This window comes from Acartia tonsa, chromosome 12 (genome assembly GCF_053477335.1).
Source record: "Acartia tonsa isolate MP-2025a chromosome 12, ASM5347733v1, whole genome shotgun sequence".
NCBI classification, from domain to species: Eukaryota; Metazoa; Arthropoda; class Copepoda; order Calanoida; family Acartiidae; genus Acartia; species Acartia tonsa.
The window spans coordinates 42876800-42998695 of record NC_137271.1 but is presented as its reverse complement, the minus strand read 5'-3'; the positions used below and the strand labels follow the sequence as shown (position 1 = coordinate 42998695).

The following is a 121896-nucleotide window of genomic DNA, read 5'->3' as shown; positions in this document are numbered from 1 at the left end:
TTGTGTAAAAGTCAATAGATAATAAAATGTTTATGATATTATAGTTTATATATTAATTATTAATTATGCTTGTATTTCATATTTAAAAACATTATTTAATATAATTATTATTGTGCAGTTATTAATTATAATATTATTTTTTTTTCAATTGTCCATTTTCTAATAAAATAATTGAAGCTGTTTAATATAAAAAAATAACTTGTGTCTTGATGTTTTATTTATTAATTATTTCAGAATTATAAATAGAAATTATGGAGAAAAAATGTTAAGGAAGAAATAGAGATAATTTTTATTAAAAGATTTATAATTAAAAAGGTACACTTAACGACTTAGAATAAGGGTTTTAATCAGTGGCGTGTACAGAATTTTTTCAAAGGGTAGTCACTCTTATATGACTGTCCATGCTATTAATTCTATATAAGTTTTACAATCAAAGCCGTAACAGCGTTCATTAGTTATTTATCGCATCGGATTAAAAACAGCTTTTTGCGGATATTAATATGAAACAATTTAACAAGTTTTGTTAAACTGGTAATAATGTTATGAATTTTATTTTAATATTCGTGGGAAATTGTCAGTAATACGATGCTATACATGGTTTTTCAGTATGGCTTAGAAACTACTTAGTGATATTGACTTATGTTTTATGGGTTCTCTTCTACAGAGTAGTTCAACCTCTCTTAGTTTTTCTCTCTGTCCATCTATGCATTTAGAAATGTTATTTTCCCCGCTGCCATTGAAGATACACTGCTGTTTTATTTTTCTTAAAGAGCACCCGAAAAAAGCATACAACTTTCTTCGTCCGTCGGTCTTGTTACAAATATATTTTATTATAAAGGTTATGTGTTTTTTATTTTATTTATTAAATTATTACACCTATTATTTTTCTTTTTTTGTGACCACTTCATTTTGTCCGTTTGTCCTTCGATATTTTTTTGTGTTACGCTAGTTATGGGTGTTGTTATAAGGGGGGGGGGGAGTTCTGACACATTTGCGTAAACAGTGAGTATAGGCTTTATCTTTGTACTGAGAAGATAGGTCATTAGGGATAAAATCATTCTTATATGATGAATTTCCCCCAGATTTAATATTTTTTGGATAGGCCTCCAGGTTCCGGAGCTCCAGGCCTCCAGGTGGTCTCTGTACAGGTAAAAATTAAAAATAAGATTTTTTTTTGAATAGTTAGAGATTAACTTATAAAACAAAATATGCTTCTTTTTGATTGTTATTCACATATTTGGAGAAAAAAACATACATATTCAGGGTGACCACCATGTACGTTATGTTCATATTGAACACCATTTTAAGGTTTTTTGGTACGTTTTTGTACGTTATTGGTTTTTGTGTTCAATATGAACATTTCAGCATACGTTATTGTACGTTTTTCTGTAATGTATGATTAGTAATTGAAATCATTAATATATTGTATTTCTTAAAAACTATTATAAAAAAATTCTGCGCGCTTCGCGCGCCATTTTACAAATTTATCCTGGGATCTATGACGCCATTGTGCAGCTTCCATAAAATAACTATACTCCAATCAAACATTTCAGTAAATATCAAAAAAAAATCCTCTAATTACAAACCTTACTAGGACAAATGAGAACTTGAGAAGTTACACATTAAAGGAGTATTATATTTGTCCATCAGTTAGCGAGATATTTTTTAGTTGATTTTTGTGTTTTCATGTACAATGAGATACTACTTTCTATAATACAAAGTAGAACGATGTCTATCTGTATATCCGTCTGTCTTAAGCTTAAGATCTCGGCAATTGTTGAACCGATTGGGTTCTACAATTCAGGTAATATACCTACTGGTCATGTTGTGGTTTTAGGCTATTTATTTGGGGTTTGGGACAACCCCAACTCCCCTACAAAAAATCAAAAAATCCCCCCTCCAATAAAAATTTTTTTTTTTTTAAATTCAACAAGTAGGTAAGTGGGGTGGGGAAACTCCCTTTTTTTTCTTTTTAAAAGCGAAGCTTTTCTATAATTAGGGTCGGTCTGTACCGACCCTAATAATTAATTTAGTTAATTTAGGCATGTTAGAATTAACCTATTGATTTCAAACTTTGCATGGTGATTCCTTTAGTAGTTAGGAACGATTTAGAAAGCGTAGTAATCGTTACTAGTATGTACTTACGTCCATTCTAAACATGTTGATTTACTTTTTAAACAAAAATTTTTTTAATGATCTATTCATCCGATTGTTCTGATTTTTGTTATATTGATTCCTGGGACAACAAGGTATAATGTTATAAGGGAAGAAACTCTATACCTAGTCCTAAAAATGTAAGTATGTCCATAAACATTATCCTGTATTAAGCAGTTTTTTCAATTTACTTACATTTTTGCTTCGACTCTTATACATTATTATTCTGATTATTCAGTCCTGACACTATACAAGTGTTAATGTCCGTATGTCCTACCGTTTCAGTGCTTCGCTTTTATGGATGTTGTCATCCTTGTTTTTTTTTACAAAGGGGGGAGGCGGATGTGCCACTTTTTGAAACCAAAACTAAAAGTCAAAGGAACTCAACTAAAAAAAGGGTTACAGGTCTGAGATTTTGCATGGGAGTTGCTTAATAGGGGTACAATATGGAACTGTGAAGAAATGGCGGCGCAACCGCCGAAAACCGCCGAAAAAGGCAAAAAAAATTCGGGTGGAAACGGCGGTTTTCGGCGGTTGCGCCGCCGTTTCTTCACAGTTCCATATTGTACCCCTATAAAGTAACTGCCATACAAAATCTAAGACCTGTAACTCTTTTTTTAGATGAGTTCCTTTGTTGACTTTTGGTTTTGGTTTCAAAAAGTGGCACATCCGCCTCCCCCCTTACGAACGAACAATTTTATACCTATGAGAGGGGGACTTTCAAATACGTCTTTGGGTGACGCCCCTAGAGGCTAGGGGCAAAGCTGCTGGAAGATTTAATCGTACATAAATAAATGAATAAAAACTTCATTGTGTGGTAGGTACTTTTTACATGATTAAATTGGGGTAAATTTTCTTAGGGGAGGTAATTAAGTGGGGGTAGTTAACAACCAAAACAGATTTCAGGGGGGTAAAAAAATTGCCAGCATGCTTCGCGTGCCATTTTACCGTCCCCCACCCCCTCACAAATTGAGTTTTTTATACCCCCCACCAAATAGTAAAGGTTGGGCAACCTTGGATTAGTATACTTCTTTCTATATATACTAGCGGCTACGCCTCTAGAGGCTTCTAGGGGGGGGGGGGCACTTGAAGAGAAGGGAATTGAATTGGATAACCCAATTGCTTAATTTAGATTATAAAAGAAAAAGTAAAAAAAATATTTGGGAGGGTGATTTTTTTTGGGGGGGGGAGGGGTTGACGCCCCATTTTAATTTTAGTTTTAAAAAATTTTAAGGGGGGGGTAATTTTTTTCTAGGGGCGATTTCTCTTTGGAGGGTGGTGGTACTCCCCCAAAATAGTTATTAACCTTCCTGGGATCTATTATGAGAGTTACCCTGTTAAGTTATTGAAAGGAATATGAAGGGCAGAAAAATAGCCTAAAACCATACCCGGACTCTTCATAAAAATGTAATAGCCTATAACCATCAAGGGACCTATAAGAAGCTTCCATATAAAGGAGCACCACATCGGTTCAGCGGTCAGCGAGATCCTTCCCTACAAATAAAAAAGCTTACTATAGGATATCAATTTGAATTCCCTGAAGAGTAGATCCCAATCAGTTCATCATTTACTGAGATCTTAAGCTTAAGACAGACGGAAAGACATTGTTCTACTTTGTAATATATATATATATATATATATATATATATATGTGTGTGTGTGTTTTATAGTACGTTATTGTACGTTATTTTTTCAAAAAATGTACGTTATTGTGTTCATTGTAATTTTTTTGTAGTACGTTATTTTCAATATTAATATCAAAAAGGTGGTGGTCGCTCTGCATATTTTGTCTCATGTGCTGACATCTCACTCTTTAAAAAAAAATTTTTTTCATTTTTACCTGTACACTCACTGTTTACGCAAATATGTCAGAACTTCCCCCCCCCCCCCTTGTTTTAGATGAGATATTATCGTTAAGTGCCTCTGTAAAACAGAAATACAATGACCAATTCTGAAGAAAAAGTTTCCGAAAGCGGAGATGACAACAAAAAATCTACCAAAAATGAGGAGGGTATGGTAGAAAAAGTTGATGAAGTGAATGAAAATATTGACGGTGAAGACGCTCCGGTCGAAGAGGAAGACCCCGAAGCAAAAGCTGCTGCGGAGCAGCGCAAAAAAGATGACGAGACAAAACCGGTTTTCTATATTGGACTCTTTGTACTGGGTATGTCCCTGTTGGGGGTGCTGGACCTGACCGTGTTGCTCGGCCCCAACCAGTGCCAGATGACGTACATGTACGAGTGGCCGGAATATATCAATATCAGGCAGGCTTTTCATAGCTATTAAAAAATCATCTAAAGATATATTTAATTTCTTTTTATTAAGAATTATAGTATATCTAGATCCTTAACCAGTAAATTTGACCATTGAAACACAGTGTAGGAACAAGCCGGCCAGATTATTGTTTAGAAGTTAAATGTTAATATAGATATCTGATAGCTATAAAATGTAATACAATGGACGATTTAATGTACAATTTTCGAGGAAAAATTTTAAACACTGCTTGGTTTTAAACCTTATCAAGAATGAGAAAGGTGTTCATAAACTTTAGGACCTTTATAATTTACATTTTTAATGTCTCCTCGCTCCCTTTTTAATTAGATATTTTAACTTTAATGAATAATTATGAAACGCTGAATGTGATTAGTATGGGAAAAGAAATAGAATCAGCTTACCCAATGTACGGTCTGTACGCTTATGGAGAGGGAGCTCTACTGGAACAAATCAAGGAAAATACCTTTACTGGCATTCCTGTGCTTTATATTCCAGGTGAGGATGGATTTCATTTATTGATCAGTTCGTTCATCCAGTAGGATGAGATGGGGGGTGTCGTTAATCTAACCCGCTGCTAGTACCGATTTTATTCATTAGAGTACATGAAAATCTGGTGTAACATCCATATGATATATCGATGCAGGCGAGTGTCTTTTTAAGTAAAAGATGAGACTGAGATCACAAGCATCTTGTCAAGTAGGTGATGCCTTCAAATCTCGGCCAATAACTGAGTTGGTAAAGATTCTTACTTCTGTTATGTCAGATATGCGACTTATATTATATAGTTAACTAGCGGCTGCGCCCCTAGCAAGCATCTAGGGGCTCCCTATACGAAGGAAAATTGAAGGGAAGAAAAATAGCCTAAAACCATACCCAGACTTTTCTTTTATAAAAATGAAACAGCCTAAAACTAACCCAGGATATATAAGAAGCTTCACTGTATAGGAGGACTATGTCGGTTCAGAGGTTAGTGAGATCTTTCGCTACAGACCAAAAAAGCTTACTACTTTATATAATAGGATTAACGTATAGTTTGTCTGTAGGACGTTTGGTCGTGTAATCATTATCAAGAATTGGTTTATAAATGCAACTATGTGTGATTAATTAATGATCGTTTTGGTCAAAATTATCATTATTATACCAAAAATTAGTTTTCTTACATCCATTTTCAATTGGCTTCTGTATTTTTTTGATATTTTTTAGGAAACGGTGGTTCCTACAAACAAGTTCGAAGTCTGGCCTCAGTTGCTCTCCGCAAGGCATTGTAGTTTTAATAACTATTTAGTAACATTCCCAAACAAATTTTAGTTAAATAGGAAAAGTATTCCTCTGGCAGGTGTCTTTTTTTTTTAAATGAGACATAAAAATGGTCAATCATTTCTTTATTAATAGTATTTTTGGTAGGTAGGTATTTAAAATCAGAATTTCATATAGAAACATTTTTATTTAGTTGTTGTCCAATCTCCTTTTTCTTCTGTTTTTAATTAGGTACCTATGAAATTTTTAAAGTTTGTTATTTTTTAAACATTAGAGTAAACACTAGAGGGAGAAAGGGTCAAATAACTGTTTTTCCCTACCGCAATGACCTTTTGCCGACTCTCAAGTAGCAGAAAACAATTTGCTATCAGACGAAAAAGGTCCTTAGAAAAGGGAGGGAGCTAGTTATCTGTATATACATCTGTTCTATTAGATCTGTTCTTATTAACATATTCAAAACTACATTTGACAAGGCACTGGAAGATTCGGACTACTCTGTTCATTTTGACTACTTCAGTGTAGATCTGAATGAGGAACAGAGCGCCATCTACGGAGGAGTTCTCAAACAACAGGGATCAATCCTTAAATTTTGATTTCCCGTGTAATTTTGCCACAGAATGTAAAATAATTAGGGATGTATATTTGGCATCAAAACTACAAATTTCTGCCAAATTTACACCCACAAATAAATTTTGACCAAAATACATCAACTATATTTTTGCTTGTAGAATATACTCCGCAGCTACTCTATGATTAGATTAGCTTATGTACATCAAAATAGGTTTTTTATTTCTTGGGACATTTGAATAGGCTTGCGGCAGAGAAAATCTATCGTTAGTACATTGGTTATTTTTAGGAGGTCAGTTAACTTTTTATTGTCTGCTTAAGAATATTATCATGCATTTTAAATTTAGTAGCTTACCAAACTTAGGTACTAAAATAATTAAGGATTGACCAAAGGCTGAGTTTACAAGAGCAGCCGTGGATAAAATATTATCTCTATACCCACAGGAAAGTGTGTTGATTTGTAATAGACAGACATACAGACCGACGAGGTTGTATTATAGAGTATCTGAGCGAATAAAATCATATATCTACCTTCCTAGTTTTGACAGAATTTTATCCTTTTATAAAAGTAGCAGGATCGCACTATCCACTTAATCAATATATCAATGATTCTACTTTATAGTTCAACTTCTTATAGGTCCATAGGTCTTATTTGGAAACTATTATTGGTAGGGTACCTCCGCCCTCTAAAGGAACCCCCACCAAAAAAAAAACCTTTAAGAAATTTCTCTTTTCTTTTGAAACTGAAATTGGAGGGTTGACTTGGTTACCCCCCCCCCCCCCCCTTTCTATTTCCCTATATAGGTACTTGATATTTATTTATGATTACAGTTAACTACCTATCTAACAAATCAACCTGTACAGGATAAAAATCATCCGAAATCTGTGGTTCTTATAAGTCATTCCATGGGAGGAATGGTGGCTAAAAGTTTATTTCTTGATCCTAATTTTAAGGTAGGTACCTATTTAAAAAGCTTTTATATTAATTTTATTTGTTTTTTTTCTGTGTTGTACCGACGTACAGATCTCACTAACCGTTAACCGATATGAATATCATGAAGCTTCTTACTCATATGGGAAGGTTTTTTAAAATTATTTCGTGGGAGGGTACCTCGAGGTCCTCAAAAAGTTTGTTTTATCATTTTTGTTTTTTGTTTAACTAAAACTGAAAGCAAGGAAGGGGGGAAATGGAAAAATATTTTCAGAACTCTTTTTATTTTATTCATATTATCCCCCCTCCCACATATTCTTATAGTTTTTTTTCACCAAGGAGGGGAGAAAATGGAAAAAATGTTTTCCATGTTAAGCTTTTATCTTCATTTTTACAATTTTCCCCCATTCACATATTTTTTACTTTTTTTACCCCCCCCCCCCCCCCCTTAGTAGGGTCAAATTTGCAGAATATAGACCCTTGAAAAAATGACAAATATTTTGTAAATGTCAAGACTCAAAAGATGTATGTATGTTTTAAAAACCTGAAATTCATTAATACATTAATTTTAATATTTAGTCCTCCAGTGTAGAGGTGATGATCAACCTGGCCACTCCCAGCATACCCGTCATGGTTATAGACGCTGATACCAGGAATGTTTATAATAATTTTTAAAATAAACACTTGATATGATTGTAGTTAACACGCGACCGTATCGTATCCGCTTGTTGTCGGCAGTGTTGCGGATCCGGATTGATTTTATGCGGATCCGGATCCTCCAAATTTGGTCAGTGCGGATCCGGATCCGGATTCTTGACAATAAAAATAAAATCACCAAATTTTTCAAAAAATATTTATTCTTTAATCTCGAAGTCAAAAATACTTTTAATTTTCAAGTCTGAACCTAAAACCTTAAAGATTGGCTCTCATCACAAGAATGTCTGATTTTCAAAATTTGTAAGTGACTATTTTATATAAATTTAGGTAGATTTTTCCATAAATTTATACCCCAGGATCCGGATCCTTGGACTCAAAAAATGCAGATCCTTGCGGATCCGGATCCACAACACTGGTTGTCGGGAAGTTGATTGGTTCGAATTACGACTCAACACCGCGTTATAACTAAAGACTTTAAAAAAATGGTTCTTACTATTGCTATGTTTGATGTAAAGAACAAAATGAAACTTTCTTCAACGTTTCATGCAGATATTTAGGTAATACACAGACGAGCATGTATCTGCTTTCCTCTAAAGATAGTATAAACATCTATGTATTATAGGGACTTCTATGCAGAAGTGAATACCTATTGGGAGATTTCCAGGCCAGAACATATCAATCTAGTCAGCCTTGGCGGTGGAAGCAGGGATCTACAGGTATAATCTACACACCTTTCTTCCCCTAAATATTAGCCAGTCAGCAAAGCATGGTGTTAACTTCTTAATTTGGGGGGGGGGGGGGGGTAATGAAGTTTTTGGCCAATTTATTAATCTCCTCATTCCTGATTTTCCTAGATTATTGTTTCAGGTACGTGGAGGTCTAACAACAGATCAGTATGCTGATATCAACATTGCAACTACAGGTATCGTAACTATTTTGTGATATCATACAGAGGGAGAGGTCACAATGGGGTGGGTTTTTTACACAGTCCCCAAATATTCATAATAACGTTTTCTTAACAACTTTGGAGACTCTATTGAATTTTGATCTGTTAATTTGTTATGTTGAGTGTTCAAACGTTTCAACCACTAATTTTAATCACAGAATGGGTAATTTTGTGTATCATCATTGGAATGTGCATACAATCGGCCATTGTCTTATTCTTTAGATACCTGGATATAATATGTGATTGAGCTTTACTGTAAAAGAGAACAATGTAGGTTAAGCGGATAGTTAGACCCTTCGCTACAGACAAAAAAAAGCTTACTACTTTATATAATAGGATAGAAATTTGGTATCTAATGATTAAGAATAATCCTTATATAAAAGTAACATGCTGTCTGTCTGTACCGAAGGATCTTGCTAGCCACTTTACCGTTAAATGTAGCTACTCATAGGGGCAAGGAATGATTGCAACTAATTCGGGCTAGAAGTGTAATTAAAGGAAAATTGATTAATTTCTGTTTGAAATAAAAATTTTAATTTAGAAAGTTCATCTGTATGGGTGTCAGCTGACCACAGGTGCATAGTTTGGTGTAAACAGCTGGTACTCTCCATCAACCGGGCTCTCTTTGATATGGTCACAGGAAATTAATCTCTTACTTAATTATCCTATAATAAATTATCAATAAAAATTAAGATATGCCAAGTTGAAATAGGAATTAATATGTATTTCTTACATATGTCTACAAAAAAAAGAAACTATTTTGACTCTAATTACATCACTTAAATGTTTAAATGCACTGTTTTTGGGGGGGGAGAAACAAAAGGAGAAAAAAAATAGATTTTTAAATATGACATATTTTTTTATCAAATTGTCTTAGGAAAGGTTAAATATATGGTAGAGATTTAATGGTTCAGGTAAAAAATCTGCGAAACAAATAACAGCTGATCGTGAAGTTCGAGCCAAAATTCTACACTACCATCTCGTTCATCGCAGTGGCGGGAAAAGTTACAAAAACGGAAAGCTGCACACAAAACCTGTCAAATTCAACGCCTCCAGCACGGAATGGATCATGTTTGACTATATGCGGCAAAACAGAATAACAAAAACCAAGCATAACACAAAAGTTGAAAATTTTGTTATTCCCATTGAAAGCAGTAGTATTAATAGTATTGCCATAGATGCTGTACGAATGGAGAATGATAATTGGTTGTATGGATGTAAGGCTGTACAAATTTCGGGAGATCGTACAACCTGTACGGAATTTGTAAACTTGTCCGCCAAATCAAAAATAATGCCCTCCAAAGGAAAGAGAAAGTTGTTTCAGGTATAAAAACATTTCTGCATTTGCAGAGTTATTGTCCTATTGCCAAAAGCGAAACTTTTCTACATTTATGGACGTTCCTGTAACAATATTTACTATCATTGATAAATCTTATTGTACCAATCCTAAGACGATTAAGAATAACTTTGAGTAGAGCATCTCTGTGTTGTTGCTCTGTAATTGAAAATAAGCGATTTTTCTACTGCAATTTGTTCAGTTTTTCTCTTGGATTTTGTCATTTTGTTTATTTATTTATTAATTTTTTTATTAATTCTTTTTATTTTTTTGTAGGAAAATTTGCGGCAGTTGAAAAGGGAGGAGAGTATAAGTCATCTAGTTGTGAGCCTTGATAAAGAAGTTTCCAATGCTATTGTCTATGTAGACTTATATTCTGTTAAACAAAGGTAACGTTCAGTTTAAGCTAAATATGGTTTTGCACATGGAGGGAGGGGACGGTGAATAATACTGGTACCCAAAGTTCCATAAACAAGTTCTAAATCGTTAACAATTCTGGGAGGTACTTACAGTCACTTTTTCAAAACTTTAACTCTAAAAAATCTCTTGTTTAAAAGGAGGTAATATTTAGATTTTTATGTATACTTGTGTGGAAATGCATAGAGAACAAGTACACATGCTACTTTTGATGATACATTAAGAAATAAGTGCTGTAAACCCCAAAAAATACTTTTTTAGGAGTCTTACCTACTGTATATATTTAATTTTGATTTGGTAGCAAAAAATAGCAGTGTCCACATTATTTACCTAACCAATAATTTTTATTCTTCAGATTGTGTAATTTTGTTCATCATCATTGGGGGGGGGGGGGGGGGGATGTTTAGCGCTTAATAATTATAGACATAATGTATAATTTAATTTAAATTCCATGATATCATGAACTTGTTATTATTGCGCTATTAAAAAACAATGGGCAAATTTTGATGAAATTTGGTTGAAAAATGTGAAAATAGTTAATCCCTAAAAATTCCAGCTGTCCATCTTCAAAAAAGTGTCTTATTTTAGGTCAATAAATGCAACAATTCCAACTTGGACCTGGTTCTTCAAATGGCAAACAGTTCTTGAGAGGATCAAACCTGACCTTATCTTCTATAATATCAGGAATATATATATTATTTGGATGGCAGTTTCTTATTTATTTTATATGGACCATATCCTTTATGTGCCTTTGCGTCACTTTTACTTGGTACGTCGGTCTGTCAGTCCTACTTAAAAATGTAGATTTAAGAAAATTTAGATACATGTGAAAGGTTTTTTGATTTTTTCCCACCTAGTTCTTATTCCCATTCATGATTTTTTCTGCTCAGTTACTTATGGATGATAACAGCCTTGTTTTTACTACTTCTTGAAACCCAAATGCTTAATATTACATATTTGATTAGTTTGGTCGGTATGACGCAAACCTACCACGCAGTGAATGTTCTAGTGGAGCCGATACAGTGCAAGGCAAAGCAACACGTTCAACAGATAGTTGATTCTAATTCAGGAAAATATTTGATGTAGTTAAATAGTCAGGGAGGGAGGAGACATTGGGCTGTCCCCAAAGATTTAAAATAACATTTTCTTATTCATTGGCTTGATTTTAACAACTTTGGGGACTTTTATTGAATTTTGAATGATTTTAAACGTTTTAATTGTAATCTATAGAAGGGGTAATCTTTTGGGGATGTACATCAATTCATCAGCCATTTTCTTATCTTTATAGATCCCTCTAGTAGTACATTTTCTGAATATACATGAAAGATTTTCTATATTTTTACTTTTTACAGTTTATTATTAAAATTATCTTGAACTTTTTTAAGGTGCTTACTCTTAAAGAGCCTGTAAAGCCCTGAACCCCTTTTTATATTTCATTGAAACCCATTGAAAATTAGGAGTGTTTAGTTTAATTTATTATGCCTTATCTCTGCAGGGGACCGAAACCTTGCGGGAAATCATAAATGTATTTGCGGTATCAAAGTACATAAAACAACCTAACCTAACATTATGTCAAATATAAAATTCCAAATAGAAGAAGCAGCCACAGCTAATCTGCAGCAGCACTATGGACTCGCCAGGTTTATAACTCCTTGGGCTGCGGAGGCCACACAAACCTTACTGGCCCTCCAGGTATTTATTTTTTACTATGAATAATGAATATATGTCATATCTATTCTAGTGATGGTTTTTCTAAAAATGATGAGCACAGAAACACCTCCCATCTTATCTATGAAATAAGTTGAAATTGATATAGAAAGGGGTTAGTTTTTGATGTTTTTTTTTTACTTTTAGTTAGGTTAGGATAAGTTTGATACTGGATGGCCCTACAGGGTTTAATCTTTAACGTTTCTAATATAAAATGATAAAAATTATAGGTTAAAATTAAATGATTACTCTATCTATACTATTCTATAAGATACTTACAATTTACATAAAGTAAGTTTAAAACTTTAAATTTTTCTTGATATGGTTGATCATCAATTTATCATACATTGTCATGTCTTATCCCCTAAGATGCAAATCTGTTGGTTTACTGGCCTGTAATGCCCATGTCTCTGTATAGGATGCCAACTTTACCAACACAGTGCATGCGAAGCTACAGACTGCCAAGCATCCAGAGGAAGAAAGATTGCCACAAGTACATCTCTACCTGGATCCAGGTGACTTTTTTTACTGCAGTAAATATGTGTATTTTAAGACTTAAAAACAGGAGTAGAACGCTAATATTCACTATAAAGCTTCCTTTATTATTTAAAAGAACTATACTTAAGACAAGAAAATTTTAATTTTTTTAATAATTTTAATGTTACCTTTCCTTTTGTCATAATTTATTTTATGAAAAGAAAATCTATTTTATTTTCTAACTTCTAAATCATTAACAATTTTTTGTTAGTTTGACTTTCTCGATGCCTTTGATAGTTAGTTGGCTGTTCTTTTTGTGTTTATAAAAACAAAAGAGCATTACTGATCAGGACCTTACTTTTGGAGGTAATAGGATTTGCAAAAGAATTTTTTTAGTATAATTATTTTTACTATATTTTTCAGGTTGCGTGTATTCCATCAAATTACGACCATCAGTACCAGGTATGTTTTATTACGAGTGAGTACAAAATTATAAAGGACAATTATTATTATACAAAAAAAACTTTAAATGCGATTAAAATACATCAAATTTATTTCGTGTGGTTAATTCCAGGGAGTAAGGGAGGGGACAATGGATCAAATATTCAATCTTTAGGAGTCTCAGACTTTGGGTACTGACTTAAAGGGAATGTGCAAGAATTTAGCAGTTTCTGACTGAGTTTGGGTACTTGCGCAAGAAATGCCGCTACTCGCTGTGTTAGTTTTGAATATGTATATTGTATAGTTTTGCAGACAGAGAGTAGTTTAAATATAAATACACGGCTCTCCTCCAATACTATATTTAACTCCCTTCTCCCCCACCTCCTTTTTTAAAGTAGACGAGAAAGGGAAATGGAGAAGGGAGGTGGGGGAAATAAACAGGATAAAAAGGGGCAGGAACGCGTGCGGGTCATATACTTGCCCAGTAAGCTAGCAGTTACCTTACACGCCTGCCTGCCCCTTTTTTCCATGTTCACATCACTTGCCCCCAAATTTCTTTTCTCTTTCCCTGTCATCTGAAGAGATCCAGGGAGATATTTCTAGTAATTAAGTACAGAATGGTTATGTCAGTCTGTAATACTGGTAATCTTATTTTCAAATTATTGCTTTTTTTCTTGGAACTTTTTTCTTAGTTTACGGTTTTCTAGATTTAATCAACAATCACTTTACAATTTCCACCATATTTTCTGGATTATTCTGGATTTCATGGCCTTTCTTCAAAAACTCTTAAATTGAATTAATTGTCCATTGTCCCCTCCCTTACTCCCTGGGTTAATTCATAGCTCTTTTAGAAACGGCGCAGTTTAGACCTTAAAGATTTCTCAGTTTATGATTATAATTTTGAAGAAAAGAGGAAGTAAATAAATTTTTCTAAAGGGTAGGGGTTATTTGTTTTATTGGTGATTTCACTTGTAAGGGTAGAGACACATTGCCCGAAAATAATTATAAACCTTCCGTGAACTATATAAGTTTTATTTTCAGGTTTGATGGGCCAGATTCTGAGATATTACGCCCCAATTCTACCCGCGTTTCTCACAGCGGCAATAATTCTTACTGTGTCTCAACAATTACTTAGGTAGGTAAACAGAAAAGTTTAAGCTACCTACACAATCTATAGTTAGGGTCAATCCGTACTTCTGTCTGGAACGGATAGCTCTTTTCGTTAATTTAGGCATGTTAGAGTTGTCCAATCGATTTCAAACTTTGCATGGTGATTCCTGAAGTAGTAAGGTACAATTTAGAAAGCGTAGCAACCATATAATCTGATTTTCGGAATACTGATTCCTATGACAACAAAGAACAATGTTATAAGCGAAGCATCTCTATAATCAGGTCCTAAAAATGTAAGTATGTCCAATAACACCACCAACCCTTTCAAGCAATTTTTAAAAATTTTACTTTTATATTCTGATTAATGAGTTCTTACACTCTACAAGTGTTAATGTTCGTTGGTCCTACCGTTTCAGAGCTTCGCTTTTATGGATGTTGTCATCCTTGTTATTTTAAACTTTCTTTTGAAAATAAAGGCGTTATCCTCTTAGAAATTTTTTTTTCAATTTTGAAAATTTTTATTTCTATTAGTATTACCTAGGTTTGAATAGGTATGTTTTTTTTTAACATTAAAAAGTTTGCTTCTGGCCTAAATGCGATATAAAGGAAACAGCTCTAACGATTGATCACTTGGTTTAATTGGTTTAATTTAGGCTTTCAAAATATCCTGAGACTGAGTATCCTTCCATATTCTTTGCTGTTCTATCAACAGTCAGTCCTATCAGTGTTGTTCTACCCAGCAAGATGATGGCTTATGTTGCTGCTCAACCAATGCTTACCAGGTGTGTTTCAAGGATTGACAGACGGACAGATGGTAAGACAGACAGACGGACAGATAGCTAGATGGACAGACAGGTAGACAATCAGTGTTGTACTTCCCAGCAAGATGATGGCTTACGTAGCTGCTCAACCAATGCTTACCAGGTGTGTTTCAAGGATTGACAGACAGACAGACGGACAGACAGATGGTTAGACAGACAGACGGACAGATTGCTAAAATGACAGACAGACAGGTAGACAATCAGAGTTGTAATATTCAGCAAGATGATGGCTTATGTTGCTGCTCAACCAATGCTTACCAAGTTTGTTCAAATGATTGACAGGCTGACCGACGGATAGACAGATGGTTAGACAGACAGACGGACAGATAGCTAGATAAACAGTTAGACAATCAGTGTTGTACTACCCAGCAAGATGATGGCTTATGTTGCTGCTCAACCAATGCTTACTAGGTGTGTTAAGATTTGACAGATGGACAGACAGATGGTTAGATAGACAGATAGACAGACAGACAGACAGACAGGTAGGCAATCAGTGTTGTACTTCCCAGCAAGATGATGGCATACATTGCTGCTCAACCAATGCTTACCAGGTTTGTTCGATTGATTGACAGACGGACGGACAGATGGTAAGACAGACAGACGGACAGATAGCTAGATAGACAGACAGGTAGACAATCAGTGTTGTTCTACTCAGAAAGATGATGGCTTATGTTGCTGCTCAACCAATGCTTACCAGGTTTGTTTAAAGATTGACAGACGGACAGACAGAGAGAAAATTAGTCTATTAGTACATTACTTTCAAGTAAAATTATTTTGCTGCTATAACTTTTATTCGCAGGCTTAAAACTTTAGGATCTTGATGGGTTTGTCAAATTTTCCGCTAGTAATTTTGATCTACTGTAATGATTTAGTGTTTATTATGATTGGGAGTGTGCATCGATTTATCGTCCATTGTTTTTTCAATATAACCCTGACTAGTGACTATAACATGACAAACTTATGTACAATTATCTAAATTGATAATTTCATATTTGTTTTCCAGTTACGTCCCACGAACAGACTATTTGTACCTGCAAGACAATGGTCTGGACTTTGGTATTCTTCCCATCATGCTCATGTTTCTCAGCATTGCTGTTACCTTCCTTCTTGGCGGCGTTATCTATGGGGCTGTTATAGGTTTGTTTGAAATTTTTATAAATTTTCTTTCTCTTGGAAGATTGGCATTTAACTTTTTTTGTGAAAAATCCCCTAACCCAAATATGCACCTAATCAATAACTCACTTGTTCCTTCTTTCTAAATTTTATATTCTTTAAAATTTCAATTAAACATTAACAATTGCTGTTAACTTTATCCTTGGCATTGTAATATATTACGTTTGTTTACCTTTTACTCAATAAGTTTCTTACTTTTTTATTTAAATGGCTGATAAACAGTAATTTTTGTCGATAATATGATTTTTATCTTTTATTGATAGTAAATAAGGTGGTTCTAAAATAGATTTAAATCAAAGCCTTTTTACATTTTTTCACAATTTTTTTTATCCCCCAGGAGTTGGTTACACAGTTCATAAGGCCCTGGTGGCCTACACGGCCAGAAGAACTCCTACGGAAGCCATTGCTGAGTTTGCTATTTCTTCAGGTAAAGTCATAGTTTTGTTCTAATATTGTTTAGTTTTGATATTTAATTTAGAATGTTAATAGAATTTTTTGAAGCAATGCCTGTTAACTAGCAGATGTTTGCCTGTTTGAATTGATTTTATTGTGCTTTATCAGCTTGTCAGCTAATATTTGCTATGGTGCTCCTATTTTTTCATAAATAATTTTTTGCTTTTCTTAACCTTCCAAAATATTGTTCAATTTTTCAATTGAGATATTTCGTTTAAATGATTACAACTAGGTACAAACTATGAAAACATTGATGTCAGGGATCTATAGGGATAAGACAATGTCTGATAAATTGCCCCAATGATGCTACACAAAATTTCCCCTTCTGAAGATTAAAATTATTGGTTAAAAAGTGTGGATACTCAACTTTTTGAACGAGAAAACGTTTTAATATAACTTTGTTGGCCAATGTAATAATTAGCCCTATGTCCCCTCCCTCCCTCATTAATGGCTTATTGTATTTGCTTTTAGTATTGACGAAGTTCCCTGTGATATTATCTGTGTTATGCCTGGCTGTGAGTGTCAGCTCTTGTGGAGCTCTGGCCATTGTCATTATCCTGGTGGCTTACTTCATCAGGGATGAATATTGAGATAAATTATTGCCTAATAGCGGCTTCTTCCCTAGAAACCCCTAGAGGGGGAAAGGACGACCTTTACCACTTTTCTATTTGAGTTTTAAAAAGAAAAAGTAAAAAATTGTACATATAACCTCGTCAGGATGATTAATCTAACGTCGAAGGACCTTAGTGCATCGTTCATTTTAACTGAACGAGCTCTCTATCTATCATCCAAAGATATTAGGTTAAGTAATGTCCATCAGACAACAAATCATATTATTTACACAACCTATGTCTGGAGACCCTTACATGTTGCGCCTTTTTATGGGACAAGTCATTCCCCCTACACAAACTATTAGTGTCAATGTGCTGGACACAGAAGCACTAGGTGTCATTTTAACGTCTCTAGTATGACGCGCTGTGATCCAGACTCGACTATAGAGATGGAAGGGGATCTTTTTCCCACTAAGATTTTGTTTATATGATATTGTAATATTTAAAACTAGCGGATACGCCCCTAGAGGCCTCTAGTGGCATTTAAATGTTTTTTTTTTAAATATCTAATTTGAGAAATAATTTGTCTATGTTATCAGCTGTTAAATTCATGTCTCTACGCAGCGCGACTACGCTAGCGACACTATGCAGCGGAAATATTTAAATTTTTTTCGATTTTATTGTGTATTCTCTTGGGAGGGTGGTGGTAACCTCCCCCAAAATAGTTATAAACCTTTCCGGGACCTATGAGAAGCTACCCTGTTAAGGAGAACTCGATCGGTTTAGCGGTTAGCGAGATCCTTTGGTACAAACACAAAGACACACAGACAAACATCCTGTTACTTTAGTATAAGGATATTCAATTATTATATCTAAAATATTCACATAATACTAGACTTTTCCTAATGTATGAGGACTATTTGGAGACCAAAATAAAGAATTTAACAGGAATAGATAATTCAGAACAAGCTACTCTAGCTGGTATTCATTATCATACAGGTATAGTTATTTATCGCATCGTGTTATAGACAGCTTTTCGCGGATATTTAAATTAATTTTTTTACGATTAAAACCAGTTTTGTTAGCTCTAAGGCGGGGGGGGGGGGATGGGGATCCGAAGGCCTGTGCTAACACAAGTAGTAGGATTAAATGTAGAAAAATGTTAAGCTTTGAAGTAATAACGGTGGAACCGCCGCTCCCACTGATTTTTTTGCCGTTTATCGCCAAATTATAAAGTTTTTACCTAATCAAACAAGACAAACTTTAATGCCTATATTTTTGCTTGACACCTTTTAATATTTCAGCAAGTGTCAAGTTAATTTGTATTGAAAAAAGTTTGTCTCAAATGATTAAAAATTCTCTAATTTTGAGAGAACAATTAATCCGCCGCTATTTCTTCACATCCACATTGTCTTAACCTCTTTTCGAGGAAGCTTTGTGTTTATCAAGTTCGAAATTAATTCCTTATCATTATCCTAAAACTAAGTGCAAATGTCGTCTTTTTTGGCTTTCCTTTCATAATGTGACGCGGCATGGATTGTTTGTATATTTTGATGCGCACGTTCGTTACTTTTGAATGAGATATGAGTGTGTGAAGATTTCGGAGAACAAAATTGGGCCTATCATTGGTCTCATAGTGTGTGAACGACCCTAGTATATCAGGGATTTGAAACCATAAGAACTTCAGGTAGAATTTGTTAATTTTATTAAGAAGAATGGTGTATAGGACGATTATATGTTGTTTAAAAAGGCTTTAGCCAGCTAAGCATGAAACTTAATTATGATTAATATATGTTTTAGTAATTTTTTATGTGCCTTTATTTTTGCATTTAACAATGATTTATTAAACCAAATAATTTTCCTTTAAAGCCAAAGTTTCCAAAGATTCTTAATCGTAGAGAAAAAATGATTTTTAAAAAGCAATTAAGATTACGTGGTTATAAATAACTGGAATTATGAACTAATTGATTTTGTAATTTCAGGACTTTGAAATAATTTCATCAATAAATCTATATTCAAACCTGCTGTTGAAACTTGATGGTTCCTGGTATTGGGGGTTTGTATGTTCGCCAACAGATCTCGAGAACTTCCCGCCAATTCAGAAGTCATACTCAACCAAAGTGTCATGGTTGAGACAATTTCAAAGTATCTGATGAATAGGCGTTAGCATTCATCAAGAGATCAATAGCATCCAGTGAATTATTGATGCAATAAACTGTGACAATTTTTTCTGTGAAATAAGTACCTAGTGAATCAATATGCCACTAACCAAAAAGCAGAAAATTGAGCGAGCTATCGCTATTGGCAGTGAAAGGCTAGAAGTGTTTGACGAACAGTTAAAAGTGTTTTATGACAATCTAAAAGCCTGCCAAAGTTTTAGTTCATGTGAAAATGTGAATGTAAAATCAATTCGTGACATTTTTAGTGAGGTCAAGGACCAATCTGACTTAATAAAAAGTCTAAAACCTGCCGTGGAGACTAGTGAGCTGCGCGAGTTCAAGCGTGATTTGGATGAAGCTAGTGAGCAGAAAACTGTTGCAGATAAAGTTTATGCGTCGTTGGAGCAGTGTACAAAAATTCTGTACTGGCTTGACAATGATTCAGACGACGCGAGGTCAAGCACTGTCGCCAGGAACCTCGACGTCATTGAGAAGGTGAAGATGGACATGGGAGTGCTTAAAATTTCCGTGGAGTTGCGCCAAGAAGTACGTGATATGTACCGAAGGCTTAGAGAGATGGAACGTCGTTCATCTAACTTGGATGAGAGTGGGACACCTGCCATGCTCTCCAGAAGTATGTCTGCCATGGATATTCGGAGTTCCAACCCGCAGTATGGGCGCTGGGACAACAGTTTGTTGCCGTCCTTCGACGGTACTGACACGGATTACCCAAACTTTAAACAGGTCTTTAAGGATCTATGCTCTGGTTACGGATTTGCTGACCAGAGGTTAAGTCTGATGTTGTGTATGGAGAAGGTGATAACCAACCCGGAACTACGCAAGCAAGTGTCAGCGATTAGAGATCATAATGAACAATGGTCGTTTCTCGATCAGATGTTTTTATCAAACACTCGCCGGTTCATGAGGATTTTAACTAAGCTGAACAAGATGAAACCTGTGGATAAACCTGTGGACGTGGTTAGCGCAATTGCTACCTTCAAGAGCATGATGCAGGAGGTAGAAGCCATCGTTGGTTCTGCAGCTAAGGATTACAACCACCTAACTCTTATTCATATTTTTAAAGACAAGTGCCCTGAAAATTTGAGAGAGAAAATTATGATGGAGCTAGGTAGCATGAACCAACCAAACATCCAGAAGATTGTAGAACTACTGGAGAGGACCAGGGGAGCCATGTTGGCCGGTGATATGTCCTATGACACTAGCGCCGGCAAGAGAAATCGTGACAGAGCTGCCGCCGCGCAAGTATCTGGCCGCAGCGACAATAAGAATGGAAAGGCTGGAAAGGACAAGGCTTCCAAGTGGAACAGTGCATGTCCTGTGGAGAGCTGCAAGGAGAAACACCCAATTTTCCGTTGCCTCACGTTTAAGAAGATGGATGTGGTTGACCGAAAGAAAGTTGTCCAGCAGAAGAAGTTATGTGAACTCTGCCTGTGTGACGGCCATACTGCTGACAAGTGTAATAAATCGGATAAGCTTGGTGTTTGTGGTACCAATAATTGCGACAGATACCATTCTAGGTTACTCCATGAGGCTAGTGCTGGTGTGAATACAGTCTACAAGTCAAGTTCTGCACCCAGCCCCTGTACCTTCTTACTTCAGTTAGTTCCTGTTGTAGCACCTGGCGGCGGCACCTGCCACGCCACTGTAATGTTTGACTCTGGTGCAAATTTGCCACTTGTGTCTGAGAAGTTATCCAACAAGTTGAAGCTGAAATCTACCGGCAGATATACAACTATTTCTGTAGCTGACGGCAGTGAGTCTTCCTGCCGCAATGTTGTGTTTTATCTGAAGGATAGGGACGGCAATTTGAGGGAGTTTGAGGCAGCTGTCATGCCTACCCTCGGCGGGGCCAACGAGATGCGCTCGGTCCACCCCGAAACTGCCGCCGAGATATTTAAAATGCCGCCAGAAAGGTTTACATATATTAGTGGAGGCTTAGATATCATCATTGGAAATACACATCCTGACGTGTTTCCATCAACCTACCAGAAAGTGGGCCAGTCTATGTTGTGGCGAACCATTTTTGGTAGTGGTTTTATCTGTACCAGTGCTGACGGTGGAGCTGGAGATCAAAAGTCGGCATATAAGGCTGTCAGTGTCAGTGGAGGCACCTTGCCAGACTTTCTGACGTCTGAATCGTTTGGCGTGCAGCCGCAGGCACTTTGTCCAGGATGTACTGCCTGTCAAGAGTGCAAGGCTATGGCCGACGGCACTACCTGGGACCAGCGTGAGAGGCAGAGGATAATTGAGGCAGGTTTAACACTAGACTTGCAGTCCAACAAGTGGACAGGTCAATATGCTTATATTGAAGATCCTCACACTTTACCCTACAATGAGAGTTTAGCCCGCAAAATTGCTGAAAAGGATCGTGCCAAGATGGTCAAGGAAGGTACCTATGGAATGTATGTGGAGGTATTCAACGACGCCATATCCAGAGGCGTATTTCAAAAAGCCACGCCTGAAGAATTGCAGTATGAAGGGCCTAAGTCTTGTTCATCAATAGTGGTTGCTTTCAAGGAAGATTCAAGTTCCACACCCATGAGATTGTGTGCAAATAGTTCTCTGACGTTCAAAGGTACCAGTTTTAATAACATAATGCTGGGAGGCCCGCCGCCAATGCAGAAGATTTTTTATCATTTGATGCTTTTCCGCGGTTACAAGGTTGGTATAACCGCGGATATTTCCAAGTTTTATAACTCCATCCTGGCCACAGAGTTCGACAGCCAGATGAAGAGAGTTTTATTTTCCCCGACGCCAGACGGTCCACTTGAAATTTACCTGACTAAAGTTGTGAATTTTGGCGAGTTGGCTGCGGGAAACTTGGCAGTTACAGCCCTGAAGTTGACGTCCCGCCTGTTCGGCGGAAAGAGTGAAGCAGAGGTCAAGGAGATGTATGGAGAGGGGCAGATAAACGGTAGTGAAATTGTTGCTAAACCTGAATTATGGAAGGAGCCACAAATACCTACCTACCCTGATGAGGATTTCAAGTTACCTCAGATTCCAGTTGCAGTCAAGCTTGAGAAGCACAGCTTCATAGATGACGTTATTTCGGGAGCAGGATCGAAGCCAGAAGCCAAGGAGATGATGAAAGAGGCCGACAGAATTATCGGCAAAGGTAGTTTTTCCTTCAAACAAGTCATTTATTCTGGAGATGATTGCCAGCCAACCAAGGTTCTCGGGCTGATATGGAAGCCAGCCACCGATGTGTTGTCCATCGCCACAAGAGTCAACCAAGATGGTAAAATCAAGGGAAAGAAGGTGAAAGAGGATGCTGATTTGTACAACCTCCAGGACGCCTTGGACGAGAATCTGACAAAGAAGATGGTCCACAGGTTCGCCGCCCAAACCTTCGACCCGATCGGGCTTTGCAGCCCTATTCTGTTGAGAATTAAACTTGTCCTGCGGAAAACATGTTTGCTGAATTTGGGCTGGCAAGATTTCATTCCAAAAAGTCTACGGGATGAACTTGTTAAGTCGCTGGAGGACAGAGCTGAGGTCGCTAAATTGGAGTTTGACCGTTGTGTGGTTCCGGAGGAACCAACTGGCCTTCCATCCTTGATGATGTTTTCGGATGGGTCATCAGAGGCTTATGCATGTAATGCATATTTGAGGTGGCCAACTAGACAAGGATTTGAAACGTTTCTGCTAGCCACCAAGTCAAGAGTTGCGCCGGTCAAGTGTGAATCAATTCCACGCCTTGAATTGATGGGGTGCCAGATGTCCACAAGGTTGTCAAAGTCCATCAGAGATGCCCTGCCCTTTGATATTATCAGAGTGATGTACTTTACTGATTCATCGTGTGTTTTATCACAAATAGTTTCCAACAGTGCTATGTTGAACACATTTAATTCTCATCGCATTGGAGAAATTCAATCTGCAACCAACAAGGATGACTGGAGGTGGGTCCCGGGGACACACAATGTTGCAGATTTGGGCACCAGAAGCACCTGCAAGGTATCAGATTTGGGACCAGGTTCCAGGTACAGATTGGGCCCAGAATGGTTGCGCCAGGATGAAAGTGCGTGGCCGGTGAAAACTGCCGAACAAGTCAAGCAGGATTTACCACCAGAGGAGTTGAATACCAAAATGGTTAAGTTATGTTCAATGAAAGTTGCCGGAGAAGCCGCTGAAGATGTCTTTAGGTTTAAGCACAGGAGATCATTTGGACAGGCCAAACGTGTTATGGCAGCTGTCCTGCAAGTAGCGAACACCTGGTTGAAGAAGCTAAAGAGCAGACAAGAAGGTAAGACTACAGCCGCTGGTAGTCATGTAGCAGCCGCAGATTCTGTGTACAAGCCGTCTTTGTACAATTTTATGGCGGCGGCAGAACTTTTCATTGTGTCACGAAGCCAAGAGGATGAGTGGATAAATGACGCTAAAGGCAATTATGCGTCATTGAATCCATTAGTGCATGAAGTATCATTGACCTGGCCTGTCGTTGGTCCCGGAGGAAATTATGTGACCAGGGAGATGAGAATTCTTAAAATGGTTGGTCGTGGAGAGCCCGTCATTGACACCATTACTGGTGGCCGTAAAATGATATTTGAAGACATGCCAGGTTTAATAATTTTGGAGCCTGGTAATTGGTTAGCTGCTGTTTTTATGAGAGAAGCGCATGTTGAGCTTCACTCTGGAGTCCGTGGAACTTTAGCTGAGAGCCGCCGTTGGTGCTGGATTGTGAAGGCAAGGAGGTTGTCCATCATGGAAGTGAAGAAGTGTTGGCCCTGCAGTGTTGAGAGGGCTAAGGAATGTCGTACTACCATGAAGGATGTGTTACCTGACAAGTTGGTCCCGAGCAGGCCTTTTGAAGCTGTGCAAGTCGACCTGATGGGTCCGCTGGTTACGAGGAGAGCTGCCGCCAAAACGAGGAGTCAGACAGCAACGAAGAAGGTGTGGGTTTTCGTGGTGGTCTGCAGGTTCTCAGGGGCGTTATGGTTAGATGCCTTGGAAAAGTATGATACCAGCAGTATCCTGTTGTCCCTGCGCAAGTTGGAGGCTGTTCATTGTCTGCCGAAGGTCATAGTAAGCGACATGGGCACACAATTATCCAGTGCTCGCAAGGTTTTAGAGCAGAAGTTGGGCAGCCAGGTAGAGTTTTCTTGGTCTCAGATCCCGGCCCGAGCCCACCATTTCATTGGGCAAGCTGAGAAAATGGTGGGATTAACCAAGAGATTGCTGTCCAAGAAGTTGGTGAATAGTTCTGTTAATTTCAACGAGCTCCTGGTGCTGTTGGCGGAGGTTAGCAAGTTGATGAATAGCAGACCATTGACGATAGAAGCTGCGAACGACGTGGAGAATTGGCGGCTGATTACCCCTGGCCAGCTGCTGGGAAATGTTGACCGCCAGCCGTTGTGCAATGTGGCGATGAAACCGGAGGACCAAATTTCCTCCAGGTTGAAGTTGTTAGAAGATTTATCTGCCCAGTTTTGGACTGCCTACCGCCAGGAGATCCTACCGAAGATATTACGGATGTCCAAGTGGAAGGATGAGATGGCGGAGCCACTAGCCGACGGAGATATAGTTCTGGTTACGAGTACCAATCCGCTGATGAGATGTTTGAGGATGGGCCGAGTGACGAGGATTGAGGATGGGAGAAAGACTGCAAGAGTCTTGTTCAGGCTGACAGATAAATCTCCCCTGGAAGAACATGCTGTATCAGTCAGGCAGTTGTTAAAAATTATGATTAGTAATTGATTCTTATTTTATGGAAATTGAGATTTTTTTTAGTAAAAAAGCCACATTTTCATACGCCTATTTTTATGCCTAAAATAAGAATCAAATGAAATGCGATTAAGTTTTATTCTATTTCATATGCTCAAATTTAATTTTATTGAGTTTAAATTCTTTTTAAAAGTACAATTCATTATAAAACTTACCTGAAAAGTTTACCAAAAAGGAATAAATGTGTCGAGGTTGCGTGATTCGATATTTATTCTAAGAAAAAAATCAAGTATTTTTTAGCAGATATTTTTTAAAATTATATATGAATTTCAATCAAGTAAAACATTTTTATTCAGATCAAGGAATGATTGAAAATTCATATTTAAAGTCTCATATTTTTTTACAAAGAAAAATTGGTATTTTTTTCATAATTCCGATGAAAATTCTAACGAAGATATTATTATTTTGCTATTCTTTAAGTATTAAAAAGTTTTATTGTTGATTAAGATAGTACAGTTCTTATTCATTAAGTTTGAAAAACTTTCTGCCCAAGGATTTTGAAATATTTTTTCTTACTACTCTTTTTGATGCTTAACAAATTTAGTTTTAAGTACCTATAAATCTTAATTTTCTTGTCTAAGATTTATTTCGTTTTATTTTACCATTATTTGTTTACATTTCAACCTGATTTCGTAGGTACTTATTGATTTATTAATAATGATTTATTACCTATTGATTATGAAATGATTCTTATTAGTATAAGTTGTTATATTTACAACATCATGATTAATAGGATTATCTATTTTAGGATTGTGTATGTGATCTTGTGATTGTCATGCGCATGGAATGTTGTATGGTACAAACCAATTCCCATCCTTCTATCCTAAAATGTGAGGTATTATGAGTCCTAGTGAGGAGTATAATATTGTGTATGCATTTCACGGGGTTTCATTTAGTTAGGAGCAAAATTGTCACGTTTTCGGGGTGTGGCCATTCTCATGTGATTATGGTGAGTTGAGTTTAGTGAGAAATGTTGCTAGTGCTCAGCGCAAAAAAAACCTTGAATCTCGTTAAGGAAGTTAATTTGACTTTCAAACGGGGGGTGTGTCTTAACCTCTTTTCGAGGAAGCTTTGTGTTTATCAAGTTCGAAATTAATTCCTTATCATTATCCTAAAACTAAGTGCAAATGTCGTCTTTTTTGGCTTTCCTTTCATAATGTGACGCGGCATGGATTGTTTGTATATTTTGATGCGCACGTTCGTTACTTTTGAATGAGATATGAGTGTGTGAAGATTTCGGAGAACAAAATTGGGCCTATCATTGGTCTCATAGTGTGTGAACGACCCTAGTATATCAGGGATTTGAAACCATAAGAACTTCAGGTAGAATTTGTTAATTTTATTAAGAAGAATGGTGTATAGGACGATTATATGTAGTTTAAAAAGGCTTTAGCCAGCTAAGCATGAAACTTAATTATGATTAATATATGTTTTAGTAATTTTTTATGTGCCTTTATTTTTGCATTTAACAATGATTTATTAAACCAAATAATTTTCCTTTAAAGCCAAAGTTTCCAAAGATTCTTAATCGTAGAGAAAAAATGATTTTTAAAAAGCAATTAAGATTACGTGGTTATAAATAACTGGAATTATGAACTAATTGATTTTGTAATTTCAGGACTTTGAAATAATTTCATCAATAAATCTATATTCAAACCTGCTGTTGAAACTTGATGGTTCCTGGTATTGGGGGTTTGTATGTTCGCCAACAGATCTCGAGAACTTCCCGCCAATTCGGAAGTAATACTCAACCAAAGTGTCATGGTTGAGACACACATTGTTCCTTATTAAATCAACTGCCATACAAATTCCAGTGCTGTAACTCTTTTATTTTTGTGAAGTTTCTTTACGTTTTATGGTAAGTTATTTATAGTGTCTTGTCCCATTTCAGGTATAATATTGATGGTGCTGAGCTCCGCCTTATTCTCTGTTCCCACCCTCATCACCTGGATACAAAGATTTAACCTTTCCGCAGGTCCAGGTAACAACAATAGACCAAATCAGTTAGGTTTGCTTTCCTACTATACATGGGGGACAAACGGCTGTTTATTACACTAGTCCCCAAAGATTTATCATAACGTGTTCTTATTCGTTGACAACTGAAATTGAATTAAGTGTTTTAACGTTTCAATCACTAATTTTAATCTACAGAAGGGGTAATTTTGTGTATCATCATTAGGGGTGTACAGAAAATTATCGGCCATTGTCTTATCCCTGTAACTTCCTGTATAAATATGGTAAGCTTAAAAGCTTTCTTACTTTTATTAGATGTATGTTATTATACACTACGGTAGGGGTAATTTTGTTTGAGAGTTGGGACTCAAAAGTGTTGTACAAATGTCTAACAGTTCTCAACATGATATAAGTAAGATTCTCTAAAGTTCTAAGCTAGCGAATGAGAAAACGTATTTTTTACACTAAGAGTGCAAGTATAATTTAGGGTACAGTATCTCATCCATTCTCTCTAGGTTAAAATCAAATATCTTAGACCCATTTTCTCCTCAGAAACCTTTGATCATTTTGATAATATTTCCTATAAAAATTTAGTCTTTATAGGTTTTTAGCTTAGTCCATGTAAATATTATATTATTGCATATTTATATAGGTGGGTCCGTTTTGTTGCCTGCAGATCCTACCCTTGTCCATGCTGTCCTGCTGGCCCTTACTATACCTGCTATCTGGATGGTAGAGGATCCTGCCAGCCTGCCTGTCAATAACTCCAGGTAAAGATTCTAAATAAAGCTCATCAATCGCGCATAGGCCGCCGATGTAAACTCGAATTTTACTAATTTTGATTCTGTTTAATTAAGAGTCGATTGAACTAAAGGTTTATCTTATGGAGGAAAATATGTAAAAGTAGCAGGATGTGTGACTGTCTGTCTGTGTGTAACGAAGGATCTCATTAATTGCTGAAACGATATTGTTCTCCTTTACAGTTCATTTTTCATAGGTCTTGGAAAGGTTTATAAACCATTTGGGGTAAAGTACCACCACCTTTAAAAATCATCTGCTTATTGTTCAAGTTTGTCTGAATTTGAAATTTTTTATTACTGCACGGCTTATAAAATTATCTTTGTTTAGGTTGTCAAGAATCCTGCAGGGTTTTGGAATCCTAACCCTGGCGTACGGTCAGATCAGCCTGTACAGAGTTCCGTACATGCTGACTGGAGCCATCAGTGCCATTGCTGTTCATAACCTTATGGCTAAATATCATCAATTAACTGCTTAGAACGAGAGTCTTGAACAAGAAATATGGCAGTTTAAGAAATTTTATTTATAGTCAATGATAATGAATTTAGAGGCAGAAAACTTTGTTTTATATGCCATATTGTTTCTTTCACACAAATGCCTGTTGACCACTTATTTATTTTTTAAAAAAATAGGTAAGGGGGGGGTGATATTTTTTCCTATGCCGAATTCCTGCGGGGCCCTTAACCTTGGGTCCTATGCCTGAGGGGATAAAGAAACAAACGATTTCAAAGGTTTGATGGAAAAAATCTAAAGCATTTTTTGTAAACTTGAGGGCGGTAAAATTAAGGGTTTCAAAGTTAATGCACCACCCCCCCTCCCCGCACCCTTGGACGTCGTCGTCTATGGTTTAATTGTTCAACATGGTACTTTTTGTGAAAGCGCCGTCATATATTTGTCACTGCTCTTTTATTACAATAAGAGTCAAGGAAAGTTATTTTGATAAGAATTAATAAAAAGCATGGATTGATTCTACAGGGAATTAAGTTGTGAACCTTAAGTTCAATAATGTTTTATATACATTTTTATCAGAATGTCTTATTTCTATTGTTATTTAGCTGTCTTTTAAAGATAATAAAACAACAAATGTGTTATAAGCTTTTTGATGGCTATTTTAAAATATATTATGAAACATATCCTATGAAAAAGAACGCAATCATTCTTTGAAAATTGTATCAATTAGATTTTTAGATTTATTCCATATTTTGATAATAGTAATGTAGCTTTATAATTGGGTGAGAAATAGTTTTATTATCGTATTGTATTATAATCAGTTTCACCGAGCTAACAAAAGGGATTATTGATTTGTATTATATTATTCGTAGAAAATTGTCTATAATATGATACGATACATTGTTTTTCAGTATAGTTTTAATCGAGATGTATTCATAGCCTTACTGAAATAAATAATCCGCCATTAACCTAAAACAATAATAATTATGATTATCTATCTACACTATGTATGTTATGTATTTGTTAATTTGTTATAGTGATACACAAAAACTAAATTGAATTATTCACTTATTAATTGTAAAGTATTGAGCTTAGTTGAATTATATTAATAGCGAATCTACTCTATGATTAAACGTATTCCGTTGTTCAATAACATTAAGTAGAAGTAAGAAATAATTAGATACTTTATGAGTTACTAGATGCATCGCCTCTAGCCTCTTGTAAGTCAGGAAAATATCCTCAAACCATCCAAAGACATTTATAAAGCTTTCCTGAAAATTAGGATCGATATTTTCCGAGATCTTAATCTTAAGATTAAGTAACTTTACTACTTTATATTTTGGAATATATAAGAAATGATTCGATACTTTATGAGATATGCATCTGAATTTTCTTGTAATGATTCCTATAATTATGAGACATAAAATCAAACAGAGTTAGCTGTGGGAACAGTCATTGAATGCCTTTAAGATTTTCAAGTATTGCTATTTGACAACCAGATTATATTCCCCAATTTATTTTATAATTTATTTCTTGCTACTTATGGATGTTGTCATCCTTGTTTTAAAATTCAAGTCTTCATGATCTGAATTAATAAGCATAATTTTATGATTAATGTATTTATATTTAAGTGAATTAACAGTATAAAGTAATTTACAGGGTTATTGTATTTATGTTGTAATGTAAGAGGGCGTTTATTTTATTACCATGTATGTCAAAATTCAATTTGTGATCAAATTTGTGATTAGGTTGCTAATATGGACCTATTTCATTGGTCAGTTCGTTCATCCAGTAGAAAGGAACTTGGAAGGGTATGGGGTAGAAAGGGTGTATCGTCATTTAGCCATCTTCAAGTTTCACATTATTAGAGTCATGAAAATCTGGTGCAACATCCAAGTAATAATATATCCATTAAAGTGAATGATCACAAATTGGATTACGACAAATTTTGTAAGAAATTTAACCCCCTATTTTATAGTGCCGATAGTTATAGTGATTTTTGTCACAAATTAAAGTAGAAATAAGCACAGTTTATGAAGTATATTGCTCAATTATTATTCAGTTTTGAAGTAACAAAGCATATCAATATTTTATATCTGTTTTGATCATGATTTTAATTTGTTGTGATTTTGGAGAAAAGACAATAGACTAAAATTTAATTCTCACTCCAGTTGATTAAAACATCTTCTATTGTTCTCTCCCTTCCTATGTGAATTTTAGTATTCTATAATACCTTATCACCATCAGAAGGGTTAAAAGGTTATATGTAGTTATCTCGGCTGCTATTCAAAATAGATTTATGAAATTTTTATGTGGAATCTAGAATATTATTTAAGGTCCTATGACAAACGCAGGAGTCCCAAACGTCGGAGTGGACAAACGCAGGAGTGGAAACTTAACCTAACCTAACCTATTTCAAACCATTTTTTAGGTATTTAAATTCGTAACCCTGGAGGGGGGGGGGGGGGGTCTTATTTGTATATTCATATCTTAACCTAACCTAACCTGTATAGAAAAATGTGATTAAATTAATATTTTAGCACTCCTGCGTTTGTCCATTCCGACGTTTGGGAATCCTGCGTTTGTCCTGGAACCTTATTTAAATATGTAGATTGTTTCATGTATTTGATATTTGCTACTTATAAATGTGACCATTCTTGTTTTTGATTATAAATTAAAATTTAGGCCTTTAAGATGTAAACCTTATAAGTATTTTAAAAATTGCATTAGATATAATAAAAGGGCATTAGTAGTTTATTATTCATCATTTAGTTTATGCACTCTTAGATGATTTTTGTTTTAACGTTTAAAAGTCAACTAGTTTCAATTTATTTGTTAGTTTTAAGTTTGATAAAAAGCAGTGATTTTAATTTAGCTATTTAATTCAAGTTTTTTTTTAAATATATGATTTTGTTAAAGTTTTAATATTTTATGTTAACCCTTACACAATATTATATTGTATTTAAGCATAATATGCTTTAAAGCGTTGTGTATTATCTATTGATTGATTTAGTTAGAAGTAAATGTTAGAAAAATATTTAATTCTTAATATACATATATTGCTATACCATTACCTATTGATTACAATTATTCAGTTTGATAAACAAAAAGTTGTTTTTAGAATTTTCTGCCTTTTTTGACTAATTTACCGAAAAAAATATGTTAAAAAGCCATACATTACATTTTTAAATTGAGGGGGGGGGGGGGATTTAGCACTATTCTTGTTCATTTTCCACTTGATGTTGGAAATTAATACAACACCTCTCTCCCCTTTTATTAAAATAAAACATCAATTAACACAATCAAAAGCTTAATATTAAAAATAGAGCTTATTTTTGTATTTTTTTTAAAATTCTGGTGTGGAAATGTAAAGAGTTTAGATAGTGTATATACTATGTATGTCATTTAGATTATGAAAGAAACCCTATATCAAAGACGCTTTTTGTTTGTTAATCAATAATCATACTGTTTTTAATTTCCGGTTTTGTTTCAAGTCCTGTTTTCAGATTATCATTAAAATAAAATGGCCTTAAACCTGACTTTAGAATTTAGCGGGGGAGCCGAGCTACTCGTGGATAAACAGAAAGTTCACAAAGTTGAAATTGCCACAGCAGGGAAAACATGGAAAATACAGGTTTGTATAGAAACAAGGACGATCATATATCGAAAAAAAAACTTTGGACACTTCTATTGGATCATGGAAAGAAAACGAAGTTGAGGGTTTCGTCATATTTTCACAGTAGCTTTAATAGGTCATTTTATGTTAGGTAAATGTTTATGACTGCCCTGCAGGGGCTAGTAATAGGAGAAAAGCTAATGTGAAAATACGACGTAACACGCTACCATGGTCCCTTCTATTTAAATTAAAATAACCAATTAAGATGTAACAACAGTAACTAAAGTTTAGATTAAGAATTCTAACGATTAAGAGAACGTGGTTGAAAACCTTTTTACCAGTATAGTATAGCAACAAAAAGGAACCATTTTTAACGTCTTTTTTAGTTATGACAAAAACACACCTTATTCCCGACAATTAAAACTAACTGCACAGTTACGTATATATGAGTGATGTGGTGCACTGAAATTTGTTAAGGTGTGTAAACCTAGAGGTGGTGAAAAAGGGGAAGTTAGTGACTTCCGCTTCCTACGCCATTAGAGTAAAACACTAGAGGGAGAAAGGGTTAAATAACTGTATCTCCCCATCGCAACCACCTTGTGCAACCTTTGGTCATTGAAAATCAACCAATTGTGTCGCTTATATTAACACAGCCAAGTAGCAGAAAATAATTTAAAAGCAGACGACGGAGGTCTTTGAAAAAGGAAGGTAGGTAGTTGTCTTTACATACATCTATTCTATACTATAGATCTGTTCCTACGCAATATTATTTTTCTACAAAAATAAATATTTTTTTATTTTAGGATTTATTGTACTGGATAAGAGATAATCTACTCAAGGAAATCATTCTTATTAATTTCTTAATTTTTTATTCAAGTAAACATCTTTATATTTTAATGTCAAGAAAGATAGTGTAAAGTGAGGCGAAAATGACACTTTTTGAAACTAAGAATTTTCATCCTTCTTTCACTTTACACTTGTAATATTTGACACTTGCGATTTTTTTAATATTGACATGTTTGAAATGTCAAGTGAAAATATAAGGGAAATTTTTATAACAAAAAATATTTTCTCAGATGTTTTAGAATTGTCCAATTTGGTCAGAAAAGGCAAAATTAAATTTCGGCCGGAAACGGCGTTTCCGCTGCCGTTTCTTTGCAGTTCCATCTTGTGCCTCTTTAAAGCAACTGCCAAGCAATCTCAGATCTGTAACTCTTTTTTTTTTCAGTTGAGTTCCTTTGACTTTTAGTTTTTGTTTCAAACAGTGTTACTTCCGCCTCCCCCCTTTGCATCTTGTTCTTTTGAAATCAGCACATCATATTCATTATTACGGAGATATTTTTGTTTGGGGGTGGGGAAATACAAAGTTTTTTGTCAATTTTCATGCCCCCCTTCCTCCCCCTTTTTTTTCAATTTATTTTAAATACCGTTTTTTTCTCTACTATAGAAACTTTGAGGGAAACCGCCTAAAATACTTAAAAGAATGATGTTGCCAGGAGAGACCTGAATTATTTTTAAAAGACAACACTGTGCGCCCTGGAATCCTAGTATTAGGTAAAAAATTGGGCATAATTACTTTTTAAATGCCTGTGTGCAAAGCTCCTCAATACTTTGAATTTATCAACTGCTAATTATTTAGGGGAAATGGCTATTTTTGTTTTGAAGATTTTCCGTACCAAATATGCACTTTGTAATTAACATAATTGGTTCGTCTTTCTTCTCTTTAATTATTTTATGACTACTTAATATCTACCTCCTCTTTTATTGACTAAAATTCCATTTCACTACCTTAATTTTGTTGTACATCGCTACTTATGGATGTTGTCATCCTTGTTTAGAATTATAACTCCATATTTTATTGAACAAATAAGGTCAGAAGATATTTATTTTTTATGACACACATAACAAGTAAAAATAATAACAGTGTTATAATACAGGTATTAAATATTCATATACAAACAAAAAAATTGAATATGAATAAAATATTAAGGACAGATCAAATAATAATTATGTACAGTGTCAAAGGAAAGGGGTTTGCTAGGGAAAAAAGATTTTATTCTATATATCTATTATATTTTCAGTAAATGATTCTGATTGGGAACTTCTTGGACAACTAGGTAATTTTTATTTTTCATCTATGATCAAAATATTTCTATAGCTTTTAGAAAATAACGCCTAATCCGCAATTGTGATATAACACGTAACGTATTGGGAAGGTGATAGGTTCACATCTCGACCTAATACCGTGTCTTAACTAAGGACATTAAAGTAGTATGGTTAAAGTAAGGGGGAGTGCCTTAAATACTTCAAATTCATTTTATTTTAGATTATGAATTAGAGAACGAAGATAATGTCGTCTTCATATCAACATTACATGGAGGATAAATTTAATTATAGAGTAGCTGCATTAATCTCAATAATATTATATTGCACCTAATATACATTTATGTGATATTTTTATAATTTAAATACATTTTTTTTGTTTAAAAAGATATATTTAAAATTAAATTGTTTTTTATTTTTTTGTTTTATCACATTTTTTTTTATTCCGATTATGTAAACAGACAATCTATAATACAAAGTAGCTTGATGTCTGTCTGTCCGTCTGTCCCTTAAGATCTTGGTAACCACTGAACCGATTGGATTCTACTCTTCAGGGAATATACCTACTGGTCTTGTGGTGGTTTTAAGCTATTTTCCTCAAAAAAAAACTCAAATACCTTTTTCTTCTGGTAGGCTGTAGCAGAGCAAAATTAAAACAAATTCTATATAGGAGGGTTGACTTCCCCATGCCTCATAGGGCGAACCCCCTAGAAGCTAGGGGCGAAGCCGCTAGTAGTTAATATAACAGAAAAAAAAGACTTTAAAAGTTGGGCTAAGTGTAAAGAAGATTATGCTGGTTCAGCAAGTTGCGAGAACTTGAGCTTAAGACAGACACACAAAGACATACATCCTGTTACTTTTATATAAAGATTAAAGAGGAGCAAGTGATTCTAAGCACCTTCCAGCAGTGGTTCTGATGTTTTTTGTTGTTGAATATACTAGGGTTATGTTTGATATTGTTATATCAATTTTTAAAAAAAGTTTTACCATGGTTTTATATGGAAAAAAACTTTGTAATTTTAGGCATTTTGAACTCAACAAAACATTTGATGTTTCATAAAAAATGCTTAACATTTCAAAGTTTTATTCATAAGAAACCATGTTGAAACTTATAATATATATTTATTTGATATAACGATGTTAAACATATCTCTAGAATATTCACAAAAAAACATTCAGAATCAATGCTGGAAGGTGCTTAGATTCACTTGCTCTCATTCGTGCCTACTCCTCTTTAAGATGGACATTAATTTTGAAAAACTATTCGTGAATATCTCCATGTTTATGTAGAATGAAAGTTTTTTGTGTACATTGATATTCTGGAACAGTTATTCTCAAAGGGATCTGAACATTCCACCCGCATGGCAAAATCTACAAAAAGATTTTATATACCTATGTATTTTTTAGACATCGGAACAATTTTAGCCATCATCAAAGGATTACAGGATTTCATACTAGGGTAAGAGGGGACATTGAGCTGTTTATTACACTAGTCCCCAAAGCGTTTTTATTAACAATTGAACTTTGGAGAATTGTATTGAATTTTAAATGGTTGGTTCACTAAGTTGAGTGTCCAAATGGTTTAACCCAGCTTATACCAATAACGAAATTAATTCGGAAAAAATCACGAAACCTATACGTGTTTTTCAGCTGTCGTTTGTGGGCAACACATCGTAAAATTGACAACCTCTCCATTTGCTCCCCAAGTATTATTTTAGAATTAAATCCCTTATTGGTTATACCTTATTCCTGGGTTTAACCACTAATTGTAATTTACTGAAAGTGTAACTTTGTGTATCATAATTGGGGATGTACATAAATTTATAGGCCATTGTCGTAATAATTTGGATGTAATTATCCCCCTAAACAATTTGAGGTAGGGGGGATTATAAAAATCCAAATACAAATTAATAATATAAAAAATTTCTTCTAGCTTCAAAAATAAGAAAATTACAGCCGTTTGAAATTTTTAAATAAAAAAGTACCTAAAAACAAAGGTTGTTAAATAAAAGGGTGAAGGAAGCGAAAATTGACTTTGGCTTATTTAAGGTCGGAAATTCATCATAAAACAGGGGACTTGCACAAAAACTTTTAGTCCTCTATTTCTAATAGGAACTGAGATAATGGGGGGGGGGGGGGGTGCGCAATGGGGCTCGACTGTTAGGGGGTTAAAAGGATTTAAATGTGATGATATAAATTTTCACCTGGAAAAGATGTGGTTTTGTGTACATGAGCAGGGTAAACCAATCCTGATCTCCTAATTCAAATAGAAACTGAAATATAAAGCATATTTAATTGTATATATTTACTCTGCCTGCCAATATTGCGCATTGACCTTCAATCTAGCAGACGGGAGCCTGGAAAAGATGTAGTTTTGTGTACATGAGCAGGGTAAACCAATCCTGTTCAGCTAATTCCGTTAGAAACTCAAATAGGAAGAATAGTTAACATGTATATGTACTCCAGACAGCTACCTGCCAATATTGCGCATTGACCTTCAATCTAGCAGACGGACGCCTGTAAAAGATGTAGTTTTGTGTACATATATGTGCAGGGTAAACCAATCCTGTTCAGCTAATTCCATTAGAAACTCAAATAGGAAGAATAGTTAACATGTATATGTACTCCAGACAGCTACCTGCCAATATTGCGCATTGACCTTCAATCTAGCAGACGGACGCCTGTAAAAGATGTAGTTTTGTGTACATATATGTGCAGGGTAAACCAATCCTGTTCAGCCAACTCAATTAGAAACTGTAATAGGTATCATAGATTATATGTAGATAAACTCCAGATAGATGCCTCCCTTAGTGCACATTAACCTTCAATCTAGCAGACGGAAACCTAGAAAAGATGTTGTTTAGTGTACATGAGTAGGGTAAACCAATCCTGTTCTGCCAATTCTATTAGAAACTACAATAGGAAGAATAGTTTACATGTATATGTACTCCAGACAGCTGCCTGCCAATATTGCACATGCCCATTGACCGTCAATTTAACAGGCAAAAACCTGAAAAAGATGTGATTTTGTTTACATGACTAGGGAATACCTATCCTGTTCAGCTAATTCCATTAGAAACTAAAATAGGGAAATGTTACTCCAAGCAACTATCTGCTCATGTTGCACATTTACCCTTGATATAGCAGCCTGTTCTGTAATTACAGCAGAACATTAAATAATAAGCATAGTTTTCATGTTACTACATAAAGCCGATAAAGTCGACCCCCCCTTTTTCAATTTTCCTTTAATAAAATCAAATTTTATAGGGTTAATTTTTTTCTAGGGGCAATTTTTCTTTGGAGGGTGATGGTACCCTAACTCTGTAAACAGTGTTGTGGATCCGGAACCGGATCCTGGGGTATAAATTTATGGAAAAATCTACCTAAATTTAAATAAAATAATCACTTACAAATTTTACAAAGGAGGACATCATCTCAGACATTCTCGTGATGAGAGCCAATCTTTAAGGTTTAGGTTCAGACTTGAAAATTAAAATTATTTTTGACTTCGAGATTAAAGAATAAATATTTTTAAAAAAATTTGGTAATTTTATTTTTATTGTCAAGGATCCGGTCGGATCCGGATCCGCACTGACCAAATTTGGAGGATCCGGATCCGCATAAAATCAATGCGGATCCGCAACACTGCCTGTAAAGGAGAACCAAATCAAACATACAGACAGACATATTGTTAATTCATTATAAGGACTTACTCTGTTCTTGATGTCCAAATCTTCCTTAATTTTGTTCAGATTTCTCACACTTCTTGCCTCCCTATATTCTTTGTTTCTTCTCATTCTGTCTAAATGATAGAGATAATCAAGATGCATACTCTCTAAATCAGCCAATAGGAGAACATTGGAGATACATTCCAGACATATTGGTTGAAATTTTGTTCCTATTTTGGTAGGAAAGGGCGTCATTTTTTTCATAATGAGTCCGCTATAAAAAGTCTCATTTCTGGAGATAAAGCTTTCTTTTTGTACATTATATTGTGTAAAAATTTATTGTCTACTACAGAGTGAAGCACATGACAAAACCCATAATAATGAATAGTTGAATTCCTTAGGAGAAAGTTAGCTTTCTAGAATTACGCCCTTAAAAAAATTTGTTTTAAAGGACAGAAAGTTTGACTATCTAGTTATATTATGTCTATTGTCTTAACAAGGATAAAAAAATCCACGAGGTTTTTTTGGGAAAAAGACAATAGATAGTAAATTGTTGTACATTCCCAATGATGTTAATAGTTATTTATCGGATTATATTATAGACAGCGTTCTCATGGATATTAAAATGAAAAAATATAAGGTTAAAACCAGCCCGGGACTTCTGCCCCTGGGGGATAGCAAAACAGGTATTAACTGTATGATTTTAATTTTCATGGAAAATTGTCTGTAATAATTTCAGTATGGCTGGGAACTGCTTTTAATCGAAAGCGGATATTAATTAAATTGGTTTCGACGCCATTCTGGAAAATTAATTTACCTAAATGATAAAGGACAACTCCACTATTGATACCCCTCTGTTTCATTTCATCCTGTGTTAATTTGTGCTCTGGATTATTCTAAACAAATAAGGGCAATATTTATCACATATGATTTTTAAGTAGCGAAACTACTCTAAAATTCGAAATGATTTTCACGGCTTCTTGTCAACATTCCCATCAATATGGAGCATAATCCTTTTACTAAAGTAACAGGAAGTCAGTGTGTTTGTACAAGGATCTCGCTAACCGCTGACACGAACAGGTTCTCATCTACAGGGTAGCTTCTCATAGGTCCCTGGAAGGTTAATAACTATTTTGGGGGAGAGTACCACCACCCTCCCATTAGAAATCACAAAAATCGAATTTTTTAAAAAATATTTTGCCTAGAAACATGAACGCAACATAGACAGGAAATAAAAAACAAACATTTAAAGTGCAACTAGAGGCGTAGCCGCTAGTTATAAAAATAGAATTAATAGGTGTGTGAGTAAAAAACAAGTACAATATTCATAAGCAGAGATGAGAAAACTTTCCTATACTGTAAGAATAGGATCAGAAGTTTCAAGGACTTATTAATGCCATAACTGTATGTTGGTGCAAATGATCAAGTAGGCCTGCAAGCTGCAGGATTTTACACTACATTACATTATAAGGGGTATAGCCGCTATCAGACTGAAGAATAACAAACAACTATAGAAGCTTCGCCGTAGCTTAGGTATAGAATTACCTTAAATAAGTGTCTGATGAGTGCAAAATAGTATCCACTTTGGTCAGCTGTCACACCCATTATAGCTTCACTGAAAAGGTTAACAAGATTTGTATTCACGATAACCTGGGCCTTAAATGAAAAAAAATAGATATATCGATAATTACTTTATTTGGGAGGGAGGGGGGGGTGGGGTTAACAAAATATCCATATTCTAAATAGAAATTGGTATGGGGGTAACCTCACGATATAGGTAAATTTTGGGGTTATCCCCCCCCCCCCCATTCCCTAATAAAATTATTTTTGTTTAATAGATCGCAAAAACGTGTTTTACAGTTTTGTTAGCCCTGGCCTTAACTGAAATTAATTAAGGGGGGGGGGGGATTGCTCCATAATCGCAATAGCAGAAGCATGCACAACGATATACCAGAGGCCTTCCTAATTTCAAACACTACGCACGCCACTGTTGGTATATTAGAGTAAAACACTAGAGGGAGAAAGGGTTAAATAACTGTAGCTCACCATCGCAACCACCTTGTGCAACCCTTCTATTTGGTCATTGAAAATAAACCAAAATGGTGTCGCTTATATTACTTATATTAACACAGCCAAGTAGCAGAAAATAATTTAAAAGCTGACGAAAAAAGGTGTATGAAAAAGAAAGTAGGGTAGTTGTCTGTATATAAATCTATACTATAGATCTGTTGCATTACGTAATATTCGATGGGCCAATAAAACATAAGAAAAGCGAAGCTTTTCTATAATTAGGGTCGGTACGTCCGTCCGCAACGGATAGCTTTTTTCGTTAATTTAGGCATGTTAGAATTGTCCTATCGATTTCAAACATGGTGATTCCTTTAGTAGTTAGGTACGATTTAGAAAGAGTAGCAACTCTATAATCATTACCAGAATGTCCGTACGTCCATTTTAAACATGTTGATTTTTTTACTTTTTTAACAACAAATTTTAATGTGATCTAATTATCCGATTGATCTAATTTTTGGTATACTGATTTCTTGACAACAAAGTACAATATTACAAGCGCAGCAACTCTATAATCAATTCCTAAAAATGTAAGTATGTCCATCAGGGATAAGGGATAGGAAACGTAGGAAAATATTATTTCAGGCCTATTTCAAGCCTAGGCCTAAAAAAACAGTTTTGGGATGGCGCAGTAGTTCGTTATAAACGGTAATGAAATAGCTGTGTGTTTGTGTGTAGATAAAGTATAGAATTAAATTCAGGTAGCTAGTCTATATATTAATGGCTTTTGTTAAAATCACGTTATGATGTTTTTGTCTCTTGCATTTTATTAAAGAGTAAAAATTTATTTTAAAATATTATTTTATCATTTCTTTGAAATAAATAAATAAAGAGGGAAGTCATTTTCTAGTAAATCCCGTAAAGGTGTGTGTTATAAGGCCTAAAAATAGTAGTAGAACGATAAGGTGCTCTATATATTTGTATTCCCTATTGAATAGAACAATAGGGAAATTTTTTTTTTTTTTGATAACCGTACCTGGAATATCTTTGAAAAATACGAAATTTCTATCAAACACTTTGTTTGGCTCAAACTGACAAAAAATTTTAAAAAAATATAATTATATTTATAATGTTTTCTATAGGTACAAGGTAAAGGTTAAGAACAATCTATACCATTAAACAAAGGAAGAAGCCATTCTTTACAGGTTGATTTATTCAAGGTGATAAAAATTAGTTTTATGTTTGTGGAATTTCATGTTTGTTTGCTTTGAAGTAGAAGGTTTCAATGTGCATTGTTTCATTTCAATTTCACTACAGCGAACAACTACCTTCTTGTATAGATTGTATATCTGAATGTTTTCAAAATTGTCTGTATGTAACTTGTTGTGTTGGTTTGTTTCACTAAGTCATTATATTAATGATTTGTTAAAGTTTCATTGCTCGTACAACCTTCTTCCTTTGTTTAATGGTGTATATTGTTCTTAACCTTTACCTTGTACCTATAGAAAACATTATTATTATAATTATATTTTTTTAAATTTTTGTCAGTTTGAGCCAAACAAAGCCTTTGATAGAAATTTCATATTTTTTAAAGATATTCCAGGTACGGTTATAAAAAAAAAAATAAAAAAATTTCCCTATTGTTCTATTCAATAGGGAATACAAATATATAGAGCACCTTATCGTTCTACTACTATTTTTAGGCCTTATAACACACACCTTTACGGGATTTACTAGAAAATGACCTCCCTCTTTATTACAATAAGTAAATAAGAACTTGGGTAACCTTCTATCAATAATCTTGTTCTATGTTAGTAGAATAATGTTTTTTAGTACTTTTTAGCATTTAATAGTACATTAGTTGTTTCATTCAATTCCGTATAAAGTTTTAAAATTTAAAATACAACATTTCATTTATAAACTACAAAATGAATAAATTCGTAGCTACCTACTTTCCAAAAATAATCACTCTATTTTTTTTTTATATGGTATTTTTTAATGTAAACTCTGGGCAGATTTGATAATTAAGTTGAAGTGATCAAACACCTTTTCTTATTAATTCCTATTTTTATTAAGAAGCAGACAAGAAAATTTTTTTTCATTGCCGCGTTTTCTTATATTCTCATCCGCCAATTGGTGATTGGTTGATCCTTATTGGTTTAGAGCGATAGCTACTTGGGAGCGTCCACCGTTTGTTAGGAATTTGTAAAAGTTGCAATATCCCTTTAGAATCTAGGCCGGGACCTAATTAATGGCCAGGTTTCCTATCCCTTATCCCTGATGTCCATAAACTTTATCCTGTATCAAGCAGTTTTTCAACAAGTTTACTTACAATTTTGCTTCGACTCTTAAACATTTATATTCTGATTATTCAGTTCTGACACTATACAAGTGTTAATGTCCGTTTGGCCTACCGTTTCAGTGCTTCGCTTTTATGGATGTTGTCATCCTTGTTTATTTGAAATTACCGGTTTCGATCCAAGAGAAATTTTAAAAGTTTACCTGGGCATACTAAGAAATAGTTTATTCAATTGTGCTAAATCTCGTCTAACTTGAAGGTCGGCATCCAATGTTATCAACCTAAAGTAATTTCGTTAGTCTATATAATCTGGTTCTAAAATGTAAATTTCTCAGTCACTATTTATGATAGGGTTGATTTTTTTTCAGGCGAAGATCCCCTATGCTAATGAGCACCTAGCATATCTCTTAGGATCCTAGCAAATAACTGACTTAAAACTGTAGTTAAAAAAACGTTATTCGTTATTATGTCATCACTATCACAAAATATTGATATTAGTTTATCAAATACTAGCTTTGCCCCAAGAGGTAATTAATGAAAAAAAAGTACCTCTGGAGATGCCCCCACTCCACCACTAATATTAAATAATTTTTAAAAAATTAAGTACCTGTGGAGAAGTCCCTACTCCACCATTAATTTTAAATAATTTTTTTTAAAAAATTGGCGGGGGGATTTTTGAATTTTTCGGGGTGTCCCACCCTCCAAGAAAATAGCCTAAAACCGCTACAGGACCAGTAGGTATATTCCCTGAAGAGTAGAATCCGATTGGTTCAGTGGTTACCAAGATCTTAAGGAACAGACATCATTCTACTTTGTATTATAGATTAATTATTTGTGGAAAATTGTCTGAAATACGTTTTTTCAGTATTGCTGAGAACTTGTTTTAATCCAGCGGATATACTGGATAAATTTTACCTTTCAATGCTGACAAAAGCATCCGCATAGAAAGGTCCAATGTAAAACAAATCCTAAAAAAATATATATAATCAAAACATTTATTCATAAGTTGTTGGGGTTATCCCCCCCCCCCCCCTCCCCCCTTTTCCTAATAAATCCTGTGCATATCCTTTTGTTAAATAGAGAGAAAAAACTTTTTTCTTAATTTTGTTATCCCGGGCTCTCGGCCCTCGGGTATAACAAAACTGGAATTAATCTTAACCGCGAAAAGCTGTCTATAATACGATAATATTTAACTATTCTAACTTTTCTAAAAACTTTTTTGTCTTCATTATGACAATGTAAGGATTTACTGCAGTTCACGGTAAAATTTGGTGGTAAGCAATATTTCCAAAAATCTATGAATTTTAAAGGCTGCTAGCTGCCAAACGGCTGAACGTACAGATCATGCCATCACACTGTTTTAAGCGGCATAAGAAGGCCTACAAATAATCTGGAATAGCCATAAATCAATAATGCATAATTATCTCGCAGTGCAGAGAAATGCGCGAAAAAGACCTATTTTACGCGTTTTTTCTTCAGTGAAGCTTTCCCTGTGCATAATTGGAACTTGGCTATTCCAGATTATTTGTAGGCATTCTTATGCCGCTTAAAATGGTGTGCGGGCATTATCTGTACGTTCAGCCGTTTGGCAGCTAGCAGCCTTTAAAATTCATAGATTTTTGGAAATATTGCTTACCAGCAATATTTTACCGTAAACTGCAGTAGATCCCAATGTAAGTATGTCAATAGAGTGTAGATAGTATGTCAGCCACGACCACTTTCTATTAAAGCTATGTAGTCGACAAAAACCTGTGACACTGTATATCGACAGTTTTCGTCATTTTAGAATAAAATTAAGATATTTTGAAAAATCCGCAGCCTGCGCAGTCAATAATACTTCGCAATTGAAAAAGCCTTCGCCTTAAATTGTGAGGCTTTCGTGCCATGTTTAAAAAAGGTTAGGGGGGGGGGGGGCACCTCATACAAGTTTTTCGATGAGGTAATTTACCTCAACATATTTAGGAGACGTAGCAACGTAGGTGCCATCCTCTAACTGTGAAATTATTTCTTCTAAAAATAAAAAAAACAAGTATGACAACATACATAAAATTAAAGCTCTACAATCAGAAGGAATATACCTCTAATAACTCTTGAAGGGTGTCAGTACCTAATATACAAAACATTAATTTATAAGTCTAAACAAAATTTCGCAATAAAGGATGCAATAAAAGTACATACTTTCATTTTTAAAAGCGAAGCTTTTCTATAATTAGGGTCGGTCCGTCCGTCCGAGATAGTTATCTTTTATTCGGTAATTTAGGCATGTTAGAATTGTCCTATCGATTATGAGCGAAGCATCTCTATAATTAAGTATTAAAAATGTCAGTATGTCAGAAGTTTTGCAACAAATTTTACGTTTAATTTTGTCAAACCTTATATTTTCATATTTTGTATATTCATTTCTGACACTCAACAAAAGTTAATGTTTGTCTGTCATATCGTACTTTCAGGTATTTATCTCTCCAAATAGCTAAAAACGTTCTCTGCACCTATAGAAGCTTCACTGTAAATGCGAGCCGTTCGTTTAGATAGACAGACGAAAAAAATTCTACATCGTATCGTATTTTTACTTATTCCATTGAATTGTATCTGACCTTTTGAATTTAATGAGTATTCCAACTTCATAACATCAATCTCGGCTCTACAAAATTATACTTCATTCAGTTTTAAATTCTTTTGCAATAATAGATTTATTTTTACTTGGATCTCACAACAGATTGTCATGTACTCTAATAAAGTGAACCTTGAAGCGGCCTAAATAACTGACCGAACGACCAGTAAATGACAGGGGAAATAGCAACCTGAATTGATGACATTATTTACCCGGTCAAAATATCAACGTACATTCATTTTTAAAATCTATTTAAACAATTATAAAAAACATTCGAATCACATAAAAACATAATGGACAAACGGATAAAAATTTTTAGTTATTGATTTGATATCCACATTTTTGAAATCTATTTAAACAATTATAAAAAACATTCGAAATTAAACTTAAAAAGAAATTGTTAAGTGGTAATGAACAGGGATCTAAAGGGATAAGACATTGCCAATAAATTGACCATCCTGTTACTTTCATAAAAGATTTCATTTATACCTAAAATTTTTAGTAATTGATTTGATATCAACCAGATCAAACCGAAGTGATGGCAAAATTTTAAGATTTATGGGGTCTGGTAATTCTAAACCTAAATAGATATGTAAATAGTCAGTGTTACATAACCCCCCACTCCTCCTTATTTTTTTAGTAGCGAAGCTACTCTATAATTCACTATGTCTGTCCATCAGTCTCTAACATGGTGGGGGAAATGTTACTCAGCTGCTATTAATGCTAGACCTTTGATTTTTTATTCTCCTCTCCCATATCTGTCTGTCCGACTGTTTTTAGGCCGCTTTTAACTTTTAATAGTTATTTCTCGTATCGTATTATAAACGGCTTTCCGCGGATATAGAATGTACAATTATAAGATTAAAACTAGTTTTTTTAGCCCCGTGGTGCCGAAGGCACCGGCTAAAAAAACTAGTTTTAATCTTATGATTGTACATTTCTATATTCGTAGAAAACTGGATATAATACGATGCTAGACATAGTTTTTTCGTATGGATGAGAACCGGTTCCTATCCACCGGATTCGAATGAATACGAGAAAATAATTTCCTCATATTCTTGGTGTATATGGTTCTATAATCATATTCTAAGAAATTTTTGTGTTCATTTTTTTATTTCTTACTTTTAAATGTTGATACTTTGTCCCAAAGAGTATCCAGTATACAACTATACTTTGTATGTCAGTCTGTCAGTCAAGCAACAAAAGACATATTTAATTTTTTTTGAAGGTTTTGTGATTATTATCATTCCTTATATCTTAATTTCTTTTGTCATTTTCTTTCTCTTTCTTTTTCTCTTCTCACTAATTGTTTGATTTTTAATTCACAAATGTGTAATTACATTTTTTTGTGCTTCCCTACTTATGGATGTTGTCATCCTTGTTGGAGGATAAAAGAATTAGTTTAGCAAGTTAGATTGCAAGCATAAGTAACAAGAATGCCATCTAACAAGTATAATTTTGTATTACAATAAATAGCTATCAATTAGGCACCACCTAAATAGTCATAATGATGTATTTGTGAAAACAGGACATGTTGCATATATCCAAATATATAATTTTTAAGTCTTGATATTTAAAAAAAAAAACTTGGTAGAAAATTGAAATTCTTTTAAACATACAGGGTGCGGCACATAAATCCGGCCTTTTTTAAACGGTCATAGCGCCAAGACTTCTTGACCGATCCGGACGTTTGACCCCACTATGAAAATCTTAGGTAATGAGCTTTTTACCCAGAAAAAAGCTTTGGACAATGTAGGACGTGTACTCCGAGCTGGCCGTGCATATGTTCAACTAAGCAAATTCGAAGTGCGCAGGTTGCTCATGAAACTTGCTAAAGGTACTGTTAGATACATAAGTTAGGAACTAGAAGTTACTAGAGTTCTCTATTCAAGTTGACTTGCCCGTGGTACTCCGGCAAATTGACATGTGGTATATTGTGAGATGTCAAAAACGCCAAAAATCTTGAAGATTTTACTATTCTCGTCTACAGGGTCACATATGGAACCTTGAATCTCGTTTAAGACTATGGGTTGCGCTGACAACCCTTGCTAAATCTTCATGCCATTTCCAAAAAGGTATAAAACGTCGTTCTAGCCAATCTGTTGCCCAAATGAGAGTCGCCGTGTCGAAGGGTAGCTTAAAAGATGGGAATTTAAATCCTGCGATTACTCACTTTCCTAAGGAAATGTGGCCTCCCAGCAGCCCAGATCTTAACCCATAGATTATTTGGCCCAGAGCTACTTTGAAGCATGCACCAATAGACGTGCAAATACCGTCAAGACCTCCCTCATTGTCACTGTCAAGGAGAACTTCGCCAGTTTGTACAGGAACAAGGTGACCAGGTCCTGCGGGCGGTTCAGGGGGCGGGTAGGGGCGGTAATTGAGGCTGTCAGCGATTTTATTGAATAATCTAATAGTCATATACCTAGTTTGCCTCTCAGTTTTTAAAATTCTATAAAATCTTTAAAATTGACGATTTTATGTTCATTTGATTACAAACTAGAAAAAGTCCGGATTTATGTACCGCACCCTGTATGTCATATAAATGTAGTTTAAACTATTGAACTGACAGAAATATGCAGTTCACTAAATTCAAGTTTAAATCAACTTCGTGCAACTACCCCTCCATCCTTTGCTACACACAAACAGACAGACATGCTGTTACTTGTCACTAAGGATACCTTGATAGAATCTAATGATACTCTCCGACAAAAATTTTCCTAAAAATATTTTTTAAAATTATTAATGCTATGCTTAAACTGTTTTTTAACCCATTTTTGAAAGGGGTATCAAAAATATAATCTGATATATGGAGAATCTTTCTGCAGAGTTAAAAATAAGGATAGACCTTCAAATAACTTTTTTATATCCAAAAAGAAAGACATAAAACATTTAGCCAAATGAACCCGATTAACAAAAGAAATTAAAATATAGCATCCTAATAAAAATGATGAAGCTTATTATTCTTATTTTTAACTCTGCAGTTTTATTCTACAGGTGTCAGAATATATTTTTAATACCCCTTTCAAAACGGGTTAAAAACAGTTTGAAAGGTTAAGATCATATATGTACAGTGTACACTTATAAAATATTTAGTTCATCACAACTATAGCTAAATAGATTATAACCGTAGAATGGATATAGAATATGTGAATATTGAAACAGGGGGATTTTTAAATTCATTTAGGTTCCAATTATAGTCTTCTGATACAGCGATAATGGTCAATTCGTTCATCCATGGTCAAGTCATAAAAATGGAGGGAGGGGGGGGGGGGTGGTCAATGGTGGCATCGTTATATTACCAGCTGGGATAAACATTTTATTAGGATCCTTCATTCTGTTCTTATTGGTCAAAGGTATCTTTATTTTTTATCTAAATTTTTTTTTATCCTATTATATAAAGTAGTAAGCTTTATTGTCTCTAAGGATCTAACTGCTAACTGCTGAACGAATATGGTTCTTCTTTACAGTGAAGCTCCTTAAATGTCCTTAGATGGTTTTAGGCTATCTTATCTGCATAAATAAGTCTGGTTATAGTTTTAGGCTACTTTCTGCCCTTCCTTATCCCTTCGAATATAGAGCCCCTAGATGCCAGGCGGCGCAGCTTAAAAATGAAAAGGTGTTTACCTAAACCAGCTAAAATACAAGATCTGACGGTTAAGTGAGATTTTTCATCTGTTACTATTATAACATGCAGCGGAGTTTCCTGAAAATTTGTAAATAATTTAAAACAAGGATGACAACACCCATAAGAGCAAGGATACTAAAAAAAATCAGATGGTCAGACAGACGAAAAATTTAGAAGTCTGAGCAAACATTCCGATTTAAATGAACATTCTGACTGAGTATAGAGTTGCTACGTTTTCTATATTGTACAGACCGTCTGAAAATAAACAATAATAATAGAGAAATTCGACATATTCCCTCATAGTGCCGGTTGAGCACTGTAAACCCCTCCTGGTCCCTAATTTTTTGTAATATAAATGATCTAAATTGGACTATAATCTAACATTTTAGGAGGTGTTCTACCCCATCATCAAACCTGTCCTTTGATGTCCTGGGGGCTAATATCTTTTACTCACCCCCCTTCTCTTGTTAATTTGTATAGGTATACTAACCTTAGAAAAAGCTAGAATAGATTTCAATAATCTGTTAAAAACTTTCATGATACCGTTCACCAGTCCTTCCACACTGAATATGATTCATTTTATTTTTTTTTACAGGGAACTCAGGGTTGGTTATAAAAAATAATAATATCAAATATTTTGATTGGCTTTAATTTGCAATTGGATTTAGGCCTCAAAATGTTGTGAAAAAAATAATATTAGTATTTTGCCAAATTTCTTAGGTTTTTGCAAAGAGCAAAACAAGATTTTATATTTTTTAGGGTGGTAGAACATGCGAAAATACAAACTGTGTTGTGCGTTAGGGGGCATTAACACCTTCCTTAAGAGTGAAATCGGGAAGACACCATTTCCTCTTTTTTAACTCCTGATGGTGCATTCTATGCAATGAGTACTAACTATTTAGAGCACTTTTTTTAGGGAGATAGTGTTAAATTTACAAGGACTGTGACGCACTATAGCAGTGACTAAATTATATGCTTATTTTACCTACATACAGACGCACCATAATAAAGCAGCTTCACTACTAAAATTATTTACCCAACATTGCACAAGATGATGGCAACAGAAACATAATTCTTATTCGGTGGAGAAGAATCTTGAGCAGCTATTAAGCCTTCTCTTATCACCTAAACAAGGATGACAGCATACATAAGTTGTAAAGGCTTTATTAACCCCTCTATAAGCACTTCAGAGAATTGTGGGGGGGAAGTCGACCTAATAATTTAAATATTATTTTTGGAGCATATGGAAGTTGTCATAATAAAGAAAAGAAATAATATGCTAAATATCATAAAAGAAGATCACGAAAACTTGATTGATAAGCACCAAAATTTGGACAAACTAAGCATCACCGACAAACAGACAGACAGATGGACACTCTAATTTATAAATAAAAAATATCTGGTATAGTCCCTTTCGTGGCAACGCTCCCTAAGGGGTGATTCTTCGTTTTTTTCACAGTAGCTTTTCTCCTATTTCTAGCCCCTGCGGGGCCAATTGCCTAACCCTGTGGGGCAATCACCTAACCCAAAATAACCTAACCTAACCTAAAATAACCTATAAAAAAGCCATTATAAAAATACGACGAATCGCCCCTTAAGGGGCGTTGCCACGATAGGGACTATTACCAAAATACCTTATTTTGTAACAAATCATCATCTTTTTCCCTACCCAGACAAAAATTAAATAAAATAGGAAGAATAATAAAATTGAAAACTATCATTGTCTAATTAAATATTTAATTTTACATTACATAATATAATCTGAAAAATCTTATTAATCTTGTTAAAATCAGTATGAAGATTACAGAGTTGCTACACTTTTTAAATGTTAATCATCATGCAAAGTTTGAAATTGATAGAACAATTCTAACATGTCTAAATAATAAAAGAGTCACAATGAACTCCAAGCACCATAATAAAGAAACTAAAATTTCTCTTAAGACGTTTAAAATATGCTTAATCATTCCATTAAAAAAAAACTTTTACCAATAAAACGCGCTTTCCTTACGCACGTGAAAGTGGTTTGTACGCATCGTTAATACGCTAAAAGCGTTGCACAGCCACTTTTTACACACATGTCAAAGTTTTGTGCTCTTATAGTAGTTTCTCAGTTGCTATTTAATATAGACGGCTGAAACTCCTTGCTTTTATCTTTTACAGCTATTTTTACATTTTAAAAAAAGCGAAGCTTTTCTATAATTAGTATTTGTCCGTCCGTACGTCCTTCCATATGTTAGCTTTTTTCGTTAATTTAGGCATGTTAGAATTGTCCTATCGATTTCAAGCGTTGCATGATGATTCCTGTAGTAGTTAGGTACGATTTAGAAAGCGTAGCAACTCTAAAATCGTAACCAGCATGTCCGTACGTCCATTTAAAGCATATTGATTTTTAACCTTTTAAGCACAATTTTTTTTGTGAGATGACTATCCGATTAATCATATTTTTTGAATACTGATTCCTATTACATCATGGTACAATGTTATAAGCGAAGTGTCTCTATAATCAAGTCTTAAAAATGAAAGTATGTCCTTAAACAATATCCTTTATTTAAGATATTTTGCAACAAATTAACTTACAATTTTGTTTATAATTATTTCTTTATATAGTACTTATACAATTCTGACACTCTACAAGTGTAAATGTATGTTTGTTCCACCGTTTCAGAGCTTCACTTTTATGGATGTTTACATCCTTGTTTTTGAGTAATGATCATCAAATTCTAGTATATAATTTACTTTGTCCGTCAGACATAATACATAGTTGTCAAACAAAATTAAACGAAAATTTTATTGCAAAATAGCATAAATACAGAATTCTAATTAAGGGAATACTTACATTTTATAGAGATGCTTCGCTTATAACATTGTACCTTGTTGTCCTATGAATCCACATTCCTAAATTTAGAGTTAAAGGATAATTATATCAGATGAAAAAAAAGTTTAAAATCAACGTTAGGCTTTCGGTAATTCTGACAACGAGTATAGAGTTGATTTCCATAGAAATTTTCCCCAACTATTATGAAATCAAAGTTTGAAATAGATGGGACAATTCTAACATGTCTGAATTAATGAGAAGGGCAAGCCGTTACGGATTGACGGACAGACCGACCCTTATTACAGAAAAGTTTCTCTTTTAAAAATATTTCGCGCAATCTCCCGTAAAAGTTATGAGTATGCCTATGTACGCTGTAAGAATTATGTACAATCTGTAAATTGTGATGGAAGGTGCATACACAGATTTAAAGCAGGGGGTGCGTGAAGCATATCAAAAAATTAATAAATATAAAACTTAAAGAAGTAAATGATAAACATAAGGAGGATATAAATGTATTTTTTTACTAGTAGAGCATAAATTGCAATGTTGATAGGGAGGGTGTTTAAACCCACTTGTACGTACCCACATATCATACAACCATGATTTTGACTGACTATATAAAGAACTCCGGAATACAATTAGAATTAGTTAAAAACATACAAGCTCAGTATGAAGAACTTTCTCATTATCATAGGTTAGTTAATTGATTTTCTAAATTAAGATATCGTATATTGTTGAGTTTGTCTCTTTAGCGTTTACGTGAATTTTTTGATTTTTAATATTCTTATTCTTCTGTCATTTTTTAGAAGCTTAACTACTCTATAATTCACTTTGTCCGTCCGTCAGTAACGCTATGGGGAAAATAGGATTTAATCAGCTCATATAAAAGATAGAATGCTAAAAGTTTTTGACGACATTCCCATCATTAAGGAGCACAATTAAGTTTAAAACATCAATGGCGGTAAGACTGTTTATAGCAGGTTTTAGGTTATTTTTATATTTTTCATATTTTTCTCCATTTTTCAGTGTTTATGGTCCGATTTTAATAATTTGTTTAGTCAAAGATATTTAAATTAAATTTCCCGTCGTTTACCGAAAACAACCATGACAGCAAGACTGCCTTTTATTAGGTTTTTTGCTATTTTTAAATTTTTCACATATGGTCTGATTGTCTAAAGTTAAGTTTAGGATATAAAAATTACATTTTCTGTCATTTTAAGAAAACAACCATGGCGGTCAGACTGCCTTTCATCAGGTTTTTGGCTATTTTTATATGTTTTACACATTTTCCCATATCTTTGGTGTTTTTGGTCCAATTTTCAAACTTTTTTGAGATATCTGTATCAAAATATATTTTCCTATTATGAGCATCTTTTATGTAATTTAATTTGACCTTCGTCATCATACAAAATAAAGCAAGGTTTCGTGTTTATTTTCTCCAATAAATTTATTCTTTATTTTGATAAATACACTTTAAATCTACTTGAACGTAGTCCCATCCACGATTTTATTTAAACGATACTTATGGATGTTGTCATCCTTGTTTATTTTCTAAGGGAAGCTTTTCCATAATTTTGGTGGGAACGGATAGCTTTTTCGTTAATTTAGGAATGTTAGAATTGTCCTATGGATTTCTAACTTTGCATGGTTATTCCTGCTTTAGTTGGGTACTATTTAGAAAGCGTAGCCACTCTATAAGTGTTAATGTTCGTTTGTATTACCACTTTACAGCTTTATGGATGTTGTCATCATTGTTTTTTGATGACTAGCATAACATTTATTGAAAATTCACTTTGTTCGTTTGTCTATTAATTATTATATTGTGCTTTTCTACTTCAGGGTGTTGTCTTTGTTTTTTTATGATCATTAAAATCTGCTAAATATTTTTTTTGTTGATTTTTGTTGTATTCGCTACTTATGTACGTAGGTACGTCATTCATTTTCAGTATTTTTAGTATTAAGAATAATAATGTTTTTTTCTTGCACCAAATTATCATTTACACTAACTTATTGAAACTTATAACTGGCTAAAATAATTAATGATACAACCGCTTTACCCCATCTCCTCTCCTCCTACTGGATGAATGAACTGATCAATAAATTATGTCCATATTAGCAAGCCAAATTTAAGACCATTTTCCTTATCCTAATATTCACATAAGAATAAGAATAAGATTTATTTTCAAATCGGTTTAGTTATGAAAAAAATATTACATAGCATTTTTAGATATTATAAATCACATCATTAATAAACTTTAACTAATGTGTTATCTACGATTATGAGGCATTCCATAAACCAGAGGTGTATTAAATGGGGCCTTCAGTGTTAAGCGTTATACATACATATATTCTAAATTTATTTCTCGTATTCATTTGAATCCGGTGGATAGGAACCGGTTCTCATGAAAACGAAAAAAATATGTCTAGCATCGTATTATATCCAGTTTTCTACGAATATAGAAATGTACAATTATAAGATTAAAACTAGTTTTTTTAGCCGGTTCCTTCGGCACCACGGGGCTAAAAAAACTAGTTTTAATCTTATAATTGTACATTCTATATCCGCGGAAAGCCGTTTATAATACGATACGAGAAATAACTATTCTACCTACATTCATTTGAAATTTTATTATTCTTTCAGGTTTTGTTTGTGCTGCTGTCCACTCCCAGTACTATGTAAGTTTTTTAATTACTACATCTATTAGCTTTGAGGGCTCTTTCCATACTGCGTTGTCATGTCAAGCACAAAATCTCCAGCTTATTATTAAAAGGAATTAAAAATGATAAGGGGCATTTTGTTTGTTTTTTACAGTAAGGGGGGATGGCCAGGTTTATCAAAGTGTTCATATTTCCTATGATGGAAAGCACCTTATTTTGAAGGAAGGTGTTCTATAAATTCTTAGATTCTTACCGAAATTTCTTGTTCTTCGAATTTTCAAATCTTTTCTCTATTTTATTTAAACAAAACAAACAAAAATCGCCGTAGATTCTAATATAACATTTTCGTTTTTTAGTTAATATTTGTACTTTTAAAATGTAAATATTGAGGAATTTTTAGGCAATTTTTGTTTACTTTTAGAACCTGTAATTTGCTACATTTCATGGTAAGTATATATTATCATTTGTATCAAAAAAGTATTGAAAGCATACATTCTACAATTTATAAGTTAAATTTGTTAATAGTTAAAATCTTTAGTTATTAAGTTGAAATCGTTAAAAGTTAAATAGTTTAGTATGTTTTATTGTTTTTTTTTTTAGTATTTAAATTAAAATTTGAAATTTTAGCACAACCTTCTTCCCCCTTTATCATCCATTGTCCTATAAATTTGTGTGAAATGTGTAAGGGGGTGGGTTTTTAATGCAACCATCTCGTAATCAATGTATAAATGGCACTTAGAATTCGAATTTTGATCTGAAATTTTGCATGAGTAATCCTTGGTATGTCTATTTTCCCTAAATCTAACAAAAAGTTGGAAATGTAGCGGCTAACGGCTTGCGGCTCAGCCGTTTAGCCATATTTTGGGTATTTTTAAGGTAAATCCATCACTAAACCTCTCTCCACATAATACTCTTTTCCGCTCCAAAACATTTTTAAACGGTTCTAGCCGGTAGTTGCTGTGACTAGAAATCTAAAAAAGTTTATTCCTACGTAATTTATGACAAATTTGCCCTAAAAATAGCCAAAAAAAAGGCTAAACGGCTGAGTCGTTAGCCGTTACTTTTTCAACTTTTTGTTCGATTTAGGGAAAATAGACCTATCAAGGATTACTCGTACAAAATTTCAGATGGAAATTCGAATTCTAAGTGCCATTTATACATTGATTACAAGATGGTTGCATTAACCCCCCCCCCCTTTTTATTGTTAGTTTTATTGTGGAATATTTTCAAATACACCTTCTAATGCTATGAAGCTTCATATGAATTGTTAGCTTTCAAGGATGTTTCTAAACTTGAAAATACAAAACTTTTCATTATCTCTACATTTATCTTATTTTCACTAATTAATTGTTTTTTTTAGGTCGGTGAAAACTATGTGAGAACACCTGCTTCTTATCTGCAATTGCCCTACCCCACCCTGCCTCTTGGTTATTCTGGTGTCTACTATCCTCAAAACTACAAATTGAATGCTGCAGCTGTCGCTGGCCTTCAGAATCCTGCAGCCTTAAGTGTTCCATCTTACAGTGGCCTCCAGAGTCCTGCAGCCCTTAGTGTTCCTGCTTACATTGGCCTCCAGAATCCAGCAACATTAGATGCTCCAGCACTTGGTCGTCTTCAGAATGTTTTATCTGTTGGAGGACTGCAACCTATAACTGACACTCAGCTAAAGGCAGCTAAAGGACAATTGATACCTGCAACTAAAAGGCAACCTCGTCAATGGGAATGTGAAGATGGTTGTGGTGGTTGTGTTTCGTTTCCCTGTGCCTGCTGCTCTTTTTCTGGGGGCTGGTTTTTCGGTCCATAAAAGTTCTGAATAGTAGCTGTTAGACATGCTGGACTTTATGAGAGAAATATGTTTACAAAAAAAAGTCAATTTGACTATAAATCATGACTTTTCTTAGATGTCATATCTCCCATAATTTATGTATTTTCAGCTTTGTCAATATGAATTAGTTTTGTATTTCATTTGTGTTTTGATATTATTTAATGTGTTTTATTATTTTATGTTCAAAATCTGAAAGAAAAAATATATCTATTTAATTTTTATTGAACCTTTTTTAACTGAATTGAATAAATTTTTTCTATAATAAGGGTTGGTTCATCTGTACGTACGTCTAGCTTTTATCATTAACATTGGCATGACAAAACTGTCATATCTATTTAAACTTTGATGAAATTTCTGCAAGTAAAGGTTTTTCGATTACGGAAGTGTAGCAATTGTATAATAATTACCAGAAAGTCTGTATGTCCATATAAATATAATCATTGTAAAAAAATTAATTCCAATTTTATATCCTGTAAGTGTTCATCAGAATTTTGGAATAATATGATTCCAAGGATAGAACTATTTACCGGCATTATAACTGCCTAAAATAAGCTCATAATTTTGATTCTTAGTTAAATGAATTTTGATATTGAAATTTCGGATCATGGAAAGAAAACAAAGTCATTCCTAAATTAGGACAGAAGTTACCTTCCTAGGAAGGACATAAGTAGCCTTCCTTAAGTGAGAATTTGTTAGATGAAGGGCATAACATGCCTCCCTGAACAAAGATTTTGCAAAATTGAGGACATAAGTAGCCTTCCTTCACCTCACAAAACCTAGCTTTTTGATCCTTCACATAGCAAAATCTTGCATAAAATTGGTTTTTGGTCCATCACATAGCAAAATATTGGAAAACTTAGCTTTTCTGTCCTTCACATAGCTAATTCTTGCAAAACATAGCAAATTCTTGCAAAACATAGCAAATTCTTACAAAACATAGCAAATTCTTGCAAAACATAGCAAATTCTTACAAAACATAGCAAATTCTTACAAAACATATCAAATTCTTGGAAAACTTAGCTTTTCTGTCCATCACATAGCTAATTCTTGCAAAACATAGCAAATTCTTACAAAACATAGCAAATTCTTGCAAAACATTGCAAATTCTTACAAAACATAGCAAATCCTTGCAAAACATAGCAAATTCTTACAAAACATAGCAAATTCTTGCAAAACATAGCAAATTCTTACAAAACATAGCAAATTCTTGCAAAACATAGCAAATTCTTACAAAACATAGCAAATTCTTGCAAAACATTGCAAATTCTTACAAAACATAGCAAATTCTTGCAAAACATTGCTTTTCTGTCCTTCACATAGCTAATTCTTGCAAAACATAGCCAATTCTTACAAAACATAGCAAATTCTTGCAAAACATTGCAAATTCTTACAAAACATAGCAAATTCTTGCAAAACATTGCAAATTCTTACAAAACATAGCAAATTCTTGCAAAACATAGCAAATTCTTACAAAACATAGCAAATTCTTGCAAAACATTGCAAATTCTTACAAAACATAGCAAATTCTTGCAAAACATAGCAAATTCTTGGAAAACTTAGCTTTTCTGTCCTTCACATAGCTAATTCTTGCAAAACATAGCAAATTCTTACAAAACATAGCAAATTCTTGCAAAACATAGCAAATTCTTACAAAACATAGCAAATTCTTGCAAAACATAGCAAATTCTTACAAAACATAGCAAATTCTTGGAAAACTTAGCTTTTCTGTCCTTCACATAGCAAATTCTTACAAAACATAGCAAATTCTTGGAAAACTTAGCTTTTCTGTCCTTCACATAGCTAATTCTTGCAAAACATAGCAAACTCTTGCAAAACATAGCAAATTCTTACAAAACATAGCAAATTCTTGCAAAACATAGCAAATTCTTGCAAAACATAGCAAATTCTTACAAAACATAGCAAATTCTTACAAAAAATAGCAAATTCTTGCAAAACATAGCAAATTCTTACAAAACATAGCAAATTCTTGCAAAACATTGCAAATTCTTACAAAACATAGCAAATTCTTGCAAAACATAGCAAATTCTTGGAAAACTTAGCTTTTCAGTCCTTCACATAGCTAATTCTTGCAAAACATAGCAAATTCTTGCAAAACATAGCAAATTCTTATAAAATATAGCAAATTCTTGCAAAACATAGCAAATTCTTACAAATCATAGCAAATTCTTGGAAAACTTAGCTTTTCTGTCCTTCACATAGCTAATTCTTGCAAAACATAGCAAATTCTTGCAAAACATAGCAAATTCTTACAAAACATAGCAAATTCTTGCAAAACATAGCAAATTCTTGCAAAACATAGCAAATTCTTACAAAACATAGCAAATTCTTGCAAAACATAGCAAATTCTTACAAAACATAGCAAATTCTTGGAAAACTTAGCTTTTCTGTCCTTCACATAGCTAATTCTTGCAAAACATAGCAAATTCTTACAAAAAATAGCAAATTCTTGCAAAACATAGCAAATTCTTACAAAAAATAGCAAATTCCTACAAAACATAGCTAATTCTTGCAAAACATAGCAAATTCTTGCAATGAGGGTCCCAAACTCAAAAACGAATTTTCAGCGTGATCCGACCACCGGTTCTTGAGATACGGTGACCTGGTGTCCTTGGTACCGACAGTAAGATTTGGGAAATGGTTCGAATCCTTAGTGAATTTTTTAGAATTCTTAAAGTCCAAAAATTTTTTGACACTTAACACACACACTGAATATTTTTGTCCTCTCAGTAAGTACGCTTGGTGTCACCTGGGTATTTTTTCTTCAAAAATTTGACTAAGTGTCAAAATATTTTTGGACTTTCCAAATTTAATAAGGATTCGAACCATTTCCCAAATCTTACAGTCGATACCAAGGACACCAGGTCACCGTATCTCAAGAACCGGTGGTCGGATCGCGCTGAAAATTCGTTTTTGAGTTTGGGACCCTCATTGCAAGAATTTGCTATGTTTTGCAAGAATTAGCTATGTTTTGTAAGAATTTGCTATGTTTTGTAAGAATTTGCTATGTTTTGCAAGAATTTGCTATTTTTTGTAAGAATTTGCTATGTTTTGCAAGAATTAGCTATGTGAAGGACAGAAAAGCTAAGTTTTCCAAGAATTTGCTATGTTTTGTAAGAATTTGCTATGTTTTGCAAGAATTTGCTATGTTTTGTAAGAATTTGCTATGTTTTGCAAGAATTTGCTATGTTTTGCAAGAATTAGCTATGTGAAGGACAGAAAAGCTAAGTTTTCCAAGAATTTGCTATGTTTTGCAAGAATTTGCTATGTTTTGTAAGAATTTGCAATGTTTTGCAAGAATTTGCTATGCTTTGTAAGAATTTGCTATGTTTTGCAAGAATTTGCTATGTTTTGCAAGAATTTGCTATGTTTTGCAAGAATTAGCTATGTGAAGGACAGAAAAGCTAAGTTTTCCAAGAATTTGCTATGTTTTGTAAGAATTTGCTATGTTTTGTAAGAATTTGCTATGTTTTGTAAGAATTTGCTATGTTTTGCAAGAATTAGCTATGTGAAGGACAGAAAAGCTAAGTTTTCCAAGAATTTGCTATGTTTTGTAAGAATTTGCTATGTTTTGTAAGAATTTGCTATGTTTTGTAAGAATTTGCCATGTTTTGCAAGAATTTGCTATGTTTTGCAAGAATTAGCTATGTGAAGGACAGAAAAGCTAAGTTTTCCAAGAATTAGCTATGTGAAGGACAGAAAAGCTAAGTTTTCCAAGAATTTGCTATGTTTTGTAAGAATTTGCTATGTTTTGTAAGAATTTGCTATGTTTTGCAAGAATTTGCTATGTTTTGTAAGAATTTGCTATGTTTTGCAAGAATTAGCTATGTGAAGGACAGAAAAGCTAAGTTTTCCAAGAATTTGCTATGTTTTGCAAGAATTTGCTATGTTTTGTAAGAATTTGCAATGTTTTGCAAGAATTTGCTATGTTTTGTAAGAATTTGCTATGTTTTGCAAGAATTTGCTATGTTTTGTAAGAATTTCGATGTTTTGTAAGAATTTGCTATGTTTTGCAAGGATTTGCTATGTTTTGTAAGAATTTGCAATGTTTTGCAAGAATTTGCTATGTTTTGTAAGAATTTGCTATGTTTTGCAAGAATTTGCTATGTTTTGTAAGAATTTGCAATGTTTTGCAAGAATTTGCTATGTTTTGTAAGAATTTGCAATGTTTTGCAAGAATTTGCTATGTTTTGTAAGAATTTGCTATGTTTTGCAAGAATTAGCTATGTGAACGACAGAAAAGCTAAGTTTTCCAAGAATTTGCTATGTTTTGCAAGAATTTGCTATGTTTTGCAAGAATTTGCTATGTTTTGTAAGAATTTGCAATGTTTTGCAAGAATTTGCTATGTTTTGTAAGAATTTGCTATGTTTTGCAAGGATTTGCTATGTTTTGTAAGAATTTGCAATGTTTTGCAAGAATTTGCTATGTTTTGTAAGAATTTGCTATGTTTTGCAAGAATTAGCTATGTGAAGGACAGAAAAGCTAAGTTTTCCAAGAATTTGCTATGTTTTGTAAGAATTTGCTATGTTTTGTAAGAATTTGCTATGTTTTGCAAGAATTTGCTATGTTTTGTAAGAATTTGCTATGTTTTGTAAGAATTTGCTATGTTTTGCAAGAATTAGCTATGTGAAGGACAGAAAAGCTAAGTTTTCCAAGAATTTGCTATGTTTTGCAAGAATTTGCTATGTTTTGTAAGAATTTGCAATGTTTTGCAAGAATTTGCTATGTCTTGTAAGAATTTGCTATGTTTTGCTAGATTTTGTTAGATGAAGGACATAAGTAGCCTTCCTTAGATCAATTTCCAGTGACTTCTGTCCTAATTAGGAATGACTTTGTTTTCTTTCCATGATCCGAAATTTCTGATATGAAGGCTGGAAAGTTTTTCAACTCACTGAAAAGTCATAAATTTTTGGGGTATTGGGTCTGCTTGTTGAAATCTTTCAGCAGTTAGAAAGTTGATTTCCTGCAGGCTTCCTTTAAGAGGCCTTACTTTTTGGATATTCATTTCAACTTGATGAAAACTTGCCATACTGAAGGAAACAATCATATCGTATTATAGACAAACGCAAATGAAAAAAAAATCATAAGATCAATGTCTAATTTGTTGACCAAGGCCTTAAGTCCCTGGGACTAAGAGACAATAAGCCTTAAGTCCCAGGGAGACAATAAAACCGGAATATGTAATATAGTATATATAATATCCTACATTTTTCTATTGCTTAAATTTGAGCCATTTGAAATATTACAAAAATCACTAAACCTTGGAAATGAAGAAATGATATATAATCTCATAAAATCACCAAACCTTTCCTTAAAAAATGTATTCAATTTTGATTTACTTTTTTTTTTGATATTCTCTTCAACTCAATTTGTCCGTTTGTTTATCTTTGGAGTTTTTGTTCCCGATAAATAGAAGGGCAGACAGACACAAGCACAGTTGCATCGCTTTTAAAAACATGGTGGGAAAAAATAAAGGCACACAAAAAAATCTTTTTAGGCAGATGACTTTTTTTTAGTAATCTAGTTGCTCGTAATTCCATACGCACTATTTTGGGGACAAAAAATCCGTTAAAATACAACAGAACAGAAACAATCATTATAATAAAGAAAAATATTAGTTCTTAACTACTTAAAATCTTAATCAGAGATAGATCAAAAGTTTTCCTAAAATAGAGAAGCTACAAAACTGGTATTAAATAAATAATTTTTATTTTATTAACCGTAGAAAAATGACCATGATACGATAAGTGATAATGATTTTTCAGTGTGGCTTAGAACCGGTTACAATCTAACGGATAATAATCGGTTTCGAAGGCATACTGAAATAGTTATTTCTCGTATCGTATTATAAACGGCTTTTCGCGGATATAGAATGTACAATTATAAGATTAAAACTAGTTTTTTTAGCCCCGAGGTGCCGGAGGCACCGGTTAAAAAACTCTTATGATTGTACATTTCTATATTCGTAGAAAACTGGATATAATACGATGCTAGACATAGTTTTTTCGTATAGATGAGAACCGGTTCCTATCCACCGGATTCGATGAATACGAGAAAACAAATTAACTTCCTTTTACGAATTTTAATTTTTAGAATGCTTGCCCCTCTCAATGGTCTAAATCACACACCCCTCTCCCTATCCCCTTATATTTTTTTCAATCTGCCCATATCCCAAAAAATACCCCAAACGGAAGGATTTTTTAAAAGATTTTTTATAATTAGGGTCTGTCGTCTCTCCGTAACGGTTAGCGTTTTCGTTGATTTATACATGTTAAAATTGTCATATCGACTCAAAACTTTGCATGTTGATTTCTGTAACAAAAAAGCACGATTTGGGAAGCGTTGCAACTCTATAATCATACAAGAAAGTCCATTTAAAACATCATGATTTTTAACTTTTGACAAAAACTTTTTTATGATATGATTAATATTATCCAATTCATCTGATTTTTGGAATAATGATTCCTAAAACATTAAGGTACAATATCATAGGCGAAGCATCTCTATATCAAAGTATTCCCTTTTACAATATCCTGTATTTTATCAATTTTGCAACAAATTAATGTAAATTTTTGTTCAGACTTTCAAATTAATGTTTTGCTTTTTAAGTTCTGATATTATACAGGTTTGTTTGTCCTACCGTTTCAAAGCTTCGCTTTTATATATGTTGTCATATATGTTTAGTATCATTATAGGAAATGGCTTAAAAGCAGGGATGTTAAAGGATAAGACAATGTAGAAAAATTAATGTAAATACATTCCCAATTATGACAGACAAATAAATACAGCAAGGGTGATTTTGTTTTTCTTTATTGGGGATTTACGTCATTCCATCATCTATTCCTGCAATCCTAAGGAGCTTAACCCTATATGGCTACACATAGCGATTCTAGAGCAAGAAACTTTAACTTTCAGCAATCAACAAACGAAAACTTCAGTCCTATGTAATTTTGGGTCCAGAATCATAATCTGTTAAAACTAAAATCCTATGTCTTCCTATTTGCAATAAAATCGCATTAAAATTGCAACAAATATTTGCGATACCTTATTTTTATCTTATAAGAAACAATAATCCATTTTGCTAAAATAAAAATTAAAGTTAACCATTTATTAAATACTTTCATATCTTTAAATTTGCAAAAAAAGATATTTTTTTGCAGAATAATGCCATTTATGTCAGCGATATAAAAAGTCTCCTTAAAAACAGATTGTTAGAAAAAAAAGTAAATGTAAGTATTATAATATGTTTTTCTGAAGTCATTTAATAAATTTATACAGTAAAAACCAGAATTGTGAAACTTATTTCAATGAAAAGCCAAAAAACGTAATTTGCAAAAAAATTGCAACCCCTAAATCACCTAGAAAAATAAACTTTTAACCAAACTAAAGTAATATGTTTTAAAAAACATTAAAAAATATTAATCTTTTATAAAAGAAAGTTTGTTAGAAAAGTTCTAATCAAATAGAACAGGGCAAAATTATTTTTTCAAAATGTAAACAAACACTTAACTTTGAATATTTCTATACTTTTTCTAAAACTTAAAAATCAAATCTTACTTAAAATCAATGTTTTGTTTGTTAAATCTTCTTGTGGCGAGATTTTTAAATGTTATTTTTTCATATGTATTGAATAATCATAAAAAAAAGAAAAAAAATTGCATTAAGCCGATTCAAATATATTAAATATTTCCTTATAAAGGCAGCAAAATAAAAAAAGGTGTTAAATAAAAATTATTTATATTTATTTCTTAAGCTGTATAACTTTTAAAAAAATTTTAAAACATGATTTTTGCTAAAATAGATATTTTTTCATTAAAGGGAAATATTGTTTATCAAATCAGCTGTTATCAAAGAATATATCGTTTTCTTATGTTGGGCTACGAATAGTAATTTCAAGGGATCGACAGCCGCGCACAAGCCTAAAATTCCGCAGGTGTGCAAAAGGAGAATTGTCTGTTAAGAAACAAGTTTAGATTTTCAGCTTAATTTTAAAGATATAATATGACGATTTAACTGAGGCTTACCCGCGGCTGTTGAACCCTGTTAATTTAAATTAAAAACTATATATCTTTAACAGTCTTTAACCCTCAAAAGTAGGACCCCTTTCCGCATCTTAACCAGTTGTACTTAGCAGCTCCGCCGCAGATGGTGGTTGGCGGGAAAACTTTTTCATGAAATTTTTTTCATGAAGCTTTAGTTTAAAATTTTTAGTTTCCAGCCTAAAATATAAGAAGTAGGATGTCCTCCTTATTGAACAAAACTCAAATAAAAGTTGGGTTCGATTTAGGAAGCGAAAAAGCTATATATTTCTGACCACAAAATGCTGATTTTTACTTTTCTAACAGCTTTTGTTGATATAATTATCATATTCATCTGATTTTTAGATTACTCACAACAATTTTATAAGCGAAGCATCTCTATATTCAAATGTATGTTCTTCAACAGTATTTACGTAATTTTGCAACTTTATGTACAATTTTGTTTAATAACTACAAATTAATTGCCTGCTTATAAAGTTCTCACATTCTACTTTTGCACGCATCTGGGCCCTATTTTTTCATTTGCAAATTGAATACATGTTTGCGGGAGATAATTTAAATTTCGTCTTGGTTACCGCAAAATAATGCGGCACTGCTTTGACTGTAATAAAAAAACTCCAATGCTAATTGCCTAATAACACGTTTTTTTATAGTATTATTTCTTATAAAATCAAATACGAACGCTAATGCATTAAAAATCTGTTATAAATTACAACAAATTAATATTATTATTTTTTTACCACTGGGAGTTATTTATATGAACATTTATGTTATGTTGTGAACATTTTAGCAGACAATTATTTATTTTAAATTTATAAAGGTAAAATTTTCAGGGATATAAAAAAAAGTTTAGATTTTTTTTCATTTTAAAAGATAATTTAATTAATTGTCAATAATCGTATTTCAATATAATATATTTTTGATAGGCAATATATTAGTCCTAAAAATTGAAAGTCGTCGTACTGATTTTAATGATAAGGTTTTTAATTTAAAAAAAAAACTTAAATATCTCTGAAGAAGGGGAAAGAAGGATTTAACTGTAAATGAAAACATGAAATATAGGCCTTAATTTTATCGCCACACTTTGCGGATTCTTGCGGAGAGGTGTGGATAGCATAATTCGCCTCTGACTCGATGTGGCTATGATATAAAGTAGTAAGCTTTTTTCTGTAGCGAAGGATCCTCCTTTGCAATGTAGCTTCTCATATAACCTTGGAAGGTTTATAACTATTTTAAAAAAGTTAAAAACTAAAAGTGGGAGTTCGCCCCTCCCCCCCCCACCCCCACCCTTCTGTTAAGTGCCCTTAGAGGCGTATTTGCTAGTCCTATTATATAAAGTAGTAAGCTTTTTTTGTCTGTAGCGAAGGATCTCGCCTAACACTAAACCGATATGGTTCTTCTTTACAGTGAAGCTTCTTATTTGTCTAGGGAAAGTTTTTATCTATTTTGGTGAAGGGTTCCCTCCCCCCCCCCCACATTAAGTGCCCATAAAAGCCTCTAGGGGGTGCAGTTGCTAGTGATATTGAAAGTAACACAAAGTAGTTATCTTTTATTTACCAGTACCCTTACCCCAAAATTTTCGCTGCTTTTATCTGTAACTAAGTATTATTTTACTTAGGTCTTTTGACAATTTTTTTTCGTACAAATAAGATCCTTATAAAGATCAATGATTTTAGAAAAACTACCTTCTCCCAAGCTTATACCAACAATGAAATTAATTCGGGAAAAAATCACAAAACCTATACGTACTTCGTAAAATTAACCCCCAAATACTATTTTAGATTTATTTCGCTTGTTGGCTCTACCTCATTCCTGCCTTCTCCCTTTTTATTAGCGAAGCTTCTCTATAATTAGGGTCGGTCCGTCCTTCCGTCCGCAACGGTTAGCCCTTTTGTTAATTTAAACAGGTTAAAATTGTCCCATCGATTTAAAATTTTGCAGTTAGGTACGACTTAAAAAGAGTAGCAACTCTATAATCGTTATCAGAAAGTCCGTACGTCCATTTAAAACAAGCATAATTTTTTACTTTTATGACAAAAATTTTTGTATGTTAAAATTATCCTATTCATCTGATTTTTTGAATACTAATTCATATTACAACACGGTACAATGTTATAAGCGAAGCATCTCTATTATCTAAAAACGTCAGTATGTCCTTATACAGTATTGTGTATTTAATCAGTAATGCAACAAATTTACTGACAATTTTGTATAGGCTTAATATTAAGTTCTGACACTCTACAAGTGTTAATGTTCGTTTGTCCTTTCATTTCAGAGCTTCGCTTTTATGGATGTTGTCATCCTTGTTTGAAACATACTTGCGGGTTAAAGTGTCCATTCGCCCGATGGATATAATGCGTTATCCAAAAGACAACATAATCTTTGATTGCACCACCTTTGTCAGGAAATCCTAACTGTGCATGGTAATGAGTTACAATAGCTGCACTAGGTACCATTTTTAACGTCTTTAGCATATATCATTTAGAATAATTCTTGTAATAATTTTTTGCAAAATCTTCTAGTACATAAAAATCACAATTCAAATAAAGTAAATAATCTTTATATGTCAGTTATGTAATAATTTTTTTGTGTAAAATATTGAGAAAATTTTTTTCTTGCAATATTGATTTTTAAGAAACGTTGTTAAGAGAGGGTCTTTAATTCATAGATATGGGTTAAAGCTGGTTTTAGACCATTTTTATGGTATAAAAAATAAAAATCCAAGTTTATTTTAAACAAAATAGGTCAGTATTACTTATTTCAAAATAAAAAGAAAATTTTTTTTCCAATACTAATCTACCTTATTCGCAAATAGCCTAAAACCCTCTAGTTTCTGAGAGGACTAGAAGATATATGTAATACAAACAAACATACATCCAGTTACTTTAATATGAGGGATTTATAAATATTTTACATAATTAACCAAGGAGCTTAAGGTATAAGACGATGAATGGATATAGAACCCCAATGATGATAATCTAAATTAACCCTTCTGTAGATTAATATTATTGGTTGAAACCTTTAGGCACTGCTAACTTGAGACAACCGAATAATAATAATACCCCAATATTTTAGGCTAATGAATGAGAGTGTGTTTATAAAACTTTGGGTACCAGTATAATTTACAGAGGATTTTTACTATTATGCTACAAACAGATGTAAATACAGTCAACTACTTCCCTTTTTTCAATGACCTTTTTCGTCTGCTTCAAAATTATTTTCTGTTACTTGGCTGTAACAACATAAGTAATATAAGCGACAGCATTGGTTTATCTTCAATGACCCAATATAAATGTTGCACAAGGTTGATGCGATGGGGAGATACAGTTATTTAACCCTTTCTTCCTCTAGTGTTTTACTCTAATGTGCTACATATGGACATAAATGTTCCTTTTTTTCTTGGTTGCACAGCAATTATGTAATTTGTTCCAATACACCATTCCAACATTATTGGAATTATTAAAATCTATATTGCTGGGGTTAGCAACTTTTTAGCAGGTTTAACCAGGGATCTCAAGGAATAAGACAAAATTTACCCTAAGTTACTTCTAATTTATTGATTAAAACGTGGAAAAGTATTAAGCAGCTTATAGTGCCTAATAAGAAATGACGTCATACAATACAAATGACCAATGATAGGCCAGTATACATTTTGATTGTATGATGTTTAAAAAGCTTAATTATGGTCATATAATCCAGATATGTATAAAAGATATAAAGAGAAAATACATCCTAATAAAAATTCTACCCTTCTTTTGCCCCCCAAAGCACTTTTTCCGCTTATATAGCAGTAAATATATAAGGCGTTTATAAAAATCCAACCACCCCCTTTTTTTGTGTTACCTTTCTCAAAAGTGGATAAACACAAGGATCTAAACGTCCATAAGACAGAGAGAATAAAAATATAAAAATTTAATGATCAAATATTTTAACGTTTTACACTGAACTAACGGCTGCTTTTCTAGCATCTAAGAAACTCTAAAATTGCCGAAATTTACATAAAAAAATCCGGGACCCAAAGTAAGCTTTTATAAAATTGAGATCTCATTTTTTTCTATGGTTAGACAAACAAAAAACACCTTACTGCTTTATATAAAAGGATGTATATTTGTTAGACTTGTAAGATAATTTTGATTTCAAATCATTCCTGCAATGATAAGGTATAAATCATAACATTCGTCCACTTAAAACATCTATTAGAGAGAATTTTGAACTTAGCAAGGATACACACATGATAAACAAAATTACCCTTTTCAATATACCTAAACCTCCTAAGTTTGTGATCAAAACGATTTTATAGACATAAAATATTACATTAATTACCAAGCTTTTTTTTATATCTGTAGCGAAGGATCTTGATATCCTCTGAACCGATATGGTTCTCCTTTACCTTCTTCTAGATCCAGAGGTGGTTTTAGGCTATTTTATTTTTATAAACAAGTCTGTGTATGGTTTTAGCCTTTTTTTCTGCCCTCCCCTACCCCTTCAAATATTGATCCCCTAGATGCAAGGGGCGCATCCGCTAGTAAAATATAAAAATTAGAATCCAATTACAGATTGAGGGATAAAAAGCATCAATGAATAACAATTGCGTGTTTAAAATGGCCCGAGGCGCGTAATTCTTGGATGCCCAAAATTGCCTGTTTTCGTTTTACTTTCTTGAGAGTTGTCTTAAGGGGTTGATAGGAGGGGGGGGGGGGGGTTGCTAACAAACAGTAATAATTTTATGTCTATGTAAAAATAAATGGGAGGGAAATTCTGGCAATAAAATTAATCAAAATCCTTTTCTTTCTCCTAATGGTAGTAATTAAATTATTTATCCTCTAATAACAAATAAAAAATATATATTGAATAAAATCATCAAATTATTTTAACTTCTTTTTTTTTATAACATTATTTGCTAACAAAAGAAGAATTTTACATGGATGAATTAATAAAGAGAAGGATAATAATCGTATTGAAACCTTATTATCGAACATGATGAATTGTTTGTGTTTTCAATGAAGAAACGTTTATAAATAAAAATTTCCCTATAAAATACTTTTGTTGATTTAAATGGACAAGCAGATATTTTTATTTAGATAGAAGAACAGCAGTGCTTCTAGTATTTTAAACAAACAAGAATAATTTTCTTAAATTTACAAATATTTCTACTTTTTCCCACTGTGTTTAGGTGTATACCGGTGAGAATTTAGGAAACATATTTGGATAACCTAAAAAATTGGGGGGACAAGGGGCGAAAAAAGAGATGTCGGGGGTGGAAAAAGGGAGAGCGGGAAGGAAACCTGCTTTTTCCTTCCTTACAAAGAGTCCCTTCAAAACGGTCAAATTAAAATTGTTTAATTACATGCTTTTTTATCATAATTGACAGATTATAAACAAGCAAATTTCATTTAAAAATCGCATTGTTCAAGCCATTTTATTAGCATTAGTACCTGTTTTTATGTCAAGGCATTCTTAAATTCTTAACAATAAGATCAAACCACAAACCAGGTAGTATTATGTGTTTATCTTATTCAATTTTATGAAATTAATTAGCGGTTGCGCCCTTTGCATGTTATGGCTCAGTTTTCAAAGATGTAAGGATTGGCATAAATATAGAATTAAACCATTCCAAGACTTAAATTTTGAAATAATTCTGAAACCTATAGGAATCTTCCCTGTAATGGAGAATTTAAAGGTTTAAGTGGTGAGCTAAATTTCAACATTTAAACCTAACGAAAAACTTTATATGATAGGATTTGCCCTGAAAAGTGTTAGATGTTTGCTTTAATTTCATCAACATAAGATTCTTAATTCGATAATTCATATTTAATCATCTAAACTTTAATATGATACCTTGTTTGAGAATTAACTGACGTAATACGCTAAAGTTGCAATGTTTTTTCTGGTTGTATTTTAGAAACACTGTGTTAAGACACAGGTTATATCCACCATAGCTATATCCGTTGCCTAAAAATCAAGACAATGGTTCTCAGTGGCCGAGAAGGTGCCGCATTTTGTAGATTCAACTTTTTTCATTTTAAAATTTGACATTTTGTGATAGTTTTTACCCACATTAACGACCATTAACAACACAAATAAATATTTCATTTAATCAAAAGTTTTTATAGTTTATTTTTGGGGGATCACTGTTTATTAAGATTAAGATATTGCTACAAATTGACATAATGTCTTTAAAAAGATTAATTTTGTATTTTTTAAAATATAATCTACAAAACTGCCACCGCCTAAACTGTTATAGGGGTATATAAATCCCCAAATGTACATATATACATAAGATATACATCCGCTCTGGGCTAACTAATATAATCTACCAAGAAACTCTACTGTCGCCCAGAACTTTTTTCATTATTTGTATACAACAAAGTTTTGAAATGCAATTTTCAGGAATAATAAAGATAAATTATTGTACCCCAATTATGTTAAACAAAATCAACCCTTAAGAAACTCTACGGTCGCCTAGAACTTTTTCCATTATTTGTATATAACAAATCTTTGAAAAACAATTTTCAGGAATAGATTATAATAACCCCAATTATAATAAACAAAATCAACAATTATGGAGATTTATCTACCAAGAAACTCTAAAGTCGTCTAGAACTTTTTTTCATTATATGTATACAACGAACCTTTGAAATTCAAATTTCAGTTATATTAAAGATTATTGTACCCCCAATTATGATACAAAATTAACCCTTATGTAATCAAGATTACTGATGGAAACCCCGGGAAGTTTGTGTTAACTTTTGTGAGAAGTATAATTTACATACCATTGCCCTCTTTCTCCCTGAAATAATTTTTTTTTTTCTCCTTTGTTGGCTTAAAAATCTATTTTCTATCAAATATTGATTGGTTCGTACAAACTTTAGGCGTCAAACTTTTCCAACAATACACTTAATATAAAAGGGATAATTTTGCTTATCATAATTGAGAATGTACATTAATTTATCATCCATTGTCTTATCTCCTAAAATGTCTGTTAGTACAAATATTACAAATTAATTTGGACATCCTAAGAAACTTTACCCGTCTCTCTTTTTACTTGTAGAAATTTAGACCAATTTCTTCTTTTCAAATAGCGTTACTTTGACCCTTACATAGCTTTACTTTTAAATTCTATATTTTAAATGATAATTTTTATTTGATTTATAAATTGTTAAGAAAAAATAATATTTATTTCTCGCATCGTAGAAAGCTCGATATAATACGATGCTAGACATAGTTTTTTCGTATGGATGAGAACCGGTTCCTATCCACCGGATTCGAATGAATACGAGAAAACAGATTTATATTGTATCTGTGGACGTCCATAACATTCCTGAAATGATAAGAAATAAATGATAACTTTCATGTATATGATATTATTGATTTTTAGGTTGATTCCCATAGCAATGAGGCAAACATGTAAAATGGGGTAGATCCCACATTCCCCAAAATAGATTAAAACCTTCTGATACCTATTACAAGCTTAACTTTAAAAAAGAGAACCTTATCTGCCCTTACGTTAGCAAGCAAGTTCTTTTAATTTTCCTGTTACTATAAAGATATAATTAAAACATATATAAACTGTAGATGATCAATCACTTAATTGGATCAATAGAAATACAGTTTATAGTGTCTGATTAAAAATTACGTCATACAATACAAATGACCAATGATAGACCAGTATACAATTTACCATTGGTCAATTACAATTTATACTGGCCTATCATTGGTCAATTGCATTTTATGACGTAATTTTTTGGGGACACTATAAGCCGTTTCCAATAGAAACACAGCATTGAAACAATATATGTTTTATCATTGTGTCTGATTGGCATTCTAGGGCAATAAATCTATTATTTGTAAATAAGCATTGCTAAATTTTTTAGCGCATCTTAATTAAAATTCCCCCCCCAAACTCTGCATGTGTCTTAGGTGGGGTAATGGGTTTTTATTAGCGTAGCTACTCTATATTCATATGTTGGTCTGTCCGTCTTTCAGGGTTCCTTGTTTAGGTGTGTGCACAGTAATTTTGCAAGGGTTGGGGGTGTTTTTTTTTATGTTGAATGTGGAAAACATTGAAATAAGACCATGAATTTATAGACTTACATATTGTATAAACATATGTAGAGCAGCCGTGCTCCTACAAAAAAAAGGAAGAGCATTACATTTCTAATTGCTTTTGCATGATAGTGTGTAATCACTTGCACATAGCACCACATCTACACAGTGTTATATAACATTGGAAGGGATAAAAAAAAGACTAAAACCATCACAAGGCTTTGCAAAAAATGGTAAAGCCTAAAACGATTTTTCTAGCTATATATACTTTTCTAAAATGAAGAACCCAACGATATCTTAAATGATAGAATTAAAATCTGGCTACTTTTATCAGGATTGCAGTTCTGATGATTTGATACTATGATATAGACAGAAGGAACACAGTAATAGTGACTGACTGATTATAACGTAACAAAAAAAAATTAGCCAATGAAAGGCCACTATAAATTTTACCATTGGTCAATAACGGCCTCTCATTGGCCAATTTTTTTTGTTACGTCATAATCAGTCAGACACTATTACTGTGTTCGACGGAAGTGATAGAACATAATTCTTTCGGTGGGAATGGGTTAGAATTAATATGTGAAAAAAGGAAAAGTAAGAACACAGTAATAGTGTCTGACTGATTATGACGTAACAAAAAAAAATATCCAATGAGAGGCCACTATAAATTTTACCATTGGTCAATAACGGCCTCTCATTGGCTAATTTTTTTTGTTACGTCATAATCAGTCAGACACTATTACTGTGTTCAAAAGTAAATTTGAATACTCCTTTTTTCTCATATATAAAAGAAAAAGGATGTTTATCTGCCTGTCTGTGTGTCTTTCTGTTTGAACATAGCTAAGGATCTCGTTAATAGCTGAAACGATATTTTTAAAAGCGAATCTTTTCTATAATAAGGGTCGGTCCGTCCGTCCGTCCGAGACAGATAGCTTTCTTTCGTTAATTTATGCATGTTAGAATTGTCCTATAGATTTCAAACTTTGCATGATTATTCCTGTATTAGTTTATTAAGCGTAGCAACTCTATAATAATTACCAGAATGAACGTACGTCCATTTTAAACATGTTGATTTTTTACCTTTTTATCAACAAATTTTTATGTAATAAAATTATCCGATTGATCTGTTTTTTTTTTGAATACTGATTCCTGGGAAAACAAAGTACACTATTATAAGCGAAGCATCTCAATAATCAAATCCTAAAAATGTAAGTATGTAAACTGTATTCAAGCTGTTTTTCAACAAATTTACTTACAATATTGTTCCGACTTTTATACATTTATATTCTGATCATTCAGTTCTGACACTATACAAGTGTTAATGTCCGTTTGTCCTACCGTTTCAGTGCTTCGCTTTTATGGATGTTGTCATCCTTGTTATAGCTAAAATTGAAAGTATAGGATCGACTGCTCTTCTTTTATTATAAGTCTTGATTTTAAAATGCAAAGTTTTGTTAAAATTTTAGGATTATTTACCCTGCCCATTTTTCTTCATACTTACTTATGCATGTGTTCATTTATTATTTCATTATTTTCATAAGTTGCCATAATTGCCATAGACTAATCTCACACATAGTATGGCGAATATGTCTGAATGGGCTAGGCTTCAAACAACAGATCTATAGTATAGATGTATATACAGACAACTACCTCCCTTCCTTTTTCAAAGACTTCTTTAGTCTGCTTCTACATTATTTTCTGCTACTTGGCTAAGTTAATATAAGCGACACCATTGGTTGATTTCAATGAACCAATAACAAGGTTGCATTTGGTGGTTGCGATAGAAAGATGCAGTTCTCCCTCTAGTGATATACTCTAATCTTCAAACCTCAGATTTTCAACCGTAGATGAACAATCAGACACAATATTCCATCTAACTCAAAAATGAATTTCCAAAGGCGAATATATTTTTCTCAACATATTCACACATGATTCAATCAAACAAATTGATTCCATCTGAGGATTTAAATTATTGGTTGAAAAGTTTTGACACTGGCAGTCTGGACAAACCAATCAAGTTTAGATTAAAGTACTATGTAATGGAGTGCTGCCACTTTTACCACTAGAAAAAATATAACCACTGTGTTTTTGTAAAAAAGTTGGTGTTTTTTTTGTCAATTTCGATTTTAGCTGTATTTTTGGCAATATTTTTTTATTTGCATTATATTTTGGGTACCCGATCTGTGCTATAATTAGTTTATGAAATGTGTGCTATTTGGTCTGTATAATTTTAAGTTTCGGGTTACAACACATCCAAATTAACATGTGAAAATTCTTTCAATGGGAAATTAACAAAATATTTCCTCCCACTAACTATCTATCTATCTCTCTATCTATCTCTCTATCTATCTCTCTATCTATCCTTCTATCTATCTATCTATCTATCTATCTATCTATCTATCTATCTATCTATCTATCTATCTATCTATCTATCTATCTATCTATCTATCTATCTATCTATCTATCTATCTATCTATCTATATATCTATCTATCTATCTATCTATCTATCTATCTATCTATCTATCTATCTATCTATCTATCTATCTATCTATCTATCTATCTATCTATCTATCTATCTATCTATCTATCTATCTATCTATCTATCTATCTATCTATCTATCTATCTATATATCTATCTATCTATCTATCTATCTATCTATCTATCTATCTATCTATCTATCTATCTATCTATCTATCTATCTATCTATCTATCTATCTATCTATCTATCTATCTATCTATCTATCTATCTATCTATCTATCTATCTATCTATCTATCTATCTATCTATCTATCTATCTATCTTTCTATCTATCTATCTATCTATCTATCTATCTTTCTATCTTTCTATCTTTCTATCTTTCTATCTTTCTATCTTTCTATCTTTGTTTTCATTAATTTTTTATCATTTCAATTAGAAACACAGGAATCACAAATTATAAAATTTTTGTCAAAATTGTTAATTATCGCTAAATGTATTATGTAATTTTTGTGTTTGTGAAAAAGATGTAAAAAGTTCCCACAGATATTTAGGAAATACTTCCCTGCGTACTTTTTTTAGGGATCTTAAGGGATAAGACAAAGAACGATAAATTTTTGTACATACCCAATTACGGTAAACCAAATAATCTCTCTTGAAGATTAAGTTTTTAGTTGAAAAGTTGGCACATTATGGGTTTGTAAAATCGATATAGTTTAATTTAGATATTAAAGAGGCTCCACCTAGGAAAAGTGTTAAGACGGTTATATTGTCAGTAGCGGTAGCGATAATGGTAGATTTTTACAAGTTTTACACCACAGGGTTTTCTATCTATCTATCAAAATATCCTTTTATTTATCTATCTATTATTGTGTTGATATGACAAAGAGACAGGAAGGGAGAGGATAATGGCAGTTAATATACATCTTCATTTCCAGCTTTTATTGCCCACTATTAAAACTAGGTTTGGCTTTGCCCCATGAGAGGAGAAAGCAAGAAAGGTTGCACTACATGATACCCCATATTTTTTATTACAAAAACAAAATTGGGGGGGGGGATGGGGAGGCGTGTCCCTCCTCCAAACAAAGAAGCTTATAACCACCACAGGACCAGTATCTATATTCTTTTATAACTAGATCCCAATCGGTTCAGGGGTTACCGAGATCTTAAGCTTAAAACAGATGGACAAATGGATGGACTTATAGACGGACAGACATCGTTCTACTTTATATTTTAGATACATTAATTTTGTAATTGTCCTATCACAAACACCCTGGAAAAAGAGGAACTATTGACAATACGAATTCCAAGAAAAAATTATGCTAACTGGTTGCATATTAGCTAGGGATTTAGGGATATGGGAGTTGGCATAAAAATTAAATCTCTAAATATTCATGTTTCTCATCTTCTTAAAGGATAAAAGCAGGAAAAAGATAAGAGAATGGACGATAAATTTATGTATACCCTAATTTGAAAACTACCAATTAATGAAGATTTAGTTCCCAAGTTTTCAAGGCAATTTACAGTCCAATGTCCCCTCCCCCCCTGCAATTAAAACATTCGATATTCAGCTTTAAGATTTTTAAAACTGTAAAAAAAAAGCAATCTAGAAAGTGACCTACTGACATATGGACAGACAATAGAGTAGCTGCCAATTAAAAAAAGGATGACAACATCCATAAAAGCGAAGCTCTGAAATGGAAGGACAACGAACATTAACACTCGTAGATTGTCAGAACTGAATTAGCAGAAAATTAATGCATTAGTACAAACAATATTGTAAGTAAATTTGTTGCAAAACAGCATAAATAGATGATACTGTTTAAGGACATACTTACATTTTTGGGACTTGTTTATAGAGATGCTTCGATTAAAAAAAAATGTACCTTGTTGTAATAGGAATCAATTTAAAAAAAAGAAGAATCGGATGATTTTAACATACAAAAATTTGTTGTCAAAAAAGTTAAAAATCGACATATTTAAAATGGACGTACGGACATTCTGGTATTGGTTAAAGAGTTGTTACGCTTTCTAAATTCTACCTAACTACTACAGGAATCATCATTCAAAGTTTGGTATCGATAGGCTAATTCTAACCTGTTTAAATTAACGAAAAGAGCTAACTATGACGGACGGACGGACCGACCCTAATTGTAGAAAAGCTTCGCTTTTAAAAAGGAGCATCAAATATCATTATTTATCAGGGATGCAAAGGGATAAGATAATGGCTGATAAATTGATATACGTCCCAAATGATGATTAGGGCGGGTTCATATCGGAATTAGACAAAGAGGGGATATGCAACAGATAAAATTAACCTTTAAAACATTTCTGACCGAAAAAGAATTTTAGAAAATTGAGTTTTAGAACGCAACCACTAAAAAATATATTTGATTACTTATTAATATGCAAAGACGACATTCAAAATTTATTTTTGAATCAGAACCATGGCTTCATGGTGCTCCCTGGAAAGGCCTTGAGGAGCTGAATCAGGAGCTTTTGTCCGTTTCAAAATTACAATTAGAGGTTAAACGTTTTAACATACAACTTAATGAACAAACCAATCAAATTCAATAAAAGCCCAAAAAGTTGTCGAGCCAACGAATAAGAAAAATTTTTTATAAATCTTTGGGGACTAGTGTAATAAACAGCCTAATAACCTCTTCCTCTCTGATTATTTCTGGACCCTACCATCCTTGTTTTCACACATTCTCAAATCTCTATTAATGATAGAACAATACGCGCCGATAGTGTTGAAAAGAGACTATCAACAAAAAAACACACAGCTCAAAAGTAGGAATATATTTCGATCAGTTACATCTAATCCTTGTCAACCGTCCATGGTACTTTTTTTAGGGGGGAGGGGGGTGGTTCGATACAATTTCTTAGTTGACGATTTCTCTTCGGGAGGTGATTGTATTTACTTTTCTAAACCTTCCCAGGACCTATGCTAAGTTTCCTTGTTCAGAGGTTAGCGAGATCCTTCAGTACAAACATACAAACACACAGATAGACATCCTGTAACTTTTATATAAAAATAAGATTATTTTCCAAACGGAAATATGAACGCATGCTACTCTGAAAAGAATATAGATAGATATTCAGAATTAACAAGTTTTCATCGTATAATATTAGTTACTAGCGGCTTCGCCCCTTGCCTCTAGTGGCTTTGCCCCATGAGGAAGTTTTTAAAAAAAATAAAAAAATAAAACAAATTTCGGGTGCTCCGAACCATACTTCCCCCCCCTCCCCCAATTTTTTTTTAAGGGGGGGTGAAATTTCATTTTTTTTTTTGGGGGGGGGGGGTTTGGGGTGTCCCACCCCCCAAGAAAATAGCTTAAAACCACCACAAGACCAATAGGTATATACCCTGAAGAGTAGAATCCGATCGGTTAAGTGGTTACCGAGATCTTAAGCTTCAGACGGACAGACATCAAGCTACTTTGTATTATAGATTGTAGGAATTTTTAAAAGCGAAGCTTTTCTATAATTAGGGTCGGTCCGTACGTCTGTCCGTCCGTCCGAGATAGATAGCTTTTATTCGTTAATTTGGGCATGTTAGAATTGTCCTATCGATTTCAAACTTTGCATGATGATTTCTGTAGTAGTTAGGTACGATTTAGAAAGCGTAGCAACTCTATAATAATTACCAGAATTTCCGTACGTCCATTTTAAACATGTTGATTTTTCTACTTTTTTAACAACAAATTTTTATGTGATCTAATTATCCGTTTGATCTTATTTTTGGTATATTGATTCCTGGGACAACAAAGAACAAAAGTATAAGCGAATCAACTCTATAATCAAGTCCTTAAAATATAAGTATGTCCATAAACATTATCCTATATCAAGCAGTTTTCCAACAAATTTACTTAAATTTTGCTTCGACTCTTTCGATACTTTTATATTCTAATTATTCAGTTCAGATACTATACAAGTGTTAATGTCCGTTTGTCCTACCGTTTCAGTGCTTCGCTTTTATGGATGTTGTCATCCTTGTTTCAAAATGAATTGAATGCCTTAACTCTGCGGGGCAACCCAGTATATAAAATAAACCAACTTAACCTGACCTAAAACATTAAACAAAGAAACGAAAAACTACCCCGGGACCTATGTGAAGATTCTCTAATAATCAAAAATCAATTTTTTCAGGGGTTAGCTAAAAACTTTGCATATTAAAAATTTTAAAAAAGATTTGAATTTCAGATTATCGAACCCCGTTCTTACTATAAAATAATATATAAAAGAATACAACATGCTCTTATAGAATTCAATAAAAGAATTTTGATTGATTGATTATCATGTGAAATATATACTGCAGGGATCTAAAGGGATAAGACAATGGATGATAAATTGATATACAACCCCAATGATGATACACAAACTTATTTCTTCTGTAATTTACAATTGGTGGTTGAAACGTTAGGACACTCGACCTAATGAACAAACCAATAAAAATTCAATAAAAGTCCCCAAAGTTGTTAGGCCAACTTATAAGAAAAAGGTAAATAAAACTTTGGGGACTAGCGTAATAAGCAGCGCAGTGTCCCCTCCCTCCCTGGAAATATTGAGTAAAAGAAGATTGGTTTAAATATGATTTTTCCCACAAGAGTGTCCTTAGGAAACTACAATGTTTTTTTATTTATATATTTTATGTTTCAAGTATTGCTATAATTGACCCACTTACCAATGAGTATGACTGAAATTTATCATTTCATATATTTACAGGAAAAGAAGATGTTATTTGGATATTTATGGTTTATTTTATGTCAAGGGTAAGACAATGTTCATGCTTTCAAAGGGTTGGTTGTCTGAAATGCTCTATCTATGGTCCTGGGTTTCAAGTTCCCCAGATGGGTAAGACCTCCACCCCGCATGGGCCTGAAACATTTAAAATATTGAAAATAAGGAAGGGGTTAGGGAGGCTCGAGATTTTAAGAAGTGTTCTTTTTTTCAGGCTTACTGGTGAAAAAAAGGCTATTCAAACCATTTGCTGTATTACATGATAAACACCAATCCTGCGATACTGTGCGAATAAAAGGAAAGAAGTGTGTTGTTCACCAGGAAGGGAGGGGATATTGGACTGTAAATTTTACTGGTACTCAAAGTTTTAAAACATTGCAATCCCTTATAAGTTGAATTTTCCTCGCATTAATTCGAAACCGATTAATATCCGGTGGATTAGAACCGGTTCTCAGCCATACGAAAAAATTATGTCTAGCATTATATCTAGTTTTCTAAGAACAAGGATGACAACATCCATAAAAGCGAAGCTCTGAAACGGTCGTACAAACAGACATTAACACTTGTATCAATGTATAGTGTCAGAATAATCAGAATATAAATGAATAAGAGTCAAAGCAAAATTGTGAGTAAATTTGTTGAAAAACTTCATGATACAGGATAATGTTTATGGACACACTTACATTTTTAAGACTTGATTATCGAGTTTCTTTGCTTATAATATTGTACTTTGTTGTCCCAGGAATCAGTATACCAAAAATCAGAACATTCGGATAATTAGATCACATGATGTTGTCAAAAAAGTAAAAAATCAACATGTTTAAAATGAACTTACGGACATTCTGGTAATGAATATAGAGTTGCTACGCTTTTAATACCTAACTACTACAGGAAACACCATGCAAAGTTTGAAATCGATAGGACAATTCTAACATGCCTAAATTAACGAAAAAAGCTATCCATATCAGACGTACGAACGAACATACGGACGGACGGACCCTAATTATAGAAAAGCTTCGCTTTTAATATAAAAATATACAATCATTTTATTGTCCATTGTCTTATCCCTTAAGATCCCTGGTGCTCATAGATAGGACAAGCACATGTCCTATGATCACGGCTATCCTAAATATGGATGATTTATTAGCATCGCTGCATTAATTTTATATGTCAGTCCGTCCGTCTGTCTATATTTCACTCTGTCACAACGTAAAAGTACTTTTGTTTTTAAGATTTCGTTGTTTTTAATTTCCAGTTGGCTTAGAAACCGATTAATATCCGCTGGATTAGAACCAGTTCTCAGCCATACTAAAACACATTTATAGCATAATATTACAGACATCTTTCCACGAACATTAAAAAATCTTAAAATTTAAACTAGATTTGTTATATAGTCCCTCGGGGATAAACGCACCCACCTGACAAAACTCTATGCACATGTAAAGATTTCGTGCTTTAATGATAATCCACTTTCCTTTTTTGTTTTGCTCTCGGCCCCTCGAGGGTAACAAAACTGGTTTTAATCTTATAATTTTTCATTTTGATATAATAATTGAAAGGAAAATATCTTAGCCTAAAAAAAGACTTGGTTACATGTAGGGTGTGACTTTAGACAAGGAAAATGCCAATAACATCTGAAAAAATCCTCCTATTTTAGAAACTTAGTATAGTTATATAAATTCCCAAGCATGTCTGTCTTACTGTCTGTCTGTCTGTTTGTCTGTATGCCCCTTTTCTTTCTTATTAAATAAAGAGGTCATATAACAGTGTTATTAAATTGTCATCGAATTAACTATCTCACACGTCCTTATTCAGTTGCAAAGCTTTTTAACGATAAGGGCTGGTTTGTCCGCCTGTCGGTAAGTCCGTACGTCTGTAACGGATAGCTTTTATCGTTAAAATAGTCCTGATAGAATTGTCCTATCGATTCCAAACAGACATGTCATTTCTGTAAAAGTAAGGTGTGTAACAACTCTACAATCTTTGCCAGAAAGTCAATTTCAAATCAAATCAAATACTTATTTAAGGTCCATTTACAACAAGTTGATTTTATGGACATTTTTTGAAAATTTTTATATAAAATATATTGGTCCTACTCATCTGATATTTGGAATAGTGATTTATATTAGGTACAATGTTATAAGTGAAGCATCTCTATTATTAAGTCCTGTCAGTGTGTAGGTATGTACCTGTTTTTATTCAATTTTTAAACAAATTTTAATAATCTTAGTTTATGCATTATGCTATAGCCGCAGAATCTCTGCAATCAAGTGTTGAATTCAGCTTTAATGGTATCTCTCTTTATGGATACGGTCATTCTTGTTGATACTGGAATCACATTTCAATCCACTAAGCAAGCGAGGAATAGTTTCAAGAAAGTATGTTTTTCTCCAACTTTCCAAACAATGAAATTCAATTTATTTTTTTTAAAAGCGAAGCTTTTCTATAATTAGGGTCGGTCCGTCCGTCCGTCCGTCCGTACGTCCGTCCGAGATAGATAGCTTTTATTCGTTAATTTAGGCATGTTAGAATTGTCCTATCGATTTCAAACTTTGCATGATGATTCCTGTGGTAGTTGGGTACGATTTAGAAAGCGTAGCAACTCTATAATCATTACCAGAATGTCCGTACGTCCATTTTAAACATGTTGATTTTTCTACTTTTTTAACAACAAATTTTCAAGTGTTTTAATTATCCGTTTGATCTGATTTTTGGTATATTGATTCCTGGGACAACAAAGAACAATATTATAAGCGAAGCAACTCTATAATCAAGTCCAAAAATGTAAGTATGTCCATAAACATTATCCTGTTTTTAAGCAGTTTTTCAACAAATTTACAACAATTTTGATTCGACATTTATACATTTATGTTCCGATTTTTCAATTCAGATACTATACAAGTGCTAATGTCCGTTTGTCCTTCCGTTTCAGTGCTTCGCTTTTATGGATGTTGTCATCCTTGTTTTAAATGAAAATTGGTTTTATTAACTCATTTATCAGTGGAAAAGTTGCAAGCAAAATAATTCTATAACCGAATTCATGGGTACAAGATTAAATTGTCTTCAATTGACCCATCTCTTTAAACATAACGTGACCTTGTTTTGTAAATAAAGGCTTTAAAACAAGGATGACAACATCCATAAAAGCGAAGCTCTGAAATTGAAGGAGAAACGAACATTAACACTTGTTGAGTGTCAGAACTGAGTAAACTGAATATTATTGCACATGTCTCATTCTATACAAAATTATAAGTAAATTTGTTGCAAATCTGTTTAAATACATGTTACTGTTTAAGGACATACTAAAGTTTTTAGGACTTGATTATAGAGATGTTTCGCTTACAACATTGTACCTTGTTGTCGTACCTAACTGTTAAAGAATCATCATGCAAAGTTTGAAATCGATAGGACAATTCTAACCTGCATAAATTAACGAAAAAAGCTAACTGTAACGGACGGACGTACGGACCGACCCTAATTATAGAAAAGCTTCGCTTTTAATAATTTTTCGGGGAGGGTATTTTTAGTTTAGGACTTTGACATGAGGGGCGTGGCGGGGCGAGGCAGCGGCGCTTAAAAGGGAGGAAGTACAGTGACATTAGACCTTTGCGCGCTAGAGCAATCAACATTGGAGCTAAATTCGTTAAAAAAATACGCTAGATTTGTCGGGGATTGTCGCTTTCGTGACATTGTCTCTTTTAGTTGTATTTTCATAGTAGCTTTTCTTCTATTTCTAGCCCCTGTGAGAGGGGGCTCTAACCCTGCGGAATCAATTGACTAACCCTGCGAGGCAATCATTAACATTTACCTTACATAAAAATAACCTATCATAAGCTACTGTGAAAATACGACGGATGGATTGGTTTGGTGTTACATAACATGAGTTAAAAACGGATATAACCAGAAAACCAGGCAACTAACACTTTGATGGCAGGACCTTTGTAAAGAATCTGATGTATTAAAATGAACAATAAACAAAAACTTAATTAAACTCCTAATTTCTTCAAATTAAATTCTGTATTTGGTCGCTTTTAACATGTGGTAGTTTTTTTTATATTTTTATCTAATTATAAAACAATGGGATTGAAAAATCTATAAAAACTCTAGTGTTCCAAAATTGAAATATTTTTTCCCAAGCGTTCAAAGAGTTCCAATCTGCCGGAAAAAAAGGGTTTTCATAACTCATTTAGGAAATGTTGGAATAGTCATTTATCACATCGTATTATAGACAGCTTTCCGCGGATATTATAAAAAAAACTGTAAGATTAATCCAGTTTTGTTTGCCATGAGGGGCCGAAAGCTCGGCATAACAAAACTGGTTATTATTTTATTGATTTTGCATTATTATATGTGAAAAATTTTTGCAATACGATACCATACATGATTTTTAATTATTGCTGAAAACCGGTTTCAACCCGGCGGATATTGATCGGTTTCAAAGCCATACTGGAAAAAATACTGTTGATTGGCTTAGAGAATTAGGGGAAAAAAATTGATAATTGGTAAAAAAGGGATATACTGAGAAAAGATTTATAGATAAAGATTTAAGAGAGAGAGATAGAGAGAGTATATATATATATTATAACAGGATCTTTGTCTGTTTGTCTGTCTGTACCGAAGGAGCTTGCTAGTCGCTGAACCGAAATGGTAGCTACTCATATTGGGAAGGTTACCACCACCCTCCTATGAGAATTCGCCCCTAAAAATATTATTTCCTTTTTTAAAAAAATAAATAGAAAATGGATAGTTGATTCTCTCATTTTATTTTAAGTCTTGGGATGGTTTTAAGCTATTTTTTAAGTCCCACTCTGTCATTTCAGATACAGAATGAAGAAATGAAACGTATAAAACATAGATTTTTTTAAAAAGTAAAAGAGTGGGAAAAATAGAAGATATATGAGAAACTGAAAAAAGCTAAGAAAATTAAATATTGAAAAATATCGAGTTACTAATTGCCTAAAAAGAACTAATAATACAGTCGTTTATTTTCAAATGGGGAAAAGTGTTCAATAAAAAAAATATTGTTAATTTTTTTTCTTAAATGCATAAGAGTAAAAAATGGTTTTCTGCTTGTCTGTAGCGAAGGATCACTCAAACCGTTGATCCAACATGGTATACATGTCCAGTGAGGGATTAAATTATTTTGGGGGAGAATATTTTCATCCTCCCAAAATGAACCACTCCTTGGAAATTATTTGAAGAATCATTATTTTGTTTTTCTGAATATTTGTCCCTGTTTTAATTTTAACATCCGGTCCTTTCTTGATAAGACTTTTTAAGTCCCTGTACTCTAAAAAAAGCATAATATCAATTATTAAGTAGCGAAGCACAAAATATCTTAAATAGACGTAGTGATGGTCAAGGTTTTTGTTTGAAGGGGGTAAACCAGGGATCGGAAGCCTCACGTAAGCCGCGTGTAAGCCTCAGTGAAATCTTGATTTTATCACTATAAAATTCAGCTGGATGTATAAAACGGCTCTTTAGCAGACAATCCTTCTTTCTTAAATTTTTTTTTCCTGCTCACAAGCAGGTTTAAAACTGAGGCTTATGCGCGGCTTACGTGAGGCTTCCGATCCCTGGGGTAAACACTAGGATTGGGCCGGATATCCAGTATGGCCGGATAACCGGCCATTTTCAATATCTGGTCGGAATGATCGACTGACAATCGGACGAAGAATAAAATTTAATGCAAAAAAATTTTTCAGATTATAGTTATTGCATTGTATTATAGATAGACAGCTTACCGCGGCCGATAGAAAGATAAGACAGAAGAACCGGGCTTACAAAGATGGCATTAATCTTATGATTTTGATTTTTATTTCCGTGAAACATTGTCTGTAATACGATGCTAAACAAGATTTTTCAGTATGTCTGAAAACCGGTTCTAATCCAGCGGATATAAATCGGTTCCGAAGCCATACTGGAAAATATTTTTTTTATAGTTTGGAAAAGAATGGAAATTACAGAGGAAAGAAATCCTTTTACAACTAATTAAAAAAATCATTGGACCGGGAATTTTTTAAGGCAATTATTTATTTTTATGATTTAAAAATCGTTCTATTAAAAGAAAACTTTTTATGTTTTGAATTATTAGTTTGATTAACTATCCCAGCGTTGGTATCTTTTAACAAGGGTGATAACAACCATAAATAGCTAACCACTTATTAAAAAGTTTGGACTAACTGGCTTATCTGTTATTATGCAGAGGTTAAGTAACGTTCCCCCCGTAACGTTTGTGTTCTTCGTTGCAATCTATAGATTAGCTTCGCTACTAAAACAGCAAGTAACAGAGAGTGATAAGGAATAAATAAATGATCAGCGATTAAGAATTAAAATTCTAAGAAAATAGAAAGATTCGTATGATTTGGTATGACTTTTGGTTGATGCCCTAATTGTTGCCTTGTATTAATTTCTCTCGTTTGACAAGGAAGCAGCGTGTTTAACTATAATGAATAGTTATGAATTTATTTTTGCCAAGATTCAAATCTTAATAATATTATATTATTTGTAGGCCTTCATAACGAAGTAAACCGTTTAGTCGCTAGCGGTCTTTAAATATTTATATTATAAATATTATATTTTATAAATATTTAATTACAGCAACATTTTAGCGGAAGAGATCCAAGACTCGGGGGGAAGATTAATTTTTCTAACCCCAGAGAAAGAAAGAGAGAGATAGAGTGAAGTTTATGATAATTTCTGGCATTTGTTAAAATCTTAGGGGGACTATGGTAAAACATGTTTGGTTTTTAAACATTTTCAGCAATGGTTTTAATCTATATTAAGTGTAATTATAATAGGGATTATATAAATTTGTGGTCCATTGCCTTATCCCTTTATTCCTGGGAATCCGTGTACTTACCACTATACATAAGCATGACAATGATTTCCTTATCTCTTTATTCCTGGGAATCCGTGTACTTACCACTATACATAAGCATGACAATGATTTTCTTATCTCTTTATTCCTGGGAATCCGTGTACTTACCACTATACATAAGCATGACAATGATTTTCTTATCTCTTTATTCCTGGGAATCCGTGTACTTACCACTATACATAAGCATGACAATGATTTTCTTATCTCTTTATTCCTGGGAATCCGTGTACTTACCACTATACATAAGCATGACAATGATTTTCTTATCTCTTTATTCCTGGGAATCCGTGTACTTACCACTATACATAAGCATGACAATGATTTTCTTATCTCTTTATTCCTGGGAATCCGTGTACTTACCACTATACATAAGCATGACAATGATTTTCTTATCTCTTTATTCCTGGGAATCCGTGTACTTACCACTATACATAAGCATGACAATGATTTTCTTATCTCTTTATTCCTGGGAATCCGTGTACTTACCACTATACATAAGCATGATAATGATTGCCTTATCACTTTATTCCTGGGAATCGATGTACTTACCACTATACATAAGCATGACAATGATTTTGTCATTTGAATTAAAACCAACCTCACTCAGTTCAGTTTTGGACCCCCCTTATATTTTTATTACTTCTATATAACCAAGGATCTTAAAGGATTAGACAATGGACGATAAATTAATATACAACCCCAATGATTATAAATAAGAATAACTTTTCTGTTGAAATTATTGGTTGAAAAGTTTGGACACTGCTAGTCTGGTACCAACCAATGACAATTCTATCAAAGTACCCAAAGTTTTTGATTTTTTAAATAAAAATTTGGGTACCAGTGTTATTTACAATCAATTTTCCCCACCCTCCCTGCCTTATAGAATATTTGAGTCAATTTGGTTTGATATACTTTTAGTTAAATGTTTCTCTCTAGCTTATAAGTTATGAACAGATAAAAAAGAAAGAAAAAGAATAGCTAAAAACTAAAAAAAGGTCTACTTAAAGTGAATTGGATTTGCCACGATTCTTTTCTTTGCTCAGTTTATTTCCGCAAATCAACTTCCTAGCTGATTCCTAGTGTTATTTTTAAATGTATGTAGTGTCACAGTATAATCAACCTCCTAGCTGATTCCTAGTGTAGTATAGAGATACAGTGTCACAGTATAATCAACTGACTAGCTGATTTCTAGTGTTATATACAGATATGAAGTGTCACAGTTAATCAACTTCCTAGCTGATTCCTAGTGTAGTATAGATATGAAGTGTCACAGTATGATCAACTTCCTAGCTGATTCCTAGTGTTGTATAGATATGTAGTGTCACAGTATAATCAACTTCCTAGCTGATTCCTAGTGTAGTATAGATATGAAGTGTCACAGTATGATCAACTTCCTAGCTGATTCCTAGTGTTGTATAGATATGAAGTGTCACAGTATGATCAACTTCCTAGCTGATTCCTAGTGTTGTATAGATATGAAGTGTCACAGTATGATCAACTTCCTAGCTGATTCCTAGTGTAGTATAGATATGAAGTGTCACAGTATGATCAACTTCCTAGCTGATTCCTAGTGTTGTATAGATATGAAGTGTCACAGTATGATCAACTTCCTAGCTGATTCCTAGTGTTGTATAGATATGTAGTGTCACAGTATAATCAACTTCCTAGCTGATTCCTAGTGTTGTATAGATATGTAGTGTCACAGTATAATCAACTTCCTAGCTGATTCCTAGTGTTGTATAGATATGTAGTGTCACAGTATAATCAACTTCCTAGCTGATTCCTAGTGTTGTTTTGAAATATAGTGTTATTGTACATTTTTCCTTTTCCTTATATAAAAGTAACAGGATTCCTGTGTGTCTGAACCTAGGGATATTCCTTACTGCTGGGCTAATATGGTTCTCCTTTACAGTGTAGCTTCTCATAGTTCCTGGAAGGTTTTTATAAATATATGTATGTAATACAGGCAACAAAAAAGGTGTACTTTTCTTGTCAGGGGTGGGGGGGGGGGTGGATACACCCTCCTGTACACATCCATAAGGTCGAGGGGTGTAATTGATATGTCAGGGGGGTGTAGATACATTCTCCTAGTTCATCTCCTCTCTCTTTAATCAACAATTAATTTTTTACTGTTGTATATTATTATTCTAGTTTCATATTTTTGCTTGTTATTACTGTGCCTCTTATTATTTACCTTTAAGCTACTGTTATACTGCTTAATAAATAACCAAAGAAACGAGTTATCTTTTTATTTTGCTGTTTAGCACGTAGTAACTCAGTAATCATTATATCCTTTTCTATCTATCTATTTCAATAAACCTTTAAATTTTTCTGAGATCTATATAAGAACAAACTGAGTATCAGAGAGAAAGATAGACCTCCAGTTACTTTAAAATAAAAATAGCATAATAGAAAGACTAAAGAACAAACTTATTTTTTAGAACAAATGCTAATTGGTCATTGCAATTGTAAACTTCAAATAACAGATCTATAGTATAGATGTATATACAGATAACTACCTACCTTCATTTTTCAAAGACCTCTTTCGTCTTCTTCTAAATTATTTTCTGCTACTTGGCTGTATTAGTACAAGCGACACCATTGGTTGATTTTCAATGGCCCAATAGAAAGGTTGCGAATGCGCAAGGTTGTTGCGATGGGGAGATACAGTTATTCAACCCTTTCTCTTATTAGGGGATCCTAAATGTAACACGTTTTAAACTAAAATTTGAACGTTTTATCATAGCATTAACATCGCATTTCAGTTTATGCTCTTGTAGCAAGATAAATAGAACATATTTCTTAGGAACCTATTTTGAAATTTGAGACATTTTTGGCATCAATGTGTTGAGGGGTATTTTTCCCAATTTATTTTTGATATTTAGTTTTAAATTTTAACGCTAGAGGTGGCTGTTTTCCATTGTTTTTATAAATAAAAATTTAGAATTATAATTAATAATTTTTGTCATTTATTTTGGTACAAATATATTTACATGCGTATCTTGTTTTACTTATCATTATTTAGTGATATGAACATTTATAAATGAAAGCAGATATAAACACGTTAAAAGAAATATAAAGTTACATTTTGATTGCTTCACAGGCATAATTATCTTATTGATTTCCAACTTCTCTTTATATTTGTAAGTCTGCATAGACTAATTATCAGATTATCCATTTTTAATAACTAAAAAAAACACCAATATGTGATTTGTCAAACTGTTGAAAAAGTGTACATCCCTGCAGGGACATCCAAGGGGAAGGGGGTGATTACCCCGCCCATCAAATAAAAAAAGCTTGAACGTCCTTACCTTTGTGATATAAATTTACCCCCCCCCAAAAAAAAATAATATTCAATTCCCCCCTTCAAAATTTAAAAGGCTTGAACGTCCTTTCATCCCCCTGTACATTTGCCGAAAATTAGGTAAAAAAACGTAAATTCCTATTTCCTTGCAAAAAGCGTACATCTGGCACATGTGATTGCAGCAAATTAAAACACGCTTTACTTACGAATATTTAGAATTTACCGTAGCTTTGCAACCAAAAAGACTAAATGATTTGAATGTAATGTACTTAATTGACCAAAACAATCTTATAGCCATAAACAGGAATAGATTTTCTATTGTTTTGGTATGTCCGTCCGTCGGTTTGTCCGTCACTGTTCCCCTACCGCTTTGATAACGAACTAACCGCCCAACTTCAAGAAAACTAAGTTGCATAATGGAAAAATTAACCTCTCTATAATAAGCTACAGTCACAATCAGCCCAATCACTAAATTTTAATTCGGCCGCTAATTTGCATAAAATGGGGATTCTTAAAGTTATTCGGTATTATGTCAAAGCCTTTATATTGCAACTACTCCGTGTAATTGTGGATAATATTGACTTCACTTAACAAATCCTAGTGCATGATTAAACATGGATGGCATCATCCATAAAAGTGAAGCTCTAACGCGGTAGGACAGACGGACATTAACACTTGTAGAGTGTCATAACTGAATAATTACAATATAAATTAATAAAAGTTGAAGATTGTAAGTAAATTTGTTGAAAAAACTGCTTAAATACAGAATATTGTTTAGGGACATAATTACATTTTTAGGACTTGCCTATAGAGATGCTTCGCTTATGATATTGTATTATGTTGTTATAGTAATCAGTATTCTAAAGAACAGAACAATCAGATAATTTTATCACATAGAAATTAGTTGTTAAAAAGGTTAAAAATCAACATGTTAAAATGGACGTACGGACATTCTAGTAACGATTATAGAGTTGCTACGCTTTTTAAATTGTACCTAACTACTACAGTTATCATCATGCAAAGTTTGAAATCGATAAGACAATTCTAACATGCCTAAATTAACGAAAAAAGCTATCTGTAACGGACGGACAGACGGACCGACCCTAATTATAGAAAAGCTTCGCTTTTAAAAAATTGAAAGCGTAAATGATTTAAAAATGTATGAATATAGGTTAGAAACCATAATTTAAACTGGCGTTCTTTTATGTTCTTCTTTATAAAGTTGTCTTTTATAGGTTTTCTTTAAATCTTCATGAAAATACAAGAATGACAAATGTACAATAAAGAATAATAATAAAAAAGTACTCTTACAAAAATAATAAACCATCTATTTTAAATAAATTTTATGACATTATAAAGTTTAAGCAATCGATATATTATTACTTGGATGTTGTACCAGATTTTCAGATAGCTTAATTTTGTCAGTTAGCTTTATTTTGTCACCGAGAAAGGACACACCATTTTTTTTACTCCCCAATATCCTACAACTTAAAGTGAAAAATGTCTAACAACTTTCATCCATTTGCTCCTCACTCTGATGGATATTTGGCCATTTTCATTGACCTCATATTTTTCTATTTTCTTCTCCTTTTTGAATCTTCGCACTTCAGCCAGTAAAGACAACCTCTTCCTGGTGAGGTTGAAATTTAGGAATAAGTTGATATTCCTGTCTCCTCCTTCAGCCATGGCCTCCACCAGCTTCTGCCATGGTGAATTAATTCCTCTATCATTAAATCTTATAATAAAGGAACCATTGGGAAGCCAATGAGAGGCTGATATATTGGAGGGTACAAGTTGTACCCTATATTTCTTCTGTATTAGCTCCAAGACTTGAACAAGTTCGTCCTCTGTGCATTTGTTGTTGGTACTAACATTTGCACCATTACTCCTGGCCATAATAGGTTGTAGTAGGCTATGTCCCTCTTTGCTAGAGAAGGAACAAATCAGTGTTCCTTTTCTAAGGCGAGTTGCGTTTTCATCGACTTGACTCTCTAAGTAGTCTAATCTATTGTTAAGTCTATTAAATTTGTGCTTGAAGTTGTTGGATACATCCCACTCCTCACGCCCCCTCTCCTCTCTCTCCCTTGCCCTACCTCTCTCCTCCTCCGTTACCAGAAGCATTTGCACCTCCTCCCACGCCCTCCTCTCCTTCTCCCAAGCCATTATGCTTTTTTAGGTTTTCCATAGACTTACCCAATTCAAAGATTTTTTGATTTGCTTTCAAACAGAAATTAAGTAATGTTTCTTCAAGATTATTAAGCTTTAACTGCTTAATATTTGTTAGGTCACCATCCTTGATTTCGCGAGATTGGTTAGCTTCACTATTGAAAAAGTTAGTAATATCAGATTTTGATTTAAAAAGCACTTTGTTAGACATTTTTCACTTTAAGTTGTAGGATATTGGGGAGTAAAAAAAATGGTGTAAAATGGCTTATATTCTACTTTTCGTTTTGTTAATCCTTAATGGTTTTTTTCAAACATTTATTCTACTTATTGTTTTTATTCATTTTCATAAGTTTAATTTTCTTTTTCTTAACCCTTACTTTAAAATACATTTTTTTGGATATCTTTTGCTTAAAATGTTTTATAAATGGAGCAAAATAGGATTCTGAATTTTGAATTAAACAGTAACTTTTTCTCAATTTTAAATAATGAAACAATAAATGAAGATTTATTATTTAATCCATATGAAAATATTGATATAAAATGCCAATACTTTGATATTTGTAAAGTTATAAACCACTTAAAATCAAAGAAAGGTTTAAAAATTATAGGTTTAAATATTCAAAGCCTTCAATCAAAATTTATTGATTTTCAAGAATTTGTTGATGAATTCTTGAGGCAAGGTTGTTATCTTGACATTATATGCTTAGGGGAAATCTGGAATATAAAAAATGATGATTATGTTAAACTAAAGGGGTATGATTTTATATACAAATGTCGATCTCAATCTAATGGAGGTGGGGTTGGTATATATATAAAAAAAGGTATTGCATTCAAGGAAATAACAGCTTTATCTAGATTTGAGGAAAAAATAATTGAAAGTTTAACCTTAGAGATTAGTATTGGGAAAAATGATAAAATATTTCTAACAAACGTCTATAGATCAAATTGTAAACATCCTAATCTAACTGAAAGTGAGCAGTTAGACAGGTTTATCAACTTGTTCTCTGACTTACAAGCAGATCTAAATAGCCGCAGATACCCTTCCTATATTATTGGGGATTTAAATTTTGATCTATTAAAATTTGAACAACATGATAAAACTAGATCACTACTTGAAAATAGCTTTGCAAATGGTTTCTTAGAATTAATCTCATTGCCAACTAGGATCACTCATACAAGTGCTACTCTCATAGATCATATTTATACCAATGATAATAAAAATAAGTTTGAGTCATTTATTATTACAGCAGATATTTCTGATCATTTCCCTACTTGCACTATTATTCTTGACAAAGTTAAAGAGTCTGGTCCTGTTTTTATTCAAACTCAAAATTTTAGTGAGGAAAATATTTCCTCTTTTAAACATGATATGTTAAATGCTGATTGGAGTTCTGTGTCTAATAATTACAGTGCTCAAGATGCATATAATAAATTCTATAGTATTTTTAATGAGTCATACTCAAGACATTTCCCATTTAAAAAAGTTAAACTAAATAAAAATATTCATAAAGTTGAACCTTTTATGACAAATGCTTTGCTTAAATCTAGAAAGACAAAATTTGAGTTATATGACATTAAACTTAGAGAACCAACTCAAGAAAACATTTCTAAATACAATGAATATAGAAAATGCTATAATAAAGCAATTAAAACAGGGAAAAAATTGTATTTTCAAAAATCTTTTGAAGAAAATAGGAATGATTTGAGAAAAACATGGTCAATATTAAGGGAAGCAATAAGGAAGCAAAATGACAAAAGTTCAGTCATAACTGAAATTTTTAGTGATGGGGTTTGCTATAAGGAGGGGAAAGATATTTCTAACAAATTTAATGAATTTTTTACAACCATTGCAGATGATATTACAACTAAAATAAATCCATCAGATAGAGACTGCACTTATTATACCACTGCATCTGACTCCATATTTTCATTTACTCATATTCAGCCCAAAGATATAGTAACAATTGTAAATGGTCTAGAGTCTAAATCAAGCCAAGACATGCTAGGTGTTTCTAATAAACTTATGAAAAAAATCATTGAAAATATTGCTATTCCTCTCACTCACATTATAAATTTATCCTTACAGTCAGGCAACATTCCAAATGAGCTCAAAATAGCCAAAGTTTTGCCAATTTTTAAACTTAAAACAAAAGAATCTGATCTATTAAGTAACATGTCTAATTATAGACCAATAAGTCTTTTGCCAATTTTCTCAAAAATTCTTGAAAAAATAGTTGCAAATAAACTTACTGCATATCTTGATGAAAATAACCTTATTTACAAACATCAATATGGCTTTCAGAAAAAAAAGTCAACCATACAGCCCATTTTTCATCTAATAAATGAAATTGTAAAGAATAGTAATGATAAAAAGTATACAGTTGGAGCCATTTGTGATTTACAAAAAGCTTTTGATTGCTGTTCTCATAGAATCTTGCTGGACAAACTTTCTAAGCTTGGAATCAATGGTACAGAATTGACATGGTTTAAAAATTACTTAGCAAATAGACAACAATTTGTTTACATCAACAATGAAAAGTCTGATGTGAAATATATTAACAAAGGTGTACCTCAAGGTTCTATTTTAGGACCCTTACTATTTTAAATTTATATCAATGACTTAGCTAAATGTACTACTCTATTTACATTACTTTTTGCTGATGATACCAGTTTTTTAATTTCGGGTAAAAACCTTCATGATATTATTGATATTCTTAATATTGAATTAAGAAAAATAACTTATTGGTTTAGAACTAATGAGTTAAGTCTACATCCATCAAAAACTAAATTTATGATATTTACAAAAGATGAATCAACAATTGACTTTGATAGCATTAGTATTAATCTTGATCACAATAATGATAACCAAAATGATCCAAATTTGGTACACAAACTTTCATATGTCAACTCAAGGAGTGAAACTCCTGCAATTAAATTTCTAGGTGTTTATCTAGATCCTAAATTAAACTTTAAATATCATATTGATATGATAAATAAAAAGATTTCACGCTCATTATTTGCTATAAATGCTGCAAAACATATTATTGGTGGAAAAGCATTGCAAACTCTATACAATTCACTTGTCCATAGCCATCTTACATATTGTGCCCCAATTTGGGGAAGTGCAGCAGCATCAACTCTTGATAAAATTGTAAAACAGCAAAAAAAAGCACTGAGAATAATCACCAACTCAAAATATAATGCACATACTACAATTTTATTTAAAAATTTTGAAATTCTTCCTGTAACTCAACAAATTGTCTATTCTAAATTACAATTTATGTTTGATTACGTTAATCATAGGCTTCCATGTTCTTTTGATAACTTATGGATTAGAAATAGCACAAGAACAACAAGAGTCCTTAGAAATAATCAACAGTACCATGTTCCATTTGTTAGACTTGAGACATTTAAAAAATTCCCTTACTCTGATCTACCAAAGTTATGGAATGAAATAATTATTCCTAATACTAATCCTAATCCTGAAAATGAAAATGATAATAATAATGACGAGGTTATTTATACTTTTAGCACAGTTATGTCAAGAAAACAATTTTGTATGAAACTCAAAGATTTTTTGTTGGAAAAACTTAATTTTATATGTAATAGAGAAAACTGTTCTGAGTGCATAAACAGATCTTGAAAATTGATTTCATAAAAAACCTAGTGATTTTTTTAAGTAGGGGGGGGGGGGTTGTCTTTTGGCGGGGAGGGGAGTGTTGTTTTTTGGCGGGGAGGGGAGGGTTGAATATAGGGCAAAGCTCAAAGTGGCATTCTATAAAAAAATATTATTTTGAATTGAGAAATTTCTGTTTTTTTTTTTGAAAAATAATACAATGACAAAGGCTTGAAGTATTGCTTTTTTTTCCTTTTTATGTTTTTTTTTCTTTCTCCTTTCTTTTTATAAAAACTTTACTTATTAATCTTCAATGATATTTTAAAACTAGAAATATGGTATTAAAATTATATACAACAATGATCTATCTTATTATTTTTCCTTTTTATTCTCTTTACTTTCATATTAATTTTGTTTTATTTTTCTCTAAATTCCATCATATATTTTTTTTTTCATTTTTCTTATTATTTACTGATTTCTCTAACATAATATAAATGTTTATTTGTGTTTTTTTTTTACTTTTTTTACCATCCTCACAACTCAATTTAACTAAATTAAAGTTTCAATTTTCCCTTTCACATTTAATTTGTTTTATATTCTTTTTTTTTCTTTTCGTCTCCTTTAAAAAGGAGCTTCAGGAATCAAATACACTATCCCCATTTTGGTCAAGATAGTACTCCTGTAGCTCCTGGTGCATATCCTGAAAATTTTACTTCTTTTCCACCAATTTATATTTAGTTAATAATTAATCTCTTAGTATATATTATTTTATTTTGTATGAGACTAAACATCATAATGTCAAAACTTTATTTTAGTGTTTGGCCAAAATGACTTAGCAATTGTATCTGTAAGTACGTCTAATAACATCCTTTGCTATTTTTAAAATCCTAGAAAATTTTTTTTGCAAGAAAATTGCATAAATTCGCAACCTTTTTTAGAACCACTACATAACTCGAGTTTTAAAACTTTTTATATAAAATCCTTTTTACAAAAAATATCAATAATTACTTAAAATTAAACCTGAAAGAAAAAAAATCTCATTACACGTGTTAATTTGCATGTTTTAGGTCTTTTTTTGAGGAAAGTATAACTTCCACATTTTTGACAATAATATATTTTTTTAACATTTCAAAGTAAAATATAATAAAACTTAAACGATTTTTCTTGAATTATCAGTTGAAAATTTCATCAAACATGCAATTTAAGTGATGAAAATTTAATAAAATCATTTTTAGAATGTTTAGAATTACCAATTTTCTACATTTAAAACAAAATGTTAACATAATTTAAAAACATTTTAACATATAACTTCAAAAATCATTAACATTTTATAAAAAGATGTTTCAAAAAATAAATCATTAAAAGGTATTAAAATGCATTTGAAATTACTTAAAATTAAAACGAGAACATCTTTTTACACTGTATTCTATGTAATAGAGTTTAAATGACATGATTAGTGAATGAAATATTTCCTAAACTCATTAAGCCTTTTTGTGACTATATTAAAAATAATTTATTTTGTTTTATATTGCTTTTTTATTCAAATATTTGACAAAATTTTCCCTACGTCAATTAAATAAAGTCAGTTTTTTACTGTTTCCAGGTTTTTCTTTATAATTATAACAATTAAATATAATATAAATCTTCATTATCTTTTATTTGAATTATCATACACATTAAAATGTAAAGTATAAGCTAGAATAGCACTTTTTTCAACGAATATTTTAATGACATTATATCAAAATAATTCCTCTTAAATATCACACAACATATGATTGGGAAGTATAGCCATTTATTGGAGGTATAATATTTACAAAAATACCATTAATTCTGTTTTTATCAGAAGTTAAAAAAATTGAACAATTCTAAAACAATGGTTGGCTGTCTAGATATTGAGTACACTAAGATTACGTCTCTGTTCTATTAAAATAACGTTGCAAAAAGAGGGGTTCTGAAAGTAATCTACCTAATTTTTTTTAAAGAACCAACAAGTACTGTCAGTATCTTTTTTCTTGTAATCTAGCAGACAATCAAATCATAACACAATTTTCATGATAAAATATTCAGGTTTCTACTTCACATTTTAAAAAATATACTGATCAATAAAATGTTCAAAATTTTACTTTGTACTAATTGACAAAATATGTTGTAATTCTTATTTTAAAGTTACATTTTTATCCCTGACAAAATCATAGACGACTTTTAAAGGCATCTTATCTAAACTTTTTGAAGAAAAACTTAAAAACGTTAATTAAGTATGAAAACTATTTTCTTCGATTTTTCTGAAGTTATTATCGCATTCTATGGGTTTTTTATTATCATTTACTTATATCGAAAGTGCCAAACATTGTACCCTAACTTATTCATTTAATAAAAAACCAGCCGTGAGGGGGTACCTGGCAGCACCAAATAAACATTATTATTATTATTACTCTAATAAAGTGATACTCGCAGATGACTAAAATAACGATATCATCCACCTCCTTTACCCCATCCCATCCTACTGGATGAGCGAACTGACCAATGGTAGAAGCTCATTTGTCAGCTCATTTCCCTAGAAATTTTAGCTTTCATTAAAGCTGTTTATAGTGCCTATAAAAAATGAGGTCATACTGGCCAACATTGTTCAATTAAATTGTAGACTGGCCTGCCATTGGTGATTTAGTCTGTGTATTGGCCTGTCATTGGTCATTTGTATCGTATGACGTCATATTATTTATAGGCACAAAGTCTCGTTTTCTCTTAAGCGTTTTTGACAGAAATACCATATTTTGGAAAAGCTTAGCTGCTAAAAAAAACTCTGAATGATAAATTTTAAATGAAACGCAGTTTATTTTACTTCTTTGGTTAGTCTGTATAAAAAATTTAAGACTAAAAAACTTCTATGTCATCTAGGAAGGCCACCGTAAAAAACTACCAAAATGTGCAGAAAAAAACAGTGAAGAAATATATAAAGTCATATAATCATTTATTGACAACAATTACAGCAAGCTACCAAATGACATATTATAGATAAAAAATACCCCTTCTGTAGATTACTATTAGTTGTTAAACGTTTGGACACTCAATGAAAATTCAATAGAAGTTTCCAAAGTTATTAAGCCAATAAATAAAATAAAAAGTTACTATAAGACTTTGGGGACTACTGTAATAAGCAGCTCATTGTCCCCTCCCTCCCTTTATATTATAGACATAACTATAATTTATACACATTGTGACGAAAATAGTACTATGATATAATTACAAAACATGTTTTAACAGGTTGTTTTTTAATTCAAATAATGAAAATAATATTTTTTTGGTTAAATTGTACGCTAACTTATCTCTAAAGAAACCGAGTTCCGGATTTGTCAATTTAGGAGATTTTTAAAGTCATCAAATTATGAAATATAACAGTATAATTACTTAGCTGGTTCATTACCTTGGTACTGTGACCAAATGCCTTTTAAATCTTCTTTTTATCTTTGGCCAGAGCAAAACTGAAAAGTAAATAGAGTTAAAATAAATTTAAGACGTCTAGATGATCAATCCTTTAATGGGACCAATAGATCAATCCGACTATATTATTGGTTAGTGTACACATTTTTGTAAGAAAGGGTACCAATACATTGTAACTAAATATTAACAACAATCGGCTTTGCTCTAAATTTCTTTTTTGAAAGCTTATAGTGTCAGATTGTTTAGGATAATATCTTTAATACAAGGTCTGTGTGTGCGTCCGTCTGTGTGTCCGTCCCTTAAGATCTCGGTAACCACTGAACCGATTAGATTCTACTCTTCAGGGAATATACCCAGGGGCGTCCAAGCTTTTTATTTTGAGGGGGGGGGGTTAATCACATCTTTGACCCCCCCCCCCTTTGGACGTCCTTGGATATACCTACTGGTCCTGTGGCGGTTTTAGGCTATTTTCTTTGAGGGTGGGACACCCACAACCTCCCAAAAAACAAAAAAATCACCTCACCATTTTTTTAGGCAGTTAATTTGAAATAGGTGGTTGCAGCACCAGAGGTAATCATCTTTTTTTTTAAAGGCTAGAGGCGAAGCCGCTAGAATCTATTCAATTTAGGTAAAGTCAATAATCCGTCTTTCTAAAATGGTCTAATAAATCAAAACCTATTAACTACTAAATTATATCTAAATTCTAAAAATGGATTTTGTGTTTTAGAAAATTATGAATTACAAAAAAGCTTTTCATAATTGGATGTAATTTTCCTTGTTTATCGTAGTGCTACTTCTCTTTAAATAGAGCATGTCTGTATGTCCGGCTATTTATCCCTTACTCCCTGAATAAAAGGCGGATGTAATATAAAATTCGGTGAACTGAAATTAGTTTCCGAATGTGAACACATTTTCCTAGGTGTTTCCCAATCCTATCTCAATATTTGCTACTAGCTAAAAAACCTTCAAACTTCCAAAAAAAAAAATCAAATTTTGAAAAATTAAAACTTTGAATGTATAATGTATAAATCGTTAATACATTCAAATTTTGATTTTTCTTTGAAGTTTGAAGGTTTTTTAGCTAGTAGCAAATATTGAGATAGGATTGGGAAACACCTAGGAAAATGTGTTCACATTCGGAAACTAATTTCAGTTCATCTAAAATTGGTTGTTCTTTCTTCTTTATCTTTTGTATACACCTTTTTACCAAGGGTTAGAATACAATATTACAAAATAACTATTTTAGAAAGTGTTCTGTGTCGCTAACTGCTGAACCGGTGGAGGTTTTTGTATAGGGAAGTTTCATATAGGTCCCAGGTTAGTTACTAAATTGAGTTATAGGGTGGTTTTAGACTATTTAACTACCCCCCACCCACCCCCCTTTGATAAAATAGGCACAACAGTAATTTTTTATGTATTGCATGGTGGTTTTAGGCTATTTTATATTTAAATTAATCCTCGGGATGGTTCTATGCTATTTTTCTGACTCCTACCTACCCCTTGTAATATAGTTATCCTAGAAGACCAGGCTTTATGGCTATATCAAACTATTTTTTTTTGTATTTCACATGAACACTTCCTTTACTATGAAAAGGTTCTTCCATGAGGTTATTTTTGTTTCCCATCCACGCCTATATTATCCCATACTAGCAGGGATACAGGGATAAGATAATGGAGATTATTAGTGTTCCCATCCACGCCTATATTATCCCATACTAGCAGGGATACAGGAATATGATAATGGAGATTATTAGTGTTCCCATCCATACCTATATTATCCCATACTAGCAGGGATACAGGAATATGATAATGGAGATCATTAGTGTTCCCATCCATACCTATATTATCCCATACTAGCAGGGATACAGGGATATGATAATGGAGATCATTAGTGTTCCCATCCATACCTATATTATCCCATACTAGCAGGGATACAGGAATATGATAATGGAGATTATTAGTGTTCCCATCCATACCTATATTATCCCATACTAGCAGGGATACAGGAATATGATAATGGAGATTATTAGTGTTCCCATCCACGCCTATATTATCCCATACTAGCAGGGATACAGGAATATGATAATGGAGATCATTAGTGTTCCCATCCATACCTATATTATCCCATACTAGCAGGGATACAGGGATATGATAATGGAGATTATTAGTGTTCCCATCCATACCTATATTATCCCATACTAGCAGGGATACAGGGATAAGATAATGGAGATTATTAGTGTTCCCATCCATACCTATATTATCCCATACTAGCAGGGATACAGGAATATGATAATGGAGATCATTAGTGTTCCCATCCATACTTATATTATCCCATACTAGCAGGGATACAGGGATAAGATAATGGAGATTATTAGTGTTCCCATCCACGCCTATATTATCCCATACTAGCAGGGATACAGGGATAAGATAATGGAGATCATTAGTGTTCCCATCCATACCTATATTATCCCATACTAGCAGAGATACAGGGATATGATAATGGAGATCATTAGTGTTCCCATCCATACCTATATTATCCCATACTAGCAGGGATACAGGGATAAGATAATGGAGATTATTAGTGTTCCCATCCATACCTATATTATCCCATACTAGCAGGGATACAGGAATATGATAATGGAGATCATTAGTGTTCCCATCCATACCTATATTATCCCATACTAGCAGGGATACAGGAATATGATAATGGAGATTATTAGTGTTCCCATCCATACCTATATTATCCCATACTAGCAGGGATACAGGGATAAGATAATGGAGATTATTAGTGTTCCCATCCACGCCTATATTATCCCATACTAGCAGGGATACAGGGATAAGATAATGGAGATCATTAGTGTTCCCATCCATACCTATATTATCCCATACTAGCAGGGATACAGGGATATGATAATGGAGATCATTAGTGTTCCCATCCATACCTATATTATCCCATACTAGCAGGGATACAGGAATATGATAATGGAGATTATTAGTGTTCCCATCCATACCTATATTATCCCATACTAGCAGGGATACAGGAATATGATAATGGAGATCATTAGTGTTCCCATCCATACCTATATTATCCCATACTAGCAGGGATACAGGGATATGATAATGGAGATTATTAGTGTTCCCATCCATACCTATATTATCCCATACTAGCAGGGATACAGGGATAAGATAATGGAGATTATTAGTGTTCCCATCCATACCTATATTATCCCATACTAGCAGGGATACAGGAATATGATAATGGAGATCATTAGTGTTCCCATCCATACTTATATTATCCCATACTAGCAGGGATACAGGGATAAGATAATGGAGATTATTAGTGTTCCCATCCACGCCTATATTATCCCATACTAGCAGGGATACAGGGATAAGATAATGGAGATCATTAGTGTTCCCATCCATACCTATATTATCCCATACTAGCAGAGATACAGGGATATGATAATGGAGATCATTAGTGTTCCCATCCATACCTATATTATCCCATACTAGCAGGGATACAGGGATAAGATAATGGAGATTATTAGTGTTCCCATCCATACCTATATTATCCCATACTAGCAGGGATACAGGAATATGATAATGGAGATCATTAGTGTTCCCATCCATACCTATATTATCCCATACTAGCAGGGATACAGGAATATGATAATGGAGATTATTAGTGTTCCCATCCATACCTATATTATCCCATACTAGCAGGGATACAGGGATAAGATAATGGAGATTATTAGTGTTCCCATCCACGCCTATATTATCCCATACTAGCAGGGATACAGGGATAAGATAATGGAGATCATTAGTGTTCCCATCCATACCTATATTATCCCATACTAGCAGAGATACAGGGATATGATAATGGAGATCATTAGTGTTCCCATCCATACCTATATTATCCCATACTAGCAGGGATACAGGAATAAGATAATGGAGATTATTAGTGTTCCCATCCATACCTATATTATCCCATACTAGCAGAGATACAGGAATATGATAATGGAGATTATTAGTGTTCCCATCCATACCTATATTATCCCATACTAGCAGGGATACAGGAATATGATAATGGAGATTATTAGTGTTCCCATCCATACTTATATTATCCCATACTAGCAGGGATACAGGGATAAGATAATGGAGATTATTTGTGTTCCCATCCATACCTATATTATCCCATACTAGCAGGGATACAGGGATATGATAATGGAGATTATTAGTGTTCCCATCCACGCCTATATTATCCCATACTAGCAGGGATACAGGAATATGATAATGGAGATTATTAGTGTTCCCATCCATACCTATATTATCCCATACTAGCAGGGATAGGATAATGGAGATTATTTCTTATCTTTGACATAATACCAGCGTTGAGGAGCCGTTTGATTTTGGTGCGGCTCCGGCTCCGACTTAAAATCAAGAAAAAACTCGACATATTTTTTCCCACGTCTATTTTTGACTTTTGAAGGTTTTAAAAGCTCAATTTTTGATCAAAATGGACTTGAAAAACTTAATAGGGGCATTTGCACATGCAAAACAGAGTTACCAAATTATAGTTTATAAAAAATCTCTTTATTTATCTAGTCCGGAGCCGGAGCCGTTCTTTAACGAAAATTACGGCTCCGGCTCCAGCAAAATATGGCGGCTCCGGCTCCGCAACACTGCATAATACAATGGACGATAAAAATCCCTTTGGCAAGTGTCAAACATTTTACATCTATTGCTTCAGCCGGATATTAATAGTTAGAATAGGAAAGGGGGGGGGGGGGTGCCTTGGCCCAAATTGAACACAACACATTACCATGCACAGTTAGACCTTCTTGACAAAGGTCGTGCAAACAAAGGGTTGGTTGTCTTCAATAGTTGGGGTGTTATGTGCCTTATGGCCTACTATAAAGGATGGGCCTACGTTACTATCAACTATTCCTTGAGTTATATATCAGAGGTAAAACCCTATAACTGAGGTACATACATATGTCTTTCTTTAAAATGATGATATTACATCCCTTAACCCTGATATTATATGCATGTATGTTTTACTTAACTGATTTTATCACATCCTCTTTTACCAGAGATTAGCATTCGAAAAAATAAAAATAAAATTGTTTATTTTAAAAGTTTGGTATTATTCCTTTAAGACATAGTATTAATTTTAAAATGTAATGCAATGTCATGTAATAAATATTTAATCAAATGAACTTCTTATTTTGATATAATAACAGCACATGTTATCCCTCTAGGCTTCAACCTCTCAAGTGTCTTCTGGACCTTACTTAACCTAACCTAATATCTAGAGGACTCACAATTATACATGAAGAAAGTTAAAATGTTAAATTGTATTTCTTGCGGATCTTTAAATAACAAAAAATATTTTTTTATTCTTAGGGGATTCTAACCTTTGACGTCAAGGTTTTTTTTTTTTAAATAAGCGTTAAATGCAAGGAGGGAGGGGACATTGAGCTGTTTATTACACAAGCCCCAAAATTTTACTTTGGGGACTATCTTGAATTTTGATTGGTTTATTCATTGAGTTTTTTGTCCAAACCTTCCAACCACTGATTGTAATCTTGTAATTTTGTGTATCATCATTGGGGCTGTACATCATTTTGTAGGCCAATGTCTTATCCCTTGTTAAATTAAGTAGGTAGGTTTCAACACCCCTGAAAAATTTAGTAGGCATGCCCCCCCCCCCTACCTCGATTTTTCACAAAGTCCACTGGCAAAACCCTCTGTACGCCAGTGTTCTAAATCTAAATCTAAAAATATTGTCTGCCTCATTTAATTAAATATTTTTAAGATAAAATATCCGTTTAAGTAATAATGGTATTATTCTGAGCTGGATCTTTAAATCATTTTAGTAGTGAGCCAGATCGGGGTGAGCCAACTTTCTACCAATGAGAGCACAGCATTCTTGATGTGATTGGCTGAAATTCGGCGCACCCCGATCTGGCTCACCACTAAAATGATTTAAAGATCCAGCTCAGCAAGAAATACTTTAGGAAGTAGTAATTTATTTCTTCCGCTGTATAACTAAATACGCCTTCTTTACTTATTCTTCTAGTTTAATACATTTTTCAAGATTTTAGTTTTCAGGTGCGTAACATCTCTATAAGTCTTCCTTCCCTCACTGGCTCACTCAATTACTGACTTATCAAGAATCCGAACAGAAATGTTGGATAATATGTTGTAATTTCTATAAAAATTCAATGTTTTTCAAAAATATATCTACATTTTTAGAAGAAATTGTAAAGATGCTAAGCCGCTAATTGCCTAATCGCAAAATCGTATTATCATTTAAAAACAAACTTACAAAATCAATGAGATCATCTATGCCACGAAGGGAAGGATCATTAAACTGTAAATCATAATGGTACCCAAAATTATGTAAACAAGGTATCTTACAAGTTTACTTAAAAACTTATGGTGCTGTTTTTAAATCTTGATTGGTTTGTTCAAACTAGCAATATCATCTGGGTAAATTTAGCTTATCATCAATAGAGATTTGCATCGCTTCAGCTGCCAATGTCTTAATCCTTAAGATTAAGATTCAGATTATACCTAGTTGTTGTTGGAATCATCATACAATTTTGAATCATTCAGGCTATCTGTTATGGACATATAAACAGACAAAATCTTCAATAGAAAAGCTTCAATTTTAAAATCTAATCTTAAACGAAATAAAAGATATAAAAACCATTTATAACCCCTATATAAAGCAAAAGATCCCAAACAAAATTTTACTATTTGAAGAGAAAAAACTGATTAAAAAGATTAAAAGAAAAATTCCGCAAGAAAATACCAAGCTAAACATTGAATCATTAAGACTAAAACATTTTTATGACAAATTACAAATATTCAGACAGTTTCTATCACAGATGAAAGGTATTTTAGACAGATTCTATGACATGTGACAGATTTTTAGACAAATTCAATGACAGATGTTAGAGATTGTCGGACATATTTTATGACAAGTGAAAAAATTTCAGAAGACTTCTATGAAAGATGAAAGATTTATGAGACAAATTCTATAATAGATGATAGAATTTTTGGACAGATGAAAGATTTTGGGACAAATATTATGACAGATTTGAGACAGACTCTAACATGGATGACAGATTCGTAGATAAAATTTGCAGACAGATTCTATAACTGATAACAGATTTTAGACAGATGACAGATTTTATGACATATGACAGATTTTTTAGACACATATTATGACTCATTAATTGTATAAAATCAAACTAAATAATGCACATTATAATCAATAAAGAAGTCAGAGTGTTCCTACATTTTGCACTTATTGGTCCAAATAAATGATTGATCATCTAAGCTTTCTTTATCTATTATCTCAAATTCATCAAGACTCACTAAGAAAAAAAGATGTATGTACAAGTTTTGCTGGGTGGCGAGAAAGGCTCTTTTACAGATAGTTGTTATCCAAAGAAAATAAACTAAAGTATTATACTTTTTTTGTCACTAATTGAGGGAGGCATTGAATTAATCTAAAACCATCCTAAAGTAACAATGAAACAGCCTCAAACCATTCTAGGGCCCATGTAAAGTTTCCCAAAAATGGTTTAAAAATAAAAAACCTTACAACTTATATTAATGGTTAGAAAGGTCAAAAGTCAAAGTACTCATTCTAAACTTTTCATAAATAGTGAATAAATAAACTCAAAGACAAAGGTAGACCAATAAAAGGGTTGGTTGTCTTATAGGTGTTATTTTACATTATTGGGAGAAAAGCGAATATGGATACAGGGATACGATAATGGCAATAAATTATTCATTTCCCCTAATAGGTAAGATACAGTTGTAAATTGAGTTTATAAACATTTTACTTTATTTGATAAACTTTGATAAACTGTGTTAGCGGTTCAATAGTAGAGGTGAAATTAGAGGTAACTTAGCTGTGTTAGCGGTTCAATAGTAGAGGTAAAATTAGAGGTAACTTAGCTGTGTTAGAGGTTCAGTAGTAGAGGTAAAATTAGAGGTAACTTAGCTGTGTTAGCCGTTCATTATTAGAGGTAAAATTAAAGGTAACTTAGCTGTGTTAGCGGTTCAGTAGTGGAGGTAAAATTAGAGGTAACTTAGCTGTGTTAGCGGTTCAGTAGTAGAGGTAAAATTAGAGGTAACTTAGCTGTGTTAGAGGTTCAGTAGTAGAGGTAAAATTAGAGGTAACTTAGCTGTGTTAGCCGTTCATTATTAGAGGTAAAATTAAAGGTAACTTAGCTGTGTTAGCGGTTCAATAGTAGAGGTAAAATTTTAGATAACCTAGCTGTTTTAGCGGTTTAGTAGTAGAGGTAAAATTAGAGGTAACTTAGCTGTGTTAGCGGTTCAATAGTAGAGGTAAAATTTTAGGTAACCTAGCTGTTTTAGCGGTTTAGTAGTAGAGGTAAAATTAGAGGTAACTTAACTGTGTTAGAGGTTCAGTAGTAGAGGTAAAATTAGAGGTAACTTATTTGTGTTACCGGTTCAATAGTAGAGGTAAAATTAGAGGTAACTTAGCTGTGTTAGAGGTTCAGTAGTAGAGGGCAAATTAGAGGTAACTTAGCTGTGTTAGCGGTTCAGTAGCAGAGGTAAAATTAGAGGTAACTTATTTGTGTTACCGGTTCAATAGTAGAGGTAAAATTAGAGGTAACTTAGCTGTGTTAGCAGTTCAATAGTAAAGGTAAAATTAAAGGTAACTTAGCTGTGTTAGCGGTTCAATAGTAGAGGTAAAATTAGATGTAACTTAGCTGTGTTATCAGTTCAATAGTAGAGGTAAAATTAGAGATAATTTAGCTGTGTTAGCGGTTCAGTAGTAGAGGTAAAATTAGAGGTAACTTAGCTGTGTTAGCGGTTCAGTAGATTAGAGGAAACTTAGATGTATCAGCGGTTGAGTAGTAGAGGTAAAATAGTTTTTAAACTTTATATGACTTATATCTACTGTAACAATAAGCTTTATTGACATCAAAATTTAAAATTTCAAAATTTTTAGTCGATTTAAAAAATTTAATATTGATTCCTACTATATTTTTTTGCAAAAAAAAATGGGGAATGGAAAAAAAAAGATACTTAACCACCATGGAAAAAAATAGTCTTTTTGTCATCAGTCTAATGATTGTAGAGTTAAATGCCCAGAGGGCATTTGCAATCCCTTTCTTCTTTCATCTTACCAAAGCTTGTTTCTAGTGTTTTCTTTTTGAATAAAATTACACTAGGCTTTTGTATATTTTAGCCTTTTAGTGTGATATCACTTTTATTTTTAAATTTTTAGAGGAACCACTGCATGCCATGGCATCCGTCCGGTTTTCAGTGCCTGACGGATCCTGTTGTGCGCCCTTTCGTTGGCGGCACGGCTAATTGGTCAATTTCCAAGGTGTATCAGATTTGTTGGAATTTTGTCAGTAAAACCTTATTTAGCCTTTTTATATATCTGGGATCTGTAATAGCCATCATTTTTTGTTGTTTATAAAACATTCCTAACTTTTAGAATTAGCTTGTCAGAATGTCCTAACTATGGTATTGAGTTGCATCTGTTTATGCATAAAGTCATTCTTCCTAGTTTTTCTGTAACAGTTTTAAGGAAAGCCAGGCTTGAAATGAAATTGGTAATAATAGTTTGAATTTTTTTATGGTTAAATTTTTTGACAAATTCCTTATTTTGAACTTAATAAAAATCACAATCAGTAATGAACAGATCTCTTACATCATTTATCAAATAGTTGAACAAAAGTTTTCTTATATAAAATTCCATGACTTTAAATCTATTTAAAATTTTTAGTACAACTCAAACAATATCTCTGACCTTTTTTCATATTTTATCTAATTTTAAATTCTAATTATAGTTTTACTTGAAGATGGATAATATCTATTGTAATAATATCTCTTCTAACAATTTTAATATATTAGGAGAGATAAATAATATTCAATGTAATAATAGTACATTTAATGTTAAATGATATTCATATTTTAAAATACATCAAAGGATATAAGTGCTGAAGTTACTCCATAACTATATCTGCAATGTTTAAAAGATTTACTTTCCTGCTATATGAGATAAAAGGCTGAAATTGTTTTTATAGATTCTTTTTTTCCAGTAATCATTTACTTTTCATTAATTTACATTTATCCACCTTTCAATCTATAATACAAAGTAGAACAATGTCTGTCTGTCTGTTTGTTTGTAGCAAAGGATCTTGCTAATTACTGAACCGATTGGGTTCTCCTTTACAGGGTAGCTTCTCATGGGTCCTGGGAAGGTTTATAACTATTTTCTTGGGTGGTGGAACACCCCCAAACCCCCCAAAAAATGAAAAATAACCCCCCCCAAATTTTTTTCTTTCTTTTTAAAACTAAAAAAAATCCCCCCCCCCCCAATTTTTTATCTAAAATCTAAAATTAGTTTGAACAAACCTCTTGGGGCAAAGCCCCTAGAGGCTAGGCGTGAAGCCGCTAGTTATATTAATAAGGATTGATCTGTATGACAAAATGTAAATTGATTCACGTGATTACATGATTGATGAGTATTTGTTCATATTCAGTAATTTTTCCATATTTACGATTAAGAATAAATATATGATATTCTGTTGCATTTCTCAATACAATTACATATCTTTCCTAATTGATGGTATTGTCATCACTGTTTTTTTGTGGATTATACATTAAAAATAAACTTGCGAACACAATGTTACGATTCTACTTCATTTTTAGGTAGGTAACCTCTAGAATAAAACAAAATGTATGTAAACCATAATTCAGTTTAAATTCAATGTTTAATTTAACTTTATGACCTCAAAGTATATTTTGGTATAAGAATTTTTCAATCTGTAATAGTTATCTTTTGCATTGTATTACAGACAGCTTTCTGAGGATACTAAAATGAAAAATTGATGATTTTTGTCTTAATACTTGTGAAAAATTGTCTGTATTAGCTGCTATACATGATTTTTCTAATCCAGCAGATATCAATTAGTTTTAAGTCATACTTGAATAAAATTAACATTTTTTTCAGTTTTATCCCATATAATTTCTGTCTTAAAAATTATTGTCAAAATTGCATCTATTGTAATTTGATGGTTGTCTCACTATCCAAGCCATGCCTTTACATCTGGGGCTTTTTAGATCCGGATGACCTTGGGCGGGAGCTTACACTTTACTACCATTGGCTAACCACTCTCCTATTCTTGTCTCTCATTGGTTCAAGCATTTTTATCCTGTGTTCCTATTGGTTACACTATTGTAAATATTTTTGTGATTCATATCTTTGATTTCTTTTGTAACCAAATGGAAAAGAAGTAAATTTTGCCCATTTGTGCTACAATATATTTTAAAGTGTAGGCTAAATAATGAAAAGGCGTTTTTTTGCTAATTAAAACTGTAACGTAATAGGCCAAAATTTTCTATGTTCATAACTTGAATTATATTTTTGACATTTAATCTGTTTGTCCGTCTGTCTTACCCGCGTCTTTCTGTCTGTCTGAAGATTAAGATCTCGGTAACTGCTGAACCAATTTAGCCCTACTCATAAGTAAATTACATTTTGTTTAAGAGAATCTTTACATTTTTCTTTCTTTACAGAAATTTCAGAAGCCTGTTTAGAATCTAAGCCTACAAAAAGTAATACACAGACAGACAAACTTATATGATTATTTAAAGCAATCTTCACAAAAAAAACTCAGCCATCTCTTTTTTATTAAAGAGTAAACACTTTAAATGTACGTGAAGAAAGTCGCTTAAAAAATGTGACGTCATAAAAGTGAGGAATTATCCATATCTTTTTTAGGGGTTTTCTTTCCCACTTCTCCTCTCATCTTCTTCATTTTTATAACGCCACAAGAGTACCTAATTCTTGTTACAACAGTTTTACTTGCATGATTTAAATACTTATGGATTAGTTTTTTTTATGTTGGAAAAGCTGAAGACTAAATAGTTTTTCTAAAAATGGCCTATCCTTGTCCCTGACTAATTTGCATTGCACATGTTTCATGGATTTATTTCTAGGCAGTTTATTTCAACAGGAATATAATGATAGGAAAATTATTATATAAAACTAGCGGATACGCCCCTAGAGGCCTCTAGGGACACGTAAAATTGTTTCTTTTCTATCTATATATTTTAAAATCAGCTATTTACCAAAAATATTTTTTTCGCTAATCGCAAAAATGTCCGCAGTTCGGCGTTTTTTTTTTATCTTTGTCGATTTCTCTTGGAAGGATGGTACCCTCCCCCACAATAGTTATAAACATTTCCGGGACCTATTAGAAGCTACCCTGTTAAGGAGAACCCGATCGATTCAGTGGTTAGCGAGATTCTTCGGTACAAACAGACAAACAAACAAACATCCTATTACTTTATTATAAGGATAGCATATTTTTTGTAGTTTAAGCATTAGATAACTAATGAACCGATTGAGTTCTTCATTTTGAAATCTTTACATCGGTTCTGGAATGGTTTTGGGCTATTTAATATTTAGATTTAATTCAATTTAGGCTATTTTTGGTTTTCTTTCTTTAGATGCTAAAAGCACATAAGCTAGAGGACAATAAATTGATAATTCCATAGTACTTTTAAGATGAATTTCTGTAAAATTCAGTTGAAAGAACAGATCTATAGTATAGATGTATATACAGATAACTACCTCCCTTCATTTTTCAAGGATATCTTTCGCCTGCTTCTAAAATATTTTCTTGTGTAATATGAGTGATACCATTGGTTGATTTTCAATGACCAAATAAAAAGGTTGCACAAGACGGTTGCGATGGGAAGATACAGTTATTTAACCCTTTCTTCCTCTAGTGTTTTACTCTAATGTTTCAGAGCTTCGATTTTGTGGATGTTGTCATCCTTGTTTATTTATTATTTGACAGAATAATTGGGAACGATTGGTTTAAGCTGAAACATATTATACATGGGCCAGGTATTGTCTGGATTATATAACTATACTTATACATGTATTATTTGACGGATGTAAATGCTTTGCATACCCTAATTATGTAATAGAAGCGCTTTTAAAGTACTAAAAATAAGAAAAATGGCAGATATAATAATAATCAAAGTTTTAACTGATGGGGAGGGGGGAGGGTTGGGGTAAGTAATATTAATCAATCAACCATTGTCCTATGCCTTTACCCATAAAAGAAGCATGTAACCAGTTTCAGAAGAAGCACAAAGGAACTAAATGCATTATTAGAATGGATATAAAATATACATGGATATTATGACAGGTGAAAAGTTTATTTCGCTAACATGTGACTCGTTTATTAGAGTAAAACACTAGAGGGTTTAAATAACTGTATTTCCCTATCAAAATGATCTTGTGCCCACTCTCAATTGGGTCTTTTAAATCAACCAATGGGAATATTAACACCACCAAGAAGCAGAGAACAATTGGCTAGCAGACGAAAAAGGTCATTGGAAAAGGGGGGAGGTAGATGTATATACATTCATACTATAGATCTGTTACTCGTTTATTGGTCAGACCGTTCATCCAGTAGAAAGGCAGTGCTTGGGGTAAAATGGGTGGAAGGGGGGATTCGTCATTTTAACCCGCTGCAAGTTAGAAAACATGAAAATCTGGTGTAAAATCCAAATAATAACATATCCATTAATTTCAGAATGCAGGAGGGTTTTTGTGTTTTGAAAGAAGAAAGGGGGGGGGGGGTTGGAAACTTGGAAAGAGGAATTTCAAAATTGCAATTTTCTAAATGTCATTCTGTTATACAATATTTTTGGATGGTCCTAATTTTTCTGCAAAAAAATCAGCTTTGATTTGCTCCTTTTGATTAAAACTTGAAGAATTTTTTAAGTAAACAGCGCAACAATAACAAGCTAACAATATGTTATAAAAGTGGCAGAGGTATCATTATAATATAGTAAAATGATCTTTGTTTGTGTCTGTCTGTCTGCACTGAAGGATCTCGCTAACCGCTGAACCAATATGATTTTACTTTACAATATTACTTCTCATGGGTCCTGGGATGGTTTATAACTGTTTTTGTGGAAGATACCACCATCCACCATTAAGATAATGTGGCAAATGTTATAGACTTTTTAAATGCGAAGTATTTCTATAATTAGGGTCGGTCCGTCCGTACGTCCGTAACGGACAGCTTTTTTCGTTTGTTTAGGCATGTTAGAATTGTCCTATCGATTTCAAATTTTGCATGGTGATTCCTCTAGTAGTTAGGTACGATTTAAAAAGCGTAGCAACTCTATAATCTCACTAAAATGTCCGTACATCCATTTTAAACATGTGGATTTTTTTTACTTTTTTAACAACAAATTTTTATGTGATCTAATTATCCGATTGATCTGATTTTTAGTATACTGATTCCTGGGACAATAAAGTACAATATTATAAGCGAAGCAACTCTTTAATTAAGCCCTAAAAATGTAAGTATGTCCATAAACATTATTCTGTATCAAGTAGTTTTTCAATAAATTTACTTACAATTTTGCATCGACTCTTATACATTTATATTCTGATTATCCAGTTTATTAAGATTATTCAAGTGTTAATGTCTGTTTGTCCTACCGTTTCAGCGCTTCGCTTTTATGGATGTTGTCATCCTTGTTTAGTTATATATACTGGGTACACCATGCAGAGGCACTTGAGGTAAGGGGAATGGGGAAGAGAGTCCTCCCACTTTTTATTTAGTTTAAAAAGGAAAAGTGAACAAAATATTGGAAAGGGTTATTTTTTTCAGGGACGATTTTTCTTGGGAGGTTTAAGATGCCGTCCACCAATAAGTTATATAAGATAAGACTCTAGGGGGCTTGGTATTGCTTCGGGTACTAGGTAACTAGACCTCTCTCCACGCACCTTGAAACATACTCCGCTTATTATTGCGGTGTAAAGCGTCCATTCGCCCATCAGACAACCAACTCTCTGAGATGCACGATCTTTGTCTGAGAAGTCCCAACTGTGTATGATAACGATTTGCGCCTGTTTTAGGCCAAGGCATTCCCACTACTCTGACTATTTATGTCGCGCATCTGACATAGTAGCAGTGGGAACCATTTTTTACGTCTTTAGTTATGACGCGGTGTCGGACCTAGATTTGAACCTATCACCTTCCCGACGACGAGCGGATGCGCTACGTGTTGAGCCACGGTCGCGGGTTAAAAAGTAGTTATATACTTCCTCTCGACTTAAAAATTCTTCGAAAGAGAATCATATCAATCCAAAGGTTAAATTTAAGCTTTAGATAAACATAGAAATCCTGTTATTTTTATTAAAGGATTACTTGAATCTGTCAAAAACAAGAAAGACATTTAACACTTTCTCCCTCTAGTGTTTTACTCTAATATTTTTTTAACCATTTTAACGTGTAGATTTAAAATAATTTTTATACCATTAATAAAGATATCCTGTTATTTATATACGTCTAAAATCCAACAAAACATAATTCATTGTTCAATAAATAATAATATTTTATTAGGATGTTAATTTATATTGTAAATATCTATTAAACATCCGGTATCTATGTAAGGATCAGTGAGGGAGGGGACATTAGACTATAAATTCCACTGGTACCCAAAGTTCATTGGTTGGATTAAGAACCTTGGGTACTTTTTTTTATTTCAAATGATTGATTTAAAATAATAGTGTTCTAACTTTTCAACCAAAAATTATAATCTGTAAAAGGAGTAATTTTGTTGATCATATTAGGGCATGTACATAGATTTATCATCCATTGTCTTATCTCTTAATCCAATCAAAGTAGAACGATGTTTGTTTGTCTGTCCGTTTGTTTGTCTGTCTGTTTGTTTGTAGCGAAGGATCTCGCTAACCGCTGAACCGATCGGGTTCTCCTTTACAGGGTAGCTTCTCATAGGTCCTGCGAAGGTTTATATCTTTTTCTTGGGGGGTGGAACACCCTGAGCCCCCCCAAAAAATGAAAAATACCCCCCCCCCCCCCAAAAAAAAATACAAATACAAAAAATTGGCAAAGCCCCTAGAAGCTAGGGCGAAGCCGCTATATCCTAAATAGGAATACAGTGATAGCTAAATGAAAGATAGACAAAACCTCAAACCTAAAGCTCTAACTGGGGTACTATGCAACACCCAACACACAACAAACTCTTAAATTTTGAATTTTGACTTTGCATGGAAATAGAAATGGAGTTTTGCCTTTTCATTAGCTAGGACATTCTTATAGTCATTGTCACTCGTTTTACATAACATCAAACTAAGTATTTCAAAATAGTATCTATGTATCCCTCAAATTTTCATTCGTACAAAGATATTTGTTTAATTTCTTTTTAAAGAAATTTTAAACAAAAAGTAAACAAAACTACTAATAGATATAAACATCTTGCCTTGTAATTAACTCATTCAGTTCTCCCATGTATGAGAGCCTTATATAAGTCCTGGAAAGGTTTAAGCTATTTGGTTTTGACTGTAGGGTTGGGCCAGATATCCAGTTTGGCCGGATATTTGAACGGATATCCGGCCATTTTCAATATCCAGCCAGATACCGGATATTGAAACTATCCGGATACAGGATATCCGGCTGATTTCTAATGCTGGATATCCGGTTATCCGGCCGAATATCCAGTGATTTGCCAAATATCGGATCATTTTCAATATCCGGTATCAGGCCAAAAAAGTATCTGGCCCAGCCTTAGTTTTGAGGTGTAAGTTTTTGGATAGTTTTAGGCTAATTTTTATAATGGGGGAACACTTGTTTATGTTGTAGTTATGAATAGATCAACTGAAAATTGATTAACTATTTCTTCCCTAATATCCGAAGTTGTACAACAGATAACCCAAATATTGCAAAACCTATTTTCAGCTATTCCGGTCAAAGGGAAAAGCGATATAATGTATCAACGATTTATACATTATATATTCAAAATTAAAATTTTTCAAATTTCGATTTTTTGGGAAGTTTAAAACTTGTTTCGCTAGTAGTAAATATTGAGATAGGATGAGGGTGATACGTACACAATCGGAAACTAAAATTCAGCTGACCTGTAGTTATGAATAGACTACAAAACTATGGGAACGGACCTAAACAAACACTAAACAGGATATACAAAATAAAGAAGGAATTTCTAAGTGAAGCTTTTCTACATTTAAGATTAATATTTTTTCGACCTTAACGGGTACCTCTTGCCGTTTTTAAAGACACATTTTGGAATTGTCCTATTGATTTCAAACATGACATGATTATCAATATAACAGTAAAGTACATGTTCATGTTTAACATGGTAGTTAACGACATATTTAGTGATTTATATACATTATAAATTTAAATTAATATTTGATACTTTAGATTAAATCATTTTAAAATATTTTAGTAGACAAGACAGACATATATACTCCCACTAATTTAGCTTTGCTACTATTGAGCATAATTATTCTTGTTTTATTACAAAAGGGTCTTCAGCAAATTCTGATTTTGCTTCAAGTTGAACCAACGCCCTATTCGGGAATATATGTAAATGGATATAAAATACGTGGATATTATGACAGGGGAAATTTTGTCGTCTGTTTATGTTGCTACAGTGGTCTTCTTTCATTGGTCAGTTCGTCCTTCCAGTAGGAGGGGAGGGGATGTGGTAAAGGAGGTGGATTGAGGTAATCGTTATATTATCCAGCTGGAAGTAGCATATTATCAATTTATGCGAGAATCTCTCACTATCCACGTTTTTTATATCCAGTGTTTTTGGTAATATGGTTTTTTACCAAATTATACATCCTTTACTAAAGTAACAGGATGATTGTTTGTATGTTTGTACCAAAGTATCTCACCTACCACTGAACCGATCGGGTTCTCTTTAACAGGGTAGCTTCTCATATGTCTATGGAAGGTTTATAACTATTTAGGGGAAGGTACCAGTACCCTCCCAAAAGAAATCACAAAAAAATCGAGAGACTTGAAAGCAACATAGATAGGTATCGTTTTATTAAAAAAAACATTTAAAGTGCCACTAGAGGCATCTAGGGGCGTAGCCGCTAGTATCTACATAAAACATTAATCAATTTATACTCCATTTCTCTATCTCTGAATAATAAAATTACGTGATTTGAATTCATCTTATAAACTGTATCTTTAAAAGCGAGGCTTTTCTATAATTAGGGTCGGTCCGTCCGTTCGGAACGATTAGCTTTTTTCCCGTTAATTTGGGCATAATAGAGTTGTCCTATCAATTTGTATGGTGATTCCTGAATTATTTAGGTAGCAGAAAGCGTAGCAACTCTATAATCATTACCAAAATGTCAATAGGTCCATTTTAAACTGGTCGATCTTTAAATTATTTACCAAAATTTTTTTTTGTGATGTGTTAATCGGATTAATCAGATTTTTTTAATACTGATTCCTATGACAACAAAGTACAATGTTACAAGCGAAGCATTTCTATAATCAAGTCTAGAAATGTAAGTATGTCCTTTAACATTATCCTGTATCTAAGCAGTTTTTCAAAAAATTTACATACAATTTTGTTTCGAATTTTATACATTTTAATTCTGACTATTCAGGTTTGTCACTCTACAAGAGTTAATGTTCGTCTGTCCTACCGTTTATAGTATAGATGTATATCCAGACAACTACCTCCCTTCCTTTTTCAAACACCTCTTTCGTCTGCTTCTAGAGCATGCTACTTGGCTGTGTTAATTTAAGCGACAACATTGGTTGATTTTCAATGACCAAATAGAAAGGTTGCACAAGGTGGTTGCCATGGGGAGAATTATTTAACCCTTTCTTCCTCTAGTGTTTTATTCTAATGTTTCAGAGCTTCGTTTTTATGGATGTTGTCATCCTTGTTTATTTATTATTTGACAGAATAATTGGGAACGATTGGTTTAAGCTGAAACATATTATATAATTCAACAATTTTCAATAGTTTTCAATCTAGGATTGTGTTAATTGCTTTACATTTTTGAATGATGGAACGTAAGACGAAAAATTTATGTACATATATTCCAAATATTAGAGTAAAACACTAGAGGGAGAAAGGGTTAAATAACTGTATCTCCCCATCGCAACCGTCTTGTGCAACCTTTCTATTGGGTCATTGAAAATCAACAAATGGTGTCGCTTATATTAACACAGCCAAATAGCAGAAAATGATTTAAAAGCAGACGAAGAAGATCTTTGAAAAAAGGAAGGAAGGTAGTTGTCTGTATTTACACCTATACTATAGATCTGTTTTCCAAATTATGGTTAACAAAATTACCCCATCTTTAGATTACTATTTTGATATAAAGTGTAGAATTTGCTAGTTTGAATCAACCAATCATGATTTAATAAAAGTTTTGCCAAAGGGATAATGATTTTTTGTTGTTGTAAATCTTTGAGTTTCAATGTAATTAACAGTCCAATGTCCCCTTAACATTACAAACGTACGTTTTTAGCTGCGTTTCAACAATCCTAGATGGCCCTAGTAAAGGAGTGGCTACTTCCATAAAATTTATTAAAATCCAAGATTAAGATTGAACCAAAAATATTCGTTACATGATATTAAATGTCCGGAAGAAGAAGTTTGTTATGCGTCTACCACGCATTAGTACACACAGATAGATAGATAGATGATAGATAGATAGATGATAGATAGATAGATAGATAGATAGATAGATAGATAGATAGATAGATAGATGATAGATAGATAGATGATAGATAGATAGATAGATAGATAGATAGATAGATAGATAGATAGATAGATAGATAGATAGATAGATAGATAGATAGATAGATAGATAGATAGATAGATAGATAGATAGATAGATAGATAGATAGATAGATAGATAGATAGATAGATAGATAGATAGATAGATAGATAGATAGATAGATAGATAGATAGATAGATAGATAGATAGATAGATAGATAGATAGATAGATAGATAGATAGATAGATAGATAGATAGATAGATAGATAGATAGATAGATAGATAGATAGATAGATAGATAGATAGATAGATAGATAGATAGATAGATAGATAGATAGATAGATAGATAGATAGATAGATAGATAGATAGATAGATAGATAGATAGATAGATAGATAGATAGATAGATAGATAGATAGATAGATAGATAGATAGATAGATAGATAGATAGATAGATAGATAGATAGATAGATAGATAGATAGATAGATAGATAGATAGATAGATAGATAGATAGATAGATAGATAGATAGATAGATAGATAGATAGATAGATAGATAGATAGATAGATAGATAGATGGATAGATAGATAGATAGATAGATAATATGTGTTGTGAAGCATCTTATGTTAACTAAACCACAATTTAATTGCTTCACTAGGCTTAACATGAAAAATTGAAAAAAGATCAAACGTAAACAAAAGTAAATAAACCCAGCATAAACCAATAAATTACCCCATACTCAAAAAGCTTTTTTAATATTTTTTAAAATTTTTGATATCTCAAATGTTAAATAAAGGTCAAAGTCACAATTAACCCTCTTTGATTTCACTACTTTTGTCTAGAATTCCTTACTTTATTTCAGCCTGTTTTTGGCCAAGGAATCCTCCATACAATAACTATTAACGACTTGTAGAGATGCTATGCTTCTAAAATAATATAAAAAATACAGTTACATAATATATTTTATAATTATGTAAAAAAATGCAAAGAATATAAAGTATAGAATAGAATCCAGGTAGAAGATTCTGCCTAGCTAGCCTGAAGTAAAATTGGAACATTTGAAAGACCAAAACGGCTATAAGGCTTTTAGTAAATAACATGATTTCAGTAATTATTCAGAAAAAATATTCAAAATAAATTCCTTTTGCAATAATTTACTAAAAGCCATGTAGCCAAGCTTCCAGCTTTCTCTTCCCTATTCACAATGGATTAAAAATGAATTTGATGTGCATTTTAAGCCTTAAAAAATTTACAAAAAATATTGGTCTCAGTATTTTTTTATAAAACTAGGTTGCGCTCTTATGTATGTTTTTAAACAGCTGATTTATACATGATAGCAACTACATTCATACATTAACTTGTGGTAACTTTAACTGACCCTTGAATTACAAATGTGGTCAATTGTACTTACCAAAATTAAAACAATATGATGTTAATTGACTTATCATTTTTGTATAAAACGACCAGGCATCTGATGTTGTGTTAACTTCATTAAGAGGTGTGTATAAGTGGTATTAGTCTCAATAATATACTTACGTTTATGGGTAAAACTATACCTTCCGGTTGCAGAGAATTATTCTAACTTGTTCTAAAGTCAAGCATGTTACACTACGATACTTAATTTTAAATCATGAAGATCAAAAAAATTTTGTCCAACTAGTCATTGTGATTTGTACTTTAGCATTATTGTCTTTACTGCGCAAGTAAAAGATGCCTTCAAATTTCCCAGAAATTTTTTGGGGTTTTCACTTCTATTCCTCCTTATTCTATGAAAAAAATGTCAAATATTAGTTATTTTTTTCATTGAATTTGTAAATTTTTTTCTGATAAAAATTATGTAAAAGCGTAGCAACCCTAATCATAGAGCATGTTAATGCCGTTAATATTATTACACATACACACACACACACATACATGCACAAACACACACACATACAAACAATAAAAAAACAAAATGCAGTTCCGTTTGTTATTTCATTTCTGCCTTTTTTTCTCAGGGATACAGAGATAGAACAATAGAATTCAGAGTAAACTAGCCTCAAAATGTATTATTTTAATTACAAGTGACTAAGTCGCTTGTTTCATGGACTTCAGGGGGGGCATAGAATAGCCTAAAACCATCCCTAAAACTCCCTTCGACTCCCAAACTAGAAGTGTCCAAACTTTTCAATCAAATATTTCAATCTACAGAAGTGGTAATTTGTTAATTATCGTACATTGTCAATGCGAATGTAAAATATTATACTTTTAGAACAGGAAAAAGATTCATTTATCTTTCATTTAACTATCCTTATTTTGCTGATTTTACTTGTTGATATATAGCAAGACTAGCGGCTATGCCCCTAGGTAAGGGGGTGGAGTCGAACATTGATGTTGAAAAATAAAAGATTAAAAATTAGGGGGACAAAGTCAGCTTATACCAATAACGAAATTAATTGGGGGGGGAAATCACGAAACCTATACGTAGTTTTCAGCTGTCGTTGGGGGGCAACACATCGTAAATTTGACGACCTCTACATTTGCCCCAAAAAATATTATTTTGGATTTATTTCAATTGTTGGTCATACCATAAACCTGGGACAAAGTGACTCAAAAATCATGTGACGTCATAAAAATTAGTGATTATCCATCTCTTTTTCAAGGGTTTTCATTCCCTCTTATCTCCCTCATTTTTACACGGCTGATTTTTGAGTCTTTTTGTCCCCCTATATTAAAAAAGTTGAGGGGGGGGGCATTTTTTTCTTGTGGCTATGGATCTTGAGAAGGCAAAGGTACCCTTCCACAAAATAGTTATAAACCTTTCCAGGATCTATAAAAAGCTTCACAGTAAAGGAGTATCGTATCGGTCCAGCAGTCAGCTAGAAACTTTGGTACACACAATCAGACAGATTCACAGACATCCTGTTACTTTTTTATTAGGATTATTCAATTTATATTTTCCTAGTTTTAAACTTCAAGAGATTTGAACTAGTCATAGAATGCCTTCGCTTTATTTAAACAAGAATAGTTAATTGCATAAGTAGTATATATGGTATTGCAATGGAAAAAGTTTGAGAAATAATGTATAAAAACAGTAATTGTGAATAATTTTTTTTCTTTTGTTCATTTGAAACCGATTAATATCCGGTGGATTAGAAAAGGTTCTCATCTATACGGCATCTCGGGGCTAAAAAAACTGGCTTTAATCTTATAATTATGCATTTTATTAAAAGTTAAAGGCCTATTAAAAATCCCTCTTTCTCACCCCTACAGGATATCACTTCCGTACAAATGTCTGTACACGCCACTGCAGGGCAATTTTGACCTTAATCTATAATACAAAGTAGAACGATGTCTGTCTGTTTAATTTTTGCTGGTCTGCGGGAATTCAGAATCATCTGCCTGACTAGTCCTTTAGTGGTTTCCCAGCCAAACATCATATTGTTGTTTCCAACCTCTACTTCGTTCCCGAGCCCAAAGTTAAATTGGTCTTTACTTTGTGCAGATTGAATGTGAGCAGGTTTTTTTCTATGGAAGGATTGTTAGCCCCACCCAAACCCCCTGAACTGGGGGAAGTTACCAGAATTTAGAAGGGGAAGAGTTAAAAAGATGAAAAAAATTCCCAGAGATGTCTAAGGAGGTGGGGGGAGGGGTTGAAATCACCCCCCCCCCCTAATTTTTTTAACAAGATATATAGCAGATAATACCCCCCCCCCCCCACCCCATAAAAGTGTTACCCCTGGGGTAAATATATTTTAGGAAAATAAAATAAATTTCAGCACTTTTCATGCACTTTTTACACCCCCCCCCCCTCTCCCCCAACTGTGAATTATTCCCCATAGATATGGGATAGGGGAGGGGGTCCAGAGGGGGGGTATACTATATCTTGTTGAGTTTTGAAAAAAATATTTTTTAAATTTTTAAATTTTGCATTATTTTCAACTATCAAAATGTTACCCCCC

The 121896-nt window shown here is 32.9% G+C and overlaps 5 protein-coding genes across 7 annotated transcripts; 4 read left to right on the top strand and 1 right to left on the bottom strand.

Moving 5' to 3' along the window:
* The first annotated feature begins 232 nt into the window (after positions 1-232).
* LOC145333358 (GPI inositol-deacylase-like) lies at positions 233-11471 on the top strand. Its single transcript, XM_080178474.1, has 15 exons — positions 233-315; positions 4089-4418; positions 4802-4923; positions 5632-5687; positions 6159-6258; positions 6647-6698; positions 7119-7206; positions 7763-7837; positions 8464-8556; positions 8708-8762; positions 9328-9427; positions 9702-10110; positions 10399-10511; positions 11128-11245; positions 11430-11471. The coding sequence occupies exons 2-15, from the start codon at positions 4096-4098 to the stop codon at positions 11469-11471; spliced, it is 1746 nt and encodes a 581-aa protein (XP_080034600.1). The 5' UTR covers positions 233-315; positions 4089-4095.
* Positions 11472-11482: 11 nt separating this feature from the next.
* On the top strand, positions 11483-31881 carry LOC145334800 (GPI inositol-deacylase-like). The gene is made up of 13 exons (XM_080180405.1): positions 11483-11608; positions 12134-12231; positions 12665-12761; positions 13147-13185; positions 14206-14299; positions 14928-15056; positions 16099-16232; positions 16606-16695; positions 17193-17298; positions 18168-18271; positions 27065-27154; positions 27779-27896; positions 28255-31881. The coding sequence occupies exons 1-13, from the start codon at positions 11515-11517 to the stop codon at positions 28400-28402; spliced, it is 1341 nt and encodes a 446-aa protein (XP_080036531.1). The 5' UTR covers positions 11483-11514; the 3' UTR covers positions 28403-31881.
* Positions 31879-34521, top strand: Urm1 (Ubiquitin-related modifier 1). Its single transcript, XM_080180408.1, has 5 exons — positions 31879-32008; positions 32794-32831; positions 33489-33544; positions 34072-34107; positions 34317-34521. Exons 1-5 carry the CDS (start codon positions 31898-31900, stop codon positions 34373-34375), a joined length of 300 nt encoding a protein of 99 aa, XP_080036534.1. The 5' UTR covers positions 31879-31897; the 3' UTR covers positions 34376-34521.
* Positions 34522-35160: 639 nt separating this feature from the next.
* On the bottom strand, positions 35161-50120 carry LOC145334801 (xylosyl- and glucuronyltransferase LARGE2s-like). Of its 2 annotated transcripts, none has more exons than XM_080180407.1 (15): positions 49941-50120; positions 49343-49431; positions 48797-48869; positions 48306-48384; positions 47360-47398; positions 45168-45258; positions 44662-44708; positions 44016-44077; positions 42983-43035; positions 42271-42348; positions 39307-39376; positions 38579-38657; positions 37807-37895; positions 36298-36350; positions 35161-35464 (listed from the first exon to the last, which is right to left on the bottom strand). In XM_080180407.1, the coding sequence occupies exons 1-15, from the start codon at positions 50025-50027 to the stop codon at positions 35428-35430; spliced, it is 1026 nt and encodes a 341-aa protein (XP_080036533.1). In that variant the 5' UTR covers positions 50028-50120; the 3' UTR covers positions 35161-35427. The 2 variants fall into 2 exon arrangements, with proteins under 2 accessions (XP_080036533.1, XP_080036532.1); XM_080180406.1 differs by having other exon boundaries at positions 36298-36366; positions 49941-50116.
* A 1627-nt stretch (positions 50121-51747) lies between these two features.
* On the top strand, positions 51748-55825 carry LOC145334240 (uncharacterized). Of its 2 annotated transcripts, XM_080179617.1 has the most exons (4): positions 51749-51815; positions 53763-53797; positions 54201-54225; positions 55140-55825. In XM_080179617.1, exons 3-4 carry the CDS (start codon positions 54223-54225, stop codon positions 55581-55583), a joined length of 447 nt encoding a protein of 148 aa, XP_080035743.1. In that variant the 5' UTR covers positions 51749-51815; positions 53763-53797; positions 54201-54222; the 3' UTR covers positions 55584-55825. The 2 variants fall into 2 exon arrangements, with proteins under 2 accessions (XP_080035742.1, XP_080035743.1); XM_080179616.1 differs by lacking the exon at positions 54201-54225 and having other exon boundaries at positions 51748-51815.
* The last annotated feature ends 66071 nt before the right edge of the window (positions 55826-121896 follow it).

What these genes read in the sequence shown, in the direction of transcription:
- Urm1 (XM_080180408.1), top strand. Translation starts at nt 31,898, where the DNA reads ATGGCCTTAAACCTGACTTTAGAATTTAGCGGGGGAGCCGAGCTACTC. An exon ending in AGAGATAATCTACTCAAGGA is followed by an intron (nt 32,832 to 33,488) that starts AATCATTCTTAT and finishes ATGTTGCCAGGA; the next exon opens with GAGACCTGAATTATTTTTAA. An exon ending in GGAACTTCTTGGACAACTAG is followed by an intron (nt 34,108 to 34,316) that starts GTAATTTTTATT and finishes ATTTTATTTTAG; the next exon opens with ATTATGAATTAGAGAACGAA.
- LOC145333358 (XM_080178474.1), top strand. Translation starts at nt 4,096, where the DNA reads ATGACCAATTCTGAAGAAAAAGTTTCCGAAAGCGGAGATGACAACAAA. An exon ending in TTCTTGATCCTAATTTTAAG is followed by an intron (nt 7,207 to 7,762) that starts GTAGGTACCTAT and finishes TTTAATATTTAG; the next exon opens with TCCTCCAGTGTAGAGGTGAT. An exon ending in CTCTTTGATATGGTCACAGG is followed by an intron (nt 9,428 to 9,701) that starts AAATTAATCTCT and finishes TAATGGTTCAGG; the next exon opens with TAAAAAATCTGCGAAACAAA.
- LOC145334240 (XM_080179616.1), top strand. Translation starts at nt 51,791, where the DNA reads ATGAAGAACTTTCTCATTATCATAG. An exon ending in GAACTTTCTCATTATCATAG is followed by an intron (nt 51,816 to 53,762) that starts GTTAGTTAATTG and finishes TTATTCTTTCAG; the next exon opens with GTTTTGTTTGTGCTGCTGTC. An exon ending in CTGTCCACTCCCAGTACTAT is followed by an intron (nt 53,798 to 55,139) that starts GTAAGTTTTTTA and finishes TGTTTTTTTTAG; the next exon opens with GTCGGTGAAAACTATGTGAG.
- LOC145334801 (XM_080180406.1), bottom strand. Translation starts at nt 50,027, where the DNA reads ATGATAGTTTTCAATTTTATTATTCTTCCTATTTTATTTAATTTTTGT. An exon ending in CGTCTCCTAAATATGTTGAG is followed by an intron (nt 43,036 to 44,015) that starts GTAAATTACCTC and finishes ATATTTTTTTAG; the next exon opens with GATTTGTTTTACATTGGACC. An exon ending in CTATTTCTTAGTATGCCCAG is followed by an intron (nt 39,377 to 42,270) that starts GTAAACTTTTAA and finishes TAACCTTTTCAG; the next exon opens with TGAAGCTATAATGGGTGTGA.
- LOC145334800 (XM_080180405.1), top strand. Translation starts at nt 11,515, where the DNA reads ATGACGCAAACCTACCACGCAGTGAATGTTCTAGTGGAGCCGATACAG. An exon ending in ATTACGACCATCAGTACCAG is followed by an intron (nt 13,186 to 14,205) that starts GTATGTTTTATT and finishes TTTTATTTTCAG; the next exon opens with GTTTGATGGGCCAGATTCTG. An exon ending in GTGTCTCAACAATTACTTAG is followed by an intron (nt 14,300 to 14,927) that starts GTAGGTAAACAG and finishes GGTTTAATTTAG; the next exon opens with GCTTTCAAAATATCCTGAGA.